This window comes from Oryzias latipes, chromosome 12, assembly GCF_002234675.1.
Source record: "Oryzias latipes chromosome 12, ASM223467v1".
In the NCBI taxonomy this organism is placed as follows: Eukaryota; Metazoa; Chordata; class Actinopteri; order Beloniformes; family Adrianichthyidae; genus Oryzias; species Oryzias latipes.
Genome location: NC_019870.2, coordinates 3,797,790 through 3,911,908, shown reverse-complemented (window position 1 = coordinate 3,911,908; position 114,119 = coordinate 3,797,790). Strand labels below are relative to the sequence as shown.

Genomic DNA, 114,119 nt, shown 5'->3' with positions numbered 1-114,119 from the left:
CACACAACGACACCTCATTGTTTTTTAAATTTCCTTATTTCTTATGGGAAAAATTAAACATCTGTACAAAACCTTCATGTGTTTCGCTACAACCGGTGACCCCCAGCATGACCATAAAAAAAAGGCAATTTTTACTCAACGGGGTCTGAGTGATCTACCATATTAAAATTTGGTGCTGGCCATTTGCATATCATGTACAGGCGTGTCCATTTTTCACCCGCAGACAGTTTATATCCACCAGTAAGGGCAGTCGTGACTAAGGCAAATGCTGCTTTTGGTCTCTTCAAAATCCGTGGAATGACATTGATTTCAAAATTGGTCGAAGAGAGCCTGTGTTATTTCCAGTCCACCAGTGACAGCTCCGGTAATAAAGGGTTAAAGAAAACCGTCCAAGTCCTAAAATGAAGTAAAAACAACCTCAGCTGACATGTCCTTCTGGATAGCTGGCCATAGTGAATTACAAGGCAAAAAAACAGGACGTGTCTGAGTTGTGTTTTTCTCTTGGAAACGATCAGAATCACCTGAATGACCTAACTTATACCAGATAATCCATAAACAATCTATACCTGAGCAATAATACTATAGTTTTAGAAACAGCATACAGAAAGTAACTTTATTCACTCCTTTTGTTTGTTTTCATTCTTCAAAACGATTCCCAAATGGATGTCGGGTTTTTTTCTATAGTCTATTCTTTGCATTTTCATTGACTTAGGGGTTTTATTCTGAACTGGTTGGAGTCATTGATGGACAACAGTTTCTCGTATATTTAACAATTGTGAAATCATGCACAGGTACACTTAGCAGTCTCACCGAAAACCCAGTTCACCGAACCACGCTCTGGCCCAACTCTGCATGACGAATGCATGGTTTGCTTAAGTGTGCTGGAGCATAAACTGTTCTTTATGCTGAAACATACTCGGACATACTCGACGCGGTACAGATTACTGTCCAAAGTCACAGCACTGCTAAAATTGGATTCCCCGCCTTTATTTTTTTTTCTTTCATTTTCTGTCAAAGAAGAAAGGATGATTGTGTAGAATGTATCTACTTTTGTATTCTGCCGACATCCCAAATTCCCCCGCAATATGATCGAGTCAGTCAGAGCTACTAATAAGGAGACAGAGTCAAAGTCAGATGCTCACGAAGTTGATATTTTTGTCATTAATTGTAGTGACTGGCCTTGTAGCCCGGACAAATGGAACATAGAAGAATTTTAGCTGGGTTTAAGCTAGTTCCTGATAGATTCTGCAAACCAACAAGAAATAGTCAATTTTTGACTTTTAAAAACTGTTCCACCACAGAAAACAGCACGTCAGCCTGCAAAAGGGAAATGACTTTGAAAAAAGCAACATAGCGTCTGACATGAGAACCACAACAATAATGTAAGACTTCACGCTACAGACAAAAGCCTTAGTTTAAATGAAAGAAAGCTTCTGCTAGCACCAGTTATTTGAGGATGACGACATTTTGATAAAATGTCAAAAAGAAAAGTGCAAACATTTATTTGGTTCACCCAGAATTTTGTTGTTTCATACATTTTTACCGATGGGATGTAGAACAATGTTTTCTTGCTGCCCAGACTTATCTTCTGTCTCAAACATTCTTATCACCTTTAGTTGTACAGACTCTCCCTTCAGGTCAATCAACCTTTATAGGAAATACTTTTTTAAATAACCTTGGGGGAAAAAAGTGGTAGAAAAATGCATAAGATGAGCAGTTTGTAAACAAAAACCACTGACTTCAGTCACAAAAGAGCTCCAACTGAATGCAACTATTTACAGAGCATCAATAGAATAACTCCAGAAGAGGTAAAGATAAAAGGAAATGGCAAACAAAAAGAAAATGAGGGCTTGTTGCAATGCAGCCAAGCTCGCTCGGACTATCATTACCATACATCAGAACAATAAATGAGGCTTTCAGCAGGCGGTAATAAGAATTTGATAAATCATGAGCCGAGAATTAACTAGATGTCAAAACAATAAGAGCACCCTGATCGATGGAGAGAGGATGATGGCATCAATTAGTCAAAGCAGCAGAGACAGAGAGGGCTGAAGGGAGTCTTCAGGGTCAGGTGAGATCTAAGAGAGGAGTAAGGAGACACAAACTGCAGGAAAAAGGGCTAATGGAAGAAGAAGGGAGAGGTTACAAAGAGCAAAATCAGGATGTCCACAGCTAGGACAAAAACAAATGAGCAAACCAAAAGATATTACTGCACAATATAGAGCAACTTCATATATCTGCAAATGTTAGCTGTGTTTCACGTTCGCTAGATAAAATGCAGTTCAGTTTATTTATAAAATGCAAATTTACAACCAAGGTCATGTCAAGGTGCTATAGAGAAAATGCAAGAAAAATATCAAAACTGTTTCCCATGACAGTTAAAATCCAATTAATTACAGGATATTAAAAAATATTTTCTGTGCAATTTGGTCCAGATTGTTTGATTAGGACTTTCTTTAACTAAAGACCAACCAACAGATTAAAAACATGAAAGGTGTACGAATAAACTACGCAAAGAACACGTAAATCTAGTAGAACCCAAACCATGCGTGATGACTGAGCTGTATATGTGCAATTCATCAGTGATTTGTGCATCGTACACGTGATATACACGTGATATACAAGTTAAACATCGGTGGTAGAGGCGTGAAAAGTCTGTTAGACATACGTGGAATGTTCAATGAAAACCCAAAATTTGTGGATGCATCTCGCTAAAATCACACACAATTGTGTGGGATTTACATAATAATTGCGTATAAACTACGTAAAAATATGCATAATTGTTAACCGACCAAAAATTTTGAACTTTTAAAAACGGAATACAGGTTAGGACCTGTCGACCGAGACCCTTGACGGACATCTGCGCACATCGACGAATGACGAACACAAGAAACACTTATGAGTTACATATATCACGCATGGATCACAAAAGACCAACATTTCATACAAGGACAATGCGCAAAACAGATGTAGTGGCTGTGTGACGTGATCTTTAGAGGAAAAAAGGTGTCTGAATGAGGGAGGTGGCTGGTTAGTTGCCTGACCACGAAGACACAAACAATCTACCTTTGTGTTACAGCTGATCAGTACATGAAAGTACTGCAAAAGCAACAAGTAAGACCTTTTTTGTCTTTGCTCTCTGGCTGTTTTCTGTCTACATTTGGATGTTAGTGCCACCATGGTGCCATTACTCCTTTGAATCACACGATTTCATGAAAGTCTAATTTTCTGAACATTACATTAGAGCAAAGCTGCTGATGGCCACACAATAGCCATGTAAATGAGATGTGAGAGAGGCCCATCAGTCATCGTGCCAGATGCGTTTTCCCATTATTATTTATGGCCATAATTGGCTCGTGTTTCCTCAGGCAATGACTCTGCAATGACAGATCTCATGATGACTGATCAGCCCCGACTGACAGGAAGCAGCAGGAAGTTAGGCAGGAGCAAAAAGTTTGCATGCGAAGTGGTGGGGATCCAAGAATCATTGAATGATAAAGGCCAGAGCAGAGGAGCAGCTTCATCAAGATGAAAGAACATTAGAACCTAATGATCTTGAAGGACTTAACTAGTCTCCACCTTCTGTTCCTGAACCGTGAAGTTGGAATAGTGCAGCAAGGGACCAGAGGAGGCTGGTTTCAGAAAAAAGGAACTATTCATCGTCTCTCATGGTAAACAGTTTTGTTTCTAATTAAAGGTAAACTATTGTACAGCTTGATTTCACAAACGTCTTTGTCTGTCTGTTGCTCCTCTCCTCTAAATCCTTCTCAGTCATACCAACTAGGGCTTGGCGATTTAGAGTTTATAACATCACAATACACTTTTCTTCTTTCCGGGCGATAACAATATGAACCAAATAACTATATGTCAAATTTGAACACTCTACTCATTAGACAAATGTGGAATCATCAGCAGGTTGTTTGGATTTCAATATTTACTTCCTATCATACTTCAAATAACAGATGCACTGAAAGAACATTACGTTTGAAAAGAGAACATAACTAAAACAGAATGCTAAACCTTTTGATCAGCTCCATTTAAAAAAACCTTGATTCTGTTGCAGTCTCGTCCGGCCTTCGCAGATCCGGATGGTTTAGGACGTCCAAAAATGAAATGTGCAGTTTGGGAAACGAAAAGACACACAAGAGTCTGCATGAATTTTCAAACCTTTTGCAAAACGGGAAAGGTGGAAAAGCACGACCTGTTAGGCTTTGTGGCTGTCCGCTCTCTCTGTTCTCAAGGCAAAAAGGCTTTTATTATTGTTCAGTACGGGAAGATGAAAACATACAAAATACATCATTAGACTGATGTGTTTTTGTCTAGTCTGCATTGCAGGTGTCGTGGCTCCATAAACACTCCAGTACAGAAAGAAAACAGAGACCACAAGTCAAAAACAGGCCTACTGCTGACCTCGGCACATATTATCTGTTGCTGAAGGCAGGAATCAAGCATATTTCAATATATATGCCTTGCTTGGGTTTGTTTATCTCACGTGCAGATAAAAGAAATTCACAAACAGGAAAGCAAGTAAACATGACTACGTTTACGCAAACATTTACGGTACTCGCCATGCGGCGACTAACCCTCTGGTGTTCATTTCGGACCGTTCAAAATAAAAGTCTATCGCAATAGACTCATTCTTCTATCGAGAAAAAGTTTTATCACATTGTTTTATCGCCCAGCCCTAATACCAACCATCCTCATGTTCTCCTCTAGATCCATAAACCTCCTCTCTGGTATTCTTCAAGGCCTCTTTCCTGGTTGCTTCTTCGTATACCAACTTCATTGTCTTCCTCTCAACGTCTCCATTTGCTTCCCTACATTTGTGTCTAAAACATCTACAATGAGCCGTTTTCTCTGATTGCATTCATTCCTGATTCTAACCATTCTGGACAATCCCAAAAGGAACCTCAGCGCCATCACCTCTGCTCATTCACACACAGACATTCTTGCTGCAGGTGAAAATTCATTCCTCTCCCTTCCAAAGCAAACCTCCACCTCTCTAGATGTTCCTCCACCTTCTCTCACTATAGGTCACAATGTCATCTGCAAACATCAAGATCAAAAGAGATTCCTGTCTAACCTCATCTGTCAGTCTGTCCATCACCACAACAAAGAAGAAAAAATTCAAAGGTGATCCTTGGTCTCACCTCCACCTTTAACACCTTTCTTTCTCAGCTACAGAACATCTCACCACTGTCTCCCAGGTCTCATACAACATTAGTCTCTGTCACTCCAGACTTCCTGATCTAAACTACCGCTCCTCTCGTTTGAATTAGAAAATCTATAAAGCAACATCCATTCAAAATTAAAGTCCAGAATTTTGTGTTTCTGTTTGAGACATTAGTAATTAATTTTTTACATTTTTATTCATGGAAAAACTTGATTTTCTTTAACAGCTTATGCTAGGTTTTAAAAAAAAACTGGAAGTTATATATATATATATATATATTTTTGGGAGTTATATTTGACTAGAAGACTGGTTTTGGTTTGGTAAAACATGAAAAAAGCACCAACAACCCTTAATAAATCGCCAAAGTAAAATGAAAGCTATTGGAGAGAACAAAAGTCTAATACCAGTAGTACAAGTACTTCTTTACGGACAATAGTTCACTGTTGATCAAGAGATCTAATCATTTTCAGCTCCAATTTCAAAACATGGTCTCTAGAGAATTGCAAAATTGTGCTTCTTTTTTTATAGTGCAGCATGCATCAGTTAGGTAGTTGCAGGGAGCTAAGCTCCAACAGTTGTGTATTTTTGTCCATTTGTCATGCAAATCAGTTGGTTGTGGACACCATCGGCTCGCTCCGTGTCTCCATCCATCATTCTGGTTTAATGCTCTCGGTCCCTGAGCGTCCAGCACGTCAGAAGCAGAGAACCACAGACAGAGCTCATCTGGAGACCAACGGTGGATTTGGTTGGTTGAGTCAACGATTGACAAGACAGAGCTCAGAGGTCACTGAGGAGGTTCTCCTAAAGGATTTTTTTTTTGTGTGTGTGAGTGGAGTTTTATCCAAGCTGAGGAAATGTTGTGTGACAGTTTGTTGTTGGTCCTTGCGGGTGTGTTGACTGGTTCAGTGTGCCTGTTTTCACCTCCTTGTGTTGGCAGGTAGGACACTTGTTGGCAGCTCTGCTTCTCACTTCCTATTGTTGAATGTGTGGGGGTGCAGTTGGGGCAGTGAAGATGATGGATTCACTAAAATACCACCAATTTGTGATTTCCCAAAAGTTACTCCTTTTACACAGATTTGGAGGTCAAGTATGAAGTTACTGCATCCACATGGAAGTTTGAGTCGCATGATAACAGCCCTAAAGTCGGTGCAACAAGCAACCAGAGTGAGAATTGGCCTGTAATGTCCAGAAGTTGGGAGATAATCCAGATGTTCTTATCAAAAATTTCTCCTTCAAGTCTCCCACAGGTCCATTTTTGTCCAGAAGCGGCAGCTGAAGCATGAACCTTGACAAAATCCAGGCCTGCATTTCTTTCCATATTGTTCTGCTTTTATTCTTTACCTCCCCAATGAGTTCTGGTAGTGTTCTTGGATTTATTTACTTTTCGGTTCTCCACTTTGTTTCCAGTCTAAGGATAGTGGCTCACACTGTGGGGTCTCTGGAGTCTCAAAGCTGCAGGAATGTCTTAGTAACCTTTGCACGTCCATGCTGGTGCTGAATTTCTTTATACAATCATTCAACGGCTTCACTTGGTCAGAGAGCTTATGTTAAAACCATTTATTAACAAAAGATCTGGCTCTGCATCACACTGAAAACCTGCCCAGGGTGAACCCCTAGCCTTTGCCAAATAGTACCTTGGATAGGCTCCAGCAACCCCACAAGGGATTCTTTAGGTTTGGAACAAGGTTGGATGGATATAAAAGATCTCAAAAAACCTGTTGGTAATCCAACAACTTGTTTAAAATCACCTTAAACATTTTTATGTGTAGAATTAATAATCTGTAAAATAGGGTGCACAGTGGTGTAGTGGTTAGCACTCTTGCCTCACAGCGAAAGGCCTTTGTTTGAATCCCGGCTGGGTCCTTTGTGAGTGTGGAGTTTGCATGTTCTCTCCGGTTTCCTTCCACAGCCCAAAAACATGCTCTATAAGTTCATTGGTGATTCTAAATGAACCCTAGGGGTGAACGTGTGGTTGCGTGACCCTGGGATGGACTAGCAACCGGTTCAGGGTATACCCCACCATGGATGGAACAAAACGGAATCAGTAGCTTGTTTCTCCAAATTGATTAATGTTTCAAAAAGTACGTGTTTTTTATTTTAATACTGGTAATTTCTGAGTAATTATACCCTTTTCATGGCCTAAATTAATTTGGTCTGTGTGTGTGTTGGTTTAATTTCTGCATTGAACTTTTCTGGCTTGCTCTCTCCCCCTCCTCTCAGGCCAGCTCTGTGGGTTTCAGGGATGGAGGATGTCTCTTTGGCACAGCGCGCTTTCCAATCCTTCCGAGAGAGGATTGATTCGTCCTCCATCACTGTGACTGACAGGCTACATAAACAGATAAATGCGGGGCTCGGAGCTGTCTGGCAGCTGGGCCTCGTGTGCAGGCAGAGGCTGTACTTGAACTCATGTCCTGGGGGCCTGCGCGGGAAGACGAGACTTCGTCCTGGCACCGTTCTTCCACGCCTACATCCCAGATATCGATAAGTGCTATTCTGAGCAGCACGTGGATTGGGTGCCATGCTCTCATGGTATTAACTTGTAATCTTAATTAATTCGGGAACATTTGGACGACATTTTGGAAGACTGTTTTTGTCGTTTGTCAAACGGTTTGTTTGTGAGACGCAAAGTGAGTCGGAAAGCTATGGTGTCATTAAAGGGCATTCGTAACTCTAGAGGACAGGAAACATCAAAACACAAAACTTCCAATCTAATTTTTACATTTTTATTTGACTACAAATGTTTCTTTGTTATTTTCAACTAATATTAGTATTTATAAAACCATTTTTGTGCAATCTAATACATTAATTTGAAAGATTTTCCATTTTTCTGAATGTGGAAGGAACATTTTTACCTCCATTATCTTCTGACTTTGTAAACCTTTCTCTCACAAACCTGTTAACTGATTAGCAAGTATTTTCCAGAAAATAACAAATCCTATATTTCAATGTATTGCCGCTTGAGTTCATTCCAATAAAAAACGTTTAAGTTTGCTCTGTCAAAAAGAATATTATTACTTTCAATTACAAATCAATAAATCTTGTTTTTTTCCCGTCACAATTGTTAAAAAGGATCAACTGAATTAACATGACACTATCTCTTCTTGACTACTTTTTGCAGTTGTTTCCTAAATAAGTCCCCCCCTCCTTAACTATGGATGTCAAACTTTACCATCAACTTATATTTTTCTAAGTCTGTGGACCTGTCGACCGAGACCCTTTTGTCTGGTTCCAACTAAAATAAGGGAGTTTAAAATAATTTATATCTAAAAGTATATCTTTTATGTATCAAAAATGTTAGTCACTTTGCAGAATGTCACTTTTTAGGTTTCCTGAAGCTCCAGTTTGTGAAAAGAGAGCGTTTGCTTCCACCTGCTGGTGAATATAAACATCTATAAATGTTGAAAAAGCAAAATAACAAAAAAAGCTTTTCACCCTGGAGAACACAAAAACTACCGTATTTTCCGGACTATAAGTCGCTCCGGAGTATAAGTCGCACCAGCCCAAAAATGCATTATAAAGTAGAAAAAAACACAGATAAGTCGCACTGGACTATAAGTCGCATTTTGACGGGAAATTCATTTGACAAAATCTGAGACCAAGAACTTGCACATCCTCATATGACACAATCATAGCAGACTGTTTATCTCATAATTTCACAGTAATTCTTTCTCATACTTATTTATTTATTCCTTTCATGAAGCATCATTGGCCAACTAATACTCTGTTTTCATCCTGTATTTGTAGAAACAGTTGTCATTTTTATTGCATTTCAGAATCTATGAAATCATTGGAAAATAGAATATTATGTTGTTAGCCTTCAAGATCTTACTGTAAAAAAAAGTTTGCTGGTTCTCTGAGTCACTTAACATCCTCTTAACACTTAACATACCTCATACATCAAATTGACCCAGGAACATAAGTTCATAAGAACATATGTTCCTCACAAATGAACATAACAGGAGGGTTACCAATGTATTTATTTCAATTTAGTTCTAATATAAGTCGCTGCGGAGTATAAGTCGCACCCCTTGGCAAACTATGAAAAAAGGGCGAATTATAGTCCGGAAAATACGGTACTTTCTTTTGGGCTTTTAAAGTTTGACAATTTTGACAATTTTGTTTCCTGTTCATTTTGTGTAGAAGCAATTACCGGCAGCCAAAAAATAAAAAAGTAGGGGGAAAAATATACAGTAAATATATATATATTCAAAACTAGCCGGCAAATATGATCCTGTGCATGAGCTGCGTTAAAAGCTGGAGACACTCTTTTTTAATGCTAATGAAGAAAAAGGATTTGGTGCATTTGCAGTACAGAAAAAAAAACATTGAACAATAAATGTTAATTGTTGCAAACTTTCAGGTTGTTCAAAAGTCCCATAGATAGAAATAAAACATGTTTGTCCAATCAATTTGACCTGCAAACATTACTAGTTTAAATGTAGAAAATGAGACATAACTTGACATAAATAGGCCCAATTCTTTCTGTTTGTTTATAATTATGAAGAACAATTAGCTGATTAAATGCAGCAGTCGTTGTATTATACACTTTTCATAGTACATGTTAGCTAATAAATCTTTGCAATGCAGAAGAAGAAATGATGGTTGAGCTTTGTGGAACCATGTTGAAAATGAAATCCTGAACTAAACCCTTTCATCAAATGTGTGAAGTGCTGATTTGTTGGTTTTTAGTGACATCTAGTGGTAGACATGGCATTTTCTTCATGTGATCAGTGCAACTGGGATTAGAGTGGCTCAAAGTGCAAATATATTAACAGATTTGAGAGTTTTTCTGGGCATTAAATGAATCATTGATGTTTAAACTGAGTGGGGATGACTTTATGAACAGATCATGTGATTAAACAATATTGTCAGTAGAAGTCAACACACAGACTCACAAACAAAACTCCAAAGTGCTTTCAGATCTTCCTAACGGCTACAAATGAATGAATCAGCCCTCAGGGGGCTGTAACCAGTTGTGTCGCTCCTACAGACAGTCGTGACAATTTCCACAACACAAGCTCCGAAGCCGTGGTTGGAGAAATGAGTCGGTGAGAGTTTGATGCTTCCTACCAAGCATCGTTGCTGATTCCAATATTCTAGCTTGTAGTTTTTAATCGGGTACAGGTTATTGCAACAGGAAAAAGTAAGAATTCAAAGATGTTTTTTGTGCCGATATGACACGCATTGTTTGCAACATAGAATCAATATTAAGTACTTCTTGTGTCAATTGAGATAAACATCTTGGGTTGTAGTCACTGTGTTCCAAACGTCGGTCATAAGGGAGTCTTTAAAATGTCTCCAAATGTTGTTTTTTTAGTTCCTAAAACTTCACTGTAAATAAATAATCCCAATCGACACAAGGGACTCAAACTGTTCTGCATTTAGCGTGAGGCGTTGGAGATCTACGACCCGGAATTGTGACCGATTGGAGCCAAAAATGAGAATTTGTGAAAGGCCAACATTGATACGATTCTGAACTACTGATGGGTTTCAAGTCAAATGCGTTTAAAATGCTAACTAATTCGCTTCAATTCAAATCATATCATTGTCTTCCAACACCAAGTGGGAAATGATTCTGTTAACATTCACCAGGCCTGTAAGCACAGCATGCCAAACATGCGCTGGTGCACTTATCCAACCTTTTCTTGTGTCACGGTGTCCTTCAACAAATATTTTCCTCCCTTTCTATTGAAGAAAATGGACCGGGGCTCCAAGAGGTTGACAACCATATATGCGTATACACTAGATTTACAAATAAAGACCACAATGCATTCCGTAAAATTACACGCAACTGTATTTCTTTCAATAAACCATCAACTGTTTGGTCATGAGAAGACAGAGGATTCATGGTCGATGTAGAACAGATGGCATTTAACCGACGTCATAGCTAACATTGTAGCAGTTAGCTGAAGATGTTGCTAAGATTGTAGCATCTGCTCCTGCTCACCCCGGAATGAGGAGTCCAAGCGTTGCTCCAGTTGCATTGAGAAGAAAAAGGAAGAAGCATGAGAAGAAAGGTGAAAGCCACAGAAGTGTAACGTTTATTGTTAAAGGTGGAGGCGACACAGGAAGCTGGGAACCATCGTACTGAAGGACGTCGACGGCAGACAGAACTGGGTGGAATCAGAGATCCGGGTCAGGAGAAGAGTGGACCGGAATGGAGAAGCAGCTGATCCTCAGAACAGGAGCATCACCAGCGACAAACATCTATTTCTCTTACATTGTAGAAATGGCTTTTATTTCTATTGAACAGACTAAAAGTAAAAAGATCATAAATAAAGTTCAGGAAATTATCGCTAAATTTAAAAAAATGATGATACTGAGGAGGGAAAAAGTGAAATAGGAATAAAATCAGAGGACCTTTTTATTATTGTCTCGATACACATCAGAAAAGTTTGGACGGAGAACAAACCTCAACAATCTGTGTTGGTTTTGGACTCCGCCAACTGAACACTTCATACACGCTCCCAAAGCTGAGCTCTCCATTGGTTATTTGCACAATTATTTGCATCAATTCAAATATTTAAACTCTGGAAAAAAACGTGCCGAGTGGCGGGAAATTGCGACACGTGTCAGGATTTGTTGTGCTCCCCGTTGCGGAACCCGTTGGTGCGATGCCACGCGCCGCATGACCGTCATGGCGCCGCAAGACCGTCATGGCGCCACAGGACCGTCATGGGGCCTGTACATCCAGACTTAAAGTCCCCGGAACGTGATTCACATTCGGAGCGAACGTAGCTTTTTTTTTTTTTTTTTAAAACAGCCCGTCTGATGGAAATTCAAAGCATGAAAGAGGAGAATGAGGCTCTCAATTATTGAATCCATTACTTTTGGGACCAAACTATAAATGTTTGGTTTTTGTTTGACTAAAGAAAACTGTGTTTTTGGTTTTTCTAACATGTTCTGGGGGCATTTTTTTGGTGAGGGAAAACAATTTCTGAGTATTTCTTTGTTCAAATGGTTGGGAAAAGCCTGTAGTATTGCATGTGTTTTATCATTTACTTTTTTTTTTTCGTTTGGCTTCTAAAACTGGAAAATGTTTATATGTGAAGCATTTTGAGCTACATTCGTGGGAAAAGTGCTCCACAAAGAAAGCTTGCTTTGTCTTTTGCATTGAAGTAAGTTAGAACTGCTTCAACCCGGAGAGACACAACCACCCAAAAAAAATGTCTATGCTTCTATCGGTGTCTTTGGGAACATTTCAGTTTAGTCTCACGTCTCGTTTGACCTATAAGTTTATGTTTAGTGTTGATGTCGTAGAATCCAGGAATAAATGCGAGGCCAGAAGGAGAAAAACTCTTCTCGTAAATCTAAAAGGACCTTGTGTCAGGACTACCTGCGGGATCTCAACGGCCTTTTAGCCGTTAGCTTGGCTGCAGTCAGGCCTGCCGCCTCCCTTCTCCGCCGTCGCCTTTCTGTCGCTGTGATCCGGCTGGCCGCTCTGCTGGTGGCCGAACTCGAATTGGATCCTCAGCTCCCCCATCTGGCAGCGTGGCAGGACGTCCGGGATCCACTCGATCACAAACGGACGGGCCTCTTTCTGCTCGGCCGGCCCTGGCGGAGACGACGGCGTGAGCCTGGACGAGTGCTCGGCTCCGACGGGAAGAGGAGGAGACACTCACCCACTCTGAGGAAGGTGCGCAGCTCCACCGGCCGGATGGGCTGAGGCCCGTCTGCTCTGTATGTGTGGGCCGACTCCTGCTTGGGCTGCGTGTAGGGGCATCGAAAAGGCGAGAATGAGCCGTCGGCGTTCTTAACGAAACTCTGAGTGGTCTCCAACGGCAGCTGAAGGACAGGAGGGGGGGGGGGGGGCGTTCAGTCCTGTCAGTTAGGGAGGCAAACGCTAAATAACAGAGACCCCTCACATGCTATCCTCCAGCACAAATGAGTTTTCACCTCTGGAGTGTCAAAGATGCGCTTGACCTGCAGCAGATTTGTGATGTGCCACGTGTATTTGGAGAAGGAGCCCACAGGAGCACCATCGGTTCTCACAACGGCTGAAATCCACAAACCCACAAGAGAAACAGTCAGAGTTTGGGTTGGTCGTCCCCCCACCCTTTGACGCTCTACTTAAAGAGTAAAAAAGTAAACATCTTAGGATATTTTAAAAAAAGGGAATTCAAGCAGAATCACTAAAGGCTTTTTTTCACTGATGTGAAATCTGAAATGTCTCCGCAAAAGTTCCAGACGGTTCGGTCGGGACGCTCCCAGGTCAGCTGTGGGACACAGTCCCTTCAGCACATCCAAGGTCTTCTCTCAGAAAACCTCTCCATCTGACAGAGATGATGGAGCCAACTCCAAGCTTCCTTATGGGCATAAAGCACCCCTGCAGAGGAAACTCCTCTGCGACCACATTCTGTCAATCAAGACCCAAAGCTCCAGACCGCAGAGGAGAGGAGGGCAAGAAAACATAGATGGACCAGTCAGTTCAGAGCAACTACTCGTGAACAAGGTACTCAAACTCCTCCAATAGGGGCAGGAGCTCTGCTCCCAACCAGAGAGGACAACCTCTCCACACCAAACGCTGAAGGTCCTGGTTTGATGAAACTATCAGGACAACATCATCTGCATAGAACAGAGATGAAACCCTCCAATCCCTAAACTGGACCGGACCAGACCGGACTCCCTCCGGATCCTGAATGCACCTACAAATTCACTTCATGTCGATTATGAACAGAACTGCTTACAAAGGACATCGCTGTTGAAGTCCAACATGTAGTGGAAACGGACGATGTTGTTTTGAGACTAGACTAGATGATCTGTTTGTTTGTTTTTAAAGGTGAAATATGTTTTGAAAGAGAAACGGAGACTTCATTTGAGTTTGCTGCTGTGTTGATCTGCAGTTTGGATCAAGCCACTAATTTCCTCCGTACTTCCTATGAAAGGCAGTGTTTTAGAATAATAACAGCTGAACCTGTTGTGAAGTTTGGCAGCCTCCGTTTCTTGGATCCCAGCGACAGTCGCTGCTGCAGAGCGTTGAAGAACTCCTGAGGGATGTGATAAACCAAAGGCTCCGCTTTTCCTGCGGGAAAAAGAATGGTTTTATTTGAGGTTCAAATACAGAAAACTCAAGAATTAAAGCTACAAGCCAGAAAAAAGCCCCTCACTCCCCCCTTCTGCCCCTGCCAGCCAGGTCAGAGGTGAACACGACAAATAAAAAACCAAAACAAATAACACTTTTTTCTCCAAAATGGAAGCTTTTCTGTTGTTTTTTTCTCCATAGCAACCATTTTATTTTTTGGTCGCCGGGGGGTGATGGACAGGTCTTTGTCACTTTTGGGAAAATTGGCAAAAGTACATTTCTGGATTTCCTTGGCAACGGATGTTTTTTTTTTTTTTAATAGCCACGCTCACATTCCAAATATGGTCATGTCGCATATCAAACTGTTTCGTTAGGCTTGAGCCAACCATTCATTTGTTACATTATTGAGGTTAAAAAAGTCCGAGCAACAGGGGGAACGACAGTTTGCGAGCTCGCCAAAATGACAAAATCTACAAACTTTAAATCCCACACTTTTTCAGCAAGTCACTTCCCAATAATGCTGGAGGAGTTAGGAGAAGGTGACAGATCAAAATCCCTAGGAGTTTTAATTTGTAGAAGGTACGAAGGGGGATTTACTTTTTCTCTTTTTAATTCAAGATGATGGTCTCTTCCTGAGGTCGAAGGTCAACGAAACTTCGGCTGTGGTTGTAGACTTGACCTGGCGGCATGTGTTTGAAATTTTGTGAAGATCGCTCAAACTGTTCTCTTATTCAGGGAAGAAGTAAAAATTGCTAAATTACCCACTTTGCAAACGCCTGCCAAGCCGTAGATCCTGTGGCCATCCCATAATAATCTCAAAACTTCCTTTCAATATCCCTGCCGTGTTTTAGTTTCGTTACTGGCTTTTGAAATATTTATTTTTGAGTCCCATAAGAGATTTTGGCCCCGTTCACTTTGTTGACGGTTTCTCCTGCTGTCATGTCACCTTTTTTGTTGTTTGTACGTGTGTTTGTGTGTTTGTGTGTGTGTATGTGGGGGGGGGGGGGGTTAAGAATAATTGCGAAAACATTCTTGCATAGATAACTTGATATGTTATTAGTAATGTTTAGGTCGACCAAATGTGAGAAAGAGACGGCAAAGACGTGTCACCTGCCTCTTTGTGCTGCCCTCTTGTGGCCACATGAATAATTAACTAAGTCAATTATTAGAGGGGGCAAAAGAAAAGAACTAAACCCTCCATAAAAAACCCATAACACCAAGAGAAGTACTTTTCTGATACGTCCTGGCTTTACCGTCAAACTGGTAGTGCATGGTCTGGTGGATCCGCTCCGTCACGCCGGCCAGCCACTGCTGGAAGCTCATGGTCAGCGTGCGCTCATCCACAGCCTGAGGGCTCCCTGAGGAAACACGGGTCAGCAGGTCAGGCTTCAGTGGCCTTAGAGGAAGACTTTCACATCTATTCTAATTAAACTTTACTCAGAACTGACCTAAGGAAATCATAAATATGTTACTTTTTATAGAGAAAAAGCAGCTTTTTATGTATTCTGTTGTAAGAATTTTTCAAAATAAAAGTTTCACCCTTTTCTTTCAGATGTGATCATTTTCCCAAATTCTGGATAAAATCCAAATAAAATCAGGAGTCGTTTGTGAGCTAATGATTATTTATCAGAGATCAGGAGAACGTCAGGATTCCTTTAGCAGAATTTAACAGCAATAACGACACCTGCAGCCTTGACGCCGACGGCTTTCCTCCCAGCGGCCTTCCTCGGCCCGGAGGCCGACGCCCCCTCCTTCCACGCTGCAGGTGGAGCTCTGCCTGAAGCAAGGAGGTGCAAACACAAGTTGAGCAGGAGGGAAGGAGGTGCTTGGCGAGGCGCCGCGCACACCCACCGGAGGACGACTTGTCCCCACAGATCCTCATGGCTTTAGGGAGGGGGGGGCGGCTGTCCGGCTGCGGCACAGCTTTCTCGTCCGGGTTTACAGGGATGGAGGATGGAGGAGGAACACCTGAGAGGAGGAGAACAAAGAGGAGACGCACTTTAGCAAAGGAAACGCCAATGCAACAGCAAGTGTTTAGCATTTGCTACTTTCATATTTTAGTATTTTGTTCATAAATGTTTTGATTTATTTATGTGTCTTATTATTCATACAGGATGGTTCAATTATTAAAATCAGTGCTTATTTTTTGACAAAAAATTATAATTGGAGTCACAATTTCTTAAAGACAAAAGTGTTTTAATACATTTTTTAGAATAATTTCATTTTTTTATTTTTCCAATTTGACATTTTCATACTAATACAAATGTAGAAATATTCCTATCACTTGTTTTTAATTTAACATAGTTTAACTTTATGCTTTTGTTAGATTAAAATGTTTATTTTAGCAAATAAAATAATATTGTTTACTTTATTTCTTACTTACACATATAAAAGATTTATAAATAATTAAATCAAAAAGGTGTTTTTTTTAATAAAGTTGAGTTAATTTTTTTATATTTTCTAAAAAAATGCTTTTATTTGTTGTATTTAGTAGTTCGATGAGCTCATTAAAGACCCACTCCCATGAAAATTGTCTATTTAACATCTTTCTGAGACATTTTCCTAATTAAAATTTGGAAAACTAAACTCAAATTTAACATTTCTCAGTATTTATTTATTCAAATTATGAAAAACGGCGTTTGAAAATGACGTAGCAAAGACTTCCTGGGCTTCCTGTTTCAAGCTCTCAGTAATGGGGGAGGGAAGAGGGGGTGGAGTTGCTCCACACAACAAAAGTCCTGCCCACAACTCCTGCTGCTCTGCAGTGACTACGTCCCAGAAAACGACATGGGTTTTTGATTTAGCCTAGAATCAGAACCACCGGAAAACCGATCAAACGGGGATCGGATCGGGACTTTAACACAGCCGGGCGGGTCGCTGTACCACAGGAGGAGGAGCTGAGGAAGGCGGCAAACTGGGAGTCCAGCTTCTCGCTGCTGGCGAGGGCGCACACACAGGCGTAGTAGTGCAGGCACGGCTGTGGGGGGGTGAAGCTGGCGGGGGCCTGACAGCCGGGCCCTCTCCCCGCTCCGTCTGCTCCTGGTCTGCTCCTCCTGGTGCTGACCTGACACGCACAGTGAAAGACGCTCCTGTCGCCTTTGGAGGTCTCCGGCGGGCACGGCGGGCCGACGCTGAAGTGCAGCAGCCCCAGGGGATGATGGGAGTCCGTTTGGCACTTCACCACCAGCGTGCCTTTGGAGACCTGCTGCACCAGGGGCCCTGGGGAGTCGATGGCGAGCCTCCACAGCTCCCCCCGCAGCTCCTCCGACACCTGCAAGCTTTCCAGGACGGAGCTCTTCACGGTGAGCGGCGAGGCTCTGCTCTGGCACTCGATGGCCTGCCGCATGTGGACGCAGAGGCTGTCGGACGACGGCTTGGCCGCCGCCGCCTCGCGCTGGCCCGACCTCTGACCCTGCCTGCAGGAGGGCAGAAAGCAGCGGCCCAGGTTGATGCGGGTGAGCAGCGTGGACCCGTCCCCCGTGGCGATGGCCGTAGCCGTGGGCGCCAGCTCCACAAAGCCCCACTGTGTGGCCACGCCTCCTCTTCCTCTGTGACACACAGAAAACACCTCTGCCGCTCCGCCCGAGGCCCCCCCCAGGACTCCACCTTCCTCCTGACCCTTGCCCCCTTTCTCCTCGGTGTCCGTGATCAGCCTCACCACCTCCACCACACTCTTCCTGCTGCTCTTGGCCGCCGCCGCCGGGGCGCTCCGGAGGGCCACGCCGCAGGCCTTGTTCTTGCAGCTGATCCCCCGGGTGCCATTGAAGACGCCGCACTGGGGGCACCGGCGGATGCCCCGGAGGGTGGCCTTCCCCAGGTTGGAGAGGAAGGGTGGGGTGCTGGAGGCTGATTTCCTGGAGTCCCGCTGCTTCGCTGCCAGACTGACTTTGGTGTTTGTGGATGGAGTCCCAGAGGAGGTGATGCAGGAGCTCTGTGCTCCTCCTTCAGCGTCCATCATCATGTCAGGCGTCCAGACCTGAACCCCACCTGACACAAAGGATGAAAGAGGAGGTCAGAAGGGGGAGAAAGAGAGAGAGAGAAAAGTCAACAGGAAGGAGGTGAAAAACATACACGCACCACTACGACGCGCTTTTTTTCTTTTTTATAATCCAGTAAAAAAAAAAAAAACTTGAATAAAAGCTGCCGTGTCACTGACTCTTAACACATTTTAAATATTTTTTTCATTTGTGTGACGCGACAGTTCAAATTCTACAAACACACACAAAAAAGTGAAATGTAGGAGTAAATTTCAGAACCCACACCTGAAACTTGCGAGAATCCGCCGCCGTTTGGTTGAATTCAGCCTCTCAGACCTCCAAAAAACGCTTCGACCGTCGCCATTCCTCCTTACATCCAGAGAGCCGCAATGCGCCTGTAACGAAACTCCTGATTGGACGGGCGAAGTCACGTGCGGCAGGAACGTTGATGCCCATGACGCGTTGTAGGACGGGGGTTGTAGTTTGCAATTTCCTCTTCTTTTTTTTGTCCGTCAAAACGTTTTTATTCCCTTTTGGACTGTGAAAATGTTCCAAATAACTAATTAAATTACATTTCTAAAATTTAATTATTTTTTTTTTTTTTACTAATGAAAAAAAAAGAATGAACAATTTAACTTTTTTGCAGAAATGTAAGACTTTTTTCATCTAATTTTGATTTTAGTGAGTTTATTCTGACACTTGTAGTCATTTTTTAACTTTTCTTTTATAAGGATCCTACATTTAATTCTTTTATGTTTCAATAATTCACTAAAGGACGCTCTTTGAGGACTTCAGCAGTGTATTCAACACTGTGATCCCCCATAAACTGGTCCACAAACTCTCCAATCTCGGACTCTCATCCGCGTTCTGTTCATGGATTATGGACCTTCTGACCAACAGGCCTCAGAATGTCAGGATGGGGAGCCTGACATCAGACACCATAATCCTGAGCACAGGCAGGGCTGTTTTGCTAAATCCTCTTCACACTCTTCACTCAGGACTGTGCTCCCATCCACTCCTCCAACACCATAGTGAAATTTGCAGGTGACACTACAGTGGTGGGCCTCATGGCTGACAATAACGAGAACTGGAGTACAGGCAGGAGATCCAACACTTGGAGAAGTGGTGTTCAGCCAACGATCTGGTCCTCAATCCCACCAAAACCAAGGAGGTCATTATAGACTTCAGGAGGACCAGGAGAACGACTCAACCCCCACTCTACATCAGAGGTGAGGAGGTGTTTTTTTTTTTACATTGGTTTTTATTATTTTTTGTCTACTGCTCCGTTTTGTTGTAGAAATTTACAATGACAATAAAAATCTTTGAATTTTGAAAACAGTAAAGCAATTTGTCCATAGTAGAGAATTTAAAAATGATTACCAAATTTAAAGTTGTTTCCTTTTAAAACATTCTTATTAAAGTATCATTAAAAAAGAGTCAAATATTTTATGGCATAAAATATAAAAAGTAACTTGGCAAAAAAAGCTAAAATTACATTCAAAATTTTGAATTTTTAGTGTTGATAAAAATACAACATTCAACTTTTTTGCTGATGCCAACTTTTTTTTCACCAAAAATAAGTATTTACTATTTGAATCGGTTATCCTTTGTTAGAAATTTACCACAAAAGCTCTCTTTTTTTCGAGGTAGTGATGATCTTTTAGTGTTAAACTCAAAGTACTGCAAGTTGGGTCTAAAAATTGAAATATGTTCAAGACCCACTCTGATAAAAATGGCATTTTTAACATGTTTTTGTGACTCTTTTATGATTACGGAGGACATTTCTATAGAAAATGAAGCGTGACCCTTGTTCTATCCTAGGCACTTTAACATTGGGAGTTGGGTCAACTAGACCCACTAGACAGTGCACTGGACCTTTTTTCTTCAATGAGTTGTGATTTTCACTGGTGTCCATGGATTACATGAAATCTTTCCACCTTTATCCACCTTTGTCATGGTAGGGAGAACATGTCAATGTGAGGGTGGGGTCATCTGGACCCCACAAAATAGCACTTAACGTGAAATGTTCACAAATGCATTTGGAATGAGCCACATTAAAACCACAAGAATGAAAAATCCACACATTAGAACATGTAAATCTACGTAACCATGAGATCATTGTGCCGTTTATATGAAATTCAATTGTGATTCCTGAGTCAAATACATCATTTTTATGTGATTTGTGCGTCGAATGCGGGATAAAAAAGGTTTTACATCGGTGGTAAATGCACCGAAAAGTGGTGAAAAGTCCATTAGACGTACGTCCAACTGTTGTGGAAAGCCACACGTTTGCGTATGCATTGCCTCTCACAAAAATCCCACACATCCGCTTAAGGTTCAAGTAATAATTGCGTATAAACTACATTTAATAGGCTTATACCATGGTCCGGTTGAATACTCGATTCTGATTGGCTGCTGCGTGTGGATTAAAACCTGATAACCGCACGGTGAAAAAAGAAGTTCCGGTCACCTAGCTTAAATGATTTGTATCACTGCGCCGGCTTCTTTAAAACAACCTTTTGATTCATCATGTGGACAAAAACAAGCGGTAAGAGTTTAACTTTCTTTCAGAACTGATTCTTTAGTCAACCCATCGGGACGATCAGCATATATACATCGCCGAATCTTGACTGCAGCGGTGGTGAGGCGTGACGTGGACTATATGTTACGTGATGCGGCGCCGCATCACGTAACACATAGTCCGCATTTTGTGAGAAAAGCGATCCAAATCGGAAAAAAAAACAAGAATTAAGAACTAAAAACCGTTTAATTTGTTTTGTTTTTTGTAAGTGACCATGGTATAAGCAGGTTAATGGCCTTCGAAGTGTGCGTTATTACTTTTTAAACGCTTCGCGTGGACGGTTCAGGCTTCCACGGCGTGCGTTAAAAAGTAATAACGCACACTTCGATGGCCATTAACCCTTACGTAAACTGCGTAATTCTCAACAGACCGAAAATTCTGGATAGCTCAAAAATCAACGTTTACGTAAAAACTCCAAATCCTCGACGTACACTGAGAATGACGAACACAAGAAACCCGTATGGATTACGTTCATCACGCACGGATAGGTGGAAAGTGCAAAAAATGTACGTAACAGCTTCAACAGAGAACCTTCAGCGTCGCGGTTGGTCCGTGCCAGAAGTCCCGTCACAACCCAGAGGTGAATTGTGTCCTAGAGAACCACAAGTTTTGGGATTTTGGCTAAAAACTGAATCATAATTTAAAAAAACAAAAACATTGCTTTGAAAATTGATCAAAAGATTATCGGAGGGGAGCTTCAAGTACACCGACACTTTTACACAAGTTTATAACAACTACATCATGTGTCCTTGAAATAAATGGTAAAAATGTAGACAGCTAATAAAGCCAGAGCTACCAGGAGTAAAATTTTCAGTTTTCCAAATATACTACAGTATTTTAATAAACCTCATCAGCACCCACCTCTTTGAACCAAGCTGTCAAACAGCAGTGAAGTTGGTGTCTGCTTCTCTTAAAAATGACATGGAGAAAAAATGGGGGCCGTTTCAAACATCAGCGTTTTTTAATAGGACAAAGCAACAAAAAAAAAAAAAAGAAAGAAAACAAACCATGAGAGCGACGCATTGCCAAAGTCTTGGCGGGAAAAAAAAAACATTCATAGGCACTGCCTAACCCCCCCCCGGATGACTTTTGGTTAACTTAAAAACTCCCTCAATAAGGCAATACAATGGATTCTCCGACTATGATCGAGACGTTAGCGGCCACAGTGTGAACGTCTGTGTCTCTAAAAACAGTCCCTACGCACGCCGGGCCAGGCCAGGCGTGGCCTCGCCTTCCCTCCGGCGGGAAAGGACGCTCTACCGCTCACGGACTGGAACTGGGCAGGGATTCTACAGTGTGGAATTCAGCCCCCAACCAGTAACAAGCAGGTTTTCTTCATGAACATGTCTTTATACAGATTTAGTACATTGTGACAGACCGCTTGTGTTATTTACATAAGCCTGGCTCCCGAATAAAATCACAAATAAAGTGGAATGCAAAAAAAAACAACAAAAAAAAAACAAGTTCTTGCATTTCAAATTTTGTGAAGACAGGCTTTAGTATATATGTGCAACATTTGTCTGCCTGTTAGGGTTTGATGACTGGCAGTACTCCCTGCAATCATTTAATTTGAGATATATACTAATTTAAAAAAAAAGAACAAGTTGGCAGCCTCTGTCCCAAACAAACTCGACAAGGTCTGGCATGATTCGATGGTTTCGCAGACTTTTCTTCAGTCCTGAAATGAAACATGAAAAGTCAAAGCTCTTTGTACAATTTCAGCTTTTTAAGTACCCCCCCCCCCCCCCCCTCTCAAAAAACAAACAAAAAATGTTCTCTATCATAAATGTAGCAACAAAAAAAAACTAAACAACAGAGATGGCATAGTCCTTTTGGGTTCAGGAGACGTTGACCAGGACGTTGTCTTGGTGAGTAAAAGCATCAGTTCATGCACACACAGAAGCAAACACACGCTTCAATCCACAGATCTCCTCCGTCTGTTCAGTCCGGTCCCAGAGATGACGGGGACACGCCCACTTCTCCTCCCCCACGCCCTTCCTCAACCCCCCACAGAATGACTCGACAGGACCCTGAGAACTGGTTGGGACTCGTGTCGCTATGGAAACAGAGCAACGGTGAGAGTGACGGCTCCGGCGCAGGGGAGGGGAGGACGACGACTGTCGGTGTGTCGCTGAAACGACGGACTATCGGGCGCTTTCTGCGGCAAAGTTCGCCGCCTCTTCTGTCTGTATGATTGTTAAATATTGGTATAAAATTGTTGCCCTTGCTCTTTGGCTCGGAGGGGCTTGAAAACAAGGGGGGGGGGGGGGGGGGGGGGTGATTTTTTTCCCTCCAAACTTGACTCTCTGCTTGAAAAACCTTGACACGTGTAATTTACATTTTGGCCAGTTTATACTCAAAAATAAAAGAAACTAAAATGGGCCCAGGAATGCAAGGTGGATTAGCAGAAGCTCGCAGAGTGTCAGAGTGTGAATCTTTATCTTTACATCTGTAGTCGGGCAGTGGGTGAGACTCGGGGCTGGTAGAATCAGGGAAATGGCGTACCAGCTTCAATAACAGTAATTTTTGTGACGTGAGAGTCGGAGCACATTTGATGCGCTCCTTCACCGGCAGAGTATCATCCTTGTGGCCTTTGGACGGGGTGGAGGTGGGGCGGGGGGCTGCGATCAGTGGGTGGGGTAGCCGGCGGTGCTCATGCCGGCCTGGTTGGTTAGCACCGTCCCGTTGACGCCCTGCCCGGGCTCCACCATGCCTCCGTTGCTGAGGGCGCCCATTCCCGTCCATCCGGCTCCGGCGTGTAAATGACTGCAGGAAGAAGAACGGACACAAGACGGTTTGAATCCCTTCTGAGCCAATAGCACAGCTGAGGTCCACGGTGTGAGGCAGTTTTGGACAGTGGGGTGGGCGATATATCCGTGCCAGTATCGGTATTGGCCGATATTTCCATAATTTGAGTTTATCGGTCCAATACCCATAATCTTCTGATTGTTTTTAGAAACACTTTATTTTTTAAATGTTTACTTGTTCAAGTTTGGGAAGCTTATTTTTTACAGTCATAGTCAGTATTTGACTGTTATTTCCATAAAATGTCATTTTATGATGATAGGGTGTTCAAAAATGAACAGGTTTGACAGGTGTTGTTCCTAATAGATCAAGGGAAAGCTTATGGTTTACACTTCCGTCCAATATTCAATAAATGGTCTGAATGCTTACAGATATGTTTATGTGAAAGTTTTATAGTGATACTTGTTCCCAGGAGATTCTTTGCAGCATGTTAAAAAGCTCAAGTACAATGTGATCGTCCGGTAAAAGAAAAGTTTAGCATTTCTAAAAGAAAAAAAAGAAGATCTAAACTTTGTTTTGTTATAGATTCTGAAGTATTGGCAAATATCAGCTATTTATCGGCCATAAATGGCGGTTAACATATCGGACGGAAAACACATCAGCCCATCCCTACTGGATAGGGCGCTATGAGTATCCGATATGGATACTCATTACAGCCCTCATTATGGATAAATTTACAACCAAAAAGTTGAGCATGAATATGGGTGTAATTACCGTATTTTCTGTGGTTTAACGTAGTTTTTTTTTCATAGTTGGGCCAGGGATGCGACTTACGTGTGTTTCTTTTTAAACATAGTTAGGCTTATATATCAATTCTTTTCCCACTAACAACCTGTAGCCAGTTAGCGGTTGTTTCCCACTACAGCTGCCAGAGGGCGCTGTAGTCGTGTGTGTCAGTATTTGCTACAGACAGCAACGCGCCGTCTAGAACAGAATCTGACCATTTTCCTCCTGAACCTTTTTTCTTATTTGCATCCAGACTATTATTATCGTTTTGATTTTTTTCCTTTTAAGTGCTTATGCAGGACAGAAGGTCATCGAACTGGGTCACAAACACGGAACTGCTGACAGTCGCTGTTCTGGCACAGCTCCTGCACTACAACGTAAAGGACTGAAGGATCTTGTGTACCCTGACATGTAGACGAGCTCATTGAGCTCTTCAAAATAAATAAACCTGATCTTTAAACATCATCTGCGTATCGTGAATGAAACATACGGTCAAAGCTTCCATGTAGCGTTAGAGTCAGTGTTTGATATTCGCAATATTTGTCAATAAAGTTTATTTAAAAGGGGAAAAAACAGTGGTTGAAGTTTTGCCTAAAGATGTCCTGGATCTATTTCAGGTCAATAACAACCGTGACTTGTGATATAATTTGACTCGTTCAAATGACTTGTTTGAATATTTGTAACTCATTTCTGCAGTTCTGAAATTCCCTTTTTCTAAACCAACCTTTTGTTTTAGCTCAGCTTCAGATTCCCTTTTTGCTGGGTGTGTGAAAAGTGACAAGCTCGAGCAGAAAATAAATAAATAAAACACCACTAGAGCTGCTGACCACCTCTTTTTACTGAGGCGACGGTGTTCAATTCCCTGCCGTCGAAGAAAAAAGATTACGCTACGTTTTTGTTGGGTGCAAACCTGACAGGAAATGCAGACAGGGAACACAAACGCCATCTGCTTCACATAAACAACTGATCTGAGGACGGTGGAGGACTTTCTTCTCAAAAATAGATTGGGAATGACCGATCGGAGCTCCTGGTTTGTTTCTACTGCTGATTCCCTGCAATCAGGTATTTCATTAATGTGAAACTGCAAGAACAGAAAAAAAAAAAACTGAAAAAAGTGAGACCAGCTGGACTGAACATGACTGGTATTTATTTACAGACATGCAGTGTGTCTGAAATGTGAGCGTCTGTCCATCAGTTGTATTTTGGGTGTTTGGTGTCGGTATCAAGAATGTGCCTCAGCGCTGAGGAACGACCTTCTGGAGGATCAAAACACTTCTACCGGTCAACTTTTGATTGATTTTAAAATAAATCCGCCTTTTAATTTAAAGTGTTTTTAGCCAAACAGAAACCGCTGTCATTAGAAATTCACCCCCGAAATGTGGGCGGGACTGTTGGTGCGCAGCAACCCACTCGCCCTTTCCCAGCCCATTGCGGAGCGGAGCGGGGAGCCTGACGCCCAACCAGCACACTTTCAACGTCACAAATGCAAACTTTTTCAAACAGCATTTTTTCCTCTGAATAAAGAAATACTCAGAATTGTCTTTTTATGTTTCCTCCATCATCAGAAAAACGCCACAAGAACATGTTGAAATCACACAAAACATGGTTTTCTCTACATGTGAGAATTACAGTCAATTAGAAATGACAGCGATACCACTTTCACTAAATCTGAAGTTTTTATCGTCTTCGTCCGAATGCGATCCGTTCACCCATTTTCTAATCCCACTTCAGAATCGCAGGGTTGCTGGAGCCTATCCCAGCCTGTGTGAGGGCGGAGTGAACCCTGAGCGAGTGGCTAGTCTGTCGCAGGGCCGCATGCACTTATTCACACAGCGGAACAATGTAGATTGACCAATCAACCTTTACTTTTGCTTGTATTTGTTTAGGCCGCCCGCTTTTCATTGTTCCAGTGTTTTTCTAGTAGACAGCATTTTCTTTTTTTTTCCATTTTGAACCCTCCTTCCACTCACTTGTAGCCCTGCTGATCCCAGGTCTGTCCATAGACGCCGTAGCTCGGCACCTGCCATCCGTTGGGCACGTACTGCCCGATCTGCTGCGTGTTGCCGTACCACTGCCCCCACTGGTTGTAAGGCTGCGCTGCGAAGCCCAGTGTGCTCTGCTGATGTGCACATTTATGAAGATCGCCGTTACTCAGGGCCGCGCTGGCAAACACAGCGGCTTAACGAATCCTGTGGGAGGCCGAGTCCTCATACCTGTGCCATGGGTACCTGCTGTATGGGGCCCTGGACCATGTCTGTGGTTTCTTTGCCCCAGTAACACTTAACCACGTAGCCCTCTATGGACGTGCCGTTGACGGAAACGATGGCGTGAGCCGCTGCCTCGTGAGAGTTGAATCTGTGCAGAAAAATATGAATATGGATTTAAAAAGATAAAAATAAAAGCGAAAACTGCGTGTGAGGAGCATCAGAACGTCAGCTCACCTCACAAACGAGTACCCTTTCTCGGGGAAAACGCGAATTTCCATTATTTGGCCAAAGGGCGAAAAGGTCTGACGCATAATTTGTTCTGGGAAGTAAAGCAAAAACAAAAAGGTTTTATTTGACATTCGGCCGACGCTTTAACGCCAGTTTTATGTCCAACTGGGCTTTACCTGTGAGACCGGTGGTGACCCCCCCGCAGTAGACGGTGCAGTTGCTCGGGCTGGACTGGTTCACCACCTCATCGAAGGACAACTGCTTTGAACTTGAAGCTACAAAAGGAAAGAGATTTGATAAGCTTAATCCTAAATCCACACATGAAAACCCTCAGAATTAGGAGAACTGACATTATTTTTCTTGGAAACCTTTAAAAAACATAAACGGAGGCTTTTTAAAATGTATTTTGACTGTTCGAAATTAAAGATTCTTTAGCTCTATTTTTCCTTCAAACACCACGAACAATGGTTTCATTAACAGTTAATCTAACGCTGCACAGAAGGAACATCTGCACGCGCTCAGTTACCTCCTTAAAAAGACGTGATGATGAAACATTCATTAATCTGAACATTAAGGGCTTTATTTTAACCAGCTTAAAAAAAAAGGGGGCAAACTGAAGCTGTTCTGCAGATTTAAAACAAAATACTGCAAACATTTCCATTTGATCTTGTTTACTAAAGTCTGGAAACAACAGATCTAAAGGGACTGTGTAGATCTGGTTGAAGGTGCAGGTGGGGTTCATAAATGTACATTCGTTTGTGGTTTTCGGGGCAGGCTTCCTGGTGGCCCAGTTGGTCCTGATCTGTCGCCCTCCCAGCCACTGTCCTCCCATCTGCTGGATGGCATTTTCTGCGTCCTGGAAAGGGCAAAAGCAGACGTGGGTTAAAAAACATCTGCGACACGGATCCATCTCGTTGGTTGATTTCCAAAGCCGTGGTTCCCAACCCTCGGGGGCTCTGTAGGACGGTTGGAGCCAGGCCACAAAAAAATAACAACCTACATTTTCTCCCCTTTACTTTGTAATCTGGTTCAGCAGGAAGTTTTATTTTGAAAAACTACTAGATTCTCTCCACCTCATCATTTTTAACGCACGACAAGTCGCTCGGTCACGTGTTGAAAATCCATCCACGGCTTTCTTAAAGCAACTGCTAAATTGGAACTCCCAAACTAGCAAAGTGAACAAAACAACAACTGTATTTGGACAGTAAAAGAAAACACAAGAGTCAGGGGTGTGATGACAACTGCATCACAGCAGTGATGACTCATCACCTTTTTTTTTGTTTTTCTTTTAAAGTTCTGCATATGGTGCGTGATTTGACCTTTCATAAACACATCTTTGATAATAATTTACTTTTTCTGCGAGTCCTGTGTTCAAACCTTAAGGGCTTCTGGGGGAATTTCCATTTTATTCATTTCCGTTACAAGCTGCGCGCGTTCTTGAGTGCGCCACGCGGCCGGAGGATTTTGGTATGGCACGCGCTCCTTCCTCTTACACACGCTGCACGCTGACACACACACGCATACTCCTGCTACAACACCTATATAGTTAGTTCAATAGTTAGATAGGTAGTAGTTAGTTGTTACTGTTATTTGTTAATAAAGAATACTGCGTTGTAATCATGAATTGTATTCATTTGTGACGTGGCCGCCGGGGGATTTTGTGTTCAACGGGACTCCTGCTGCTTCATCACCGCTGTGATCAAAAATCCCAAACCATCACAGCTCTAAGAAGAGCCTTTGATTTCAAAATAAAAGAAAGATGCATTTAACAGACAAAAACCTGGAGTCTTTGCTCCAAATGTGGATTAATTCTGACAGTCGTTCCCACAGCCCATAATATTACAGTCAGCAACCAGCTGTTGGACGTTACGAGTATGCTGCTAATGAAGTTGCTCAAAAGGGGAATTCATGTCTATTAATAAAATGTGATAAATATCTGTTTAATTGGCTTTTTTAAATTTTTACTAATGGTTGTATCCTAAAAGTCAGACGACGTTGACGTCTGATTTCTTTTGTTTCCACTTATGGTTTCAGGTAAACTGATATCACGTTTTAATGATTCCTACATGAAATCTAGAACTTTACCCTCAAAAGCAAAACTGGAGGCAAAAAAACAAACAAACAAAAAAAAACTGTGAAAACTTTGTCTGACATCAAACCTGAAAAAGGTCGGACACCACTGCTTGAACAGTCCTGCAGGCGAACTTACCCATTTGTTAAAGAAGGAGACAAAGCCGTAACCTTTAGATTTACCCGTGGCCATGTCTTTCACCACCCGACAATCCCTGCACAAACATATTATACACAAAAGAAACAACAAATATTCAGAACGATTTATTTAAATCCGGCACGATGCAAAAATATCTGGGCTATAAAAGAAATATCAAAGGGGTGAATTTCTTAATAAATGCTCCAAAAGGTCTGTTTTGATCAACAATACACTCAAGCCTGAAGCCTCATCTGCAAACTTCACAGGCTGCTGCATGTCGCTTCTTCATAACACGACTGCCGGCTTTATTTTGTAAAACAAACAGCTGCTTCATAAATTACAGGAGAAAAAAATAAACTCACGAGATTTTGCCAAACGGAGCAAAAGCCGCTTTTATGTCGTCTGTGGTGATTTCAGGACTGAGGTCTCCGACAAAAACATGAAAGTGACCTAAAACCAGAAAAACAACATCCACGCAGTTCAAACGATCGCCATTCAAACGGTACGGAGGAGTTTGATTGACAATAGTCTACAGCCAATCAGCACACAGAACACAAAGAGCCGTTTAAAAAAATAATACATAAAATCACACACAGACACAGAAAAATCTATCAGGGTGCAAAGGGCCTTAATATATTAACAAAAAATGTAATTTCTTATGACATATCATAATATTAATACTTCTATATATAAGGATAAGTTTGTTTATGGAAGGTCTTTTGGGTTTGTTGGTTAAAACTCCTAACAAACCAAATCTTATGCTTAAAAAAAACAATCAAACAACAACCTTCACTTGTATTAATAATAATGACTTTTTGCATTTTGCCCTGGATCCTATAAACAACTGCACTTCTGAAATACTTCTAATGCTTTCTTGGATTGGCCAAAACCTTCAAAAATGACCCGTTTTCGGCATAAAAGTAATGATCAAATGTCAGGGCTGATCACTCACTGCTCGTGTCTTTCTTTTGGCTCGTTGGCGTTGTGGCCCAATTGACCTTCACCTCCTGAAAGAAACAAAGATGCAGAAAGGAGGAAGAGGAGGTGAGATGGGAAGGACACTTGTAGAAAACAAGAGGCTTTTTTTGTTTTCTGATTTGAGTTTTTCACACACCAGCTTTACTCGAGTCATATTTTGAAAGACTTCTTAATTATTATTTTTTTTAAATGAAGGTCTCTTAAGTCAGACTTGGTTCTAAAACCACTATTTGTCATTTTCTTAAACACCTCTGCATTAATTAACAGTAAAATACAGGGCAGAACAGAAAGGGATATCAAGGCTTCACCTTTATCATCAGGAACATCTCAGTCTAGTAACAATTTGGAGCAAAATTGTAGGAAGTAAGGTCCAAATAACAAGGGACTTACAAACAAGTGATTTATACGAACTTGCTATACTCCTCAAACGGTCCTTCAATACCTGTTGAGGATAAAATATTTTCAACTGAATGTATTTTTCTGGAAGTTGCTCTTATGTGTTTTTTTATGTGGAAATAACTGCAAAAGAACACAGCAGTAAAGATGCAGGGGGACAGAAGAGCATCAGAGTAAGATCAATGTTACATGATGCACGATGACACAGCAGGGCCACGGTCAACTCATTCAGACACAGATGGAAACGCACTCGAGGAAAACTGGCATCAAAGCAAACGACATGGAGGAGCATGGAGTGACAAGATCCCGACGGCATCTCTGCGCACCGTCGCCAAACATCCTGATCTATCCGTTAAATGATTTCCAAACTTAACGACTTCACACTAATAGGTGAATACGGCAAACCAATTCACATTTTTCATAAGTGAAATAGTCGACTTTGTTGTACAGAACAGAAAAATCTCCCGGTGACGTCGTCAAGGAGACGTCTATGCAAAACAGCCGAATTACACTCAGAGACACTGTCCCCATACTATTTTCTAGGTGGTTATCAACCACATATGCAATTATTCTTTAATTATTTTAGCAGAAACTATTTTAATTTGTGTTTTTAAGCATTAAACTGGGGGACGGGGGCGATTTTGTGTTCCTTCTAAACAGTTTGTACTAAAAGCTGCAACGAAAATAGTTTAAAACTAATTTTCCCCCAACATGGGTTTTAGTCGGTTGATTTCTTGAAGTGTATTGGCTTCATTTGGCCACCAGGTGTCACTGTGCTTTTCTGTTCCTGTTAGATTGAAGCCTCAAAGCTTCAAATGTTTTTTTTTAAGCTAAATTAATGGTTTTAAAAAAAAAATCAGTTCTCACGAAACTTTTTCCGCAAAGCGTTAAACAATTCGACTTTCCTTGCGTCACATCTAACTTCCAACATATCGATCTTTAATAGCTTCTTCTATTGTGTCTCCTTTTTATGTTGCTGTGTACAAGTCTGCATCTGAGAACTGGACAGAGAGACTGACAACGTCTGCCCCCAACCAAATTACGTTTAGTCAGTCACATTTCTTTGTGATACGGACGCCGCCATGTTGGAACCAGGCGTCAGTAACAACGTGAAGCAGTGATTTGTCAGTATCAATCTGAGCCACTTATTTTAGGGCAACCACTCTTGTCAATCACGAGTGAGCGTGTCGGAAGTCCACGCCTCTTCCACTTCAAAGTGGGCCACACAAAATTATTGAACGTAAGGCCAGCAGGCTCCACCTACTTTTATTGAGGATTCTGATTGGACTGTTTATAACTTGAACTACGTGGAGGGGTGGGGGGTGTATTAGAGCGGGAATGGTTCTTCTGACCAATTGAATGAGTAACAGCCGTTTATTTCTGTACAGAAGTCTATGGGATGTTGGCTTTTTGCAGCCAGCAGGTATTTCCTGTTTGGAACACCAGGGGGGGAGGAGTCACTCAGTCCAGTTCCCATATACAGTCATTAATACAAGCACACATACATGGCTTTATAATAAGGTTAGCAAAATTCAAATTCTAAAAACACATCCGACATTTTTAACCATCATTTTGTCAATTACACTTGTTTTATACAATTAAAACCACTACGAGAACTACTAATACGAGTAAAAAATAAAAAATAAAAAGCCACCAACATCCGACTTCTTGGATAAAAAACCATGAAAGTACACAAAAGTGACCGTTGACCAACTATCTGGCTACCCTAAAGAGATGCCTCGTGTAGCCGCTTCCACAGACCATTCAGCCCGTTAAGTTAGAAACAGGAAGGGATAAAGTCAACTGAGAAACAGAAACAAAACGGCATCTACGAAAGGATTTCACTCTCAAGTCTCAGAGGAGAAAAAAACAAAAAACACACCAATCAAGAATGTGAGTGATCGTCTTCTGCAAATCCAAGATCTGATGGTTTGAGTTGATTTAATTCAGAAAAGGTTGGAGATTATAGCACAGTAAACACTGTTCGTCTTTAATAAGTTAGTAGCAAGAATGCAGACATGAATGAAATGTTTAAAAAAAAATAGCTATAATGTGAAGGATTTAATTAAAAACACCTCACTTTGTAAAACTGTCTGGATCTGGTGAATTATTTTATATTTAAACTGTTACAAATACATTTAAAGACTTAAGCTACAGCAAGGAAGCTGAACAGACTAACAATATAATTCACCAAGTTGAAATATAACAGCACTTGGTACTTAAAGCCAAATGACCTCAAGCATAAAAAATGATTCAGAAACTAGAATCTGTCAGCATTGAAAAACAAGAATGACTAATTCTAAACTCCTCAGACAGGAGATAAGATAGATCAAGTTCCTCCTTCAGTTATTTACTGAGCACAGAAGACTGATGTGCGCAGGGAGGAAAAAACAAAATCAAGTGGAGGGGGAGTCAGATGAGGTTCCACAAGACACGTCTCTCCAGTTTCTTCATGTCAAAGTCTGCCCTTTGTGACTCACCAAGAGGTCATGATAGCTTACCTTACCCAATATTTTCCGACCGTTCATGGCTGCAATTGTGGCAGTGGCGTGTCTATGTTCATAGAACTCCACAAAGCAGTACGGGTCGTGACCTGCTGTCTGGAGTGGACAGGAAATGCACATATTAAGTGACGAGAACAGCATCAGAAAGCAATAACATTTGAGGCCGAGGTACCGCTGAACACCAGGAAAACACTCGACTCTTGGAAATCTACCAAATGTTTGACCTGGCGAAGGCTGTAAGCAATACATTTAGTAGAGAAAGGTGTAGAAACTCACATCTACAATCATTTTACAGCTTTTGCAGGGTCCGATCTGGCCAAACAACTCCAAGATGAGGGCTTCTGTCACGTCCCGGGACAGGTTCCCAACATACCTGAACAAACAGACAATCTGTAGTTACTATGAAACACTCCTGCAGGTAAATGAATCAAACAAAAGCTGTCGTTTTGCATATATAAAAATGTGCTTGTTGTTGCAGCTTTTATAAAGTCAAAAGACTAATTTTCTTATTTTTAACTTAAGTATGTAATAAATATGGCCGTTACGTTCTAAAAGTAGGGGGAAAAAATATTTTTACTGTATTTTAAGATGAGATTTAAAGTGATTTTTGTTAATATATCCTAATGGCAGCAAAGGTAAATATGTGGTTTATCCTCAGATTTCTTTAACTATGCATCACAACCTTTAAAAAAAAAAAAAAAAACTTGTAGAGAAGTATAAACGACATTAACGCCTTTTTATTCACTGAGGTTTAGCAGGCTGCTGAGATCCTCTCTCTTCCAAATAAAACTACAATAATCTGCAAACTATGTAGGCAAGAAGAAAAAGCTGTGGCCACCAAAACCTCCAGGTTTCAGTTTCTGACATGATTTTAGACTGAACAGAAATGACTAATCCTGTGCATCTGCTGTAATGAGGTAAGCGGTAAACCAGAAAACAAGAGACGCCATGAAGCTGAAATCAAATCAACCCTTTAACCAAACTACAGGTAATTGTTCTTCCTGAGAAACTTAAATGATTTATAATCCAAATATCTGCAGTTACCCTTCTCTTCAACATGTATATTAAACACACAACTTATGTGACTGTCAGATAAAATTGCACCTTTTCCTTAAAAAAGAAATGCTTATTTTGTCCAAAAAGGGTTTACTTCCTTTAGCAGACTGTGAGCTGTTGATTAGGGGTATATAAAATATATAACCTTAAATTTATCTTTAGTACAAATCTATCTGAAGACAGATATTCTGAAGTAATGTGTTTCCAAATGTTATGCAGTTGAGGGACAAACAATATAATGTTACTGTTAGCTTCCATTGCATTTTATTTTAACACAGAAATGTCGTTCGAAAACATACTTTGTTAGAGATATCTTTATAAATTCCCCTATTATTTGAATAATTGTAAAATTTGTTTTCATTAAATGCAGGCAGATTTCTTGAGTTTTTTCCCTTAAGACATGAAACTATACCTACTTGGCTTGAGGAAAGACAAACTACTACACTGAATGTTCTACTAGCTCGCAGCAGGACTTCAAAGCGGTTTTTTTTGTTTCCTGTCACATTTACGACAGTGCAGCGTTCATATATAAATAAAAAAGATCAAAATCGTGTTCTGCATCTACACGAGGTCGTTCAAGACTGTTTTTTTAAAGCGTAGACAGTCAACCGGAATCAACCGAGTCAAGCCAATTTCAGATTTTTCTGGAACCTGCTAGCATGCTAACAAGCTAGCAATTAGCTTCCTATCGATTTCTTTACATCGGAATCGTAAAACCAACACAACGTGACAACTTCTACACAAGGAACTACATTGATAGCGTCTTACGAAAGCCTAGGGAAGGAAGGAACAAACCAAACCCATCGTGCGGTAAAATAACGTCGCGCCGGCGCTGCCGCTAAATGTTACGTGACGAGCACACAAGCTAACGGCAACGCAGTCGCACACTCACAGGGTTTTGGGCTGCTCGTCGTCCATTGTGTCACACTTGCCGGCCAAAAACAAGCTGCGACCCTGAGAGCAAATCCACGGTTGTCGCGGGCAGCAGTCGGTGACGCCGTGGGTCTATTTTCAGCAGAAATATGAGGGATTTTCACACCGCTGGTAGTCTCTGAGTGAACAATGGGGCAGCCGACAAAGATGGCGTAGCGACCGGGGGCCGACTCCAAACGCGCATGCGCAAAGGTTCTGTGAAAGGAAGACTACCAAATAGGAGATAATAAAAACACAACAAACACTCTTTCTGTTAAAAATGACAACTTTTAGCATCAAAAACAGTTTCAGCAAGGCTGCAACAAGAACTGCATGTTTTTTTAGACGTTTAACCAAATTAGTTAAATGTTTTTAAGTGAAAATAGTTCAACTCTTTGTTTACTTTATTGATTATTTCTCCATTTTTGATCAGTTTTCAACAAAACTGACAATAAAAATTGTTAGGTTTTTATTGCATTAAGTTAAAAATATGTTCTATTGAAAGGCCTTTCTCTGTTTTCTGCTTGTTTTCAAGAAACACGTTTTTTATTTATTTTATTAAACAAAAATATGCTTAGCGATTAAAAGTGTGAATATAAAAATGATAAGCACACTTAGTCATTTGTAAGATTTAATTGTTAAAATTATTTTTTAGGCTTCCATGCTATCATGTTTTCAGATAAAAAACTAGATTTTTTCAATGGAAGAACTGTTTAAAAAATAAGCAGCAAGAGGATAGAAAGATACAATTTATATTCTGATTTTTTTTGTTGACATGTAAAGAAGCAATGCAACAATTTTACATAATTAGCTATTTTAAAATTAATTTCCAGTTCAGTTTTATGATGCAACTTAAACCTAAACTCATTCATCAAGGCAATTGCATATTTTAAAATTAGTCAGTTTAAACTTTCAGATAGAAATGTTTGAAATCAAATTCAGTTTCTAAATTTCTTTTTTCACAAAATTCTTTATTTCCGTTTTTTGTAAAACTCCTAGTTTTCTGAAGAACAAAAGAAAAATTATTTTACGACTCATTTCAACTCACCTGCTAGGTTTGAAATTGCACCACTTTGTTTGATTTTCCTCTTGACAAAACATTTAAAAAAATAATGTTAAGCAAACAACACTAACAAAATATATCTTAGTTGGATCATCCAATATTTTTCAGTAAAAATGTGAAACAAAATAATACAAAAAACTAACTTCGTAGCCTTCATTTTCAGTTTCCTACGTTTATCTCCTTAAAAAAATCAGAGGGGAATACAAATTTCTTTGTCCTGTTCAAAAAGGCACAGCTCATCCAAATTTAACATATTTTGCTTTTAAACAAAATTAAAACAATTAACCGATTAATGATTGGTAGCTTCTCGTTTTTCAGAATTTCAAAATAAGACAATGGATGTAAAATGCAGGAATTTTATTTTCTGTTTAGAAATGCCAACGTTTCATTTTTAAGAGTTGTGCAAAAATCCAGTAACCACAGAGAAAAGATAGATCCGGAACAGCGATGTGTTCAAGCAGTTTAAAAAGAAACTGTAAATGTTCATTTTACAAAATAAAACTGTATAACTTGGATGATGAGGATTTTTTTTCCTAAGTTCTGATCACAGAATACAACAAACGGAACCTAAATAAATAAATATAAATAGAAAAAAAAAAGAATTTGACCCGGTTGAAGAAAATGTAAGCAGAATATTGCTTTTAAAAATAAAAAAGTTGACTGTAAAACTAGATTCTCCTAAAATTGAACCTGTTTTGGTTTGGTAGCTTCACACAGATGGAGAACATGAAACCGGAAAAATGGATAAATACAGACACGCCTGCTTCAGAGCAGACTCCGACATGTTTAAAAAGTGTAAAACTTTAAAAAAACAAACACAAAAAGAGTCACAAATCTACCAGCTGTTGTTGGAACAAAATATAAAACAGATGCTTCCTTCATCAGAGTTTTACCTTAAAATCTGTCTAACATTTGATGCAGAAGATGTTTTACACTACATTTCAGAGGCCTGATTTCCTGTAAAGCAGAAACAAATAACATCCTCTTTATTTAAATGACATTAGGAAAGAGAAATCCCTTTTCTGCACAGCGGTACTCCGTCTCATCTGGGACAGATGCTGTGGTCGGCGAGCAGTTTCTCCATTCTCTTGATCTTGCGTTTGTTCTTGGGCATGGGCTTGTCGTACATGCCGGTTTTCAGCAGATGCTCCTTGCTGTGATGGATCTGGGCTCCGTGCTGCAGCTGGAAGGAGCACAGGGCTTTCAGCGGCCTCAGCAGAACCTGCGGGCGACCATAAATATTTCAGAGTTTTTTTTCTTTTTTTCTTTCTCTGAGCCAGAAAATGAACACGCAGCCGCATTAAAGCCGTCACGTTTCCGGCGCCCAAGGGCTCACGGCCATCCCACTAAATCCCCTCTGAGGCAGATCGACTTAGAGGGGCAGCCAGAAAACGTTGGCGTTACAGTTTAGCCGCATCAATTTATACGACCAGCCTTTCATTTCAACTGATTTTACATCAAACACACAACAAATCAGCATCTCTAGAGCCAAGAGGTCCTGTTTCAGTAAATCAGGAATTTCAAGTGTTCATCTAGATCTGCAGCAGACGACTACTAACCTGAGGAAGTTGCAGACTAACTCCGATCACCTTTTGATCCATTTCCAAAGCGTTCCCGGTGGTCTTTGAATGAGGATGATCCCGCTTTTACCCCAAAATCAAAAAACCTCTGTCGTTTTCTAAGACATCGTTTCTGCAGAGCGGCTGGAGTTAGTTCCCTTAGAAAATTCACTTCTGAGCTGAGGGACTGTTGGCGTGGAGTAAGCCCGCCCCCACTTCCCATCATCCGTCTGTTTAAACTCTCCCCTGCTTGCTCACAGCCCCTCTCACCCCCAACCTAACAAAGCTGCTGAGCGATGAAGTTTGGATCCAGATTCCAGCTCAGACGTACGCGGATCTATCGGTGTGCATCAGGATGGAGCTGAGGCCCCGCCCAGAATATTTTCTCTGTCAGATTCAATCTTTTCAAGCTGCATTTCTCCCGTCTGCTTTTAGTTCACAACAGTTAGAGGAAAGAAATACTCAGAAATGCAATTTAAGGCTCAATTTTCTTAATACATGTCCTCCATCAGAAAATTTTCACAAGAGTATGTTTAAAACACTAAAAACCCAATTTTCTTTATCAGAGTGGGACCAACAGCACGCCTTGGGTTTGCCACATTGACATAAATCTTCAATTGTGAGCAGATATTTGTTTTAGAGCTATTATCAAACGAAAGTTTAAACTTTAAGAATTTCAACAAGAGAGAAAAGTGTGAAATGTTCATCTCTGTCTGAGAGAAGTGTAGCAAATGTGTAGGGAGGACTTTTACCTCCTTAAAGGTCCTATATCATGAAAAAAAAGAAAAAAAAAAAAAAAAAAAATCGACTTTTTGAGCTCTTCAGTGTATTATAATAAACCCAAAGTGGTATTTTGATCCGTTCACACATTGTTCCTCTAAAAACCTGCACCTCTGAGCCCCTCCTAACCCACGAAAACGAGCGTGTTCTCATATTCCCTTCCAGGAAGAGTCTGCACTGCCAGCTCCGCCCCCCCAGGCTAACACAAACACTTTCTCCGCTGAGGTAGCGGTGATCGGCTAAACGTTTCCTTATATATGGACATCCATCTTTGCAAAAGTTCGGATAGTTTGATTTCATTGGAGAAACGCTGCCAAGGCCGACTCTGGGATGCGCAGTGTGTAAGCTTCAAAGCAGAAATGCCGCTCAGTCCTTAGAAACCGTTCAAACATTTGTGTTTCCAGTCGTGTCCCGACAAAATAAAGGCTGATGTTATTCCCACATATTTACGTGCAGCCAAGATGCAGATTGCACCGTTTCACGCATGGATTTTATTTTCATGCTAATGTTGTTAGCCCGTGTTAGCATACTGCTAATCCTGGCTTCCGGCTCCGTTTTTCAACAGAAAAAGCACTGACCACACGGATTAAAATTAAAATGATGAGCGAACAGGCGCTTCATAATAACCGTAACATTATTAAAAACAGGTTTAGGAGATCATCTTGTATAATACCGAGCTGATGTATGTAGCCTCTCGGCGGAACTAAGTTTCGCTTCCGGTTTTTAAAAACACTGCTGTAATATAATATAATAATCTGAAAAAGTTTTTCTGGGCCCATCTACAAGTTGGATTCTAATCCGACCAATAATCCTTATAAAGATATTTTGCACATGTAACCGCGTTTTATGGTGTCCACTCGCAGCGTGGCGGGGGCGTGGCATCACGATGGTGTCTCTCCATCGGGATGTCAGTCACCAATCACGATGGTAGATCTATGTAGATCTATAATCCTACTTCAGGATTTTACCCATCACTGGTTAATGTTTAGAACATAACCTTTGCACAACAAACACACTAGTTTAACCAAGAAAGGTCAAGATCCTCATCAAATCGATCTATATTTTTGATTTTAGATACTGGTTGCTAATTCCGTGCAAAGCTGCGATCTGTTGTCTCTTCACCTCTTGGATCTCGTCGTTGCGTTCCAGGACAGACAGGGCGACGGCGGCACATTCCAGCGTGGACAGGCAGATGTTGGAGGGTTGGGTGCGGATCACATATTGACTGGAAAGAGTCCTGTTGAGCTGCACCTGGAAAACCAAACCACAATGAGATCAGAAGGGCTGCAGTTGGACCCGATTTGCACGAAAAGTTTAACCAAATGAAGAAGGAAAATAAAGAAACAGGGAAGTGTTTGAAATTGATCATTGAAAAGGAGACCAAACATTTCTCTTCAAACTGTTCGGACCTGTTTAGGGAGGTGGAACATGCTGTTTTTCAGGAACATGTTCTTGGCTTGGCTCCAGGTGCCGTCTATGATGATCACATTGTGATTTATCGAGCCGACATCTTGACACCGAACCAGCTCCTCCAGGTTCTGGGACTTGGGACCAGGGTAGAGGATGAGCGTTCTGCTGTCTTGACAGACGGCGGCGAGCTCCGGGTGTCTGCGTGCAATTATATAATAGCAAGCCCTAAATATATTTAAGGACATTTGCATATATTTTCATTAGGGCTGCACAATATGAGGAAAACTCGCGATATGCAATATAACTTGCGATACGAGAACAAATGGCAAATAAAAAAATCCTTTCCATTTCACTGCAACAGTTTAATTTAAATAAGAGTCAACAACTAACAATAAGAGCTCCACCCGATTGGTCAACAAGTTCAGGGCTTCATCTGATTGGTCAAATGTGTAAAAGGGATTTATTTGATGCGTTAAATTCGTCAAGCTGCCATAAGATTGTTTTAGCACATTTAAGGTAACCATTTATTGCAATTGTTGCGATATCCGTATTGGGTTTTATTGTGCAGGACTAATTTTTATTGAAAATAAAATGCCACTTACTTACTTTTCCTCGCTGAATCGTCGTCCTACGATGATGTTGCATTTTCCTTGAGGCAAACAGGTGGCAAGAAGAGGAACGGTGCGCAGAACTCTGCTTTCCTGAGGCAAAACACAAACCGTCGCTTTATAGGACATCGTTTCTGCAGAGCGGCAAGAGTCCATTAAGAATTCGCTGCTGGGTTGTGGGCGGGACAGTATTTGTTGCTGAGATCTCTTTGTTTACCTGCTCTCCCGCTAGCTTACAGCCCCCCTCTCACCCCAAACCCCACATTACCGGTGTAGGTACCGTAACCATTCGGCCTGCAAATGCAGCTATGGAGGGACTTTTGTGCCATTATTCCAAGAGCAACACTCACTGTTTAGAGGGCAAAATTTTAAACATTTTGTGTGCTCAAAAAATTATTTTGAACTTGAAATAGAAAAATCCCTTTGAAGCTAAAAAATACAAGCAAGCAAACAAAAAAAACTTGTAATCAAAACCCTTTTTGAATCCAATCTACAAGCTGATTGGAAGAGTTTCTGACCAATCAGCTTCAACCGTCACGTCCATGTCTGATCAAATCAAACTTTATTTATAAAGCACTTTTTCCTATGCTCCTCCAGTGCTTTACATTAAGACAAAACAAAATCAATAATTTAAAAACAAGCACAAAAATTACAAATAGCTGGCTTTTGCGGCACATTTGTAACGGGGTGCCCTCGAATTTGTTCGGTGAAAATTGTTTTGTTTGTATGTATTTTTGAGCCTCAAGTGCATTTTTCTGTTTCAAGTGCAAAATAATTTTTGAGCACACAATATTTGAAGGTTTTAGGAGTATTGTGCTTGGAATAATGGCACATAAATCACTCCATAAGGCTGGGAGCTTTGAAAAAAAAAAACATAAGGTATTTTTTTCAAAGGAATTATTTTCATCTGCTCCTGATTCACACAATTAGATTTTAAAAAATTGCAATTTTAAGCTCAATTTTTTTATATCTGTCCTCCATAATGCAAAAAAGCCACAAATACAAGTTAAAAACGCAATTTTTTTTAATCAAAGCAAGTCTTTTTTTCCCTTCTTATGACTGTTTTTAAAGAATAAACTTTAGTAACAAATATATATATATATATATATATATATATATATATATATATACATATAGAGAGACTTCAGAGGAGCCAAACACCAACTCCTGGTCGACAGAACAGTCGCTCAAGACTGCAAGTCACGACACACCAACCTGTGCACAGCCTGGATTGATTACAAGAAGGCCTATGACTCGATGCCACACACATGGATCACTGAATGCTTGGAGCTGTACAACATCAACAGGACTCTAAGAGCCTTCATAGGAAACTCAATGAAGCTGTGGAAAACCACCCTTGAAGCCAATGGGAAGCCACTTGCACAAGTGTCCATCAAATGTGGGATATACCAAGGTGATGCTCCGTCCCCACTGCTGTTCTGCATAAGTCTGAACCCCCTCAGCCAAATAATCAACAAGACTGGCTATGGATACCGACTCAGAAATGGGGCCAACATCAGTCACCTCCTCTACATGGATGACATCAAGCTATATGCTAAGAGCGAGCGTGACATTAACTCCCTGATCCACACCACCAGGATCTACAGTACTGACATTGGGATGTCATTCAGGCTCGAGATAGTGCAGCCGGATGGTGACAAAGAGAGGCATGTAGTCCATACACGAGGGGTCTCTCTTCCAGAAGGAACAATAGCAGAAATTGAGGACAGTTACAAGTACCTTGGAATTCCCCAGGCAAATGGCAACCTGGAGCAGGCAACAAGGAAAGCTGCAACAGCTAAATACCTCCAACGGGTAAGGCAAGTCCTGAAAAGCCAGCTCAATGGCAAAAATAAGACCCGGGCAATAAACAGCTACGCACTGCCAGTTATCAGATACCCTGCAGGAATAATAAGATGGCCAAAAGAAGAGATACAGACCACGGATGTTAAAACACGAAAGCTCCTCACCATGCATGGAGGGTTCCATCCCAAATCCAGCACCCTGAGACTGTATGCTAGCCGCAAGGAAGGAGGCCGAGGACTAGTGAGCGTAGAAGCCACTATCCAGGATGAAACATCCAAGATCCATGAGTACATCAAGCTCAAGGCCCCAAATGACAGTGTTCTCAGTGAATGTCTCAGGCAATGGAGAGCAGAGGACACAGTGCTGGAGGACAGATCCTCATGGGAGGACAAACCCCTGCATGGGATGTACCACCGGACCATAACTGAAGTGGCTGATATCAAGAAGTCCTACCAATGGCTAGAAAAGGGCTGGCCTACAGGACAGCACTGAAGAACTCATCCTGGCAGCTCAGGAACAAGCCCTGAGCACCAGAGCCATAGAGGCTCAGATCTACCACACCAGACAAGACCCAAGGTGTAGGCTGTGCAAAGAGGCCCCTGAAACAATCCAGCACATAACTGCAGGGTGTAAGATGCTGGCAGGGAAAGCATACATGGAGCGCCACAATCAAGTGGCTGGAATAATATACAGGAACATGTGTGCAGAATATGAACTGGAAACCCCAAGGTCAAAATGGGAAACACCTCCGAAGGTGGTAGAGAATGAGAGGGCAAAGATCCTGTGGGACTTCCAGATCCAGACTGATAGGATGGTAATGGCAAACCAACCAGACATTGTAGTGGTGGATAAAGAACAGAGGAAAGCCGTTGTGGTGGATTTGGCAGTGCCAAGCGATGGGAATATCAGGAAGAAGGAACATGAGAAACTGGAGAAATACCAGGGACTCAGAGAAGAACTGGAGAAAGCCTGGAAAGTGAAGGTGACAGTGGTGCCTGAGGTAATTGGAGCACTCGGGGCAGTAACCCCCAAGCTGGAGGAGTGGCTACAACAGATACCTGGAAAGACCTCAGACCTCTCAGTCCAGAAAAGCGCAGTGCTAGGAACAGCTAAGATACTGCAGTACCCTCAAGCTCCCAGGCCTCTGGTAGAGGACCCGAGCTTGGAGGAGAAACCACTCGCGGAGGGTGAGAGGGGCGATATATATATATATGTGTGCAGACAAACACACTAAACTAATAATAAAGGTGAAGGATTCTGCTAAAGTTTCAAAAGTTACCATGTTTCAACTGTTCTAGCAGCTTTTTTGTTAGTAGTAATTAATAATATTGGCATAAAGAATAGTTTATTTCTGGAAAATGTAAAATACTGTTATTTTCTGAGGATATTTACACTTGTGAATGAAATATTTAGCCATAATTATAAGTAGAGTAACTATACACAATCTTTCTGCATTAAATCTCCCTTATGTAACAAACCCAAAACTCATATGTTCGTGAAATAATTTATAGTCTTCACAGAGACGGGTCGTAATAAAATAAGTCAAATCTTTTCTAAATGTTTGAGTGAAAGTGCAAAATCAAAAAAGATGAGGTACAATTTCTGGCGAGGAATAGCAAAATGAACAGTTTATGTCCAGATCTTTTTTTAGATTTGGTAAAATGTATGAATAATTGTGAAAGAAATGTATTTAATTTTATTGCTGATTAAATATTTTTGGGGCAGGGACCAAACTTTTTACACTGAATTCACACAAGTGAATCAAAGTTAGTCTTGACTAATAAAAGAAAAACATTGTGTCGATTAAAAAAATACATTTTTGTAAAAGAAAAATACTAGAAGATGAAGCCAGAGTCAGACTTTTGACCAAAGTTTTATAGCTAAATAGAAAAAAATTTAAACATATAGCTTTGGAGGCTAACGCTAGCTTACCTCTGCGGGGTGCTGTACCACGTACAGACAGGTGGACACCTCCAGCGGTCGAGAAGGAAGGAAGGGACAGAGACACACCTTCTGAGGGCGACTGCATGGAAGAAAGTTCAAGCAGTGACATCCCGGTTATTTCTCAGCCTAAAGCCTCCATGTTTATTTCAGCTTTTCTTTAACGACACGGGCCTATCGCCTCATAAATGCAGTGAACGGACATCCGGGACTCGGGGTTTCCGTCCACAGCCTCTCTGCTATCCCGACTAACTAGCATTAGCTTCACCGTTATTTAGCTCACCGGCACCGTAAACACGTCGGTCTCCTCTCTTCCACTTCTACCGGGAGAGCAGCCAGGTCCCCGAAAGCGTCGACTAAACCATCGCCTGCGGGATATTTGTCGCCGTTTTCGTCCCCGTTTTCAACAGGAGCAACCGTGGAGGAGAACCTACAGTGAACATTGTCCATTGCTGGGTTAGCATAGGCGTTCAAAGTGCCTCGGTAACCGGGATTAATGTTCAACAAAAGACGTTAAAGTCAACCAAATTATCTTTTTTATTAAACATGATGATTTAATGCAGGGGTTTTACACATCACATACTAAAGAAAATGTATTTTCTTGCGGTGTTTTCTATTTAAATCATTAGATGGAAAATTAAAATTTTAATGTCAGACCCCCTTTAAACGCAGCACGAGTGTCCAAACTACAACCTCGATGCTGTCGGCTAAAATACCTCCACAAAAAAATAAATAATAAATAAAATGAACTGATATAATATAAACCCTTTTCCTGATCCCAAAAAAGCGAGCATACTTAAACGGTATGCCAATCAGGGCACAAGTTGTAGGACTGTTTATTTTTCAAACAGTCGGCTTTCTGCTGCCACCTACCGGTGAATGAACAAACTACAAGGGTTGGTCAGGTTCAACATGCGTGGGTTTTACTCCAGAGGGCGCCGAATTTCAGCAGTGCACCACATAAATCTGTAGAAGTAAAATTGTTATTTTACAAAAAAATATATATTCATACTGCACCTAATAGTTTGTGTGTACCGTTTACACCTTTATCATATGTGATTTGTGCATTTCTATGCGCATGTGTCAGCAAAGGAGGCGGGGCTCCAGATCGCATTTTTTGAATCAGGTGTAGGCATCAACTGCAGTTGCAATTGATTTTTTCACATCTTTGTTCAATTTGAGAAAACAAAATTTTTGTTTGAGTGATAACAAAATTTTACATACACACCACCAGCTTAATTCTACAACCACAACCTTTGACCTCGGTAAGAGGCCGCCATTCTTGAATTAAAAAAATTATTTAAAAATCGCCTTTAGTACCAGCTACAAATTTAAACTCTTAAGGATTTTTATCTATAGCCTACTGACTGCTCGAGCATCATTGGGGAGCTACTTGGGAAAAAATGTTGGTTTTAAATTTGGAGTGTGCGAGCTCACAAAAGTGGCGCTCCTTTATGGCTCACACATTTTTTACAGAAGAATTGTGAAAATTTAATACATGAAATGTTAGGGTAAGCTGAAAAAAGTGATATGACATACGGTATGAAAATATCTGTAATGTGAGCGTGGTTAACAAAAAAACTTCAGTTGTTAAGGAAATTCAAAAATTTACTTTTGCAGATTCTTCAAAAAATGACATAGACCTCTTGTTAAAATAAAATATGTCCAACACAAGAGGCCCTCAGCTCTCATCTGTTTGCCTAGCTGTTGGACAGGACAAGTTATAAAAAAAAAAAATGACATAGACCAATTCGTCACCACCAGGCAACCCAAAAATAAAATGGTTGCTATGGAGATAAAGCCAACAGAAAACTTGCATTTTGAAAAAAAGTGTTGTTTTTGTAATGAATTTGTCACACGCACTTCTGACCAGGCTGGGAGGGGCAAAAGGGGTGATTGAGGGGCCGCTTAGCCTGTGGGGACGAGTAACACCCTTACAACGCCGCTTTAGGCTTTAATCTTGTTAGATTCTTTAGCAGAAAATAGAAATGAAAAACTAAATCTGAGAAATTAATATTTAGCAAAAAGGGGCTCCGTAACAAAGGGAAAGCCACGACTTCTTAAAACTTTTAGAACTGAGTAAGCATTACGAAAAGCTCCACAACAACGGGTGTTGATCTCTTATCTGTGACTGTTTATAAGTGGGTGCTGCACACAGTCTTCTGAGACAAGGTGTCAGGTTAAAGGCCAAGGAGGCTTATTTATAGAAGACGGCACACCCCGCCGTTTTGCACCGTCACTCCTTGTGACCCAGACTTCTACATGCACTATTGCTGGAGGGACCTGGTTTAAAGTGGGTCTTCCGTCAGAGTGACACCAACACTTTTTGAAGACAAACTCATTCATATTTGTGTGTGTGAAGCTGGCAGGAGTTTCCTCAGATCTGTCACAGAAGTTTCTAGATTAAAGGATGATGCACTGCCCCTTGGTTTTGGTCGGAGGAACAGCGGCTGAACCTTCCACTGGCTTCTCTGGATTGACCTCCGTTTCAACGTCTGCCTCCTTCGGGTCATTGTGTCCCGCCGCCACTGTGTCCGCCTCAGTCCTCGTTTCCTCCTCCCCTGTTTTCTCGCCGTTCTCGTCTGCTGTGGTTGTTTCGTCGCCGTCTTGAACGCCGTTACTCGCAGAGATCTCCATTTTCAGCGCGGTCAGGATGGCCTCGGACAGAGCCGCCTCAGAAATTGTTTCCCCGCCGTCGACACCGTCCCTGTCGTCTGTCGTCTCCGCTGGTGATGCCGTCTCCTTCTCCTCCTCCCTCTGCTCCTTTCCTCCAGCTTCCTCTTGGTTCTGCATCGGAATACCGTCGACTGGAGTTAGAGGAGTAAGATCTAGCCTTGCTTTAGATGTCGTCTTCTTCCTGGGAGGGGGATCTGGTTTGCTTATGGCTGCCTCGTGTTTCCATAACTCCTCGTGTTTAAACACATCCTCCTCAGCGGTGGGAGGATCGTCCATACCTCCCCAGTCTGGTTCCTCAGGGGGGAACTCAAAGTTTGATAGGCTGAGTGGATCCAGATGGACTTCTGGGACTTTCTCTTCTGCAATGGAGACACTTTTTTGTACCTTGGGGATTTTCTTTGAGATAACTTCTGTATCGTCTTCTTCCAAAGGTGGAGGAAGACGTTCGGCGTCACATGGGGAAGAATTGGCGCTGGACCTGAAGAAGTCTGTGATCTCCTCTGTTTGCTGCATTTCCGCATGTTCGCTTCTGGGCAGAAAGTCTTCGACATCAAAGCCGTCTCCTGTCAGAACCCGTGGTTCTCCCTCTGCTGGTTTTTCCTTGTCTGAATGTTCCGCCTCCACCACCGGGGTCTCGTCTATGAGAACAAACTTCTCCAAATATCCCCTGGCCTCCCGGTCTGAGTGTCTGCTGTGGAAGGACTTCTCAGACGTCACGCTTTCCGCGTCCTCCTCTTTTTTCCGGCTGCCCAGCGCCTCCTCGTACAGGTCGGTGTAGAGGAAAGCCATGGCTTTGGGCTCCTCAAGCAAAATTGGATCAATAATTTTTGGAGGTCCTTCGGGGAGGAAGATAGGAGTCAGGATGTCCTCTTGGCTTCCAAACAGACTGGAACCACTTGGCTTGGATGGAAGTCTGGATATTGAACCGGCAGCTGCTCTGCCTCCATGCGCTGAATCCAGGCTCTTCATTGGATTGCTGTCGGTGCCGGCGTAGAAAACATCATCCAGAAGCTCGCTGGTGATTTCTCCTAAACTGACAGTGTCCGACTCGTCTCTGTCCATGTTTGCGCAAACAGTGACATCTCCAACGTTTCTTTGAGTTTCAGTATTGTTGGTCTCTCCAGGGGCCCCCGCCTCTGGTACCTCCTGCCCAGGTGAGATCATAGCAGGACCCCCAGGGGCCTGAGCATCAACCAGGAAGAAGGCTTCAAAGTAGTCCAAATTCCCGACAGCTGCTCTTCCTGGAGGCCTGGCGACTGGAGCTCCTGGAGGATCCATCGTACCTTGAAGTCTGACTCTTGGAGATGTGGCTGGTGGAGCTGACTGGACTTCAGGTTCACCTAAGGTCAGCGTTTCGTAGTCTTGGATTTCCTCACTGGCTCTGGGAACAGGAACTTCCTCGAGGTACGACAGGTTGTCCGCCATTTCTCTGCTCTCCTCCTCGTCCACAGTGGCCATCTTCGGTGGGACGACAATGTTCAGGATTTCTGAGCCCTCTGACACGATGCTGAACAACCGCTGCATCTTGTTTTCCAGATGATCAGCCTCCTCCTCTTGTTCTCCTTCTGCGTCCGCTTTCACATTCGGCTGAGAGACTTCCACTAGCTCCGGTCGTCCTGAGATGTTATCTGAGCTCAGCTCCAGGACTTCTGGACGTTTTCCCACCCTGCTCTTCTGACCGGAAGCCCTCTCTTTGGTCTTCCTCTGTCTTGAAATCATCTCCTCGTCCATCTCAAAAATGATCTTCCCAGCTGGGTGTGACCCCGGTGTTGCAGGTCGGACGGGAACCGGAGGGGTGAAGTCTCCAGCTTCAGAGGCCCACGGCGTGGCAGAGCGACTGGGGTTCGTCTCCCACGCGATCCCGCTGTCTTCCCCCTGCATCGTCACCATGGAGAAGGAGGAGTCCATCATCAGGCACTGCATCTTGGGGCGGACGCTGTCGTCATGGACGGCCTCACGTAAACTGAGGACAGAGGGATGGTGGGATCAACACGGCAGGAGCTCCATTCTGGATCTGCATGGATTTCTGTTTTTCAAACACAATTCCCATTTCCTCCACTTTTTATTGTTTTTATTTCTTATTTATTATCTGGTCCAAAGCATCTTCTTCTGTTTTGTTTTTTGGTTCACTATCTAAGGCAGATTTGTTTAAACATTTGGATAAAACTTTTTTTAAATATAATTTTCCATGAATGTCAGGAACCTTTTTGGAAGTTAGGTCGAATAAGATCTTTTCCTTTTAATGTAAACATTTTCTAAATCTTAAATAATTGGGTTTTTTTTTTAGAAAAAAAAAGTCTCATGCATGGTTTTAAGGTACAACTTCATTTAGGGGTTTTATATCTAATTGGACTTTTGTTGTTGTTGTTTGTTCACTTTTGGCAGGCTTTTAACAAATAGCAAAAAATGGAAAAAATAAAAGAGAAAAAATACAATCATTTGATCCCGCGGGTTCTCCAGGGCTAAGTTGGCCCTGAAGCTTCTCACAACAATGCTTTTATTTGAAGAAAACAGTTAAAGTTTAGCCTCTTGAGCTGAAAGGTCATCAAGCTGCAGCTTGTGTAGAATTATTGTTCATTAAGATGACAGAGCTTTAACATTTTAGATGATGTTGCTACTAGATTTTCCATTTCCTCCTTATTTTTTCTTTATTATAGTATCTTCTGCCATTTTTTGCCGCTTAACTATCTGCTATCTGTTTGGTGAATCAAACACATCTTTCCTGATGTGAAGAAGCCCCAAATCATGACACTAACACCATTTATCTGGCATTGGAGATCCCTTATAATTAAAGACTTAATGACCAAGTTAACATTTAGCCCAATTAGTGTCTAGAAAATTGTAATTATCGTCCTTCTCCCCCTGTGATATATCTGTTTTTACTGTGTATTTAAAATAACTCTTTTTGTTTTTTGTGGTACGAGACTCATTTGCATATTTTAAGGGGGCTGTGTTTTTTTAAAATAAATCATTACCCAAAGACTGGCATTTTTTGAGAATTGATAGTTTGAAATCCATTACAGTTAAAGACTAAACCACCCAGTTTGTGTCTCATTAGGCTGCAAAAAATGTCTTAAGAATATAATTGTCTTTTTTTGTCTATTGTTTTTTACCATAGATTTAGCAGAACTCTTTTTTTGTGTGTTGCAGGATTTATTTGCATGGGGGTGGGGGGGGGGATTACTTGTGTTTTAACTATAAAAATATTTACCCCAAAACTGACTTTTTCCTTGAATTTAAGTCTTTCCGCAACAAATTCTTTCCCTTAAAATGCTGCCAGTTTAGTAAATTGAGCCCATTCTAATGCTTACAAGCCCCATATCATGACACTACCACCTTTTCCACATTGTCACCACTCAATGGAAAGTTAAGATTGATCTCAGATTCATGTCTAATCAGACCACATTTCAAAAATGTTACGATTTTGTTCCAGTGAGCAAACTTTAGATCATTTGTTTGAGGTTCTGCGCTGCTCTGATGGCGTTCTTTGTGTATTATTGTTGGAACAGATTAACTTTTAAAGCATCTAGAGAAATACAATTGATAAGGTAATGATCCTTTCATTGATATATTTTTTCAGGAAAAAAAACATATTATAATCAGAGAATCCTTCCAGCTGCCTTAATTCACAGTTTATTTGAATTTTTCTTTTATCATTTTGGAATTGGTAATTTCTGAGATAGTTGTTAACAAGGTCTGACGTAAAAACTCAAATGTTTCTTCAGTCTAACTGTGATCTGTTTCCCAGGCTTCAGGTTACAGCTTCTCATCCAGAAACGATCTGAAAGTACCTCCTCCGTAGGTTTTCCACTTCATCGCCGCCATCAGCGCTCTGCTCTGTGACCTCCTCCTCCTCCGCTGTCAGCATTGTCATCTCGGGGTCGACATCCTGCCGTGAGAAGTCCTCATTCGCAGCATCCATTGTCTGCAATCTCCTGATGAAGTCGCTGGCCCTCTCCTCGCCACTATGTTGATCTCATTCTGAGCGGGCATGCTCAGGTTTTCACGCTCAGCGTAATCTTGAAATAGAAAACCGGGCTTCCTATGTTTCATCTGAAGCATTGGCATGTGAAGAAGTGGATGTGTCATCTGTTTGCTGGGTTGGATCTTTTGCCTTTTCTTCAGAGGAACTACAGGGTTCATGTGGGTTTACACAGACAAGCTAAATCTGTTTTTCTAGACTGGAATAATTCTCAAAATTAGACTAAAAGGTCTCTGCCATGTTTGTCCCCGTGGATCTATTTATACATGTGGGCTGGGGGCCTGTATCCAGTGTCAACTCTGTGTTGAATGTGCCCAGTTTGGTTTTTAGCTGCACGTCATGTCAACATAAATAAAAATGAGGGTGGGGGAAGAAGACTGACAAGTCCTAATTAAAACATATAAATGTGGTCTAATACAGAATTATTGGATAAAATGTTACTGGATAATACTGGATTTAAAGGGCAAATTTCAGCTGAGTGACATAATCTAGGACAAAATTGTTAATATTTATACCATCATCCGGGAGAAATCTCAGTGGCTGCAGGATGTCCATTTTGTAAGGGATAATGCCCGACGAGGTGTGCTTCATCAGAAATTAACGGACGACGCGGAAGCCTGAACCGTGACGTCCGTTAATTTCTGATAAAGCCTTGGGAGGGCATTATCTCGCTTGTATGATGGTTACTTATGAAAGAAATGTGTATTCAATCTAGTGTTCGTACCTTAATCGTGTTATTTCTGTAGGTTTAAATCCCGTGTTCACAAGAAGTGGACTAGTTGATAGGTGGTGTGATGTGTTGTCATGGTATTGACCTTAACTCAAAGCAGAGGGCAGATGGTTTCATAAACCAGGGCCAGAACAGCCAATTTTCTCTGCTTAGACTTATACTATTTTGTATTAATACTGCTATGCTAAAAAGGTAGATTTTCCATTATTGTCATTATTATTAACACTATGGTGTATAAGTACTATAGTGCATGCAACTTACTGTACATGTTTGAAATAAATGTAATAGCAATTAGTTGCTAGTACACTGCTAGAAGTTTGAAGCCGGGGAAAGTATGGTGCACTGGGGTTCTGTCCTCTATTCTCATTAAAAAGCAAATAAAGTGGATTTCCTGCAGCAAAACTATAAAACACAGGATAAAGACAATCCTCGTGGTTGCAGGTTTGACTTCAGTACTTCTTGGGCAGCAGCCGGCTGACAGTCACAGCGGGTCGGTGTTTGTTTGGTCATCTGATCGGTTTTCTTGTCAGTAATCAGGTGAAGGATTCTCATCCAACCTCCCAGAGGAGAAAAAAGAAATCAAACATGATTTTGATTTAGGCGCACGGAGAAGAGAGAACTCACGGACTCCAGCATGATCCTGTTCACAATCTACTTTGTCAACAAAGCAATAAACAAATACAAAAATATTTAGAAAAGCAATATGAGCAAAGATTCTGACAAAAAAAAATCTAGTTTTTTTTTGTCAGAATCTTTGCTCAGAGTGGTTTTAATTGTGATGACATTGGTGTGAAATTCGGAAAATGTGATCATCACAACACAAAAAAAATACTAATAATCAATCGAAACATAACAGAAGCTCAATTCAAATTTGATTTTTATGCTTTTTCTTGTTTTTATGTTCTCATATCTTTTCTTTATTGTTATGAACCAGTTTAGTCAGCCTAGACTGCAAAATAGTGCCATAGAAATAAGCTTAAAAAGACAGAATCCGATCATTTACGATTATATACTTTTTTACAACATAATCTTGTTCGTATCTGTGGTTTTCAGTCAATATGATGTTGTTGCTTAACTTATTTTTTTAATACGCATATGTTTAACATCCCAAACTGACAGTTCTTTCCAGTGTTCAGTCCATTCTTCAATATGTATCTTTGTTTTTCAACTTCTTTTTACATATTTGTGTGTACATATAATTCATAATTAGGTAATTTATAAATATGTAAAACAACAATTTTTTAAAACTTCTTTTTCAATTATTATTGATAATTGTATATTCTATTTTATGTTGGCTGATATCAAGAAGTCCTACCAATGGCTAGAAAGGGCTGGGCTACCGGACAGCACCGAAGCGCTTATCCTGGCAGCTCAGGAACAAGCCCAGGGGCCTCATTTATAAAACTTTGCGTAGGATTTGCGTCAGAAGTGGCGTACGGATGAAACATAGGACGTGCGTACGCACAGAAATATTCGGAGTTATAAAACCGTGCGCACGCACATCCTACGCATCTTTCCCTTAATAAATCACAACCAATTCTAAATGCTGCGCAGCTTTTGCGGCCTCATCACACGCCCATAGTTGCCCATAAATCAGTGGCGGTTCTACCCTGAATTACTCCCCGGGCGAGGCCCTCCTCTAGCGCCCCCCCCCCCCATAGAGTCACTTTGTCCATTTATTGTAACTGAAAATACAGTTAGGAAATATTTAATAAACACAAACAATCTGAAATAAATATTATAAACTACAAATCACACTAATAATACACTAGAATAAATGTAACTGCAGCACTAAGAAGAGAAAACACTAACTAAAACCTAACCTTTGTGGCCTTCCTGATGCAAGCTTGTCAATAACGTCATCATATGAAATCTGCTCCCCCCCTGAATGATTGATATTAACAGCAGGTTAGTGAGTTGCTCCTGAGACATTGGTGATCTCAGGTATGACTTGATCAACTGGAGTTTTGAAAAGTTAACAGCAGCAGCAGCAGCAGCAGCAGCAGCAGCAGCATGCTACCATCACAGCTTATTTAACATTATGAACTAATATACAACAATAAAACACAACAAAAACTTTGTGTTACAGCAGAGCAGACAGACACACGAATCATAACTAATGTTACAAGTTAAGGCAGAGCAAACATTTAAGAATAAATATCTTAAAAATGACGTTATTTGCAATATTTGGGCCTACTTCAGTTTTGGTCATGATAGACCAAACAAGAGATTTTTCCTCTGCAACGTTGTTGTTGTTGTAGGGCAGGTAGCATTCGAATTTAGAAAACGTGCATCTAGCTATGTGATAATACCCTTTTCTTTGTCTCTTTTCTCCTCTTCTTCTCTTTTCTTTCTAAATTGGGCACCAGCTTTGACCTTTTTTCTCCATATTTCAGATGTTTTTGCATTTAGCATAAATGTCCTGACATAGGTATCAAGTCTGTCGACTAAACCAACTGTCATCTAAGTGAAGAATTTTTTTTTGTTTTCCCATTTTTTATTTGAAATAACCAAAAAAGCATGATTTTTTTATACCCGCAGCCCCCCCCCCCTCCCGTTCGTCAAACATTTCCAGCAGGAGCGCGTGCAGCTGCACCCAGGGGCGCTAATTCGCTACATGGCGGCGCAATTTTTATTTTTATTTTTTCATCAAGCACTGAGCCGCGGCCCGCGACCGTTGCCCCCCTGGAAGAAGATCCAGCCAGGTTTGCGCATGCGTTTTGTGCTCCGTGCTCACCTCAGCCTGCACCCTTCACCCCGCGCCCCCTCCCTTCTCCTTCTCACACACATTTGCGTCTACTTCTCAAAGACAGCAGGGAGCGCAGCTGCGGGGCGGGGGCGCCGCCAGGTTTCAGGCTGTTACAAACTCTGTGATATAAGTAAACCAATAGTGATGCATAAAGTATTTTACAAGAGCTGAGCCGCTGGCGCCGCCCCTCCGTCATTTTTCCGCCCCGGGCGATCGCCCGTATGGCCCGTGCCTAAAACCGCTACTGCCATAAATAGTCCGTGAAACGCCCACAAATGAATATTCATTGATTGCAAAACCATGCCATACACGGAGAGAAAATCAAAAAAACGTAACTTCACTCAATGTGAAGTAGAAGTTATCGTTGGCGAGGTGGAAAAGAGGAGAATAATGTTGTTTGGAGGGCACAGTGTGGGCATTACTAATGCCAAAAAGGCACGTGAGTGGCAAACGGCGGCAGACGCCGAAAATGCTGTAGCCTCACAACCTCGGACCGTGGCCGAAATAAAAAAGAAAAGGTCGGACATCAAAGTCAAAGCAAAAAAACGTCTAGCGCTGTATCCCCCCCCCCCCCCCCCCCCCCACACACACACACACCCGTGGCAGACACGGGTGTACGGGGGGGACACCGGAGCTGACCCCTCCTGATGAGAGACTGGCGGCAATAATTGGGAAATCCCTTTTAAGTGGAGTGGTGACTGAGGCGGAGGGGGACACCGACGCGCCAGATGCACGGGGTGACACACCCCCAAAAGCCCGCAGAGGAAGTCGGAACCGGCTCATAAGCCACTCGTCCTCGTTTGCCAACAAGTCTCCTTGCTGTCTAAAGATGCGTTCACTCCGAATTCTTCCATTTGCCACATCTTCTAAGAGCGCAAGATCAGCCATTGTGCGTCATTTTACGCATTGTGATGGGGCATTTTATTTCCATCCATTTAATTACGTCTTACAAGCTACAGATGTCGGTAATAATCGAGGTGGAAATGGGAAATTGATCAGCGCAAATGTAATTTCTTGTTGCTTTCTGATATGCATGAATACCATAATTCTGTAGCTTATGAAGAAATATTTTACTATGAAAACAACTTTCCCCAGTGGAGAATTAATGCATCTCTCTCTATCTATCCATCTGTCTGTCTGATTGCTCCTCTGCTCCGCCAGACGGACACATTGACGGGAATATCAGTTGTGTAGATTATTTCGTTCTGTTAACTATATTATTTATATTATTTATGAGGATGAATTGCACAACATGCCAATATTGCAGAACATGTTTCACTTTTCTTTTTGCAAATATGTGTTCATTTGAATTTCTGTTGTAATTTTCGTTTGATTTTTTTATTTGTTTCACTGCTGATCGGTCAAACGTGTTCGTGTAGGCTGTTAATTGTAATACTTGCTTTGTGAAGTCTTCATGTTATTTCTGAGAGGCAGTATTGTCATTTTCACTTTCACGTGTTTCTTCCATCTGCCGACGGTGTCGCCGTTTCTCATTTCACCCGTTTTTTGTGCGTACGCCTGGCTGGGTCAGAGCTTGCGTGAAGGACCGCACATTTTCCCGTCAAGTTTGCTTTTTATAAATCTCAACTATTGCGTAGAGAGTGGCGTACGCCTTCTTTTGTGCGTACGCAACCTTTATAAATGAGGCCCCTGAGCACCAGAGCAATAGAGGCTCAGATCTACCACACCAGACAAGACCCAAGGTGTAGATCTACCACACCAGACAAGACCCAAGGTGTAGATCTACCACACCAGACAAGACCCAAGGTGTAGATCTACCACACCAGACAAGACCCAAGGTGTAGATCTACCACACCAGACAAGACCCAAGGTGTAGATCTACCACACCAGACAAGACCCAAGGTGTAGGCTGTGCAAAGAGGCGCCTGAAACAATCCAGCACATAACTGCAGGGTGTAAGATGCTGGCAGGGAAAGCATACATGGAGCGCCACAATCAAGTGGCTGGAATAATATACAGGAACATGTGTGCAGAATATGGACTGGAAACCCCAAGGTCAAAATGGGAAACACCTCCGAAAGTGGTAGAGAATGGGACTTCCAGATCCAGACTGATACGATGGTAATGGCGAACGTACCAGACATTGTAGTGGTGGATAAAGAACCGAGGAAAGCCGTTGTGGTGGATGTGGCAGTGACAAGCGATGGGAACATCAGGAAGAAGGAACATGAGAAACTGGAGAAATACCAGGGACTCAGAGAAGAACTGGAGAAAGCCTGGAAAGTGAAGGTGACAGTGGTGCCTGTGATAATTGGAGCACTCGGGGCAGTAACCCCCAAGCTGGAGGATTGGCTACAACAGATACCTGGAAAGACCTCAGACCTCTCTTTTAATATATATAAACTTGATTATTGGGGGGAAATTTGTTATACGGAATACATATTTTATAAATTGAATATTTTACAAATTGAATAATTTAAAAACATTTAATTTTAAAAAATGTCGAAAGTTTCACTGTTCTGCCTGTGAATGCAGCGTGATGACGTCACGGCCTTGCCGCTCCGGCAGGCGCCTCGTCGGAAGGAGCTTGTGCTCTTGAGTGAGATGAGGGTCTGACAGAGGGCACAGGGGTGGATGCTAAAGAGGATGCGCCGGCCGATGGAGCATCCCCATTTCACTACACTCGAAACCGGGTTTTGGAGGGAGAAAACTTGAGAATTAAAAAAATATATCACGTTTGTTTTTTACTGGCTTTTAAAGCACATCAGCAGAAGCCCGTATTTTCCCGGGCACCGTCGACGGTGAGGCTGAGCTGCTGTAATCTTGGAGGAGGAGGCGGAGGATGGTACGTGATGATAAACCTGGAGTGTACATCAAGTGTTTTATCCACAAGGAGCGGAGATGAGGCGACGTCTGGACAAAAGATGTCCGAGCGGCTTTAAACGCATCATCTGCGGCGGTAAAACTCTCTAAAATCAATCCGTGGATGGACTTTATTTTTTATTTACGGTAAATTGAGAATCGTGTGGCCAAAGCTGGGATTTATGAATCGATTTTTTGTGTTGTTGAAATTCACAAAATCGTGTAAAATTACTCTTTAATAATTTACATATTTTGTCAAATTTGACCAAAGGTTATTTTTGATTAAGCCTTAAGCTAACTTCGAATAGTAGTTACGTTAGCTTCTTTTTTGAATACTTTCTCTGTCAAAACAAACAAAGAACATTCCCCTCGGATTCTCCTCCCGGATTTAAACATCTGGCTCTTAATTGTACTGTAAATCAGTCTCCCTCTGCTGTCAGTTTAGTCCCGAGTTTAGCCCGATAATCCCGCATAACTGATGATGAGTTGGGCTTTATTTGGCTAACGGTTGTTGTAGCATCGAGCGCGCGCGCGCTGCTGTTTTTCTGTCATCACCATGCCTGCACCGACTCGTTTTGTTCCGACCGAGCCGGCCCAAACCAAGCACCCGAGGACATAAGAGCACACCGAGCCATGTCGGACTGAGACAGCGGAGTGGCTCCGCCGGTCGGGACCTCAGAGCAGCTTTATTTAGGGACAGCGGATCAAGCGGCAGCGGCTAGCCTGAGTCCTGCCAGAGCGACGGGATCGTTCTTCGACTCAACTCGGCACCGGAATCTAACAAAAATGGGGTATGTGTAGCCGGCTGGAGTCTCGGTGAAAGCTGGGACTCTCGTTCCCGTCCCCCACACACACACTTCTGTTTGACTTGCGTTTTCTGCGGGGTTGTGGGGCTGAGCGGACCGGCGTCTCTCTACCATCCGTCAGTCCCGCAGCTTAGCTAGCTGCCCCCTGCTAACGGAAGCGCCTCAGTCCTTCCAGGACACGAAAAACTGCGACCAATATCGTCAAAATAAATGATAATGTTCCAGATTTTACTATTGAAAATCCAAAAATGAATTATTTTTTCCAAAAGCTCCTTTTAAATTTAAAGATTTTATGAAAAAAAAATTAGAAATCAGTGTCAGTCATTAGGAGGAGCTCATCTATTTTCTCCTTTGGCAACTATATTTCTTCTATTTTATGCAGTCACACTAAATAGTTCTGTGACTATAGGCTGATAAAGTAAATCAAACAAGCTGAATTTCAAAATAATGAAGTAATAAGGACTGCAGTACCTGGTAAAATAAGCATTGAATAAAGTCAGATTTATGCCAGAACTTTATAGAATCAGACAAAAATTAGGGAATAATTTCATTTAGCACCAGATTGTTTACAGTCTTTAAAACAATGAAAAAAATGTTTACAATGTGCAAAATCAATGGTCAAACAGAAAGAAGAATTGGACATATGTCCCAACAAAGTAGAGACCAATGTGAAAATCTTCTCAAGTTAAAGTATGGCTCCTTTGGTAAAAGGAACTTGTTGGTAATATTTCTACATTTCAATGTAATTATTTATTAATTATGAAGGATAAATAGACGCTTTATTTTACTGATTATAGCCATTTCTACACAATGTTTTGGGATGTTGAGAAGTTGTCTGTCTTGGGAGTTTCATAATATAAAAAAAAGCTTAAAAAGAAACAAAACTGATCAATATCTGTTGCCTTGAAACTTAAGAACAAATATTATGGAAACCATTGACAGAATGCAAGGTCATAGTCACTTATTCCTTTGTTTTCTAGTTTTTTTTTTGTAATAATATGTCTTTTCTTATATCTCAAATGTATCCATAAAGTGTTCCTCTGAGTATTTATTACAAAAAACGGTATTCAATAAGCGGTTTAAACAAAACTTTATTCCTGCGTGATGCATTCTAAACAGAAAGCATCTAAATATCTGCAAATTACAAACACAGAAAATTCTTGTTCACATTTTTGAGGTTTTTATGGAATCTCAAAATATTTATTACATTGTAAATATCCCATACTAAAAAGAATAAAGAAAAATAAATTGCTTTAAGTTTTGAATGGTTTGAGAGTTTGGATTCTTACAAGATTCAGAAAATCCAAACAGTGATGTCTATGTAATTTTATTCAAAGTACTCCATACTGCTGTTAGTTTACAATGTAAGCTTTAGCATTTGTCACTTTTTAGAGGCTTTATTCAGTTTAAAACACTAGTTGTGTTTAAAAAAAAAAAGCTTCCTTCTCATAACCTGGAATCCTTTTTATAGAAATATGTCTATGAAGATTTGAAGACTCTCATTCATCCAGGTTGATTCCATCATCGTGGGTTTAAAGGTTGTCATCTGGACTTGGTTTTTAAAGTTGAAGATGTTTCACCAAAAGGCTTTGTCAATTTTTATAGAAACTTTAAAAAAAATCTGTATTCTCTTGAGTTTTAGAGTCTAAAACAAATAAATAAAAAAATGACCTGACAAGGAAAAGTTGTGGATAAACGATTTAAAATATTCTATAAGTTATTATCAATGTGGCGTTTATAATTATAAACAAAACCCTTTAATGAATTTGGAAGAAAGTATCAGCAAACAATTTTGGATTAACATTTTGAAAGTTAAAAAGTATATTGTCAAAACATATTTCATAATATGTATTTGAATCTAGTGGTCGTAATATTTATTTTACTTCATTTATTCATTAAAAAAGAAAAGGGCAAAAATGCACTCTAGTTGTAATATCAGACGTCATGTGCCGGGCGTCTCTGCGGTCGACATGAGCTGGTGAACATTAGATCCCTCACAGCGTCTGTGTTCAGAGTTTTAAGATTACAGATGCCCACAGATTAGGTGGTAATGAAGTAGGCTACTGTCGCTGGACTGAAAGCAGCCGTCTGTCCAGCTGACGGGCCGCTGTCGAAGCAGTCCTTGTAATTTAGCGCTGCCAGAGATAAGTCTTTTTAAGTGGGCGGGGCTTGGCTGGTGCGCCGCTCGCAGCTGAACCTGCAGATGTATGGAGATTCTCCTGATGAAGACAAGCGTGACCTAGTTCTTATTCCAGATGAGGGAGCATGTGATCAGTTTGTTGTCATATTGTGGTTGAAGAAGGAGGAGGAGGGGCGTGAACTGCCAACCTCATCATCCTCAGTCATTCTTAAGGCCAGTGGTTAGAATTCGGGCGAGCATTAATTCCTGAAGCACAGACGGTGAGCACATCCACCCACACGTGATCGCACCGTCATGATGTTTCCTTTGTGCTACTGGGTCTGATAATCTGGAAAGTTTTTTTGAAAGTTTTTCTCTGGAAAACTGTTAGGTTTTAACTTTTGAAGGATGCTGGAGAAGATTGGGCTAACCTGTCCTGACGCAGCAGAACCTTCCATCTCCTTTAAAGTCCCACTCCGATCATCATCTGATCTATTTTCAAAGCCTTTTAACCGTATATGATGCCATTTTTAGCCCAAAACTTTGCTTGTTTTTTCAGGATGTAGTTTCTGCAGAGCAGCAGCAGTTCATTAGAAATTCACCTCTGAGTTGTGTGCAAGACTGTTAGCGTGGAAGTGGACCTCCGCTCATTCCCCATCATCCCTTTGTTTACATTCAGAATGGGGCGGAGCAGGGTGCCTGTTACCCGCCCAGCGTATTTCCTACGTCACAAATACAATCTTTCTGAAGCAGCATCTTTTTGTCTGCTCCTGATTCACAATGAATTGAATAAAGAAACACTAAAGATTTTGCCATTTTCTGCTTAAATTTCTTAGGATACGTCCTCCATTGACTTTATTTCTCCAAAAATATATTTTTCTTTCTTTCCAGAAAATAAAAGTTTTTATTGGAGCTCAAGTAGGTGTGTGCATGCGATTATTTATAGTTTGTTGACAAACATAAAACTGTGACGGTGTGGGATTTTTAATCACCGTGGTGATGAACCAGCAGGGGGCGCTGTTTCGTGGTTAACAATTAGAGTATTCTTTATTAACAAATAACAGTAACAACTAACGACTACCTATCTGGGGCAGGGGCAGGAGGCTCCGCCTTTGTTTATACAGACATGTTACTTTGCGCTGCACAAAATAGTTCCCAAACAAAACATGTAGTGATATTCATCGCACTCTAACAGTGCATGTTCGTGTTTGGTGTTACAGAACAGTAATAAACTGACACCAACACAAAATCCTTCGGCGGGCGGCCGTGTCGTGCACTCAAGAACGCACGCAGCTTGTAATGGAAATGAATACAACAGAAATGAATAATTAGAATGTAGTAAATTTGTCGTATTTCCTCGCGAGACAGAAACTTCTGTTGTAGAATGAGGATATGTGTGTGCTTCTGAAACCGCACGCATGTGTGTGTGAGTAGAGGGAGTGAAGGAGAACAGTAATAAAAAGTTTCCCCCAGAACCCCTTGAAGTCTGAACACAGGACTAGCAGAAAAAGTAAATTATCAGCAAAGATGAATGTGTTTTATTGTTTATTATAGTTCCAATCACACATCATATGCAGAACTTAAAAAAAAAAAAACGTTTGGTGATGCGGTAATCGTCTCAGCCCTAGACAAACATGGAAAAAATCTGTTTCAGCAGATCCAAAAATTGTGTGTTTGGAATTGTCCAGGAAAATTCCGAATTTAAACTATCTGAAACATGTGAGCCAACATTTTGGGTAACCCTGGGAACTTGCCCCTCATCGTGGGGGCAGCTTTTCATAGCGGTCGCTCCGCTCTGCAGCAGACCGTCGTCCAGATCAGAGGCTTTGCTCTGTCAGACACTGGGATGGGATTGGGCAGCGCGACACTTGGGAAGGAGGAGGAGAGGATGTCGGCGGCTCACGCTCAGGCCTGGGTCACATGAGCTGTTGCCACGGCGACACAGCAGCAGCTAAGTTATTAATGTGGCATTCCTTTGCTTTTGCAACGGGAGTTACTGCCAAAGGATTGTATCCTGGTATGTAGTCCTTAATGTTAGGTAAAACTAAAAAGTTTTATTAAAAAAAAACATTTATCATAACAGGTGTTCATGATAGCATTTTCTAAATAAATGATATGTTTACAAGTTAACTAAGCTGAACCTTTTCCAATGTTCACTCATTTGAAATTTAAAAATCCAACAGAAAGAAGCTTTTCTGAACCGACCTGCAGAGGTTACAGTTGTGGGTCGGAACGGTTTTTCATCGTTTCAGGAAGTTCTCCAACTAATTCTGTTTGAACCCCCCCCCCTCCCCTCACATGACCAAAGTCAAATTAAATGTTAAAGTAAGCATTAGACTAAAAACTGTTGTTAAATGTGTAAAATAATTTGGAAAATTGTAATCAAATGAAAGTGTATTGGCCTATTTTAGTCCTTTAGCTTTAAAGCAGACAGCTTTTAGGTAAATAATAAATAATAAGACCAACTAGTATGTAATTAGAAAATATACATCTGTTTAAGCATTCTTTATCATTAAAACTTGACTGTGAACCTTTTAAGGAAGAATGGAGGTCAATTGCTTCACCTTTTCCTTTGTGTTTTAGGACCCAGAGTAAATGAAGAAAAAAGTACTGTATTTTCCGGACTATAAGTCGCTCCGGAGTATAAGTCGCACCAGCCCAAAAATGCATTATAAAGTAGAAAAAAACACAGATAAGTCGCATTTTGACGGAAAATTTATTTGACAAAATCTGAGACCAAGAACTAATAACTTTCACAACTTCCTATGACACAATCATAGCAGACTGTTTATCTCATAATTTCACAGTAATTCTTTCTCATATTTATTTATTCCTTTCATGAAGCATCATTGGCTAACTAAAACTCTGTTTTCATCCTGTATTTGTAGAAACAGTTGTCATTTTTATTGCATTTCTGAATCTATGAAATTATTGGAAAATAGAATATTATGTTGTTAGCCTTCAAGATCTTACTGTAAAAAAAAGTTTGCTGATTCTCTGAGTGACTTAACATACTCTTAACACTTAACATACCTCATACATCAAATTGACCCAGGAACATCATCTCTGTTCCTCACAAATGAACACAACAGGAGGGTTAACAATGTATTTATTTCAATTTAGTTCTAACATAAGTCGCTGCGGAGTATAAGTCGCACCCCTTGCCAAACTACGAAAAAAAGGGCGACTTATAGTCCGGAAATAAGGTATTTGTTTTAGCTTTAATTAATCTAAAAGCAGGATAGTGTATTTTTTTCTGGAACAGTAGATTGTTTGTTTGTCCGCTGCGTCTGTGTGGATTTTCTGTGAATGCCTCGCCGTCTGTACGCGGGGAACTGCTGAGCCGATAACATCTGCGCTCGGATTCCTGTTAAAGCACTTGTCATTGAGACTTGAATGCAACACTGAGCTTCATTGTGAAGGGGGATTATGGGCCCACTCACTCACTCACGGACGGACGGAGGGAGGGAGGGAGAAGGGGGAGGCACACGGCACGTGGCCAGATTTTCATCCACGCCGCTCCAGCCGACGTTTCTCACCTCCCTGTTCTGCAGCAGCGGAGCAACCCAAAGCTGCAAACAGAGCAGTTACCCAGCATGCTCGCTGGTCTGAGGAGAAGGTTAACCAAGCAGGAAGAGCACAGGAGCAAGAGAAGATACGCAACGTTAGTGAGAATGACAAAGTTTAGCAAAAAACAGCCATGATGTTCTCAGTCTGCAGGTTGATGTCATCAGAACTTCACCTTTAAAACAATCCACCTCAGCAGTTTTAAGAGTTCTTATCAATATTACAGATTTATATGTAAAGAAAACACATTTTAAAAAGTATGTTATTGTGTTTTTTATGGCTTTAGCGCTCGTACTACTTCTTTTAAAATAAAAGTCCCCGTTTTAGTTCTGCTTTAGTCATGGAGGGAATATTCCAGACCTCATTCCTTTCAACGTGTTTTCTGAGAAACGATTGTTTAATGCTGCTTACCATCATTCACAAATAAGTTATTATCATTAGTTATTCTGCATATAGTGATCATTTCTAAAGGTAAACTTTTGCCATTTGGACACATTTCATTATTATGGCTGAAAAAAGAATATTTTTGCTCCTTCAAGAAAAAAAAGTTTGACTTAAATTCTTAACATTTTTTTTTATCACGGATGATATGGATGTATAATACTTATAAATGAAGAAAAAATAAGTTTTGATATTTAGATACATGAACCCGTGTTAAGAATTCTGATAAGACTAAAACAGACTGAGCTCATTGATATTTAAACATACTTCAATATGATCTATAATCTTCAATATGATTCATCTCCAAACTGCTTTTTTTACCATCGTCACATTCCAGAGTGATTTCATTAGTTGATAATTGTTTAGCAGTTTAATTAGAAGCTCTATAGGTTTGTGCCACGTATTTTCCAAGTCAGTACTGAAGCAAAAATAATATAAACACACAAAAAAAAACACATTCTCAGAGGTTTTATAAATTTTAATTCCTATAAACGGTGAACTTATGTCAAAATGAAGGTAAAAATTCAGGATGGAATCAGTTCCACCTTACCTGAAAGGAGCTTTTTGTGTCATAAATTGCATTTAAAGAGGTGTTGAGTACAAAAAACATAAACATGGAGGAAAATTTCCAACCAAAATGAATGTAGAGGTTTGCATCTGTGGATCCAAATCAGCCGGCTCCAACGGTTCCAAGTTCACTCTGAGACTCCTCTGTCTTCAAGCCATGCTGTTAACTAACGCAGGCGTCTTTCCTTAAATAACATCTGCTCTCCTAAATTAAGGAAGAAGAAAGAGATTTCCAGAGATGGGAACAAAGGAATCTCAGAGGAGAGTTGGGAGCACCAGTCAGAAAATATTCCCTGGAAAGCTTTCAGTCAGATCCCTGAACCAAAGCTGGAGGGCAAACACATTTTCATGACAAAAGTTTTGGACCAGAAAAGACAATTAAATGCAAACTAGAGGCAAAACAAGAAGAAAAGTAGATTAAGTGAAACTGCGAGACTCCAGTATTTTAAAGAAAGGTAGCAGAAATGATTTCAGTTCCTTCAAACTGAGCACAGTCCCACACTTTTTACAGGTGATAAGATGGTATCACCACGGTAACAAAAGCATCAGCAGAGCAGACGCCACTCCGTCATGTGCATTTGGATTAACTGATGGATCTGAGTAATTATCTGCCACGTTTGCATGTTTCTTTGCATTTGAGCCACAAGATCTGGTAGTTTGTTGAAGAACATGACGGGCTGACTTTTTGTTCTTCTTCTGGAGATCCGGTACAATCCGTTCTTCATCTGAGCTACAAAGCACCGCAATGCGTGTTTTTACATGATACTGGATGCAACATGGCACAGAGTTTCGGCTCGGTGCCCATACTAAGTAAAATCTAAGTAGTCAATGTCTCATGACGACCGCTTCTGGCTGAGATGTTGTGGTTTTTTTGCGTCTAGAGCTGCTCAAAGAGCTGCACAGTGGGCGGTGCTGCCAACTAGCAGTCGGAGGTTTCATTGAGAAACAAAGAGTCAGACGCTGAAGGACACTCATAAATCATTACATAAATATCATCCTGACAGCATTTTGAATCAATACAAGTATCACCAAATGAACTATTGCAATGTATCCCTGAAACCATTTTTTTCCAACACCCCTAGCAGGTGGAGATGGTTTTAGAGGAGGAGCAGCGATGATGTTGGGAAAAGGATGCTGAGGTTGGAGCTACCAGGACAGAGGAGGTTGCTGGTGTAGAGAGGGGGGTGTGAACGAGGGGGACGCAGAGGAGAGGGTTAGATGGAAGCAGATGATTGGCTGTGGAGACCCTTAAAGGGAGCAGCAGAAAGACAAAGACGTCCCGTAACACAGCATCTGTGTGAATTATGGATGTTTTGGGAAATATTTAACCTTCTTCTGTGAAACGTTGCTCCTTGTTCTTCTTGAAACTGTTTTTGATCAGTAGAAGTGGGACTTAAAGACGAGTCTTAGCTTTGAGGACATGATTATCTTCCTCACATTAAGAGGAAACTGGAAGAACGAATGAAAAACTGACATTTTTTTCTTTAGAGAAAACCCAAATGAAGAAATAACATTTCAGATCTGACTTTAAGCGTCGAGAGAAGGTTTTCTGCGTTGTTGTGGGACGATGTGTTGCCCAGTCGACCATTGGACTCTTTGTCCAATAATAAATAAATAAATACGTTGCTTCTTAATGTTTTAGTAGGAGTTTAAGCAGAAAGAACCTCATTTAGTTTCTTCTGAGTGGTCTGAAAATGTGCGGCGGCTGAAAACCAAGGCCTACTCTCTGATGTAAACAATAATTAGTTTCATATTTGGATTGATCCATTTTTTGGTCAGCCTGCTTCCTGGTTTCCTCCTCCGTTGAAGCCTTTCTAAGACTCTAAGGCTCTTCCCTCCTGTCTGCACAGGGAGCAGCCCATCTTCAGCACCAGGGCCCACGTCTTCCAGATCGATCCAAACACCAAGAAGAACTGGGTTCCCACCAGCAAGCACGCCGTCACCGTCTCCTACTTCTTCGATAGCACCAGGAATGTCTATCGGATCATCAGTCTGGACGGATCCAAGGTTTGTGACATTGGATCCCGAATTTCCAGCTGTTCTTCTCGCTGTTCTGCGGCTCCGCCGGGGAGACGCCATCGCCCTGACAACAGCGTCGGCTCACTAAGACAAAATGCCAGACGGTGAATCACTCGGCTTGTTGTGCCCTCTAAATACCAAAGGGAGGAGACTCCTGTCAGTTTTCAGCAGCAGGGAAAGTGTTGGAGGTTACAACAAAAGCCGAGAAAAACTGTCGACTTTGACCCCAACGCGTGGAAAATCTCTGCTGTCGGGATGCTGAAGCATTTCATACATTAATAACACAAACTCTGCTGCTAAATAGATGAAGCCTCTCCAAAATAAGTGAAATAAATGAACATTCTGCTGTTTCTGACAACTTTGCATTAGGAATTGTAAGAAACAGAAAGGTTAATAACCTAAAAATCACATTTTTTATGACGTTTCTTCCTCCCACTTAAACCTTGTGCTATCTTGTGGGGTCCAGATGACCCCGGGGGTCATCTGACCCCGGGGGTCATCTGGACCCCACAAGATAGCACAAGGGTTAATACTCTCCACCTGTTGCCGTGGAAACTGCACAGAAAGTTAGGGTTTTTTGAGTTTTTACACAAAGTTTGGAAGAAGAAGAAAAATGTTGAAAACCGTCAGTGGTTCAGATCAGTTTACAGACAGGAAGCGATGAAAATTCTCATCACTTCAATGCTGAAGTTTGTTCTTTTTGCGGCCAAAGCAGGAATGGGTCAAAATGGTAGAACAATCCTCCAGAGAACGTGTTCTCCGTCCTCCACAGGCCATCATCAACAGCACCATCACCCCCAACATGACCTTCACAAAGACGTCGCAGAAGTTCGGGCAGTGGGCCGACAGCCGGGCCAACACCGTGTACGGCCTGGGCTTCTCCTGCGAGAGCCACCTGGCGAAGGTGGGAAACCTTTGGGAACCTTTCACCCGGGTTCAGGGGGTCACCTGCTTCAGGGTCTACTGCTCCTCCTCTTTCAGTTTGCGGAAAAGTTCGCCGAGTTTAAGGAAGCGGCGCGGTTAGCCAAGGAGAAGTCTCAGGAGAAGACGGAGCTCACCAGCACTCCCTCTCAGGTAGGGTCATCCGTCTAGCTGTCTGCACACCGGCAGGTAAGGGTGTTGGTGCTGCCGCGGCGCCGCATCATTCTCTCATGTCCGTATATTCAACAGTCGCTCCTGAACTCAGCTGAAAGCCGAAAGAAAGTGTTTCGAACACGGATCCTCTCTGATCCGTTTTAGAACCTCAGAACACGGCTTACGTCCGGCTCCATCCAAACAAAGTCAATTCCGTCAGACGTCCTCATTCAGCAGTGATAGGTCAGTTTCTATGACAACCGTTTTGAACATTGAATGTGGGGGTCAGCAGGTTCCGCCTCCTTTTTAGAAGAGTCATCTGATTGGTCAGTTTATAACTTGAACTACAGAGTAATCCTCAGAGCCAGAACGGTTCTTCTGACCGATAGAATAACTGAGGAACAGCAGTTTATGTCTCTATAGAAGTCTGTGGGATTTTGGCTTCTTGGAGCCACTTCTTGTTCGGAGGAGTTCTCATATACAGTCTGATGAAATCTCAGCTTCGTCTGACCACTCCTCCTCCCCCTCAGAGGTTCCCCTTACAATGTTGGGACAGTCCTGTTCTTTCTTTTAGCCACACAGATGCGTGACTTTTTACTGGAACCTTCTAGTTTTCTACTTTTGTCAGAAAACTAGGTTTTAGTTTTGCTCAAAGTAAACCTTTGTGGGCGTTTTGCCCACGTTTGCTCTCTGTAATTGTTTCTCCTCAGGGTCAGGGTGGTGCTGTTAAACGGAATGTCTTGTCCGTCGACAAATTCTGTAGAAAGAAGGTAACATCTAAAAGAATCGCATTTGTAAAACTAACATTTTGACTCCAAGTCCTCTGTCTGGTGAATGACCAACTCTCCTCGTGTCCTCCTGCTGTTGTCTCCTTCAGTTTCTCTTCGTTGGTTGTTTTTTGTGAAGCTCAGACTCCTTTCCTCCTATTTTAACATTTCCTTCGTCGTTTAGCCCCAAAACAATCCGAAACGTCCCGATGTTGGTAATCATCCTGTCACGATCAAGCCGAACTCCGTCCTGCCGTTTGATGTGAGAAACAGTCAAATCAAAGCTCCCCAATGTCAAATGTTTGGTTGGAAACTCGAAACTGCTGCTTTTCTCTGAAGCCTTTTTGGTTTTTAGATCAGCTTTTTGTTTCTTAATCACGTTTCTCAAACATTCTTGTGGTTCTGATGAAAAATGAAATAATTCTGAGATCAAACCAGACCTGCTTATGCATAAAGCCGCTCTGCTTTTTATATGTGCAAAAAAAAAAGAAAAGACATTTAGACATTTGTCTTTTTTTTGTTCAAACTCAGCCACTGTTTTTCTCAACGTTTTATTTTACATTTTTATGTTTTGGCTGCTGTTAATTGCTGCTACCCAAAATGAAACAAAAAAAAAAAAAAAGCAGCTAAATAAATGAAAAGCTTCAGCTGCTCCTTGCCCAGCTGTCTGCTGCTAAGACTTGTGGGTATTGTAGTGTTTAACTGTAGTGTTTTGCACATAAAAAGCTTTTTTTTTTTTTTTAAATTTAACTTTAACTGCTTTGGTTTTTTAATGTCTTTAAGTTTTAACCCCCGTGTCATGAATTATAGCAATCAGTCAATTATCAATCATCAGTCAAGTCTGAAAGGATCTGCAGGTTCTCTTGATGTACTGAGAATCGCCGTAGTTCTGATCATTTCTATAGTAAAATCCTCCAAAACGACATCTTCTCTGTATAATCTCAGATTATGAGGCTAATCTAAGAGTCATCTGGAAGAAAAAGCCGCCTTTTTTCTGTGTTTTCACTCAGGAGTCGGCACCAGCTGACCTGCAGTCGCCTCTGACCTCTGAGAGCGTCAACGGTACAGCCGACGACAGACTCGCCGCAGACGCCAACCAGCACGCCGACACACGGGCAGAGCCCTCCCAGAATGCACTGCCCTTCTCTCACAGGTGATCCAACAGTTTCTGTCCTCATTTCCACTGCAAACTCATTCTCAGTGTGAATTTGGTCACAGTGATCTGCATGTAAAAGTTACGTTGCCATGGAGACCATTTCCAGAAGAGAATCTGTTTAAGCTGTCAGCTTTTATGTTCAAAAGGATCAGTTTTCATTTTTATTTTGGCTTCATTCCCTTTAGAAATGTCTTTTTTTCCCTCTTGATGACGATGAAAAACTCGCCTCTGCAGTTCATCCAGCATCAACAAACACTGGGAGGCGGAGCTCGCGGCGCTGAAGGGCAACAACGCCAAGCTGACGGCGGCTCTGCTGGAGTCCACGGCCAACGTCAAGCAGTGGAAGCAGCAGCTGGCGGCCTATCAGGAGGAGGCAGAGCGGCTACACAAACGGGTACGGCTCCACCCCTCGCACAATGCGTTTGGAGACTATCGTTCGTTTCGCCAATCGTTTGTTTCGGTCGTCAGGTGACCGAGCTGGAGTGCGTGAGCGTCCAAACCACGGTGATCAAAACCCAGAAGACGGAGCTCAACAGAACGATAGAGGAGCTGGAGGCGGCTTTGAGGGCCAAAGAGGAGGTACGGAGGAGGAGCGGCGAGGTGAACCGCGCTCAGGAGAAAGACCAAACATTCAACCCGTCATCTCATCCTCTCTTCTCAGGAGCTGGAGAGACTGAAAGCAGAGGTGGAGAGTGCCAACGAGTTCAAGTTTCAGAAGGACTCGCTCCTGCAGAAGCTGGAGGTGAGAATGAAGACGACTCAGAACCGGGACGTCCGTCACTGCAGCAGAATTCAGAACCAAGAGTGGAGAGATGTCCAAATCGAGCCTGTTCTGGTGGGGTTTGTGATTCAGAAACAGGAGCTAAGCTAAGGCTAAAGCACATTTACCACAGAGCTATGCCTTCCAGCAGAAACTCTCAAACATTCTTCACTCAGTCTTTTATCAGCAATCAAACCAAATCTGACTGATTTCTGGAAGTGAATGTTGGGCAAACGGGCTCAGGATGTGTCCCCAACCCCCAGGCTGTGGATGAGTACGTGGTGGTACCGGGCCGCTTCAATGTTTCCGTATTATTTAGAATCTGATTCTGAAGGGAGTTTTATTTTGAAAAACTATTATATTCTCTTCAGCCCGCTTGACTCTTTCTTGGCGCATGTCAAGTCGCTCTGTCATGTGACTAAAATCCATCCGCTGCTTTCTTAAAGCAGCTGCAGCGGCCGCTAACAAAATTTACAACAAAAAAAGATGTATTTGGAAAGTTAGTTTTGGCAGAAAACAGGGAAAACAGAAGAAGAGACTTCCACTTCAAAATAAAAGTAAACTGCATTTAACAGACAAAAAACATTTTACTCCAAACATGAATTTGTTCTGACAGTTGTTCCCACAGACCATAATAGCAAAGCAGAATATTCACCAACCGGCTGTTTAATGCTGCAAGGATGCTGCTAATAAAGGTGTTCAAATGGTGGATTCACCTTCACTATTAGATTTAGAAAATACCATTATTAGTGACCACTTATTTTAATTTGTCGCACCTTAAAAGTCAGTCGAGGCTGAAGTTGGCGTCTGATTCTTTTAGCTTCCACTTTGACAAAAAAATAGATCACATTTGAACGCTTCATGCATGAAATCTAGTGAAGAAATAAAGTTTCAATAAGTTTTTTTTAACTGAGGGTGAAGAAAAACTTTATCCTCAAAAGTCAAAATTAAAAGAAAACTAGAGGCTAAATAAAAAAATCGCTCAGGCCTGTCCGTGAAAATACTATTTTATATTTGAAAAAACAGTTCATTATTATTTATTATACCATGGTCCGGGTGAATACTCGATTCTGATTGGCTGCTGGGTGTGCATTAAAACCTGATAACACGGTGAAAAAGAAGTTCCGGTCACCTAGCTTAAATGTTTTGTATCACTGCGCCCGCTTCTTTAAAACAACCTTTTGCTTCATCATCTGGACAAAGAGGAGAAATTTCTCCCCCATCGGATAGATCAGTACATATATACATATATTGCTTTATATTGCTGAGTCTTGACTGCAGCGGTGATGCGGCGCGAAGCCGACTATTTATTACGTGGTGCGGCGGGTAACAAATAGTCCACTTTTTGTGAGAAAAGCGATCCAAATTGGAAAAAAGCAAGAATTAATGAGTAAAAACGGGTTTCATTTCTTTTGTAAGTGACCATGGTATAAGCGGGTTAACGGCCTTCGAAATATGCATTATCACCTCTTAACGCACTTTGCGGAGGCAACCGTCCTCCGTCCACGGCGTGCGTTAAAAAGTGATAATGCATACTTTGTCGGCCATTAATCCTTTCTTAAAATAGTAGCAAAACTCTCTTTTTTTTTTTGAAGGGTGAATTCAGACTTCTTGGCTCCTGTTGGGTTTTTGCTCCTTATGTTTTGAAGCTTTCAGATAGACTACAGTTTATCTTTTTCTAGTGTTTGGCCTTTATTGTTTTTAGATTTTTTTCTTCTTCCGTTTTCAGAAAGATAGAATGACGATTTTAGTCAGACCTTCTGTGCGATTCTGTTCACTCTGATTGGCTGGTTTGAAGTGATGTCATCGGGATCAGCTAATCTACAGAGGTGTTTCTGCAGCCTCTTACCTTTGCCGTCTTGCGGTCTGCACCAGGACACCGAGGCGAGGAACCGGACTCTGGAGGCGCAGCTGAGCGACCTGGAGCAGCGCCTGGAGGGCATCCAGCTGGAGAGGGAGACCTACCGGAAGAACCTGCGCTCCCTGCTGGAGATGCTGGACGGCAAGATCTTCGAGCTGACGGAGCTGCGCGACACGCTGGTCAAGCTGATCGAGGGCAGCTAGGAAGAGTCCGCCCCCTCCCCACGGCACAGCACTTGCACCGTTCTGCACGTCGGTACCGGCATCACGCCACGACTTGAATTTTTTCATTTGTCACGTGTCAGAGTTTACATGCGACCCCACGCATCAGCGGTACACACGGATTGTTTACAAGCAGCCAAGGGGAAGCCTTCCCCCCCTTGCTCCACTCTGGACCCCCATCTCATCGCTCCCTCCATTCAGTTGTCACGGAAACAGCGAACTATTGGGGGGGGGGGGACTGCCACGTCTCCTACATTCAGTATATGAGCAATACGAAAAACATCACTTTAAAACCCTTTTCACCTTCAGGTATAGATGGCTCCGCCCTCGCAGAAACGAAAAGAGGTGGAGCTTAATTCAGCCGCTTTTCTTTCAATACGTTTATTTAAACAAACCTTTTATACTCCAGTTGTGTGTGGACGAATCAGATGTCTGCTTTTCTTCTCGACTTGAATTTCCACGACTGAATTCTTTTTGTTAAAAAAATTTTTTTTTTTTCTTAAATTATCGTCAATCGAGATAACTTTATTTTTACCTCGTTCTTTTTCCGGCTAGGCGGCCGTCAGATGGAAAAACGGGCGATGTCTTTGTTACGAGAAAGCGGCGGTACGAGAATCTTTCTTTTTTTTTTTTTGTCTTTTGCCAAATGGTCTTTTCCTGTACAGATCTCAACTCTTACTGACGTTGCCTTTGGCACAAAGATGCATCAATGCTAGCTAACTAGCGGTACTTTTTTGTGGGAGTAACTGTTGCCAAAAACAAACAAACTGCTACAGCCGGAAGAACACGCCTCAAGGGCTCGGTGGTGGTCGGGACTCACGGGGGGACATTTTCCTGCTGAAAAGGTATGGGTTGAACGTTCTAATGTTGATTCAATCACATGCTTCAAAACACAAAATGTCATTTTGATTTATAGTAAAACAAATCCAATCACCGGAGCAAAGTCTGTTCTGTTTTTGCGTCTCCATCAGGAGGTTCACTCTGCCCAACTTCGTCAAGATGAAGGAGAAATCTGCACAAATTTAAGCCATAATATTAATCATAATATGTTCTAAACTCTTTTAAAAATTCTTAAGACACAAAGGCAAAGTCTTGATGCGTTTATTGACTGTATATGAGAACTGGACTGAGTGACCCCTTCCCTCTGGTGTTCCAAACAGGAAGTACTTGCTGGTTCCCATAAATCCCATAGACTTCTATGGAGAAAGATTCCTTCTGTTGGTCAGAATAAGCGTTCTGCCTCTGATAGCCTTTTTTTCCTTCATGTTTTTTTCTGTAGTTTGTTATCCAAGTTAGAAACTGACCAATCAGAGGCCTCTAATTGCTCACATCCTTTGCTCAAAACGCTTGACAAATTGTGTCTAGCCCGCCTTTAAAAGGTAGGGGTGTGGCCTTCCAACAAGCTCACTCCTGATTGGCGAGAGTGGTTGGCATAGAAACGATGACTCAAACCAATCGATGCTTTCTGCCGATTTCTGGCTCCAACATGACAGCGTCCGTCCGTATCCCCGACTTCATTTGGTTGGAAGTGAATTCTATGGATGACATCACACTAATTGGTGCTCCTTCGTGCCCCCACCAAAAAACGTCACCTGCTGATGGGTGGAGTTGACGCTGCCTCACCCATTGACAGTATGTGAGAGCTGGAGTGAGTGAGTGTGATGTCATCCACAGAAAATGGTTTACTTCCTGCTCTAACTAAATGAGGCCAATTCAGTCGATACACGGACACCACCATGTTGGAACTAAATGATGTCATCAAGCAGGGATTGGTCGGAATTCACACAACCTGCACTACAGAAGAACAAAAGTATCAGATCAAAAATGTTTCTTCTGACCAATAGAATGACTGATTGACAGATGTTTATGTCTCTATAGGTGTCTATGGTATTTTGACTTATTAGAGCCACTTCCTGTTTGGAACACCAGGGGGCGGGGTCACTCAGTCCAGTTCTAAGATACAGTCAGTGGTTTTTAACAGTTGAATGAATGAAGCTCTAGAATCCTCTTTAAAAAAAACTCCAACATTTTGAGCTTTTATTTTGAAAGAAAAACCATTATAAATATAAGATATAGAAAGCAAAGAGGAATGTCATGATAGGAAAACAAAGTTTATATATAAAGTACATTTGTATTTGTACGCTTTAAAAAAAATCTTTAAAATATGAAGTTTTAATAAATACTTCAATACATTTAGGCATGCGGATACATTTTTCATGATTTACATCTCATTACAGTACAATTCCTAAAAATGACTTTTCTTCCATCTTCGTTATTGCACGTACGGCGTGACGAGTCCTGTCCGGGAACCGGTCACATGCATAAGAAGGAACGGCGGCGGGAAAACTGTACGACAATGACGGGAAGGCCAGGAGCCGCAGCTCGCCGCTCAGGTAGCGGGCGGTGCTACGGTTAGCATAGCTGAGCAGAAAAAGGCGTAAACAGCAAAATCACAAAAAATCCTGCAACTAAACCGTAAGCGACTGGTTTGAAATGAGAATCTTCCCAATGAAAGCTAACGGTCATCCTGGAGGAGTCCTTAGAGGAGGTGGAGAGTTAAGGACTGAGGCATAGAGCTCTTTTATTTTACCCGACATTTTTGCTCTTCATATTTGTAAATAAATCAGTTATTTTCTTTTTCGGTCAATTTTAAGAAAGAGAAATGTTTGATTTGAAACTTTTCAGCAACGTTCATGCCTGAAGTTCCTTAATTCCTGTCCCCCCCCCCTCTCATTTGTGTAAAGAAAAAAGTTTACAAAGGTTTTGATTTATGGGATACAATTTGAAGGAAGCTGCTGAAAACCCCCCCAGGAGGAGAAAACCGTTGGTGGTTTTTCCACAGGAAGCAGCTAAACGTGAAAGGAAAAAAAAACACGAATTTTTGCTCTGATTTCTGTCGTATGCGAGGAACTTTCAAAGTTCTGAGTTGATGACTGAAAAATCTCTGCCAGCTGTGATGAAACGTTTCGTTTCCAATAAGAGAAATCTGCGTTTGATGCTCATCTGAGCTGAAATTCTTTCACTCCTGGAATCACATTTACTAAAACAAACGTTAAAATAAAAGAAGACGGAAAGATGTAATGGTTTAAAAAAGAAAGAAAGAAAATTCTCAAAACAACACGCATTTAAAACTAAACTCCAGAACACACAAGGGGGGGCAGCAAACAAGCTCCACAAAATCAACAAAACATCACATTTACTGTGTTTTCAGGCGTAATGGATGGCAGCTGCCAGCAGAGGGCAGTGAAGGTAGAGCGATCCCTTTCTCCCTATAAATATGTGTTCAGAGCCTCTTCAGATTCAATCGGGTCATTTTTTTCTGAAGAAAAACCCGAACGTTCTTTCAGGATTTGTTTCTACACATGGTTCTGTGAAACGTGCACGCTCCGATCATCCCTCTGAGTGACTGACAGCTGGAACCTGGACGGGTTGCTCATAAAATACTGAGGCGGCGTTGGCGCCATCTGCACAGACGAGAGTGAAAAGTCTGCTTCCCAGTGTTCAAACCGAAGACCTCTGCAGCCACTTCGAGTTTTTAGATCGACAGGCACTGTTGAAGGTGTCGCAGCGCTGCAGCGCGTACAGTAAATGGTTGAAGTGGAGACTGAGGCGAGAGAACGCTCACTTTGTAAAAACGTGGCGGCGAGCTACAGTCGGCTCTGACGCAGCAGAGGTTGGAGTCGTCCTCCAACACAGAAAGACCAGTGGTCAAAGAACACGTATTAAAACAAAAAACACACAACAAAAACGAAGCGTCTTCGTTGAAATTGCACCAAGGTGACCCGGGTTTGTCTGTTCTGCTCCTTTTCTCTTCGTTTTGGCTCCGTAAAAGTTTCGGGTCTGACGGCGTCACCTCAGTTTTCCCAGTCGGTGCAGGGGAGGCCCTCGTCCTCCGACTCCGACTCCGGCGACGCCTCCTTGATCCTCCTCAGCGCCTCGTGGATGCTGCGGGTCAGCGCGTCGGCCGAGTGCGGGAAGCTCTTGGGGAGGCGCTGCTGCTGCTGCTGCTCGGGGCGGCTGCGCACCTTCTTCAGCCGGACGCCCTGGCGGATCTGAGCCAGGATGTTGTTGCTGTCATCGTCCGGGTCGGGGCCCAGGACGCGGAGCTCCGCCTTCCTCAGGTGGAAACTGCCGCGCTTGAGCGACGCCAGCACCTCGTCCATCGGCGAGCTCGCTGCGGACAGAGCAGACGTTTAGGCGTACGGCAGACACGGACGTTCTGAGCGCCGAGGCTCTCCTGACCTCGTCTCCACTGCGACGAATCCAGGGAGGCGGTCTTCCTCAGCTTCTTCCTCGCCGTCATCAGCTGGCTGCTGTCAAAGAACCGCGGGCAGAAAGGAGCCAGAGGCAGCGGCGCCACTTCGGACTCGCTCCTCTGCTGACGCACCGGGCTGCAGGACGCCGTCTCCGGGGGAGGAAGCAGAGGAGGAGGGGGAAGCGGCGGAGGAGGGGGCGGGGGCGGAGGGGAATCCAGCCGGACAGCAGATGAAGGAGCTGGAAGAGGAGGCAGCGACAGGAAGGGAGGGGGGACGGCGCAGCTTTGCAGGTCGACGGGCGGCAAAGAGGCGCAGCAGCCCGCCAGAGGAGCAGAGAGTTCTGGGAGGTCCGACATGGAGTCGGTCTGAACGCTGACGGCCTGCATGCTCGGCGCCGCCCGCCTCAGCCGACCGGACCTCAGCGTGACCTGACCTGGATAACGCTGAGGGGGAGGAGACAGGAGAGTCAATGGGTGACCCCCAAACCCTCCACGGGTCAACCCCCCCATACAGGTCCAGAGGGGGGTCCAGCCCTTCCCCGAACCGGCTGAGCTTTCACCTGTTTGAGGCTGCGGAGTCTGTCCAGAGTCTTCCGTCTGTCCTGACTCACTCTGGCGTTTCGCTCGGCTTCATCCTCTTCCTCCTCCTCCTCCTCCTAAAACACAGAAAAGCCTTCAGGCTCCTGCTGATGACGTCGTCGTTTCCTTTATCTTCTGACATCGACATTTTTACGGAGCGTTTTCCTGCGGGACGTCTGACCTGCTGCGCACAGGCGCTGCTTCCTCGCCGCTGCAGCGTCTTCTGCTTGTGTTTGTCGATGCAGATTTCCTAATGAGGAACAGAAGCGGCGTGAACCAGTGCGGCCGTCTGCAGGAAGGCCTCGGGGCCGTCAATGCGGCGGCTCACCTTCTTGTTTTTGAGATAGACCTTCTTGGATGTGATGCGGCCTCTGCGGGCCTCCAGCTGCCGCGCCCTCTGCTGGAGCGCGCTCAGTTCTTCTTCTCTCTGGTGTGACGGCGGCGGGCCGGGGTCCTCCACGCCCTTCATGGCGTCGGGGCTCTCAAAGGCGTCGTAGTACACCACCTCGTCCCGGTACTCTGTGGAAATGTCGGATCAGAAGGGTTTGTTTTTTTTCTTTGAGGCAAGGCTTTCTCTGAGGCACGAAGGCGGAGCTTACCGCTCATCTGCCTGCGCAGACTCTGAAGCTGCGCAGTCAGCAGCAGCTCCTCGCAGCGCAGCACTTCGGCCTGAATGTCGTACAGCTGCAGCTGCAGTTCGTAGTACAGCGCCTCCAGCTGGTCCAGCCGCAGCATGGCGCCGTCCCCGCCCTGCAGACTCTGCATCTGAAAACCGCCAAGAAAAACCTACTAAAGAGTGCAGCCGAGCTTTAAGCGGAGAAAAGAGATTTCCTGGTAAAAACATGTCAACAAACCCTCTCTTTATAATTTCAATTCAGAGTTTTCCTTATCAGAGTTGATCCTAATGATATGTGGGGGGCGGAGCTTCACACCCATTGGTTCTATGGACATAATTGACAGAAGTTATGGTGACATCACTTCCTCTTTCAAACTGCGTCTCCTGTGTCATCCTTCTGGAGTGGAAATGTCATCACCATAACCTCCGTTACCCGATGTCAATCATGTCCCAAGAACCAATGAGTGTAAAGCTCCGCCCCCACATAAAAAAGGATCAACTCTGAAAAAGAAAACTCTGAACTGAAATTATAAATTGAGATGAAAACTGAAAGCAAAGAATCCAAAAGTGAATTTTTTCCTTGTTTTTTAAAGCAAAAATAGAAGTCAAATAGTTTTAATGTTGTGTAACAAAGATCAAACGTATAGAGACAAAAAAAAAGTTTAAATCCACAAACAAAGCAAAGTTGCAGAGACATGAAAAGGCGTCCATAAAGCAAGACGAAGCTCCACGAAACGACAAAAAGTTCTAAGGAATACATCAGAACTCTCATGTTCTAAACCAAGAATCTCCAAACTTTTGTGAAACCTTCCGTTAAATTTGGACACTGATGTGGGGTCGCGTCTGCATGATGTGGGGTCGCGTCTGCATGATGTGGGGTCGCGTCTGCATGATGTGGGGTCGCGTCTGCATGATGTGGGGTCGGGTCTGCATGATGTGGGGTCGCGTCTGCATGATGTGGGGTCGCGTCTGCATGATGTGGGGTCGCGTCTGCTTGATGTGGGGTCGCGTCTGCATGATGTGGGGTCGCGTCTGCATGATGTGGGGTCGCGTCTGCATGATGTGGGGTCGGGTCTGCATGATGTGGGGTCGCGTCTGCATGATGTGGGGTCGCGTCTGCATGATGTGGGGTCGCGTCTGCTTGATGTGGGGTCGCGTCTGCATGATGTGGGGTCGCGTCTGCATGATGTGGGGTCGCGTCTGCATGATGTGGGGTCGCGTCTGCATGATGTGGGGTGGCGTCTGCATGATGTGGGGTCGCGTCTGCATGATGTGGGGTCGCGTCTGCATGATGTGGGGTCGCGTCTGCATGATGTGGGGGGGTCACGTCTGCATGATGTGGGGGGGGTCACGTCTGCATGATGTGGGGGGGTCACGTCTGCATGATGTGGGGTCGCGTCTGCATGATGTGGGGTCGCGTCTGCATGATGTGGGGTCGCGTCTGCATGATGTGGGGTCATGTCTGCATGATGTGGGGTCGCGTCTGCATGATGTGGGGTCGCGTCTGCATGATGTGGGGTCGCGTCTGCATGATGTGGGGTCGCGTCTGCATGATGTGGGGTCGCGTCTGCATGATGTGGGGTCGCGTCTGCATGATGTGGGGTCGCGTCTGCATGATGTGGGGTCGCGTCTGCATGATGTGGGGGTCGCGTCTGCATGATGTGGGGTCGCGTCTGCATGATGTGGGGGGTCGCGTCTGCATGATGTGGGGTCGCGTCTGCATGATGTGGGGGGTCGCGTCTGCATGATGTGGGGGGTCGCGTCTGCATGATGTGGGGGGTCGCGTCTGCATGATGTGGGGTCGCGTCTGCATGATGTGGGGTCGCGTCTGCATGATGTGGGGTCGCGTCTGCATGATGTGGGGTCGCGTCTGCATGATGTGGGGTCACGTCTGCATGATGTGGGGTCGCGTCTGCATGATGTGGGGTCGCGTCTGCGTGATGTGGGGTCGCGTCTGCATGATGTGGGGTCACGTCTGCATGGGTGGACTTCAGTCTGTTGAGGGTTGAGCAGATCCTCCACAGGAAGTCCTGTGAGCGACCACGGCGAGTGTCACCTGCGGGTCTGCTCACCTCCTCCTTCAGGCCGTGTTTTTTCTGCTCCAGGCTGATTTCTTTGGCTCTCATGAGCTGCAGCGTTTCCTTGGAAACGGCGTACTGCAGACGCTCCATGCGCTCCACCGCTGCAGCCCACGCCGACTTCCCAAACTTCCTCTGATCCGCTCGCATTCGCTCGTATAACGCTGCAACACAGAGAGAGACGTTCTCCTTCAGGCCAGACTGGGACGGTGTGGAGCTCCAGAACCGACACCAACAACAACCAAAAGGTCAAAGTGGGAGCGTTTCAGCAGAAGAGCATCAGGACGAGCGCTCGGTGCCGTTTACCTTTCAGAGCTCGGGTGGTGGTCTCAAAGAACTTGACCGTCAGGTCTTGAATGGACAGGACGGCGGCGCCGGCTTTCCTCTGCCACTCTTCGTCCTCCTTCTTCAGGCTCTCCACGCGGCGAGGACCCAGGCGCTCCGTCTCCAGGGAGATCTGAGCGGGAGAAGCGCTGGTTAGAACGCGGAAAGACGAGCCTTTCGGCTTCTGCTGCCAGCGGGCGGCACGTTTGAGGCCCGTGGGAAAAACCGGTATGTGATCCACAAACACAGAGATGAATCACTGTGATGCAGTCTGACCATCAGGGAAATCCTGAGACTCTCGAGTAGAAACATGCACACTTCTGTTTTATGTGCACGTGCACGGGCTCAGCAAAGTGGGATTCTGGATTTGCTTTAATGCAAAATACCTTTTGAAGAAATCTCAAAAAACGAATTTACCGCAAAAACAAAGTGAATTTTATCCAAAAAAATCAACTGGATATCTGCTTATTGTGAAACTAAACGGTTACAAAATAAAAGCATCAAGTCAAAGAAAGCGGCCTCCACTTTCTCAGACCTCCGTGTTGAAAACGGCCAGGAGACAAACAGAGTCACAGGTTTTTTCACTAATATAATCGGTTACAATCATCACATTCATTTGCATCATAGAGAGCTAAAAGTCAGAGCTTTGTCCATTAAAAAAAAGTTTTGAAGACATCAAATAAATAAAAATAATCTATAAACTGTGAAAAAGCAAAAACAATGAAAAGGATCATTCTTTCCTTTTATTTAAAACATTCACTTCTTATTTATTGATACTTGAACATTTCAAAAACATAATTTAAACTAATTTTCACTCTACAAACTGACTTTTGCAGATGTAAAGTTGAAGGGAATTCGGATAAAAACCCCAAATTATGTTTTTGACTTTAGTTTGTCAAAACATCCCTAAAAAAGTGCAAACATTTGACAGCAATCCCGATTGTGTGATAAATAATAATATAGGAAATATGTATAGTATAAACATATTTTTAGTTTTCTCAGACATGAATCAACTTACAGATTTAGTGCAGCCTCACTCTGTGAACGTTACGTTTCAAATAAAGTTTTAAAGGTGAACAAATCGTAACAAAATCTAACTTCCAAATTAATTAGAATTATTAATATAGATGTGTTTGAATGTGTTCGCCTTAAATAATTTGATGTTAATTTGATTTGTTTTTTCTAGGCATATCTAAAGTAAAGTAACAGCATAACATTTAAAAATACTTTTTAATTTGAAGTTTCTAACATGCGTCCCAGCTGTGCCCTGCAGTACCAGGACGCTCCACCAGATGGCAGTGATGTTTGTCAGTCCTGCAGCTAAAACACAAACAGATGAGAAGCAAATAATCTGGACTCAGTTTGTCATTTTTCATCAGGTTTAAAGAAAATGGAGAGTATAGAACCTGAACGCCATGTAAATTACCCCCCCCCCCCCCACACACACACACACCCCCACCCCAAATCCAGCATGAAGAACATAATGTACGCCGTCTGGACTGAAGCCCTGTGCGGCTTTGACCCCTTACACACTGGTGCTTTTCGCTCCAAAACGAACAACGGCCATCACCCACAAAACCCGCAGAGGTCCCGACTGTGATCAGTCGGGGCTCGTGAGCGTGCGCACGTGAGCTGCAAGCACAGGCTGTGGTTAAACTGGAAAGGGGGGGGGGGGGGGGCAACAAAGTCCGGAGTGACGCTAGATCCACTCAGGAAGAGGAGGAAGGAAAAGTTCCCCGACGAGCAGCAAAGTCTGTCAGCGCTGGTTTTAGAATGACGGCGAGCGGCGTGAACGGACCGGCGCCGCCTCCTCTTTGTCTGCATCTCCTGAATTCTGTCCGACTGGTTTTATGCAAAGCAGAGCTCCACATAAACAGTTCAACCTTCAACAGTTCAAAACAAACTAATGGTTTGAAGCCATTTAGTTCATTTCCCCCAAATCCTCCTCTGCAACACTGGCTGCTCATTTCATTTTTTTTAATGACTACATTTCCCATAATTCAACATGATTATTTAGTCTAAGATCTGAGGCCCTTTAACCACGTTGATCCTGTTTTTTTTTGTTGCTTTGAATGCAACTTTAAAAAACGTCTCTTACGTCTCTTTTATCAGCTTAAATAAGCTTTTATTGATAGTTACTGAAATGAGGAAGAGTGATGCATAAATTCATTACATTTTAGATTCACACAAATCTTATTTATTAGCTTAAAAACAAAAAAATATCATTTGTTTCATCAGTTTCTTGCATTTAATCAAAGTCTTTTATCAGGATAAAGATTTCTTCACCTTTTTACACGATGAAGCTCAAGTCTTCGTCACAACTGCCCCTCCGGGTGGATACGGGCCGTCGGGGGGGGGGGGGGGGTTTCAAAGTGATTCATGAATGCAGATGTTAACTGCGATATGAAAACCTCAATTTTGTCCTAGTGATGCTTCAGGGTTTTCTTTAGCGAGGACAAACAGCAGCATCCCAAAGCGAAGTCTCATCTAACCCTTAATGTCTGAGCTGAGTACGGGCTTCATGCAGACAGCGATAAGAAGAAAAAGGAAGTTTGATTTACTCCACGAGATAACTTGGTCTCCAAACCTTCCAGCGGTTAAGGAAGAAAGAATCCAGTTTAGCAGCAGAAAGCTGCTTTGGAGCCGCTTTCAAGCCAAGACGCCGCCCTGATGCCTATGGGAGCAAAAGCATCTGCCTTTCCCCACATCAGCATTTAGTCTGGATTAAAGTCCTGGACCTGAGCCGCTCCGGGCCAAGTCCACAGACGGAGAACGAGTTCATGACCATTACAGAGCAAACAGTGACACACTGCAGGAGCATGTGGGGGAGTCCAGCCATCACAGACAGTAGAAACTCCACATGGATGCAAAAAAAAAAAGGATGTTACTGAAACTAAAAAGAAGAATAAAGTTGGATTGGATTCCTGCATAACAATGTCATTGCAGCGTGCACAGAGGAGCATAGATACAGAAGAGCGTGCACAGGTAGCTGCACATCATTTTTAATAGAATTTTACATTTTCTAGTCATTGAGTCTGATGCTGCTGAACGTAAACATCAAACCCCAGGAGTTCAGTTTTGGACAAACTGCTCCTTCTCTGCTCCTCCATCGGTTTGATTGTCTAAATAACCTTTTTAGCAAAAAGGTTTCTACATTGAATATTTAGAAAATGTTCTATAGAAATGCTTGTAGGATATTTAAATAACGTTTTCATTTCAAATTAGTGCTAGCTCCTCTATGCGGGTATTGTATGGCCACCCTCTGTTTCATAGACACTTTTCTATGGCAGAGCCAACCCAACATTTTCATGAAATAGTTCATCTGTAGAAATGAAGGAGACCTGCTGAGTCGGCTCTGTCTGACCGCGGATGATGAGGAAACACAGACGCGTCCTAAAGAGGTGCCACAAACTCTGGTGGTCAACAGCTGAGATAACGCAAACGCCGCCCCGGCCTTCAGAACAAGACGCTGAGCAAACCTGGGTAAATTCCTAAACATTTTTAGAATAATAAACTGTTTTTTGGTTCTCTTTATAACAGATCAGAAAAGCCCATCAAACCCAGTCCAGACTGAGAAAACAAAAGTAGCATGAAGAACATCCGTCCTTCAAATGAAAACTACGAGTAATCCATTCCTACACAGACATTTTAGAACTCAAAATGACAGTTACCCAAAGTGTTTCTCGTCTAGATTCAAACGTAAGAAAAGGAGTTTATGTAAACAAACCTGCCAAGTACCGCAAGAGGAGTTTAATTTACCCCTCTTTTTGCAATTCCCTTCTTATTTATGTAACATTCTTGCTGATTTATTTCAGGAAAAAAAGTGTTTTAATGCACCGAACAACACTTAGCAACACAATCCAACAACAGTTGCACAACGGCTGCATCCTTATAACAACTTTTTAAACATTTGTATAATAATTTGCCTGACGGGCGGAGGCAGAAGCAGCAGGGGGTCACCGTGACAGCCGTTGCCGTGGGAACGCGTTGTCCTTGTGCAGCAGAAACCAGATCTTAGTGTGCCACAGCAACAACATATTTAATTCATGGCTGACCTCTGACCCCACAGGCAACATGACCGTGAAACACAGCAGGGATCCCCGTCAGCCGGACGGGCTGTGGATCAGTGAGATGACCTGACTGACGGAGACTTGAACAGAAACTCAAGGATCCAGAGGAATATTTACCGTTACAGGGCCATTCAACATGTCCTTTATGAAACCACTGAACCGAATCGTGGGGAAAGGGAATCGTAGCATCCCTACTACACACCAGTATGTTTAGATTGAAGATGTCAAACACATGTGGTGGTAAATTTAAGAAGTCTTACTGATTATTACACCAGGCTTAGTATGAGTCAACTGAAAGGGTTGTTACTCGCTCATCAACAAATTAGATTTTTTTTCTAAAAATAAAATACAATTAAAAAAAAAGGGGGGGGGGTTCTGTTTACTTCCAGCAAATGAAGTCAATTCAGTCGCCATTTTTCCGCGATATGGAAGCCGCCATGTTGGAGGGAGACATTGTCTGTAAGCACTGATTGGTCTGAGTCAACCGCTCTCACCAATCAGGAGTGAGCTTGTTGGAAGGCCACAACCCTACTACTTGAAAGCGAGCTCATGAGAATCTGTCAATCAAACATTTGAAATGCTGGAGGTTGGGGCTTCTTTTATTGAGGCATCTGATTGGTCAGTTTATAACTTGAGTAACTAAATAAAATGAGGATTATCAAGAACATGTTAAAAAAAGAAGAGGTAGCAGAGCATAAATTGTTATTCTGACCAATAAAATGATTAACAGCTGTTTATTTCTCTATGGAAATCTATAGTTGTGTCCACCTTCCCTCTCTATTCCCTAACTACTAAAAACTATAGAGAGGGACTATCCAGTAGCCTGAATTTTAAAAGCAATTCAAACGGAGAAACTCCAACAAAAATGGGCAGATCTTTAATATTGTAAAGGTATTACAAAAATAAATGCTCTAATCCTCCTGGAGGTTATTTCACTTTCGCCACTAGATGGCGCATTACACTGTGTTCCAGTAGATTGAGCAACAAGTGCTTTAGACCACAAGTAGTAACTTCTAATAAACTGTTTCGTTAAAAGAGTTTGGAAAATTCCTGCCTGTGAGTCTATAAAGCTGTTTATTTAGTCAGAAATGCATGTTTAGGTCGAACAAGCCTTAGCATTATCCATCCTATGAGAAATATTATTATACGTTAGCATTAGCCGTCCTATGAGGAATTCCATTATAAGTTAGCATTAGCCGTCCTATGAGGAATTCCATTATAAGTTAGCATTAGCCGTCCTATGAGGAATTCCATTATAAGTTAGCATTAGCCGTCCCATGAGAAATTCCATTATAAGTTAGCATTAGCCGTCCCATGAGAAATTCCATTATAAGTTGGCATTATCCGTCCTATGGGAAATTTTATTATACGTTAACATTAGCCGTCCTATGAGGAATTCCATTATAAGTTAGCATTAGCCGTCCTATGGGAAATGTTATTATACGTTAACATTAGCCGTCCTATGAGGAATTCCATTATAAGTTAGCATTAGCCGTCCTATGGGAAATTCTATTATACATTAGCCGTCCTATGAGGAATTATTGTTAAAATGACACTGGAAGTTTATTAGAGTATCAATGATGTGCCACGAACCTTCAGATTGTGTTTTGTAAACTATTTGCAGTTTTACTGTTATACACCATAATTGTTTTAAAGGTCACCAGAAAAGTAAAAGGCATAAAAAAACGATCCCTACTGTTATGGGAAATTTTATTATACGTTAACATTAGCCGTCCTATGAGGAATTCCATTATAAATTAGCATTAGCCGTCCTATGGGAAATTCTATTATACGTTAGCATTAGCTGTCCTATGGGAAATTATTGTTAAAATGACACTGGAAGTTTATTAGAGTATCAATGATGTTCCACGAACCTTCAGATTGTGTTTTGTAAACTATTTGCAGTTTTACTGTTATACACCATAATTGTTTTAAAGGTCACCAGAAAAGTAAAAGGCATAAAAAAACGATCCCTACTGTTATGGGAAATTTTATTATACGTTAACATTAGCCGTCCTATGAGGAATTCCATTATAAATTAGCATTAGCCGTCCTATGGGAAATTTTATTATACGTTAACATTAGCCGTCCTATGAGGAATTCCATTATAAATTAGCATTAGCCGTCCTATGGGAAATTCTATTATACGTTAGCATTAGCTGTCCTATGGGAAATTATTGTTAAAATGACACTGGAAGTTTATTAGAGTATCAATGATGTTCCACGAACCTTCAGATTGTGTTTTGTAAACTATTTGCAGTTTTACTGTTATACACCATAATTGTTTTAAAGGTCACCAGAAAAGTAAAAGGCATAAAAAAACGATCCCTACTGTTATGGATCGATTCAGATCGATTAATCGAGTTTATCCACCCAGCCCTACCAAGTAGTGAGTAGAGAAGAAATTTTGACACAACCTTTGGGATTATGGCTTCTTGGTATGGAAGCATTTGTTTAGCATAATTAAAAATAAAAGTCAAAACCAAAAATTCTTTTTCATTTTCAAAATGAAGCTGCATTTTTTGACTCAACATTAAAATGAAAAAGCAATCCACCCAAATGCTTTTTCATTTTTTTCTTCAACGCCGCTTATTCAGTCACTTAATTAAAATGATAACGAAAGTGGTATTTGACATTTCATTTTCAAAAAGTTCTCTGATAAATGTGTAGCAAATTTATTTCGTTTAGAAATGTCTGATTTGACCATTAAAATGGATTAACAGAAATGCTTTTTCATTTTCAAATGACTCAAAATTAAAATGAAAAATCAATACTTCAAAATGCTTTTTCATTTCTACTTAAAAACCGCTTATTGTGTGTCATAATTAAAATGAAAATGCAAAGAGGGGATTGCATTTTCATTTTAACATCCACCCTGCGAACACTGTCGCATATATCAATTCCACTTAGCATTTCCAGAGGGGAGGCGGGGCGATGACGTCAGTGCTATCTCCGTGTGTCCGGATGCTAACAGACACAGACATGCTAGGAGCAGTGTAGCTTTGTGTTAGCGGCTGAGGAGAGGGCTTTGTGATGGTTGTGAACTCCTGATGATTGTACACAGCTTCTCAGGACTACGTAGCAGCATTTCCGCCTTCGTCGAAACTCTTCCAAGACTAGCTTCGTCTTCGGACCGGCAGCCAGATCGCCGATGGCGGAAGTGCTGCTACGCAGATCTGAGAAACTCTAAACCATCCTATGAATGTGTTTCCAGTGGTGTCCAGACAAAATAAAGGCTGATGTAATTCCCACATGTTTACATCCAAGATGCTCATTGCGGCATTGCCCGCACGGAGTTTTAAGTTCCCCCACGGCTAATGTTTTTAGCACCTATTAGCCTAATGCTAACCCTTCTTTACGGTCCTTGCAGCCAATAAAAAAGTACTGACCGCACGGATTAAAAAAATTATGAGGGAGCAGGCCCTTAATAATAATCATAACAGTAATAACAGGACATTTAGAAGATATGTGTTTGTCCAAACGGCAAACGTTAGCATGGCGAAATCTGCCATTGCCACTTCCTGTTTGGAGAACTGGGGGGAGGGGGGGGCAATCTGTACAGTTCTGATATACAGTCAATGTTTGTAATACACAAATTAGAATAGAATAAAATGGAAATAGAAAAAAAAAGGAAAATTGTGCAAGTATCAGGTTTCAAATGGAACCAACACCAAGGTGTGAGGCAAAAATAGAGGTTTGAACAGAACTGTGGGGAAAGAGAATTGCTGCGTCCCTGGTGAACATCTGTAAACATTCAAATCTTTTCTCTTCACGGTTCCCAGATTTGGGTAAAGTGAAGCAACAATGCAGTTCAGGAAGGAAACCCATCCAGATCTGATTTAATGCCACAAGCTTTCATTTCAGTCTGCAAATCACACAGAAGTCGCCTGAAAACCTTCAAGATTCCCTCATTTTCTGTGTTTTGTTTTATTTTAACGACAGATTTCTCCGTCATGAATGCAGAGGTCAGATAATCCCGCTGCTTTACTCACTTCTACAGCAAGGACGAGAGGCGGTTCTGGTCTTCTTCGCCCCGCCCATGAGGGGGATGCAAACTGCATGTAAATAAAAGGAAAAAAAGCGCTGTGTCCTAAATCCAAACTTCCTCTCCTTCCTGACTCATCAGTTTGAGGGGGAACAGCCCCCAGAGCCGCATTGGCAGCTCATTCATTTGCATGCAGCTTTGTTTTCAGCCGTAGGATCGCCCTGAGGGGAGCAGGTGGTAGAGCTGGAAGAGTCAAACGGAGTTTATCCTTAGGAGAGGAAACCACAACACTAGGGAATTATGGGAAACTATGTCTAGGGGAATGGTTTTCTTCGAAGGAAAAGATTGTCAGGATGAAATACATCCTTTCTTAAAACTACTGGGAGCAAAAAAATAATACAAATTTCCAAAAGTACATTTTGGGACCTCATAAATGTTGTTATTGACAATGGGGAAGGGGGCTGTAGCGAGCAGCAGTGAAAACCGCTGTACAGGGAACCACTTAAAGCTGGGGGTTAATCCAGATTTAGTGCATTAACTAGCACTTCTGGCAGCTGGATGTTTACATGAAGCTCTTTGGGGCGGACTAAAAATAAACTTGGGTGTTTGAGTTCACTGTAACATAGCACACAGGCCAAACGCGTGACTCACTCGTGCGTTTTGGAGGTTTTCTGGACCTCTGATGAAACAGAAACGTCAGCGATGCTGTTGGGTCCCGGTCATGCCGCCGTCATAATGGACAGTTCCAAACACAGAGGCACAGATGTTTGTGTTGGTAATGACAGTGCTGCTGGATGAGCGTGCGGCTTGAGGAATGTGGTTTACAGAAGGACAAGAGAAACACCGTTCACCGGGAAAGCTCCAAACGACAAATATCCTGTCTAGTTTTTCCCTTTCATTAAAGCCTTAGTCACAGCTGCCCCTACGGGTGGATACAAGATGTCTGGGGGTAAAGAAAAATGGGCAAACCTTTACATGGCAAACAGGTAACCTGCGAGAAATATCAAGGTCGTAGACGGCTCAGCGAGAGAAAATGTCCATGCACATTTTTTCTGTGGGTCCTGAAGGGGTCGTGTGACGGGTCGAAGTAAACACTCAATCAACACGTGAGGGTAAGTAAGGTGTCGTACAGATTTCTCTTTCTTTCAAACCCCCCCCCAAACCCTACAGACTAAGTGTGCACTCCTTATGTGCAGCCTGACAGATAGAAATGAGAAGATTACACAGAGTGTAGTTTGTGTGGACTTGCGTATTCCGTGCATCATTTCTGTGGGATCAGTGAGGCCACTATGCAAACCTTAATTATAACTAGAATATGGCGTAAGGGCATCGTACAACAGCGTTATCCTTACGTCATCAATGCATTCAACTTCCATTAGCCTTATGAGCACTTAACACTTATCACGCGGACAACAACAATGGTACGTTTTGCGATTGTCCCTTGAGCCTCAAGGGAACTGCAAGACACCCCCCCCCCTCTATGACCCCCCCCCCCCCCCCCCCCCCCCCCCCCCCACGGGCCGGACAACCCAAAAACCTGCAGCACCCGTGGCTGGTTCTGAAGATCTAGAAGCTGCGTTTACATGGGCAAAAGTCATCGGAAAGAATGCCTGATCGGAAGAAAAATGTGTCATGTAAACACGCCGGTCGGAATAGTCTGCCCCGATCAGACTCGTTCAGATCAAAATTTCTTTCCGATCGAGATAGGTTGGTTATGCCGATTGTTGATCCGATTGTTGTTCATGTAAACGGTTCATTCCGATCGTGTGTCACTACCGTCATGCATAGACGGTGTTTTACTACAGAGAAGCTTTGGAGCTCAAACAGGACCGACCGGCTGCTATGCGGAGGCCCAGTGCGAAGCGCCGCTTCGCCCTCGCCCCGCTGGCTCTTCGCCTCTCCCCTGTCTTACACCCCTCACGAGGGGGGTGCGGGAAAGGGGCATTCCGTGACGTCTTGACCCTGCGCGGTCCACGCTCGGGCGCCGGTGGGCCGAGCGAACTGTGTCTCTGAGCAGAGCAGCTGGATTGATAACTTTGTGTTTGAGGGGAGGGAGGTTGCTTTGCTAGGTGTGCGTTTTGTTGTTTTGTTATGTGTGGGAGACTTGGACTGTGATCCGTCCCGCCGCTCTGGGTTAGCGGCTGCCGGACGCAGGAGAACCGTGTGTCAGAGCAGAGCTCGGACTTCCAGCTCATACAGCGGCTTTGGGGCGGTGTGTGAACTTTTCAAAGCAGAATGTCGCTCAGTCCTTAGAAACTGTTCAAACAATCACGTGGATTTGTGTTTCCAGTCGTGTCCCGACAAAATAAAGGCTGATGTTGTTCCCACACATTTACGTGCAGCCAAGCTGCAGATTGCGGCATATTCCGCATGAGTTTATGTTCATCTAAGGCTAATGTTGTTAGCGCGTGTGTTAGCCTCTCCTGGGAGCTCCGTTCTTCTTCCACAAAAAAAGCACGGACCACACGGATTAAAAATAAAACGATGAGCAAACAGGCGCTTTACAATATTCATTATATTAAAAGCACGTTTGGAAGATCGTCTCGTATTACCGAGCTGCTGCATAAATGTATATGAGAGCAAGGTTTGTTAACTGTGGGACTCATTTCCTTTTACGGTATTTTCAACACTACTGCGTATGCCCAAACGATTTATTCGGACCGAAAAGGAGAGCCATGTGAACGTTTGTTCTAATCAGAAAAGGTTTTTCTGATCCCATGTGCACGGTTGAATATTAATCCGACCATTGATCGGATCAAGATATTTTGCCCATGTAACCGCGGACTGTTCCTGTTTTGCAGATCTCTCTGCTGACTCATTATGTCTCTTTATTCTGACAGACTGAAGACACCTGATCCAGGTAAGAAAGTGCAGGGAAAAGCTGCAGAACAGGGTGGTACATCTAAAGAACCAGTTGGGGCAGCCCTGATTGAAACCATATAAGGGTTTCTTGTTTTTTTAAAGATAAAAAAAAAAATTTCTTGTTTGTAAAATCCTGAGACTTCAAGCTTTTTCCGCATCCAACTGAACAAAAAGACGCGTCTGGAACAAAGACCCTCACAGCAGATGAGAAGAAATGTGACATATTCGCTCACATCTGGCAGAGCTTGTAGAAACAAAAAAAAAACTTCATTCACACAGAAGGGAAGGTTGCTGGAGGACTGATTGCTACTGAATCATAGTCAGCCGTGAGCTCATCTGTAAACCAAAGCAGTTAAGGTGCATTCTGGGAGTTTTTGGGGTTTGGGCCAGGAAGGCCTTCTCAGAGTTGTCTCATCAACACATGAGCTTGATCAGCTTCATGTTTCGGTCCATAAGATCAGAAAAACTTCAGAGCTATATATCAAAGAAGCTGAATGGAAAAAAGTTTTTTTTCATTTTAGTGACCAGACTGACCTTCAGGTGACCTTGTTATTTTCAGAGTGACTCATTCCAGATGTTTCTGAATCTATTATGAATCAAACCTAATTACAGGATTTCAGTAAATATGAAGAAACTGATAGTAAAATTTGTTTTTGACATACTACTCGTATAAAAAAAGTGTTCAAACTTATGTTAATGACTAAATGTTTTACACAACAAAAGGGAAAAAAAAAGGTTTGCTTTGGCATTAATAAAGACTGACACTCATGATTACAAAGGACCGTTTAGACACACTGGAGTGTTCTGGTCATCTAAACAGAAATATTTAGTTTTTAATACTAAGGATTAAAAAGATTTCTCCATTTTCTCCACAAAATCTGATAAAAATAGTTCAAAATGAACATTTTTTGGATCCCATAAGGACCAAGAATGTTTTTAAAAACAGCAAGCAGAGCATAATGCTGAAGCTGGCAGCAGCAAAGCGGCACGTCGGCAGAGGCGACAGGCTTATGATGATGATCGATTATTTTTCAGCTATTCTGCTGGGGATTTGCTGCCGTGTCTGGGATCACTGCTGGGATGTTTGACCCATTTTCATTCGAGCTTTAGCCCCCTGACAGATGGCGTCCGGCAAGGGGAGGAGCTTAGGGTTTACCTTCCAGGTAGTCAGGTCCTGAAGCTGCACAGCAAGCCCAAATCCTCAAACTTCCCCTGCCATGTTTGACTGCTCATTTGAACAGAAGAATTGACTGCTCCCTGGAGTCAACAGCATTGTTGTTCTGTTAAAGAAATGTTAAAGTTTAACCCTTAAACAAGTTCTCCCTCTTAGAATTTTCTAAACCTTCTTAATTCTCAATATTTAAGCAATCAGCAACCCTTTGACTTCTGGATTGAAGCCCATTAAAAAACAAAAGTCTTAAAATCAAGTTTGTCCATTCAGTTGCCGTTTTTCACGTTACAGACACCGCCATGTTTGGACCAAGCCAACGTCAGTAAGCAGGGAATGATCAGAATTGGTCTAACTCAATGTTTCCATGGCAACCATTCTCACCAATCAGGACTGAGCTTGTTGGTAGTCTACAGCCGTTCCACTTGAAAGTGCGCTCTGGAAAATCTGTCAAACGTTTGGATCGTTGGACGTGGCCGCCAGCAGGCACCTCCTTACTTTCAATCGAAGCCCCTGATTGCCCAGTTTAGAAGTTAAACACCACAAAATATATATATATATATACATATGTATGATATATTTTTTAAATGAGGATTACCAAGAAGATGTTTAAAAAAGGCATCAGATCAAGAATGGTTCTGCTGACCAATTAAATGACTGAGGAACAGCTGTTTATTTTTCTGTAGATGTCTACGGGATTTTGGCTTCTTGGAGCCAGCTGGTACTTCCTGTTTAAAACGCCAGCGGGGGGGGGGGGTTGACTCAGTCCAGTTCTCATATACAGTCAGTGGTTTGATCAAGTGCTGTTCCTCCAGTTTTGGACATTCTACAGTTCAGTGATGTCATTTTCTGCCAACATTACAATCTTTCGTCCAGTTGTCTTACAGTGATACCTTTAAATAATCAGCAGGTTGAGCTGAAGCACTGGGTGTAGCGACCGTCAAACCAAATCTATATTGATTCACCATAAGAAAGACCACTCTTATTTCAGGGCACCTATGCTGGGGCTTTATTATTCAACCGCAACATTTTACAAAGGCAATTTGGAACAACCTTCATTTATAATAAACTGCCTGGTTGTACAAACATCCAGCTTTATAGTTTACAAACAATTGTGTAGAGACTGATTACAAAAACAAAAATGCGTCTTTTGTCAGGTATCTTTTCTCACGCAGCAGCAGAAGGCCACAATGACCGCTTTAAGCCTTAAGTTACGTTCACACCGGGCATGTGACGCGCTTTCAGCACATGGTGTTCACATTGGACTGTCGCTACCAGATACTAGCACACGTCAGCCACCTACAGTTGGAAGAGGCTTGTTTCCAAATGTTGAAGCGGTGCAGATCTTGTTCCAGGTTTTTTTCCCTTTCTTTCACAGCTTTATTCTGATAAATGAAAGCCTTGTGTCATGTCATTCCAGCCGGGCACAAACCCCGGCTAAGTTCTCCTCCATGATGCCTCCGTAAGGGAAAAGGGACGTCGTCCAAACGTAACTTACAAATCTAAGTCCCCGATTGATCAAAGTGCAACTGGTTTCACTTTAAACGCACATTCAGTGTCTGTGCATTTTGTACATCGAGCCAGGAAATGGTTGTAAACATGCATGGCGACACGTGGAAGCCTGAAACATGCATTTATGCGTGTTGACGTGGACTTTTCAGTGGAAGTGGTCACTTGAACGCGTGTTGCAGAGGCTGATGTGAGCGAAGCTTCATAGAGAAAGCCAGGAAACGCACACACAGTCAGAGCTACCATTTTTCTGTCCAGGACGTTTCGTAAACCATAAAGTACTGAAGTCCCCGTCTGGCCCTCCCAGAGCAGCACACGCCACACGCGTGTTAAAATACCATAATGACTGAACGGCAGCAGAATGAACGGAAAAGGAGACCAGGATGAAGATATTTTGTTGTTAGGATTAGTAAACATCGCTTTTCAAAGTGGACAGTCTGCCTTTAGGGTTATGCAACAAAAAAACAAACCATGTCTGAACTTTGGCAGAGATAGATGTGCATGTTGTGCATGTCAACGGAAAGTGTTTTTGAGAAAGTGAGTTTTAAACCGGGGGCGGTGCTGGCAGCGCACTCTTCCTGGAAGGGGCTGTTCCTCACTTTGTGACATCACAATGTGAGGACCCACCGGTTTTTGTGTGTTGGGAGGGGCTGGTGCTCAGAGAGCAGGGCTTTGCACTTTGGTAAACTTAAAAGCTCATAAAAGTTGATTTTGCGTGGCATTGGCCCCTTAATCAGGTGCGTCAGACTAACTGCATCTGTAGTGTCCGCTTAAAATGTTAATATTTAGCACAACTCAGACATTTGCTATTCTTCTCAGAACTGCAGTTTGCAAACGATGTACGAAATCAAACCCCCCTGGTGGTCTTGGGAGAAAAGTACACTGAGAGGAGTGCTGAGGCTGCAGAATCACTGAGGGCTTTAGAGGCTGCTGTAATAACACTAAGGCTGCTGGGTAATCTGCTCTTGGCGAGAGGGGAACAAAAAAAATAAAAAAGAGAGCTTCACTGGCAGATCCTTTACTATGCCATCATCAGTACCACACAAGACGGGGAAACTGATGTCAGTACCACAACAGCGGGCTCCAGTAACAACACTCAGGACGCCAAACCAACCAGAACCCAGCAACGTAGCCGCTAAGCTCCCTCCTGCAAAGAGACGGCCACACAGTCCAGTGAGGCCTAAACCGACTTAAATAAAGCGCTTGGACAGATGGCCTTCGTTTCTGTGCGCCTCAGTGTTTCACCTTAATCTGCTGCCGCCGCAAAGTCGCCACCTCCCTGATGTCTCTGAAGGGCTGGAGCAGGTAGTGGTAGAGCTGAGTGGTGGCTTCCAGGAGCTCGCCGAAGGCGGCGTCCTCCTCGGGGTAGACCTGCAGCAGATCCACCATGCTGTCCATGGCCCTGTGCTTGTCCAACACCTGATGGGCAGAGACAAAAATACAATAAAATAGAGAAAACTTAACAACAGACACATTTTTAAGGGAACTCCTCAAGATCATTTCTATGAATGACTGTGGAGCGAGGATTTTCAATTCCAGTCCATCTTTATCTTCATCACAAATAGATTTTCTATTATTGGCGTTTCCATAATCTTTGCATCACTATAAAAATGTACAATCTATGCATTTTTATAACAAAAATTTTCTTAAATGCAAAGATCTGCTTCATTCTTCATTCAGCAGTAAGTTGAACAGCTGAACCCTCTAGAGCAGCATTTCATCAACATGTAGCATCATCATCTTCATCCACTGCTTTCAGGATATGTTTTTGTTAATGAACAATTGCAGAAACTTCCAACTCACTTTTGGTTTTATTCAAATAAATGTCGTCATCAATAAACACGTGAAGTTATGGAAGGAGATTTACACTTTCAAATTTTGACTGTTTATTTGGTTTTAATCCCAAAATGTTCACTTATTGAGTAGATTTGTGTCAAACTTGTGTCTAAAAAAAACTCTTCTTTTTATTTTTAAAGCTTTTCTTTTTGACAGTTCTTACTGTTTTAGGTGAAACATTTCTCCTTGAATCAGAGCAGGATGAAAACATGATCTAAAAAATGGATTTGGGTGGTTTTTATTCATCTGAAAAAGGATGCATGCCACAGTAAAAACATTGAAACAGTAGATATTCTCAGACAAATGGTAACATTTCACGTACGGTCTGATAATGTGGTCCTAATAACTAAATACTTTATTATTATCAGAACAAAAATAGTTATTCCATATGGTATTTTCAAATGGCGTGCCACAAGGCTCTGTTCTTGGATCGCTACAGTTTAAATTATAAATTGAATGGACTGTCTAACATTCATAGTTGCATTTTGTTTGCTGATGATACAAGATTATTGTGCTCTGGTGAAAGGAATAAATATGTGGAACAACTTCAGTAACTATCGGTAAATGTAAAACATCAAATAACACAAATATATATAATCACTAAAAAATATTAAAGTTTTAACTTAAATGTTTAAAGATAAATCGTTTTGCGTTTTTGTTTTAATTATTCATAGAAGAGTTTTATCTTTGGGTTTGGACTAATTTGTGTTGCTTTTAATTAATGAAGGAGGTAGAAGTACATTTCATTTTTGCTACTTTTTATCACAAAATTGTTCCTCCTTGTTTTGCAATTTTTGAGAATTTTTATTTTCCTTTTTCTTTTTAACTAATTAAAAATTTTTTTTTTTTTTTTTAAAAACCTAAGTAAAATAAAAATAAATGAATATATCTTATATTTTATGGCTAAATTTGGGAACTTTTTTATTTTACCAATAGATTTGTACCGCTTTAATTGTTTGTTTTTAACATTATATGAATCTTTCTTATTTGGGTTTCTTTGTTGCACAATCAGAGAAAATGAAAAACGCTGTTGCTGTTTATTAAAGCAGCTGAGATGCTTTAACGTTCACGTCCTCCAGAGGCAAACAACAATCAGGTATCTAAATGTTGTTCTTACATATCATTACCTCCATTAAAAAAACATTAAATGGAAGATAACATTCAAAAGAAAGGTGAAATGTTTTCACATAAGCTGAACCTAAAGTTTCCAAACCTTTTATTTCAGAACAAACTTTCGTCTTTAGCGCTAAAATAATCGAATGAAGTTGGCACTTTAGGAAAACGTCAAAGCAATGAAGCGCCTCACTGTTCGGTCACAGTTAAAGTGGTCGACATGATTTTCTATTTCCTGAAAGCAGAGAGGCAGATCAGCCAAATCCACAAACCTGTGTCCTTTTTTATAAAGCAGGTCCTCCAACTAACAACAGAGAGAGACCGGCTTCAGGATTGATCCTGGAAATATTTTGGAAAGAACAAAAACCGTCTCCAATGGTAGAGTTCATATCCAGAAGGCATTCAAGCGGTGAAAAAAGGGTTTTTTATTACTTCTAAACATGAGAACCCTGGAGACGTGCAGAATCAGAGGGACCTGCCCAACTTTTCTGTGGAAAAGATTCTTCAATTCTGTGATTTAGAATATTTTAAACGTAAAAAGTCTTCGCCTCAACTTTTATTATTTAAATAACAAACGCCCTACTGAATGAAAAATGTACATAAACGATTGCATAAACGGCCTAAAGGAAGAACGATCTGCACATTGAAAACCCAAAGAACAAATGTTTCACAAACTAAACGACTGACATAACCAACATCCTACAGAGCAAACGATTTCCAAAACGATCCGCAAAACAAACAATCTGCTAAACGAAGAACTAATGACATACAGAACGGGCGATTCACACAAGCGGTTTACAAACACACCGTTCAGAACCAACATTCCTCTTAAGAAAATGATAGAATATGGAATAAAACGTGTGCCTGGCAGAACAAACCTGACTCTCGGGTCTTAAACTGAAGTTTTTAATTCTACTCGCTTTACTTCTTTTGATTCATCTCCACCTTTAACCATTTACACTGAAATGAACCACATGAGCGCATAGAAAGTCTAATGTGGTTCATTTCAATGTGAATCCCTAAAAGAAAGTTTGCTCTCATTGCTGGTGTGCATTGCCATCATGATTTTGTTTTTTTATCCTGCTCAGGGGTGGTTTTGGTACCTGCATGATGTTTCCTGTTGGTTTGGTCCAATAAGAACCCAGAATAAAGAAAAACCAGAGCCTGAAATGTTTTGGCGTCTTCTCCGGCACGACCCAAAACTGCCAAACTATTGCTGAGATGTGAGCGTTGGTCCTTCGGTTAAATGTGTGCCGTTCGGGTTCGTCCGGCTTTGTTTTATGGCGGCATCACTGGAAGCGGGAGCGGTAGAAACACCCGGCAACCGTGAAGAGCGCGAGAAGGCCTCCGTTCGCACGGCGCACGTCTGCAGCCAGGTGTTGTACCATAAAAATCATTGAGTGGCGAACAAGGAGAGCAGGATGGGCTCCAACTGTTGCCGATTCACACCACATGTCCGACAATTCACAGACTCTTCCTTGTTCTGAAGGAAAAACGTCCAAACGGCTTTTTGTTCACATAAAAGTACAACTGGGCTCTCGGGAGGCAGCAGCTCTTATTCCCAGAGGACAATAGCCGTCCTTCACGGCGGCCTCGGCTAATATTGAAATGTGCCACCGCCGAGCCATCATCTAAGGGGCTGAAGAAAGTGCTCTTCTCTGCAGAAATCCACAGACATGAAAGGGGGCTGTTATATTTAATCCAGGAGGATTTTCCGAGGCCCTCCACGGTGGGCACTGGGGCGGACACTGCACAATTCAGCCCCAACACTGCTTCCACTGTTTACTTTGGCTCAGAGTCTCCGTGGCAACCGGCGGCCAACCACACACCCCCTTCCCCTGCTGCTCGTCCAGGAAAACCCCTGAACTAAACGAACCGGCTCTAGTTGAGGCAGGACTCAAATCTTCTCAAATGTGCGAGTTTTGAGGAGCCGCTCTTAAAACACGAGCAGACCGGGAGGGTTTAATAAAAGAAAAAGGGCGTAAAAACCGCGTGACCTTAAATTAAAAACAGTTGGGAGTGTTCCAACACTAATTACACTAATTGGCAGTAAGCCACTCATGTCATTCTCCAAACTTCAGATGTAATCCTCTAAAGCAGCTCAGACCTTCAGTTTCTGAACACTAACATGTGAGGCCGTCACTCGCCAACGGTGGGCTTGAGGCTTTGTTTTACCTCGATAAAACGGGACGTTAAATTTAGCCTTTAAGGCCCTCCTTTATTCAAGTAGAGCAATAATTACAAGACATTCCTGCAGGGCGTTCCAGCTGATTATTACAGACTGACTGCTGTCTGCGACAAATCTGCTGTTTTCTTTTGACTCCTGACTGATGCACCGGGCTAAAAGAGCGCAGATTTATTGCCGTTTAATGAGACGGGCTTTAAAAAAGATCTTTTGAAAAATAGATTCCCATTTTAAAACACTGAAAAGAAACTTTCACATCCTCAGAATCAACACAAAAGAACCATATCATGCCAAAGCGTGAGCCGTAAAACCAGCAATAATTGAGTTTGTTTTCATTTTAAAACCTCATAACTTGTTAACAGATCTTTTTTCTTCTTCTTGCATCTCTACTGTGGGTAGATGAGAGTAAAAGTTGAACAAAATTCCAACCACTTTTGATTTGTAATCCAACTAAATCTCTCCTTTGTTCTGGTTACCTATAAATTGGGGTAAGGGTCAAAGGTGGGATCCACCACCTATAGTAAAAAAACAAAAAGAACTGTTTTAATAACCCAGCTTCTGTTTCACATCATCTAATGGTTATCAGCGTATTATCTAAACCTATAACTGTATTAAAGACCCACTTTGAGAAAAAGGTGAATTTCTAATCAACTGCTGCCCCTCTGCAGAAACTATGTCCTAGATTATTAACCTTTGGCAAAAAACGTCATAATAACAATTAAAAGTCCACTGGAAACACTTTGAAAATAGATCAAAAGATGATAGCAGTGGGATTTTAAGACAGGCGCACACATCCACACACTGTCCATCTATTTATCTTCTAAACCCAAAGAATCCCCTTTGGAGTCATGGGGTTGCTGGAGCCTATCCTCAGCTGTGGCGGGAAAAAAGCTCGGTACACCCTGGATGGTTCACCAGTTCAGCCTAGCACCACATCACAGCACTCAACAACACAAACACTGACATTTCCCAACTAAGAGACAATTTAGAGGCACACACACACAGTTTTTGTTAAATGTAACCAGTTGTTACGAATAGAAATGCCATAAACGTGTTAAGGACGTGTCACACAGCCACTATTTACATTTTGTAGATAGTGCACAGATGAAATTAGACATACGTGAAAATATGTGGAAAAAGTGGGAAAAGTTGTGGTCTTTTCCTGAAATTTTCACAGATGTATCACAAATGTTAAAACCACGGAAGTAGTACAAATAAACACAATTATAAATAAACATGAAGTGCAATAAACGTGAATATTTATATGCAATTCATAAGTGATTAGTGCGTCAGGTAAGAAATTTTACGTGTGCGGTATATGCGATATAAAGGTTATACACGCATAAAAAAGTCTGTTAGGAAAAGCCACAATTTTGCATGTGCGTCTCACAAAAATCACGCAAACTTGAGTAAGATTGACATTGTATTTGTTTATAAACTACGTAAAATACACACAAACTGTGCAATTCTGAAACGAACCGAAATTTTGAACAGCTCAAAACTGAAATCACATCAACATCCGTTGGCTAAAAACCCCAGACGGACATCTGGGCGCGTGGAGGGACGACGAACCCGAGAAAAACGTATGAATCGCTTTAATGACCAAAACTTCAAACGTGGAAAATGTGCAAAATAATTTCAGAAGCTGTTTCCAGCTTCAAACCAACCCTAGCCCTTTGCAGTTGCATGCTTATATCTATGAAGGTTTAAAAACAAACTGCATCCACTGCTGCCTGGTTCCAATTGTCTCTGCTGTCCATTAACAGCCAAAAAATAAGAAAACACATGTCCATAACTTCCTAACATGAACAAATAAATGCTTAAAAATGCTTCCCCCCATAGCCTGCTTGGCCTATAACAGCCTGAGCTTTTCCGTCATCACCATCAAAAAGAGGTGTGTGTGTGTGTGTGTGGGGGGGGGGGGGGGTGTCACTAAAATCTCCCTCAAAATAAAAGATTTGTTTTTTTCTGTTTATTGTTAAACATACAACAGTTTAGCAAGAAATTGAAGCAAAAAAGTCTGTTATTAAAAAAACTTTGTGATGCATAAGGAAAACAGACTATTTGACTATATACTCAACACATTAACAACACAACTAAAACCATAAACATGTCAGAAACACACTTTCACCCAGACTAAAGGTTAAAATAAGCATCCTGTCAAATTCATTCCTCATCTGCCGCGTTGATTCGGTTAAACGTGCCGCTGATTTCAGCTCAGAATAGCAGAGAACCGCGACCTGCAGGCGGTTTGTGTTGTATGCACAAAAGAGCAGCCAAAGCAGATGTCAGCAACGTCTGAAAACAAACGACTCCGCCACCCGCCGCATGGCAGGACGACCCAACGACTGGATCATGGAAAACAAGCGTGAACAACTGCAAACACAGCAACACAAAACGCACACTTTCATTCACAGAAAGGAGCGACACTAAAAAAACTGAACTTATATTTTTCAAAGAAAATCATCGTTGTGAGCCAAAAGAAAAAGAGGTTTGTTGTGTGTTAAAGGTGAGATTAAACCCACAGGGATTTCTGAGGTTCCGGTGTTGCTTTATGTTGTCGCTCACTCACAGCAAAAAATAAATGCAAATTTATTTCCAAATGTGACTTAAAAGTCACATTTAGAAATAAATTTTCATTTATTTTTTTAGTCACTCTGCAAAAATCAGATGAATTCAGGAGTTACTAAAAAATAAAAGCTCTAAATTATTACACGTGTTCTTAACATGTTCCGTGTTAAAATTTGAAACTCATTTCTAAAAATCTGAATGATCTTTGAAGTTCCTCACTTTTACTGTAATAACTAAAAACAATTATCTTCTATCATGTGTTACTATTATCAGGATGCTGGTGTGGTTTGTTTAACAAATGGGTTACACATAAACCCATTTTGACCGCCGTATGGTCAATGATTGACAGATGCATGCTGGGTAGCTAATCTGGCCGCATATTTGGGTTGGTTATCTGTGAGAACGGGGTGTGGGGGGGTGAAGCAGCGTCTCGTGTTGGTGCTGATAAGACCAAAGCAGTGATTGACGATCTGCAGCGGCTCCATAAACCAAACAACAGCTACATGTTGTGAAAATAGTCCGTCTGTTTTAGAGGACTTACTCCAAAAAAAAACAATAAAAAAAGGACCAACATGTTTCAGTTTTATCAGGACTGATTGAACTTCTGAGCAGATCGTTTTGGAGTGAGAAGGTTTCATGTCATCATGGTGGGTACAAATGAGTTCATCGGACTGTAAAACACTCAAACGCAGCATTTAGAAGCAAAAACTGAATCTCCGTTAAGCCGCCGCCTCGTTCGTGCAATCCTGGAAAATGGAGATGAAACACTGATGGTTCTGCTGGATTCATGTTTTCCATATTTAGTCAGCTTTAAAAACAATGGACGGCTCAAACCCCTCCCTTCTCATGTTCCCAAACAGGAAGTACTATTGCTTCCTGATACGGGCGCCGCCATGTCGACAGCGATTGGTCCGAGTCGCTCCAATCACAGTCAACTTTAACATGGCTGGCGCCCGTATCAGGAAGCAATGGTGTGGAAATTTTCTATGGGTGATGTCACACTTTGATTGTTTTTACAGTATATGCTAAAAACGGACATTTTGAAAAAGAAAATTATTTTAAATCTGCTAAAAAAAAAAGGTTAAAAAACAAAATGTTTTTGGCAAAGTAGAGCCTGGAAATGTTCGCCTTTGATCTCAACCTTTACGTTAACCTTTTAACACCAGTGAATATGCGGACGCGGCTAACGTGTAGCGGTGTCAGACTGTGCATCATATAATTCCGGCCAGGCCCAAACCCCCTCCGTCATGATTCTTTTTCGGCTGGTTGACACTTGCGAGACTTTTGAACGCGGAGGCCCAAAATGCACGTTTCCATTGAAAGTGGTTACTTGAAGCATTAGAATTGGGTTGTTGTTCACCGTTGGGTCATGTACCCACAGCAAATCTCCTTTCACCATTTCGCAGAGAGTTTTCCGCTGGATGCCCTCCGTGACACAACCTTGAGGACCGGTACAACCTTGTGGCTACATGATTAGGCGGTAGAGCGAAGGGTCTTGGGCCAACCATAGATTAAGGGCATTGCAGACTTCATCCTTAGGAATCAAACCCTAATTTCTTGTTTTACAGTCAATCAGCTGAGCTATAGTTTGGTGTGCCTTATAAGCGACAGATGATCATTCAGAAAATATGGCACTTTCATGCCTCCTTTCCACTGAGCGGAATGGTACAGTCCAGTCCAGACCAGTCTGGTATTTTGACGATTCCATAATAACATGGACCGTTCAAGCCAGACCGAATCGTACCATTTTGGCGCTCCGGTTGGAATGACCTGCTAGGGCGGCGCTACTATTGAAACCCGCTGATTGGCTGAAGGTCACTATGACAAAAGAAAGCGGCTGTATATCTGTCTTCACCATCTTCACTCAAACATTAAATGCTTCGCTTCTTACGAAAAACTACAATCCAAGCGAGAAAAAAATGAGCCGCTGGATGACCTCCATTGTTGTTGTTGTTGTTGATAGCTTCACCCTGCGTGCGCTGTGACAGTCCAAGTTTGAGTGGAAACGTCTACCGGAATAGCCTGGACTAGGCCCGCCCGATGTATCGCAAATTGATCGCATCGTGATATCAAGCTGTGCAATATCCAAATCGCAAAAGACGAAGAAAGTTGCAATAACTGGTAACCTTAAATGTGCTAAAACATTTGGAGTTAAGTTATGTTGACTCCAATTTAAATAAACTGTTGCAGGGAAATGGAAATTATGTTGGATGTTTTGCTATTTCTTCATGCATCGCAAGTTATATCGTCATCGCAATATTGATCACTAATATCGCAAATTTTCCTCGTATCGTGCAGCCCCAGCCTGGACCATTCTGAACTGGACCGGACCATACCGCACTGCTCTGTGGAAACGAGGCTTTTTTTTCTTCCCGACTTTGGACAACATAACAGGTTTCCGACAATTTAAAGCGCGCAATGTGAAACCAAACCCAACCGAATGATGGTTGAACGAACCCGACACTCCCCACACATCAAAACGGAATCTACCGGACTTTATCCTGGAAAATGATCACCAAGCAGCTCTTTGTTAAACTGTGTTTCACGACCATCGCTGGAATTTCAGGACAGATCGGCATGACGACAGACAAGGTGTGGGTTAGAAAAGTGCGGCTGTGACAGTACAGGTGATTGTTCTGTCATCAATTTTCCTCACAAGGCTGCTTTCGTATCAAGAAGCTCAAACCAAAAGTGCTGGAAGGGTTTTACAGACGTTCCCTGAACTCTGGTTGGGTTTGTTGTCTGTCTCAGCAGTTAGGTAAGCCTGACAGTCATGCCTCCCGAGCTAAATATATGGTTTTCAGCTGAGAAGGAAAACCAACCCAACCGCTTTGTCCGTCCATCATCCTGTGACTCCACCTCCGTTTGTTCTCCTGCTTCAAACCCCAGCCAGCTGGGCAGGGATGGCAAATGACAGATCAGGTTTCTGGCTTTGTGGACGTCCAGCAACAGATGGTGGATCACAGGAGGACAAAAGGAGGAAGCAGAGCGCGGGTGGGTGTACTCATGACCCCTGACAGCAGCAGACTGGCGTTCGGAGGTCTACACGTGAAGGGTGGAGGAAACGGGCAACTCCCACCTCTTGCATGCGCCGTCTGGCCGCATCCACAGCATCCTCGTGGCCCTTCTGCCTCAGCTCCCCCAGGCTCTCGTAGTACTCGTCCGTGTCCTCGTTCTCGGAGAAGAGCACCTGGGAGAGGATCTTCCAGCCGCAGGTGTCCAGGGCGTGACCCAGGTACACCTGCAGCTGGTAGCACAGCGAGTCCGTCTCCACCTGCGGCAGGCCGGGGGCCCCGAACAGCACCGTCCACACGCCGGACTGCCCCTCCGGGAAGGACGGCAGGCACGGCTCCAGCTCAGAGTTGACGGCGCACAGCTGCTGGTGGACGGCCCGCAGGTCCTGGAAGGAGAACAGTCCGGCCCAGCTGAAGTCCTCCCGGCTGATGGTGCCGCCGTCCGCTTGGTCATCCGGAGACACGTCCACGGGGTCCGGGAAATCCACGTCCATCTCCTTAGGAGTCACGATGTCCCAGGACCCGACCGTGTGGCTCTCGAACGTCTTGACGTCCGGCTTCTTCTCTCCGGCTCCTTGACTCGGTCTGGCCGGACTTTTCGGAAGTTTCCCCGCGGTCGGTGCTGCCGCGGCGGGCGCCTCCGCCGTGGGGCTCCGGTCCAGGTCCAGAACGGTGGTCCGTCTCTGGACGGTTCTGTTGTGACAAGTTATGGCGAACTTTCCGTCGACGTCGTTCCACGCCACGATGAAGACGAATTTATGTTTCTCCTTCTCGTCGAACACTTTGGGCCGAACGGACACCCATCCGGACTCCAGATTCTCCTCCATGGCGAATGACATCTCATCCAGCCGCGATAAGCCTAATTATCGAGGAGAAAAAACGGCGGACGCGGGAATTCTAGATGCTATTAGCAAAAAGAAACACACACAGGGAAAAAAACAGCGAGCTAAATTTAGGATTTGAACAAAAGCTTCGTAAACAAACTGCGGCTGAAAACGCAGCTGAGGTCGTTTTTCCTCCGAGCGGCCAAACATGAAGTCCAAGCGGCCACACGAGCAGCAAACGCCGGCGTGACAAACACCGAAAAGCCGGCTAACTTTGGAGAATCCGAGTGTTTGTTGCCATAACGCTTCTCTGGCCGCCCGCGTGCCCGATGCCCGCGTGCACAGCGACTCTTTGTCCGCTCACACAATGCGGCCGTGCGACGCAGCTCTGCTTTAGGTGTCACGTGTGAGTTTGTGTTTACAAGCAGAGGGTGAATACGTCACGTCCGGGGAGGGATTTAAACCACATGGAACGTTCAGAGTCGGCCAGGAAAGTTGTAAATCAGAAAATGAAAATATTTTGCAAATTGAGTTCTTTAATTTAAAGCAAACCTCGAACAAAAAAGGTCAAGTAATTTTATCATGATTAAAAATAGATGATTATACATTGAATAATAGTTTTTTAGATTAAATGCATTTAATTTGTTAATATTTCTATATGGTTATCATTGTGAATATGTTATAAGGGGAAAAACTAAATTAAATTGTATAAGACCAACTGCATGTACAAACTGTACAAAAGTGTCAAAACAAGGGTAAACACTTGAGAATTATTATAAATTTAAAAAGAAAAAAATAAATCCCCCTTTCAGTTTTCTTTTCAAAATCAGACCAAAGAAAATGCATTTTTAGCAAGACTATTAAAAAACAAAACAATTTAGAGTGGAAAAACCAAGGTCTGTCACAAAAAAGGCTAAATTATTCACTTTTAGGGAAAGTGTCTAACTTTAATCCGTCTTTAAGTATAAAAGGTTTATTGAATAACTATTATTTACAAATGTTGTTTCCCTAAAGAAACCTACTAATACATAAATCAGCATTGTAACTCGAAAGGCTTTAAAGTGCTAAAGTAAGTCCCACGTTCTTTCCAGTACGTGAAGGCATCACTTTAGCCTAGAGGAGCTCTTGGACATTTAACAATTAAACAATCCGGCTAAACTCATTTAAACACTGTTAAGGTTTTTCTTTGTGATCTATATAACATTAAAAGGAAACGCGAAAAGTTATGAATATTTTCTTTTCAAATCTCTCTTTCTCACTGGGCGGACGTGCACGAGGAGCATAAACATCAGCACGTGGGCAAATCACTGACGCCAACAAGCACCGACAGTGACCCGATCAGCGACGGCGAGCCAATAGGGCCAAGATCGCTGTCCCTTTAATTAATGCGAACGTGCATTAATTAAAGGGCAGATTTCGCCAGTTTTCCTAGTTTTCGCAAATTTCATTAGAAAATCATTTCAAAAGAAATGAATAAATTTTCAACATTTAAGATACTTATAAAAGATTTTAGTGTTTTTTTTTTGTATCTTGTAATTCCATGCAATTCTAAGTATTTTTGTGTTTGTTTTGTTGTGTTTGTAAAACAGTATGACTGAGTCACAATTGGTTTTGAATTAGTTTCAGGTAATTAACCTCTTGGTCTCTTTATTTTGAACCAATACAGTTTTTTTAAACAAACAGCTGTTAATGTTTTTTAAGTTTGTCATTTTATTTTGGAAAAAATAATTTAATACAAAAACCTACTTGTTTTTCTTTTTTTCAAATATTTAGCCTATGCATTTACTTTAGTTCTTAGGCCTTCATAAAGAACATTTACTGAGGTGCAACAGTTCTTCATTATGTGCTCGACTAAACACATTTTTTGCTGAAAAAACAAAAACTTTGACTTATAAACAAACTGGTTTACAGTTCACCAGCTGCCTTGATTTTTCTTACTTTGAAAGTTAGCGTACCATCAATTTTGTATAAAGAAATTCCTTAAACGAGGTACTAAATAGCTCTAAAATATTAAGGTAAAGACTGCATTGGAGTAATGCATCTCGGTTATTTAAAACTGTTTATTTATGTTAAACTTTTTTAAGGTTTTCTGTGAATTCAATTAGATTTTTAAGTATAGAACATTAATTCAGTCAAAAATAATTAACAAAAACATATTTATGGAAGGTGGTCATGGTTTTACACACATTGCATTTCTGTACAGTTATGGGGTCCACACCACCATCCCTGATGTCTTTATTCTGAGACAAAATGGAAAAAATAAAATTCCTGTTAAAAGGATACAAAATAAGTATTTTATTAACAATTAAGCCACTTATTTAATTACATCTAAACATTTATTTGTTTGTTTAAATGAGCATTTTTATTGCTTATTACATGTGATGTATTTATTTTACCATTATTTGCATGACCTTAGCTTAAGAATGTAAACATGTTGAGTTATGAATAATATAAAAGCTGTCAACAGCTAATAATAAGGCACTTCCTGAATTGTCCACTAGGTGGCAGCAAATCCCAAACAAAGAGGCTGAGCTGTCACTGAACTGTGTTCTGAGACATACCCTCATATTCTTTAACCCTTGTGCTATCCTAGGCACTTTAACATTGGGAGTTGGGTCATCTAGACCCACTAGACAGTGCTCTGAACTTTTTTTCTTCAATGATTTGTGATCTTCACTGGTGTCCATGGATTACATGAAATCTTTCCACCTTTATCCACCTTTGTCATGGTGGGGAGAACACGTCAATGTAAGGGTGGGGTCATCTAAGATAGCACAAGGGGGGAAAAAAAAACTGAAAGACTACAGATATTTACTCAGTAGAGGATTTAATTTTTGCATTATAACATCATTTGATGGTTAGGAATTACTGAAGCAGTGTATCTTAGTATATTTAAAGTACAAATCATGTAAAAATCAGTAAAAATACTACGAAAGTCCTTCAAAGACGGATAAAATCCCACAAGAAGCTTTCAAAACTAGTTGATCCTGCAGGTTCAGGCTCAAGGAAGTCATGCATGCCAATTTTCCCTGCATCACCTTTTGAAGAGATTTGAATTGATTGAGGGGCTCTCATTGGCTCTGGGCGGCTTTGTCAAAGACAGCCTTGAGCTGAGCCTCGCTGGTGGCTTCCTTTGTTTGCATCAGGTCAGCGTGGCCTCTGGAGATACCCCAACAGTCAGGTTTGGACATGGCGGCGCAGAATGGACGTCCAGATGCGGGCTTCAGCGTCTCCCAGTATTCACGGCGAGCCCTTTGCAGATGGGAAACACAAAGGCATGCAGTTTAATGACCATGATGAAAACTGAAATTTTAACATGTTCTTGTGATGTGAGGACATTTATTAAGAAAATCAAGGTTAAATTTGCATTTCTGAGTACTTCTAGATTCAAATTGTTGTGAATTAGAAGCATTCATTTAGAAAAAGATTGTATTTATGATGTAGAAAATCCTCAAGCTCAGAACTGTTAGGGCGGGGTTGTTCCAATGGTCCCGTCCACAACTCAGAGGCGAATTTCTAATGACTTTCTGCTGCTCTGCAGAAACTGTCAGAGAAAACAACACAGGTTTTTTTTTTTAAATTACCATACCATTACCATAGTAACAACACTTTCATCAAAGGGTATTTTCTTTAGTTCCACTCCGATCATCTTTTGGTCTGTTTTCAAACCGTTCCCAGTGGTCTTTTAATGATGATGACGCCGTTGTTTAGTTGAGGAGCAATGCCGCCTCCTCTTCCCTTTTACCTGTTGCTGAGAGCTCAGAGCAGGGAGCTTGTGTATTTTCTACATCACAAATATGACCTTTTTTCAAACAGTGTTCTCATTTGCTCCTGACTCCCAACCGTTTGAATAAGGATATGCTCGAAAAATGCAACATAAAAATAATTCTCTTCAGACATGTCCTCCATCGCTGGAAAAATGCCACAAGAACATGTAAAAAAACAGCAAAAGCCTGTGGTGGTGATGTCATTTCATGCTAATTTGGGGTAGGTGTCACGTTAGAGCGCCGCACACATATGAACCCAAAGCTCGTCTACCTGGCCCTGACCCACGGCTTGGTGTGCATCTCCAGGCCGGCGCCCCAGCTGCCGTGCTTCTCGGAGGCGGGCGGCAGGAACCCGCGCTCGGGCGCCAGCTCCTCGGCCACGGCCCGGATGTGGTACGGCTCGAACCCGCAGCAGCCGCCGATGTAACGGATGCCGGCGTTGTAGGCGCCCCGCGCGTACCTGTGCATGTCCCATCGGGTCAACACTCTGGGCTCCAAAGCTGTAAAAAAAAAAAAACTTTATTGTACGTCTAAGTTTAGCCTCAAACTCCTGATAAAATTATCTGTAAGATAAGATTTGGACTGAATCTTGGCTGAAGCGACCTGACCTCGTGTTGCGTCATCATCTGACCTTCTTTCCAGTCTGTATTTAACTCCTCGTCTTTACTTGGTTTCATATTTCTTCGCTGCTTTTCTTTTTTGCTAATTCATCGTTTCAGAAATTCGTCAGAAAACGTCGTTCTTTGAACAATTTCAGGCGCATTTTGATCTATTTTGATAGTTAGAGTCACAAAGACAGCTCTAAATATTTGCTGATGTACACCTTTATGTGAACATTATGAATCTTTTTGTGTTTTTCAGTGTTTGTACATCAAAGTGGCCTCAGTGTTGCAGGAAAACCCATTTCAGGTTATGTGACGTCGGGAATGCAGACCGAACGGGAACTCCGGCAGGTCGATGAATCCTTGCCGATTGCAGTCGGGGGTGTGCAGGGCCAGCGGCTGGCTCATGTAGTGGGCTTTTAGCCCCGCCCTCTCCACGCCCTCCTTCATCAGCTTCACGGTTTTCACGCAGGTCTCCGGGTCAAAGTGGCAGTTGACCCCCACGATGTCTGCGCCTGCAAGGAGAGCCGCATCCAAAAGTCACTTTCGTGGAGCCGCTCAAACCGGATCCGGGAGTCCTGCTAAACATTAAGCCTGAAATGATGAAACCTGACATTAGCTGGTTGGAGGCTTTTATTGGTTGTGCTGTGGTAAACTGGTCTGGTTCCACCTGGACTTACACCGGTGTCGAGGCCGTGTTACGCAGCCACCACGTACATTCTCCACGAAGAAAATGTCAGTCTTTTCGTGATTCGTGAGTGATAAACGTCATTCATAAACGTTTCTGAATATATAAACTATGTAAAATACATGTTAACGGCGTAATTCTCAACCAAAGATCCCTCCATCCACCCATCCATCTTAAAACCGAATTCACGTAGAGACCCATCAGCAGAAACCTTCGATGGACATTTGCGTACATCGAGGAAAGACGAACGAAGAAACACGTATGAATTAGTTAGATCACGCATGCATCAGCGTGTGTGACACGGCCTTTAAAGAGATCGTGGCTACTTCCGTCTCTTCTTAATAATTAAGGAAAATTCCTGTACAATAACTGTAAAATACTATCTAGGATGGATTCGATTTAAAAAAGTCTTGCAGGAAATTTTGTGAAAGCTCCTAACACTTTTCCTGCCATGGCGGGTTTTCTGTGACAGAGGGATTGTGGGTTATAATTTCAATAAGTGACATTTTTTTTCTAAGATAAAAAATGCGTTCAGTCTGACTTGGATCAGTTGGACGTGTGATGTTTCGTCTTGATTTGGCGTTAGCGGCGTCGTGCGGTGCAGGTCGTACCGGCCTTCACCAGCCTGACGGCGCAGTCTCCGGGGCTGACGCCGTTCAGGTCCCCTTCCGGTCCGATGCACAGAGTCGCAGCCACGGGCTTCCCGCTGGTCTTCAGGATTTGAACCGCCCACTCTGCTTCCTCCACGTGCTCAAAGTACTGTGGCAGAGTGCAAAAAGAAGGGTCTGTTTAAGGTCGTTTTCACAAATTAAATTGAAACGAGTGAAGAACTACAAGCTTTGTGCGTTTATGAGGTTGAATCAACTCTCTGCACGGGGAGATGAAGGTTCCAAAAAAGATCAGGTTCCCTTCCGTTATGTAGCGGTAGTTAAATACAGAATCAAACAGGAGCTGCTTTTCAAGGACTTTACTTTCGCAAAAAATACAGACTTCTTCTAATCTTTTGTTCACTGACAGACTTTTCCTCTTTTCTATGTAAGGGTTAATGGCCGACGAAGTGTGCATTATTACTTTTTAACGCACGCCGTCCGTTGTCCAAATGATGAAGCAAAAAGTTGTTCTCAAGAAGCCGGCGCAGTGATACAAAACATTAAGGCTAGGTGACCGGAACTTCTTTTTTCACCGTGCGGTTAACAGGTTTTAATTCACACCCAGCAGCCAATCAGAATCGAGTATTCACCCGGACCATGGTATAATTTACTTTGTAACAAGAAGGGAATTCACATAAGGTGCATCCAGTGTTTGTTTTTTTTATTTTCTGAATATACCCACTTTAGTTTGTGTGCTAACAAAGCTGCTCATCCACATCAATACTCTCTCATGGAGTCTGATCATTTCTAGATCTATTGTAAAAAAATGTTCCTAGTGGTTTTTAATTAGGATTATGCTGTTTTTAGCCAAAATCTAAAAAAAAAAACCTCTAGTTTTCTAGGACATAGTTTTAGTTTTTCATTCGCAAAAGACAAAAAGAGGAAATTCTTCTTCCTGTTGTCAGGTGACTTATGTTTGTTTGTTTAAGACAGGAGCAGCACATGTATAAAATTATTGCCTTTTAGGTCCCAAAAAGACAAAAAAGTAAGAAGACAAATTAAATGATGAGTGAAAGGATAACAGAAAGAAGACAACAGCAGCATTTGAGCATTTCTGTTGTGTTTTACTCCACTTTAACACTAAGAAGGTTAAGTGCTACATGCTCTATGTAATTTAACACTTTTTTCACTGTTTTTTTTGAAATATTTTGTTTGAACTGTCTTTATTATTTTATCGATACTCATAAAATGTTCTATTCTTGTCTTAGGAGTTTTAAAATATATTTTATGACCCCATAAGGACAGTGGGACTTTATTTTAAAGTCAAACAAAATAATCTGTGAGGCAGTGGATTTTTTGTCTTACAAAAAAGTTTATTTTATTTTATTTAAATTAAAGAAAGAATACTTTTTTTTAACCGTAATTTATTCAAGTTTTCTTATTTCATTTATCTTTGCATAAAATTGTTGAACTATTGTATATTTATGAATATTTAATTTTGTAAAAAATGAGTTAGGAAATAGATATATTGTATTTTTTTGCTAAATAAACTTGCAGAAAAGTTTGAGGAGGAACTTTAACATAATGACGTCATCAAATCTCTTTGCCTGGATTCCCAGGTGAGTTTTTACCTCTGCGATCAGAAAGTCCACGTCCTTCCTGATGAAGACGTCGATCTGCTTCTTGAAGATGGCCTTCACAGCCTGCTCGCTCTCGCAGCTCATGTAGGACGGGGTCTGGGAGACCCCCCCCGCCACCAGAGCGTCCCCCTCGTTGGCCACCTCCCGGGCCAGGTCGCAGGCGGCCTCGTTGATCTGCTGCCCCTAAAGCGGAGACAGGTTGGGGGGGGCGGTCGTGTTGCGGGGCATGCGTGGGGGGCGCGCGCGCGCGCGTTGGCTCACTGTGAAGCGCTGCGTGTTGCCTCGGTTCTCCAGCTTGTCGTCGCTGGCGTAGAAGGTGAAGGTCTGCATGACCGTGGAGCCCGCGCGCAGGAACTCCCTGTGCAGCTGGCGCACTGCAACGACAGGGGATGAAGAGGAAGAGAGGATGAGGAGCGCGCTCCATCCGGTCACCGCGGTGCGGAGGAGCGCGCGTACCCGCCTCTGGGTGCTCGGCGGCGGCCTCGGGGGTCCAGGGTCCCGCCTTCACATAACCCCTCTTCTCCAGAGCGACCACGAAGCCTCCGTCCCCGATGATGACCTCTCCGGCCTCCAGGCGCTCCAGGATGTTCTGCAAACAGGAGAAACGCCGGTGCGTCAAAACTTTCCACAAACCGCTAACAGAGAGGCGCGCGCGCGGCGCACCTTCTTGGTTCCGGATGGTGCCATGGCTCCTGCAGCAGTTCTTTCAGCTCCAAAGTCCGTCTGAAAGGATCCTTGTAGGTGCGGATGCAGCTTTTATAGAGCAGAAGAGGAGCAAGACCGGCCTACCGCTCTGCATTTAAAGCGTCTCCCTCCCTCCCTTCACTTTTGTAAGAAAACAAATTCAACTAAATTTTTTATCAGCGATATCCTTTTATCAACAGACACACTGTCCTTGTGTTTTTCTTCTTTGTTTGCAAATTTTTTTTTCAGTTTTTTAACATCTTAAATATTTTTGTTAAGTGGTATTTTTGGCATTTCTTTATCCATTTGCGGCAATTCATTTAAATCGTTAAATCACCATCTTGTCAAGAACTGTTAAACAGTAGCTAAGAATCGATATTTTTTGCAACACTGCTTTGTAAAGAAGGGTTTCTTTAAAGTAATAAACAATTCTACGTCAGAAATAGAGAGATATGTGAACGATATGTGTAACGTCATTGAAGAATAAGCACAAAATACGTGAGAGATTAATCCAAAACACGTGCAAAGTATCTAAATAATATGCGCAAAGTACATGAAGATTAACTGTAAAAAAACATGAAGAATCAACGCAAAAAATAAACTTGTGCAAAGAGGAGAAAGAAAAAAATCCCTGTTTTTTGCCAGGATGGTGTTCAATAATGAAATATTTTTGAAGTACTGTTTCTTTACCCTACTGGATAAACATATTCATTCCAATTTAGGGAAAATACTTCTGATCAGAGAATAAAAGCTCAGCTGCAGGTTCAGCAGCTGCATCTATTCTCTCTGTTTATCCTGGTCTTTTTCTGCTGCTTAATTCTCATTTTAGTTTTTTCTTCCATATTAACATATTAGAGATCAAAACTCTGCTGTTTTGACAGATTTCTGTCCACGGTGAGA

General features: G+C 42.3%; 7 protein-coding genes across 13 annotated transcripts; 1 reads left to right on the top strand and 6 right to left on the bottom strand.

Moving 5' to 3' along the window:
• Positions 1 to 9,984: 9,984 nt before the first annotated feature.
• Positions 9,985 to 18,597, bottom strand: c12h2orf42 (chromosome 12 C2orf42 homolog). 5 transcript variants are annotated; one of them, XM_023960988.1, is made up of 10 exons: positions 18,458 to 18,595; positions 17,079 to 18,182; positions 16,047 to 16,163; positions 15,880 to 15,972; positions 15,449 to 15,553; positions 14,088 to 14,195; positions 13,070 to 13,170; positions 12,796 to 12,958; positions 12,510 to 12,727; positions 9,985 to 11,286 (listed from the first exon to the last, which is right to left on the bottom strand). In XM_023960988.1, the coding sequence occupies exons 2-9, from the start codon at positions 18,154 to 18,156 to the stop codon at positions 12,531 to 12,533; spliced, it is 1,962 nt and encodes a 653-aa protein (XP_023816756.1). In that variant the 5' UTR covers positions 18,157 to 18,182; positions 18,458 to 18,595; the 3' UTR covers positions 9,985 to 11,286; positions 12,510 to 12,530. The 5 variants fall into 5 exon arrangements, with proteins under 5 accessions (XP_023816756.1, XP_023816759.1, XP_023816757.1 ...); XM_023960991.1 differs by lacking the exon at positions 13,070 to 13,170 and having other exon boundaries at positions 12,796 to 12,880; positions 18,458 to 18,597; XM_023960989.1 differs by having other exon boundaries at positions 11,192 to 12,727; positions 12,796 to 12,880; positions 18,458 to 18,596.
• A 3,094-nt stretch (positions 18,598 to 21,691) lies between these two features.
• On the bottom strand, positions 21,692 to 34,975 carry LOC101155125 (nucleolysin TIA-1). Of its 3 annotated transcripts, none has more exons than XM_011481468.3 (12): positions 34,755 to 34,975; positions 33,083 to 33,179; positions 32,804 to 32,902; positions 29,881 to 29,935; positions 29,291 to 29,378; positions 28,929 to 29,004; positions 27,470 to 27,575; positions 26,896 to 26,994; positions 26,726 to 26,810; positions 26,498 to 26,639; positions 26,255 to 26,400; positions 21,692 to 23,519 (listed from the first exon to the last, which is right to left on the bottom strand). In XM_011481468.3, the coding sequence occupies exons 1-12, from the start codon at positions 34,778 to 34,780 to the stop codon at positions 23,381 to 23,383; spliced, it is 1,158 nt and encodes a 385-aa protein (XP_011479770.1). In that variant the 5' UTR covers positions 34,781 to 34,975; the 3' UTR covers positions 21,692 to 23,380. The 3 variants fall into 3 exon arrangements, with proteins under 3 accessions (XP_011479770.1, XP_004074554.1, XP_023816394.1); XM_004074506.4 differs by having other exon boundaries at positions 26,255 to 26,403; positions 34,755 to 34,974; XM_023960626.1 differs by lacking the exon at positions 21,692 to 23,519 and having other exon boundaries at positions 26,251 to 26,403; positions 34,755 to 34,974.
• Positions 34,976 to 36,179: 1,204 nt separating this feature from the next.
• On the bottom strand, positions 36,180 to 44,998 carry dtwd2 (DTW domain containing 2). Its single transcript, XM_020707486.1, has 7 exons — positions 44,815 to 44,998; positions 44,225 to 44,371; positions 43,933 to 44,023; positions 40,193 to 40,287; positions 39,586 to 39,784; positions 39,299 to 39,427; positions 36,180 to 37,059 (listed from the first exon to the last, which is right to left on the bottom strand). The coding sequence occupies exons 1-7, from the start codon at positions 44,853 to 44,855 to the stop codon at positions 36,880 to 36,882; spliced, it is 882 nt and encodes a 293-aa protein (XP_020563145.1). The 5' UTR covers positions 44,856 to 44,998; the 3' UTR covers positions 36,180 to 36,879.
• LOC105355190 (cardiomyopathy-associated protein 5) lies at positions 44,455 to 51,122 on the bottom strand. The gene is made up of 2 exons (XM_011481465.3): positions 50,409 to 51,122; positions 44,455 to 48,580 (listed from the first exon to the last, which is right to left on the bottom strand). Exons 1-2 carry the CDS (start codon positions 50,537 to 50,539, stop codon positions 46,345 to 46,347), a joined length of 2,367 nt encoding a protein of 788 aa, XP_011479767.1. The 5' UTR covers positions 50,540 to 51,122; the 3' UTR covers positions 44,455 to 46,344.
• A 5,478-nt stretch (positions 51,123 to 56,600) lies between these two features.
• homer1 (homer scaffolding protein 1) lies at positions 56,601 to 73,197 on the top strand. Its single transcript, XM_004074649.4, has 9 exons — positions 56,601 to 57,692; positions 66,252 to 66,408; positions 67,193 to 67,324; positions 67,402 to 67,494; positions 69,272 to 69,414; positions 69,652 to 69,811; positions 69,886 to 69,996; positions 70,079 to 70,159; positions 72,053 to 73,197. Exons 1-9 carry the CDS (start codon positions 57,688 to 57,690, stop codon positions 72,239 to 72,241), a joined length of 1,071 nt encoding a protein of 356 aa, XP_004074697.1. The 5' UTR covers positions 56,601 to 57,687; the 3' UTR covers positions 72,242 to 73,197.
• A 1,070-nt stretch (positions 73,198 to 74,267) lies between these two features.
• On the bottom strand, positions 74,268 to 107,918 carry jmy (junction mediating and regulatory protein, p53 cofactor). Its single transcript, XM_011481464.2, has 10 exons — positions 104,490 to 107,918; positions 94,951 to 95,124; positions 80,094 to 80,244; positions 79,782 to 79,951; positions 77,693 to 77,858; positions 77,422 to 77,612; positions 77,275 to 77,343; positions 77,075 to 77,170; positions 76,502 to 76,958; positions 74,268 to 76,433 (listed from the first exon to the last, which is right to left on the bottom strand). The coding sequence occupies exons 1-10, from the start codon at positions 105,261 to 105,263 to the stop codon at positions 76,114 to 76,116; spliced, it is 2,568 nt and encodes an 855-aa protein (XP_011479766.1). The 5' UTR covers positions 105,264 to 107,918; the 3' UTR covers positions 74,268 to 76,113.
• Positions 107,919 to 108,058: 140 nt separating this feature from the next.
• On the bottom strand, positions 108,059 to 113,334 carry LOC101175580 (betaine--homocysteine S-methyltransferase 1-like). Its single transcript, XM_011481463.3, has 8 exons — positions 113,199 to 113,334; positions 112,992 to 113,124; positions 112,797 to 112,909; positions 112,527 to 112,718; positions 110,917 to 111,064; positions 109,950 to 110,132; positions 109,287 to 109,515; positions 108,059 to 108,500 (listed from the first exon to the last, which is right to left on the bottom strand). The coding sequence occupies exons 1-8, from the start codon at positions 113,220 to 113,222 to the stop codon at positions 108,320 to 108,322; spliced, it is 1,203 nt and encodes a 400-aa protein (XP_011479765.2). The 5' UTR covers positions 113,223 to 113,334; the 3' UTR covers positions 108,059 to 108,319.
• Between the last annotated feature and the right edge of the window lie 785 nt (positions 113,335 to 114,119).

Bases quoted from the DNA above. Each gene is read 5' to 3' on its own strand.
- c12h2orf42 (XM_023960988.1), bottom strand. From the start codon at position 18,156: ATGATGATGGACGCTGAAGGAGGAGCACAGAGCTCCTGCATCACCTCC. The intron at 16,164-17,078 runs GTACAGCGACCC...TCCTCCTCTCAG, and splicing joins CCTCAGCTCCTCCTCCTGTG to GTGTTCCTCCTCCATCCTCC. The intron at 13,171-14,087 runs GTTCAGCTGTTA...TGTGGATTTCAG, and splicing joins GCTGCCAAACTTCACAACAG to CCGTTGTGAGAACCGATGGT.
- LOC101155125 (XM_004074506.4), bottom strand. From the start codon at position 34,780: ATGGACGACGAGCAGCCCAAAACCCT. The intron at 32,903-33,082 runs GTGAGTTTCTAC...TGTCCACTCCAG, and splicing joins GCTGTAAAATGATTGTAGAT to ACAGCAGGTCACGACCCGTA. The intron at 23,520-26,254 runs GTGAGTGGAAGG...TTCTTCCTGCAG, and splicing joins TGGGATCAGCAGGGCTACAA to TCATTTACACGCCGGAGCCG.
- dtwd2 (XM_020707486.1), bottom strand. From the start codon at position 44,855: ATGTTGAACCTGACCAACCCTTGTAGTTTGTTCATTCACCG. The intron at 44,372-44,814 runs GTAGGTGGCAGC...TGTTCACTGTAG, and splicing joins TGTAGTTTGTTCATTCACCG to GTTCTCCTCCACGGTTGCTC. The intron at 39,785-40,192 runs GTAAGTAAGTGG...AATTGCACGCAG, and splicing joins CGACGATTCAGCGAGGAAAA to ACACCCGGAGCTCGCCGCCG.
- LOC105355190 (XM_011481465.3), bottom strand. From the start codon at position 50,539: ATGGATGCTGCGAATGAGGACTTCTCACGGCAGGATGTCGACCCCGAG. The intron at 48,581-50,408 runs GTACTTTCAGAT...CTCTGTCCTCAG, and splicing joins GTGGAAAACCTACGGAGGAG to TTTACGTGAGGCCGTCCATG.
- homer1 (XM_004074649.4), top strand. The intron at 67,325-67,401 runs GTGGGAAACCTT...CTCCTCTTTCAG, and splicing joins GCGAGAGCCACCTGGCGAAG to TTTGCGGAAAAGTTCGCCGA. The intron at 70,160-72,052 runs GTGAGAATGAAG...GGTCTGCACCAG, and splicing joins CGCTCCTGCAGAAGCTGGAG to GACACCGAGGCGAGGAACCG.
- jmy (XM_011481464.2), bottom strand. From the start codon at position 105,263: ATGTCATTCGCCATGGAGGAGAATCTGGAGTCCGGATGGGTGTCCGTT. The intron at 77,613-77,692 runs GTAAGCTCCGCC...ACATTTCCACAG, and splicing joins TCTGCGCAGGCAGATGAGCG to AGTACCGGGACGAGGTGGTG. The intron at 76,959-77,074 runs GTGAAAGCTCAG...CCTCCCCCTCAG, and splicing joins GACTCCGCAGCCTCAAACAG to CGTTATCCAGGTCAGGTCAC.
- LOC101175580 (XM_011481463.3), bottom strand. From the start codon at position 113,222: ATGGCACCATCCGGAACCAAGAAG. The intron at 112,719-112,796 runs GTGAGCCAACGC...TCTCCGCTTTAG, and splicing joins GCAACACGCAGCGCTTCACA to GGGCAGCAGATCAACGAGGC. The intron at 109,516-109,949 runs GTCTGCATTCCC...TTTTTTTTACAG, and splicing joins CCTGCCGGAGTTCCCGTTCG to CTTTGGAGCCCAGAGTGTTG.